Raw genomic sequence first — 144,179 nt, forward strand, 5'->3', positions numbered from 1 at the left:
CCACATCACATCGCTGCTCATTTGCATGAAGTTGACCTCTGCTCAATGGTCATGTTGCCACAAATTAGCAAGCAACGAATGCCTTAATTTTTCCAATTGTTTTGTCGCTGAATTATATATATTTTTAAGATACAGTAGCAAACACAGTGGGTGATAAAAATGGTTGTTAAAAACAAAATTATGAGTTTTATGGTGATTTTAGGTCAGGAAAACTTTGAATGACATGAGCGTGAGTTAAAGATGACAGAAGTTTTGTTATTTCATTGTCCTTTTAGTCTCTTCTTGGTGTGTCTTTACGTGGTTTTCTGGGAGGTTTTGAGGTTTCGTATCAATCCATCTCTAAATCAGCATACCTGAACTCAAACTGAGCAAATTGGAAAACGTATCCTCATCTATCAGCAATGAAAAAGGCAGCGGTAGTTTCCTTGAAGTAGGAATATCTAGATAGGCATCTGAGAGCGCATGGGTGCTGTTTATTTTATTTTCATCGCTGGTTAATCAGACTGGTGAAGTTACTAAATCCAGCACACCGCTGTTCTTTCCTAATCAAGAGACTAAGTGAGGATATTCCTGATTTGGAATGTTTGCAAGTGAGTGCAAGAATACAGCATGTGATGTGGTTCAAAAGGTGAGTGTTTATGTGTTTGGATGAGCCGGATTTGGATTCCTCCTTCAGAGGTTGGTATGAAGGGAAATCATACATGGTTTATTCTGGCAGTGGAAGCATGAGGTGTGTTCCGAGTGTTGATTTTGGGTATTAAAGAGCCTCAAATGGCCCAGGTTAGTGAGGATACGGGCCCCATCTCTGACGCAAACGCAGAGGAAACGCAAATAGTGCTAATTCGAATGAACGTGGTATTAATATAGAAAATGAAAAGAGCAGAATATTCCAAAAGACCCTGTTGTATCAGAGTGGAAAGGTTGATGTATCTGACAAAGACTGAACAACACAGCTCTGTTTTCAGGGAAACATTTACAGTAAGCTCATGTTAACAGTGTTTCATACATCTGTCTGTTAAGTTATGTAATAATATATCATCTATAAATTGACAAAAGCATGTAGTCTTTGATTTTAAAGTCCATTTCTTTGCATTGTAAAAATGTAAGATGCAAAATCACGTTTACAGTAATGCACTTACAGTGCAATGAAAGTCTATGGACATTGTGGAGGGTTTGAAAAAGATTACTGAAATACTTAAATTAATTATTCCATAAAATATGTAAATTTTACTTTTAGTGGTGGACCCTTAGGTTATGTCACAGATTCAATTTTTCTCCATTTATACATATTTTCTCTATGTAAACTGGCCATTCTGGCATATCCATGTGCATATCATGTGAATGTTGTTTACCAACTTTACATGGTCATGTAAAGTTAAATATATTGTCATGAAGTTAAAATATAGGATATAACTACATATACATATACAATTCTCTCTCTCTCTCTCTCTCTCTCTCTCTCTCTCTCTCTCTCTCGTTTGTTTTTGTTTGCATGTGGGCTGTAATTGCTGTCACATCTATAGTGTTCTTTCCATCTTTTCACTCTCTGCCTTTCTGCTGGTGTTTAGGGACGATTTTAAAGGGTTATGACAGGAAGTGCACAGATTAGATCACCTTTTCTCCTTATCTTCGTGATTGTCTGAGTGCCAGTGTGTGTGTTTTACAGCAGAGATTTCACCCACTCTTTCTGTAATTCTAGACATGCAGGTCATGAGATAAAAGTTTCCCTTATCCCCCCCCCCTCCCAGCATCCCTTGTTCCTGTTCAGGCCTCTCTTTGTCACTCACTCAATAAGAACGATTGCTCCCCACACCCCTCTTTCTTTTCGGGTCGCCCCACCAGTCGACTGCCTGCCATCGGACCCCCGCTCTTTCCGCGGCTCTCGGTTTCGCTTTATCCGCAGCGTTTTGTCGTCAGATTTACCCACTGACAGATGTGCAGCAAAACTGCCTGTCCCCTGGCTACGTTGTCCATTTCCCTTTGTTCTCATGCTAATTACCCATGATGCACCTCTCCTGATGCCCGTTCTTTCTCTCACCCTTTCTTTATCGACCTTTCTTGCGGGGAAATCCCAATGCCAATTATCCGGACCCTGGACAATAGTCCTCACAGAGCTCAGGAGCGAGTCAGAGGGGGTTGGGGTTGCTGGAGCCGGGGCCGGATCAGATGTCACACCATTAGTGCGCTGCGCTGGGATTTCGCAGGGCTTTCATTGCGGCGTAAAGCACAGTGGTTTATAAATAGAGCTTGGAAGGGCCTCCTGAGAAACTTGGGGCTTTTTATAAAGCACATTCGAGTATGTGGGCGAGCGCATGTGTGAAGTTCAGGCAATAGTCACTGTGGACTTCAAACCGAGATGCAAAGGCAATGATAAATTGAATTTGAATGGAAATATTGGGGCGGGGGCAGCAAAGGATGATGTGGGGACTCTTTTTTTTCTTGTTATGACCCTTTCTTGAACCCCTTACCCAACCCCCCGACTGGTTCTCAAGCCCCTCAGTGTCTGTCTCACCCATCATCCTCCGTCGCAGAACATTCTTGCACGCCACGGGCTGTTTTAGACTTGGCTCTGTAAATATAACCAAGCGCAAGAATGTCCAAGAGGAGGGAGAGGTGGGCAGCAGACAGAGGGAAAGAGGCATCAACCAGTAACCCGGTGGACAGAGTGACTGAAACTGGCCTGTCTCACTGTCTCTCGCTCCCAACCTTTCTCTATAGGTTTGTAGGAGTTTCCAAGTATTGCGTAATTTGTTCCATGACGTTAAACCAATTGCACTTGCACGGTAGACTGAGTTTTTATTTGCACTCGGAGCGTCATGCATTTAGTGATTGTGTTTGAAGCCATAAAAATACACACACAAATGCATACTTGAATGCTTGGCCAACCCGTTGCAAATGCTCTGTCCTGTTCTGCACACACGATGTGTATGTGGATACATTACCTTTTATTTTTACCAAATGTGCGTTCATTTATGTCTCACTTCTTACAAACTGGTCATTGAAGAAGCTCTTTGCTAAAAAGCTCTTCTTACATATATGTCAGCTTTCTTTTTAGATATGTCAGCAAATAAGCTCGTAGTAGCTCTGATGAGATTATCATGGTGGCTTTCTCCAGTTCTGAATGCGCCAACCGGGCAGTGTGCATGAGCTGAAGCCTGGTTCAGAATACATGTAATGTGCATGGAAACGAATATGTCAGCCAGATTGCAACATTTAGGGCAGGGTTCCTCAAATCCAGCCCTGGAGTGCCACCGCCCTGCAGAGTTTAGATCTAACCCTAATCAAATACACCTAAGCAAGCTAATCAAGGTCTTCAGAGATACTACATGTAGGTGAGTTTAATCAGGTTTTGGGATAAACTCTGTAGGGCAGTGGCGCTCTAGGATTGGATTTGAGGAACCCTGGTTTGGGGTTTATATAAACAGAACTAATGTGCGTTACTGTGGTAGTTCGGCCACTTCCTAGGTCGTTCCTGATGGAGCAAGAGAGGAAAGGAGTACCATTCCTCACCGCACTACAGAACCTCTTTAGCAACCCATAAAACTGAACTTCTACCAAATTAAGGGGAATTCCCTACTAAAAAAGATTAGCTTAGAGGTGATTCACACAGAACGTGAATTTGTGTTTTTTGTTTGTTTTGTTTTTTAAAGAGGTGTGGGCAGCGTAATGGGAAAAAAACACAATGAAACTGAACTTCTTTTAACTTGAGTGCCACGTTTTGTAAAATGGAAAAGCAGCGCAGTGGAATGCAGAAACACGTTCTGTGTAAACGTCACCTTAGACCAGCATTGATTAAAAAAACTAGCAGAATAGGTCTAAACCTGGGGTGTTCAAACTCGTTCCTGGAGGGTCACTGTCCTGCTGAGTTTAGCTCCAACTTGCCTCAACACACCTGTCTTGAAGTTTCTAGTATACCTTGTAAGACCTTGATTAGCTGGTTCAGGTGTGTTTAATTGGGGTTGGAGCTAAACTTTGCAGGACAGTGGCCTTCCAGAAGCAGGATTGGACACCCCCAGTCTAAACATATACCCACCCACCATGAATATAGACAGCCAAGCATTAGCAGAACAATGAAACGGAATATAGGCCTAAGCGTTAAAATTAGCACAACAAAAGACACGAGTCGACCCCTGTGTAAGGCTGTGTGGTTATTTTGATTTTATTGTGTTGCAGTGGGGCATTAACTATGGAACATGGAACTGTTTTGGGCTTATTGCCCAGGAATTGCTCTACATATTTTTTCACTGTTTCCGCCATTTGGCAGTGTTAGCTGAGCTAACTGGTCATGTAGTACCCTGTCAGTGAAGAATCTGTGCTGCTAAAACAAAAATTGACATACAGAACTGTCATGATAACCTGTTTTTTTCTCTCTTCTTCTAGGTGGCGAAGGTAGAGTTTTCATCGCGTAAGAAAGCGAAATTGAAGGAGGTGCTTGTCCGGTTAGAGGATCACCTGGAATGCGTGTGCACGTCACAGCATCATGTGATGGAGCACGTGGAAGCAGACACAGGTATACATGTCATGCATACATACACCAGAATGTTTAGCCTGATCTTTGAATGACTATTTGGCGATGAAGTGTGCACTCAGTGGCCTGTGGCATTGTGCTGTCACCACAGACAAACACACCTGTTGGTCAGTCTGCTATTGCTAAACGTCAATGTTTGCGTGAGCTTGTGTTTTACTGTGCTGGCCAATAATGCAACTGAATGGATAAGAAAGGCAACAGGTGTGTGCGAATGCTGAAGCACGTAGACGTGTGTCTGAGGGTTCTCCTTCAGGTTCAACAGGTTTCTGCTTTCGTGTGCCGAGATAAAAGGGTTGGAAGCTCATAAGGCTAAAATATTTATGAAGTGCAATTACAGTCTGTTTTACACCTCCCCGAGGCCATAAATTCTTTCTTTCTTGCTTTCTTTCTTTCTTTGTTACTTTTTTCTTTCTTACTTGCTTTCTTTTTTTTCTACTCAACCAAACTCTGTCCATCATCTGCTTGCACTCTTCCCCAAACTTGTGTTTCCAGGCCCACTCACAGTTAAAAACGGTAAAAAACGGAAACACAGAAAGCATGCAGTGGCAGCACAGATCAACAAGGATATTCAATAAAAGGCAAACATTTCCTTACACTCAGCGGACCAAAATTTCCTGCAGGTAGGACAGCTGTAGGCAGAACCGCTGCCACTTCTCAACCAATAATTGGCATGATCCAATCAGGAGAAAGAGAGAGACGTCCAATCAGAGTCACGCAACACTGAACTAGAGAGACGTTTGCACTGTGCTGTTTTCGCTTTGCTGCATGTGTCACGGGTTTGTCTGTTTGATGCAACTTATTTCATGAAATCAAATTGTGTTCACCATCTGTATAATTTAGCTCTGTTCTAAAACCAAGTGAGCTGCCTTGCTGTCTACTGCCTACTTAGGCAGCTACCTTCTAAGGCGACATCGTAACTGAAATGGAAGTGACTTCTTTTGGAAAGCTTTTCATAGACAGCAACTATGCAGAAACTCGACTTCAATTTAATCATAGCTAATTTTTAAAGACACATTAGCAGTTAATTAAATAAAAGTACTTTGCTTTGTTTAGGATTGCTTTCTTTGTGAAGGATCAAAGAAAGCGTCATATGGTTTTTGAAACCATTTTCATACCTTTTGAAACAGCCTTATTTCAGCAGTGTGTCTATGATGCCTAAAAATGCTGTCTAGCTAGGCAGCTCACTAGGTTTTTGGAAAAGAGTTTGCGTTTTTGAGTGTGAAAATGTGTGGATTGATGGTTTGTTGAACTTGATCACAAAGATTGTGTCTTTCACATTGGTCTTTCTTTCTTAAATGTGCACAGACTGCCTGATAACCCACATTAAAATCACTGTGTGGTGGATTTGTCACCCAAACACAAACCGCATGACTTACTAAGGAAAAAAATCACAGTCAAATAACTTTAAATTTGCACCAGATTCAAAAAAATAAATAAAAAAGGAATTGCTTGTTGACAGCCGTTTTGTTTTCTTTCTCTCCCTCCAGTGGACATGAGGTGAAACCACATCATACGAGCGATTGAAAGACAACAGTGGCTACGTAAAGCTCCAGCAGCACTGGGACTTCGACCTCTGAATTCTGACCCTACTGACCCCATTGCTGTTCAAAAAAAGATACTGTTTCCAGAGGAACATTGTACACAAACACAACACCAAAGGTGCTTTCTATGTACTCTGTCAAACACTGAAGACAAACAAGATTGGTATTCAGTTAATTATTAAGTGGTCAAACACTGGGCGGAACTGAAACTGAAAAGGACGATGTTTGTGTCGTCTCTCTGTTGTTTATGTACACAACTCTCGTAAAGGTCAAAGATGAGGAGAAAGTCTTTTGGAGAACACTAAGTTTGTAGAGACCATGAACTTCACATGCTTGGGTTTGGATGCACTCAAGCAGGAGTCCTCGAAGGATGAACTAACTCAGTGGACTCCAGTCATTCAAAAAGAGGAAGAACATAAGGGATGTACTGTCATATAACCTTGCTAAAGTGGAAGACGCTATTTTCTGTTATTCTCTACCTTTGTCCTCTTGGGTCCAGAACATTTGAACTGCTATTTCCAATGTGCCTCTAGAAAGTTCTGTCCTTCTGAAGAGTTCAACTGCCTGTCCATGAACAAAGACTTACAGAAGGCAGTGTTTGCAGTCATTATGCCAGAATAAAGTATTTATGTATGCGATCTCTCCTTCTCACCCTCTCTGTTTCTCAGTCCAATGTGAGAGGAGCTCATCTTCTTTGATCTGCAAGTATTAGCAGTATCATTTTCTCAATGTATCATTTCAATCTTGCTTATAATTTACAGCATATCTCAAAACTAGGTTTTTGTCCTGGAAATATGTGTCATGGGAAGACATGTGCAAGAGATAGTTGTGGAAAGATGCTTTATTTTTGTTAAAATATATTTATAATGCTAATGTAGAATCAAGCAGGAAGTATGTTTATGTATTCAGTTATTGTGGTGTAATGGTTGTATGATGGGACGAGATGACCCTAAGCTACTCGGTATCAACAGGTTGGCCATCACACATGACTGATGGCATCATTAGTCATAAGATGTTAGTTCATAATTTCCTCCTTTACTCGCCGTAACTCAATAGTTAATGCTAACATACAAACATAGACAAAGGTCATTCAAATAACCAATAAACACTTACCTTAGGTATGAAGCTTTGTAATAAATAAACAGATTGAAAAAAAAAATACAGAGTACATCTTTATCATATTCACACACTGAAGACACCAGAAATTTCAGATCCTGGTCATTTGATTTCTGAAGGACACACCATTCACATTGGACCTCAAATTCCCAATTTCTGTGTAAATTGTTCATTCATATATCCTAAATTTAAATTATAACTGAATGTGTATGTAGAAATGTAATTATTTTGCCGTCGATATACACAGAAATGCACTCACTGCTTGTGAATGAAGACTGTTGGCTATGAAAAATGTTTTGTATGGATTACACCATTAAACCGAGTGTGTTTACATGCACAAACTTAAACTGATTATTATTAATAATCAGACAATGCGTACGATCATGTAAATACCTCAAACAGTCCTTTCCCAATAGAAGAACTGAGTTTAAGAAAAACCTGATTGTCATATCTAGATTTTTGCCTAAGACTCTGTTTTCACAACTGCATTTAAACACCTCTAACGCTCGTCTGGCGACTCATTTTGTGCTCGGGTCTGTTTACATTTTGATGTCATAAAAGGAGAAAAATCCTTTAATATCATAAATGGGGTTTGTTGTGCATGTAAACAAACACAATGTTTCTTGGGCAGCAAAAATGTTAGATGGTGTTTAACAGAAACTTCTGTGCAATCAGCACTCTAAGAGATGAGTTTGTGCACTGAGATCTCAGAGGGCTGTATTTATGACATTTACAGTCTGTTGCAAAAGTGCTCAAGTAGGAGCTTTCATGTTCTTCCAGGCCGGTTGTTGACTCTGGCTTGAGTCGTGTCTTTCTGCAGAGACTCCACTGGTTCTTGTCATTTTTGACACATGCCAGACAGATGGAGCAGTCCTGGCACTGCCTCTATAACAAAGTTTGGCACTTTGTCACACTCCTGACCCCCAAGTGGCATGTCTGGCCATCTAAAGAGCACCTGGATGTCTGATTCACTGTGAGTAACACCAACAATCTGTGGAGACGGTTGAGGGGGTGGAGCAAAGCTTTGACTTGTTTTATTCTTGTGCCTTAATTTTTGTTTTGTATTTGTTACCGTGAGTCATGCAGCAGTCTGTCTGGTACAACCCATATTCACTTTCTACAACATCATGGGTGTTTGACTGAAATATATACAGTTGGGCTGAAGTTGCTATTTTGTGGTTTCAATTACAACATGATTAACCGAATTTGTAGGGCTGGTGGTATATTTGTTTGTCTAGTGGAGAGTGTCCTGATTTAGCTCTTTAGCTACTGCGGTTTTGTTATTGTTCCGTGGCACTCTCTCGCTTTGGCAGATGGGTGATTTAGATTGTTATGTTCAGGTGCTGGAACCTGCAAGTCTGTTCAGTGTTTCTATACTGAACTGCTTGTAAGTTTTGACGATGCAATTCACTTCTGTCAACTGCTTAAACTGTGGCATTCTCTGGTCACACGCACATTCTCCCGTTGTCCCAATAGGAAGTACATCCCGACCGTAGTCTTTTCCACCTCTCTCTTCTTTTTTTTCTTTTTTTTTTTTGTAAAGTGCATTCCTACATGACATCTTGCATGTCTGGAGTTGTACAATAACAGGACGTAGGATCATGGGCAATCATGTGTGAAATACAGAAACTTTATATGGAAAAGTAGTCTGTTTAGTGAGCAAGTGTAAGAACAAGGATGACAATATTTCCGGAGTCATTCTAGCTATACAAATATAACAATGACTCCCTGCTCATTATAGATAACCAATTTCTAGGTCAGGGTTTGCCCACCTGAGGTTTATGAGCCTCTAGGGGTGTATGATGGAACTACAGGTGGCTGGTAAGATTGTGATTAAAATGCTTATGTACAAACGAATGAAATAAATAATGAATATGGGAATGTTTACAATTAAAATAATCACATTATTCTGATCTTAAATACAAGTTATGTTTATTATAAATTATAAATGAATTATTGTTATTGACAGGTTGGAACATTACTTGAAACTCAGGGTATACTTTAAAGGGGTGGTAATGCCCTTTTTACAAGATGTAAAATAAGTCTTTGATGTCCCCAGAGTGTGTATGTAAAGTTTTAGCTCAAAATACCCCATAGATATTTTTATATAGCATGTTAAAATTGTCACTTTTTGAGGGCAAAAACGCACCGTTCTGTGTCTGTTCCTTTAAATGCAAATGAGCTGATGCTCGTGGCACAGAGGGTGGAGCTTCAAGAGCTTGCACTACTCACATGGACATGCACTGAAAATTTCAAAAACTTTTAGCCTTTTATGTTCAAATCGGATTCAGACGATGATGGAGAGACTCAAGAAGAAGTGACGACATGTAGAATGCAACAGGACATTTCTGAATGGTTAGTTGATGAATTTATGTAGCTTATGTGTAGTTATCTTCTAGTCATTGATTAGCATATTCTGTCTTGATAATCTATAAATCGTGTTCAGGGGGTGGGGTTTATGTAAATTCTAGGGTTGGTGATGTCACTAACCCGGAAGGAATGTAATTTAGTCCCTGCCAGCCGTTTGTTGTAGTCCTTAAAAAGCAATTTCTTTAAAAGCAAATATCTCCCTTTGCTTTGGACTTTGAGCATTGTAACTTTGCAGATGTTGTTTATGCTCAAACAGCAACATTACACACTAACTAAAGTTAAAAAAGTGAAATCATAATCAACAACCCCCTTAAATAAATAATTTAGATAATAAGGTTAGTTAAACAAGAAATGTTCCCACCCCTGCAAGCACATAGGACAATAAGTCTGATTGTTCTACACTGAATACATTTGACTTCTTACTCTATCCCAACCACTCCTGTAGCATCACGTTACCCATGGACAACTACCATTAATCCTATAATTTGTTCGAAGCTGGGTAAGATTTGTTAGCGGAGTCCATTGTATCTAGAAAATTGTACGAGAATTACTTGCCATGCAATCACGGCGGCAGCCCGGAGGTTAAAGCAATATCTAGATGGCATTAAAGGAAGCATTCTGTAAGACAAAAAGCCTTTTAAGTTATGTCCAATTTGCTCATGGAAACGTGCCACTACTAATTCACTCTGGCACATCCCCTCATAAGGCCGAAGTCAGGCTTTCCACATCACTGTCGGCATTCACCCCATATACTGATTATTGAGGTTTGAACAGGTATTTGAGTTCAGAATATCCCAATACTGTATATGTTCATTGTGGAAATGGGAGCTTCAGAGACCGAAGTGTACTATCTGACCTGGTCAAATTACACTTGTTGAATTTTAAGAAACTTGTTCCTACAGACCATAATTGTGAGGTGGTGAATTGGGCAATGCTCACTGTGAAGATGCATTCAGGAATTGTAGACACTAGCTGGAAGAAGCTCAAAGCCCCTTCCTCCTGCTGACAAATCATGGGAACCTTGAGTATATAAAGGTTGCCAAGAGGTAAAACCCAAACAAGCAAGTGACTCTATTTTGTACATTTTAAACATCACTTTAACATCAAATAATACAAAGGCACAGGTATTTTCTAGGCAATTTGAGGGGCAGACAGGGAAAACTGTTTCAAAACTGTCATTGTTTTTACAATTCTGTTTGGTGCGGCACAGAAATTACACACTTGAGGGTGAAGTGTATAATTTTTGCTGTGATTCTATGGTGATGTTGTGTAAATCCTCCCACTTTCATTGCATCTCTTTTCATTCTGCTGATACACTTTTTTTTTTTTTCTCTCTCCCTGCGGTTGGCTTTGGCCTATCCTAGACAGGAACAGTGGACACTGGACAGTGGACATGAGACTCTGGTCAAGACATCCTGGCTCCAGGGCCTCTGCACAGTCTGTATGAAACCTGGAATGTGAATATGAGTGCATGTAAATGTGAGAGGACACACACAGAGGTATCATTTCCCCAAGACCTCACACAGTGACAACAACTATTTATTACCAATAACCTTCCTGGTGCCTCTGAGAATGCTGAATAATGGAGTGGTGAATGTATTACCTTTATAGCAAGATGATCAGTCAATGACAATGTCAGCCTCCTATGTTGGTAATCATCACTTCCTCTTAAAGACGTGTATTACATGTAAATCAACAGCATACAGTGGCCACAAAAAGTATTTGGACACTTTTAGACACTTACTGGTAAACCACACTAAAAAAAGTCTCAATTTTACTGCATTAGACACACATTTTCAAACCAAATGGCTTGTGCAAACAAATTACGCTAGAGATTTTTTTTTTGTTGTTGAACTTTTTTTCCCTTTTGTCCAAACATTTTTTAACCAACTGGTCTCTAAGTCATTTTGTGTGTGTGTGTGTGGATAATTTTATGTCAGTCCCCCTTAAGTTCACATGAACATGTTCCACAAACTTTGACAACCAAAGTATCCAAGATTTTTTTTAATCTTTATTTTGAACATCTGCATATGCATATCTCCATTTTGTGACATTTTTCCACTGAAAAAATGTGTTTGTGCAATGCATTTTGAAAAAAAAAAAGCCCCTTGTTTTGATATTTTGTATAATAATGCAATGACATTTAATCATTCTTAATTGTGACTTTAATGTCCACTTTTTGGGGCCACTGTATCCGTACACATACAAAGTTGCATGATGATGCTATTTAAGGAAGCTGTATTGTAACATAATGACACATTGCATTCACTTCTGAGAAGTCCTGTTAAAAGAGACAGAAAAAGTGGAGGAGGGAAATATGTGGCGATGTCTTGGATTGCACACTGTCTCTCAGGATTTGCGTCAGTGGCCAGTTTCATCCGTTTTGGAGCCGTGTGGTATCTGGAGGCTTAATCCTGAGCTAAGGCTCATCTTGTGCTCTCATTCACCACAAGTGCCTTCTTTAGAATCTGTAAATATTAGCTCAAGATTATTTTAGAAATAAAATAATTTTATGAAAGGAAGCCACTGCCAGTGATAAGGAATCTATTTAAATGTATAGCTGCTGGCATTGGGGTTTATTTATTATTTGCGCAGCAAGCAAAACTGACTCGGCTAAAGCATTCCTGTGGATATCTAAATTCAGAACGGACATGAAGTCCTTCAGAAGTTAAAGGTGAAGTGAGCAAATTCTGCACCTCTAGAGGCCCTAGTCTAAATTGCAAAATAATGGGCTCTAGTGGATTTGATTTGTTTCATGTTTGTATACTTTTATACTCATTATAAACTAGTAACAATATCTATAGTAGCTCTTAAAACATATTTTCCTTTGTCTAAAAACTGGAAAATGTGGACTGATGTTTTTTCTGTGTGTGACTAAATATATACTCATGCTAGATTCTATCTTCTTGTTCCTAAAGGTTAATTTCCAGAGGACTTCTGTGATTCCCAGTGGAGAGTGGAGACGCTGAGTTGGCAGTAAATATCCAACAGTTTTGTTTGAGCTAAGATTGTTCAGTGAAGTGGAATGTTCACATGTATATTTTTAGACAAAACTTCCTTTTTCTTGATTTACTGTTAACAGTGACTCATTCTATCACTGTGTAAGTCACTGTGCAAGTACCTTGCTGTCCATGACTCAATGCTGTCTGAAAGGGATAGAGATTAAGATTACGTTAAGAGACAGGGCCCAGTTTTTCAAAAGTAATCCAGTGGGATTTCGGATCACGGATTGGATCAAATCTTGGAAATGGGTTTTTCAAAAGCAAAAGAGGGATTCTGAACTAAGATCAGATCATGTAATCCGATCTTAAATTTGATCTGGATCAAACCTGCCCTTTGGGTTTTTCAGAATTTTGAACTCGGATTAGGATCTATTTGATCCAAAAAAACAGGATTATCCTGATCCCATCAGAAGGGTGGATTCAGTTGTGATTTTTCGAACCAAATAAAACCAGAGAGGTTTTTTTTTTTTAAGTGAATGATCACAAAATCAATGTTTACTGATGATATATACATTTCTTCATATTTGAAGCATATATGAAGCATGTCACATCTAATGAGATATGGTAAAACAACAAAATCTACAATTTAACATTATAACAAAATAAGGAAAGTAAAATGTTTCTGTTTATTACAGTGTTTCTGTTTCTTAAAATTAAAATAAACAACGGTTATTTGTGGCCACCGGTATTTTGCCAACTGCTGTTCTACTGTTGGTTCCATTTAAGGCTCTAGTAAACAGGATTTGGTGATCCTGAAAAGTTCCTATCCGGATCAGATTGATCCAATCCGATGTTGCTTTGAAAAACTGGCTCAAAAGTAAGGTGGATTACGTGATCACGGATCGCAAAAAAAAGGATTACTAAATCCGGATCAATTTTATCCGGATTAAACCTTTTGAAAAACCGGGCCCAGGTGATGTCATGGAGCATCTTTCTCCAGTTTTTTTTCTTTCGTTTAGAAATGTGCCTTCAATAGACCTCTTAAACAATCATCAGATGTCCATTTCAGAAAAATTTGTGGAGGAATCTTTCTCTTTGGCACAAACATTAGCTCATCATCCACCGACGTAGGGTAGTGAGCACCTCTCCTTCAGGGTTTCCTCAGCAGGTCTCTGCGTATGGATAACAATGTTAGTCACATAATATACGTTCTGAATGAGCTCTGAGCTAATGTTTAAAACCATACACCAGTATGTCTAAATACACCACCACCCAGACATATCACTCTCACAAGTGCTCCGCCAGTCATAAAAACCCATGCCAAACTTGGATTAGCATGGGTGAAACTGGATGATCCCTTATGGTGTTTGTGTCCTCTTCCTCACCGGTGCTTCCCAACGAGATGGGTGACCTCTCCTGGAATGTGCCCCAGAGTTATGTCATAAATTATTTTGAAGAGAGCATAGGATAATCCCTATTTAGGTCTATTCACGTGTTATTGAAGCATTTGTTTCTTCTCAGCACCACCTGACCACAAAGACGTGACCTTTTCTGAACGTCAGCCAGTTCAGCGCTGAAAGAAAATCCAGGAAATCAGTGTTATGCATTTTTAAATACAGTATAAAAATACATATATTTGGGGAACAAGCATGTAAACAGGTCACAAAGAGGCTGCTATGCTGGCAGGTCACTGTGGGTACCTGGGAGTGGAGCTTTCTCAGGAAACGGTGAGTCAGGCCATTCTGAATGTGTCAACAATCCGTCTGTCCGCTCTCTGGACTCAAAGAGCGTGTTGTTCCCTCAGGTAGAGACTGAGGGTCATCCGGGTGTCCCCAGCTCATGGAAAGGTTTAGTCAGCTGGTTTTGAGAGGCTGTTAAAATGAGCCTGAGTTTTGAGTGTATAGGCTTTGGAAAATAAAACTAATGTAACGGTAAAAGTGGAACCCGGTTTATTAAACCAATTTTGTGGTGATCCAACTTTGCAAAATTCAGCTTTTATGTCCCTTCATATAACATTGCCTGAAAAACACTTTGTTTTATATCCAATATTTACAATTACAGAGTTTCAGTCATTTATTTGCTTATTTATTACCCCTATATTTAAACTCAGAAGCTGAAAGTACAAGCTTGTTTTAGGTGAAAACTTAAGGATAAAGCCTATATAAAAGAAGTTGTCCAAGTTTTCCCAGATCACTTAAATATATCATTGTATATTCCAAAGCTTTGTACTCCTAAAGCAGGCTTACACTACATGACTTTTGGTTGGATTTTGCTGTCGCAGACAGATTTTCAAGGTCATTGACAAAACCCCCAGATCATGGCCAAATCGGTGCTCATTGCGGTCGCTGATGCTCGTCTCAAGCAGTCAAAGACGCTGCAATATTTTCAAACCTGTTTTAATATACATGAATGCAAGGCGATAATTTGACCATAACTGTTTTATACTAATAAACTAACAAGAAATATATATTTTTAAAAGTAAAAAAGTGGTCTTTGCTCTAATGACATTGATATATTTTATTTACCATCAGTTTTTGCTGAACAGACATGGACAGTATATATTTCTGACAAATATATATTTTTTTTTGTCTCATCTTTTTTATGTACATATGACTTGACTCATGGCAGCAAGCATGAGCGGCTCTCTAAAGTCTCATGTGAGAAAACGTTTTTTCCTTGTTGGCCTAGGGCTGCCGCTTGGCCAAAGATCTTGTAGGCTAGTTTGTACACCTTATTGCTGTTGTGTTGTGTAATATGAGTGCTGCTAAGACAAGACTACGACAGACGAAAATAAAAATTGTTGTGTAGTGTGAGCATCATGGCGACTCATGTAGTCTCAGTTATGTAGTGTGAGCTTGTCTTTAGTTGGTCATGAACCCACATCACATTCAAACTTCACCAAGAGAGCACCTCATCTGAAACTATAAGAATCAGAATTTCTAACTGACGTGTTTGAACTACAGAAGGAAAGGCAAGAATAAAGAAAAGGTTTTGAACCAACAGTAGGGGAGAGCCGGGACGATTGAAATGTGGGACGGCTGAAACACTGAGATTTCCTTGAAAACCACTCACGTCATGTACGTCAAATTTCGTTAGCACGTACAGCACGCAATGCCTACCATACCCGCGAAAACATTTCTTCTTTACGTCGTGCTGTTTTGGAGTTAAAGCCGCAAAGCTGTTTTTGAGTGCGGTAAGTGAATTATTTCGTGCGGTACTTTTTTTTGACTGACAAGTTGGATTTATTGTTTCATGTGCCATTGTAATGATAATACGGCAGGTGTATTAGTACTGAAACACACCAATATCAGAGTTTTTTAGTTTAAGGGCAAAAGAGGTTTAAATGACAGAAGGCGCTGTCAGGACGGTTGAAACAAGTGTTTCAACCGTCCCGACCGTTAAACCTGGTCATAGCCTATACTGTTCATAGATTCATATAGTGTTCCTAGACTTGTGTTTCTTTTAATGCAAATTAATTTTCAATTATGCAACACATGCTATCTCTGTAATAATCATCAATTGTCCAATCTTCAATAAATTTCATTTATCGTCTTCTGGTTGACCTCGTTTTCTTCGAGGTCGTTTTCTTCGATAATAACAGGCTATTCAACTAGCAAACACTCAATATGACTCAAGGAAGAAATGTAAGAAAATTAATTGTAAACGGATTTGTCTATCTTCATCAAAATAGCCTATTAGAAAGATTACAAAATGTGCATAGGCTTATCGCCTATTGTTTATTGGGTGACATAACAAAAATGGTTAATATGAACCTTTAAATTAAAATAAATGACAAAATATGTTTGTAACAATATGTACATACTGTAAGTTACTTGTCAAGTATTGTTCATAAAAACAAGCATTAGATGAATAGTTGCTGTTTAAACTGTTATGTTTCATCCGTCCCACCCGTGTTGCAATTGAAACAAAGCACAACTACCGTTCAAAGTCAAATTTTACTTAAATCATTCTATATTTGTACCGAATAACACATGATACTAAGTTGTTAATCACAAAAAAATCTCTAACCTTATCTTAGAAAACGACATTTAGGCTATCTGAAAAGTGTTTCAACTGTCCCGGCCCTCCCCTAGCAGTAATAAAGGAAAGAGAAAATAAGTGATTTGGAGAAGTCCAGAAAGATAGGTCAACAAAGTCAGGAACAGTATGGAACTAACAATAACTAAAACTAAATGATATTTGTTTCCCCCACGACGTTAACTTCTAGCCCACAACTTTACTGATTCAGAAGGGACTAAAACAGAGGTGTCTATTATTGTAAAGTTTTGTACATGAAATAGTGAAATTTATGTTAACTGTAACATTATGTGAATAATTATGAGAATAAATTAATAACAGTGGCCGTCCTGAGTAGTAGGCCTTGTCTACATGTAAACAGGGGAACACAAAGGAAATAAACGTAGGAGAAATGCGTTCATGAACTTTAGATACTTACTTTGGAAGTTAGTAAAGGTATAATGGTATAACTAATGGTAATAATCCCGCAAAAATGGTGTTTTTGACTATCTAACTCTCAAATATGATTTACCTCAGGAGTCAGAACCCTCGCGGACGGAGTGAGTAGTTCACACATCCTCCAGTGAGTGGCAGTAACGCGCTGATGTGCCGCTGATCTCCGCAGCGCAGAGGAAGACGAGCAGGAGGAAGAACACACCACATGAGTTTACAGTCAACTGAGAGAAAAACGCTGTTTACATAAAAATACACAATGAAACCAGAAAAACAACTCAAACAACAGAAGAATGAGAAGCATTTCAGGTAACGTTAAATCAGAGGTTTAATTCTTCATTAGTAACGGCGTTTCAGAGAGATTTGTGGCTATGTCTGGATATTAATTTCAACTGGTAAACATAACCAACATTAACAAGTAGAATGTAGAAATATTGCTTAATTTAAACCATATATATCATATGGATTGACAGAAAATGGTGAAAACATTTCCTAGTACATAACGTAATTAATTCTGGTATACTTGGGTAACTTTGCATCTTTTATGATTTCTTATTACACTGGCTGAACGTCACAGCAAAATGTATTAATATCCACTGTGTGTTTTGAAAAGGCTGTGTCCAAAACCTGAAAATGCCATCTTCATACAGTGTATTCATTAATATGAATGGCTAAAATAAATGTATTTGGGTTGTGGGACCCTTGTATATAAGCATAGTTCTGAAATTATATTCATCTTATATTCTAAATGATTTAAATATCAATTGTAGGTATTTCTTAAACATAAAAAAACTTATATTTTTTGCTTTTAATCAAATCTCAATGACCAAGCATTATCATCGAAAACTATTTTGTTCCTTTGACGTTTTAATAGCCCCATTGTTTTCCTTCAAAATTCCAGTTTTTATGAAACATCATTGATTTTGTAAGATACAAATGTACTCATTTGATTGGTGTTCATATATCTAATCTAAGTTTCTTGTCTTTTATTAGTGCAAAGAAGTCAAATAAACATGCTGACCCTGCATCAGACGATCACCTCCAGCAGATTCCTCGTCGTTTGCGTGAAATCATGAAGAGTAAAGAGATGATGAATCAAGGCTCAAAGAAAAGAGGAAAAGGTAGTGCCTGTCTTACACAATTTTCAAAAAATTAATTATAATGGAAGGGGGGTAAATAAATGCTGCAGCTTGTACTACACAAAAAGCAGACCCATATACTTACTGTAGATTATACAATTTTGAGTTAAAAATCATTCAGAATAAGACTCTGTAACTTAATATAAATGTAGATCACTTATTAAACAAATATTTACTGCTTAAAATCTGTCAGGAGCTGGGTTAAATCTGTCACTGGTTAATCATTTATTCATATAAGCTGTTAAAACATGACATTCTTTCAAATTAATACATGACATCATTCATTAGAAGCTTGAAGATTGGTAATGATGTTATTGTTAATGTCAATATCAAATGTCGTCAGTACGCCTAGAGGACCAATAGTGTTTTTGTTTTTTTGAAGCAGTGGTTTCAAATAATCTCACACTGAACTTTCAAACATGCAATATACAGTGAGGAAAATAAGTATTTGAACACCCTGCTATTTTGCAAGTTCTCCCACTTAGAAATCATGGAGGGGTCTGAAATTGTCATCGTAGGTGCATGTCCACTGTGAGAGACATAATCTAAAAAAAAAATCCAGAAATCACAATGTATGATTTTTTAACTATTTATTTGTATGATACAGCTGCAAATAAGTATTTGAACACCTGAGAAAATCAATGTTAATATTTGGTACAGTAGCCTTTGTTTGCAATTACAGAGGTCAAACGTTTCCTGTAGTTTTTCACCAGGTTTGCACACACTGCAGGAGGGATTTTGGCCCACTCCTCCACACAGATCTTCTCTAGATCAGTCAGGTTTCTGGGCTGTCGCTGAGAAACACGGAGTTTGAGCTCCCTCCAAAGATTCTCTATTGGGTTTAGGTCTGGAGACTGGCTAGGCCACGCCAGAACCTTGATATGCTTCTTACAGAGCCACTCCTTGGTTATCCTGGCTGTGTGCTTCGGGTCATTGTCATGTTGGAAGACCCAGCCTCGACCCATCTTCAATGCTCTAACTGAGGGAAGGAGGTTGTTCCCCAAAATCTCGCAATACATGGCCCCGGTCATCCTCTCCTTAATACAGTGCAGTCGCCCTGTCCCATGTGCAGAAAAACACCCCCAAAGCATGATGCTACCACCCCCATGCTTCACAGTAGGGATGGTGTTCTTGGGATGGTACTCATCATTCTTCTTCCTCCAAACACGTTTAGTGGAATTATGACCAAAAAGTTCTATTTTGGTCTCATCTGACCACATGACTTTCTCCCATGACTCCTCTGGATCATCCAAATGGTCATTTGCAAACTTAAGACGGGCCTTGACATGTGCTGGTTTAAGCAGGGGAACCTTCCGTGCCATGCATGATATCAAACCATGACGTCTTGGTGTATTACCAACAGTAACCTTGGAAACGGTGGTCCCAGCTCTTTTCAGGTCATTGACCAGCTCCTCCCGTGTAGTTCTGGGCTGATTTCTCACCTTTCTTAGGATCATTGAGACCCCACGAGGTGAGATCTTGCATGGAGCCCCAGTCCGAGGGAGATTGACAGTCATGTTTAGCTTCTTCCATTTTCTAATGATTGCTCCAACAGTGGACCTTTTTTCACCAAGCTGCTTGGCAATTTCCCCGTAGCCCTTTCCAGCCTTGTGGAGGTGTACAATTTTGTCTCTAGTGTCTTTGGACAGCTCTTTGGTCTTGGCCATGTTAGTAGTTGGATTCTTACTGATTGTATGGGGTGGACAGGTGTCTTTATGCAGCTAACGACCTCAAACAGGTGCATCTAATTTAGGATAATAAATGGAGTGGAGGTGGACATTTTAAAGGCAGACTAACAGGTCTTTGAGGGTCAGAATTCTAGCTGATAGACAGGTGTTCAAATACTTATTTGCAGCTGTATCATACAAATAAATAGTTAAAAAATCATATATTGTGATTTCTGGATATTTTTTTTAGATTATGTCTCTCACAGTGGACATGCACCTACGATGACAATTTCAGACCCCTCCATGATTTCCAAGTGGGAGAACTTGCAAAATAGCAGGGTGTTCAAATACTTATTTTCCTCACTGTATATATTTTTGTCACTGCACAAAATTGTTACCCATTTATGCAAGATTAGAATTCTTTTAAAACAATTACATGCAAGTTGCCCGTTGGTTGAAAATTGATTTAGGTGCTTCATGTGGGCGATGTGGGTCAAGCTAGTGACCCACAAATATTGCTCAAGGACACGACCAGTGGCAAGTGGGAACATCTTGCTGTGTGTTCATATATATCTCTTGTTTTAGCCTCTAAGCCAAAGCTGCTCTCAGGAGATATTCCTGTCCCACACTTTCGCAGAGGACGACAGGAGTCAGAGAAAGCTTACATCAACCGCATGACCCAAGCGACTGAGCACGTCCTCTTCCTCACGAACAACCAGCTAGAGCGACAGCCGGAGGTCGAGCTAAAGGAAGAAGAGAAGACGGAGGAAAAGAAATCTACTAAAAAGAATTGGTTAGTTTGACTTGCATTACTGATTAACACTCAAACTGCAAAGTAGGGACGTTAATACAGAGTCCTTAAAAGGACATAGTGATGGAAAAAATAACAAGACAGACAACCAATTACAGATTCAGCAAATATTAATTATAATGCATGTTAACTTTTATGAAAGTTTATGATGCATTATAACATATATTATGAATATCCTTTATACTGCATCATACTGTACATAAAGGCTGTAAGTAAAGTGTTACCCAAATATTTTTGTTTCCCTGAGAAACTTTACGTTCGCTTGCAAAAGCTTTTGCATTTTGCTTACGGAACCTTTGTGTTCCCCAGAAAAACTTTGTTTGCTCACAATACTTTTTGCTTTCACTTGCAAACAAGCAGAGCTTGAAAGTCTTGCGAGAACACAAAGTTTCTCAGGGGAACACAAAAACATGGACATATCATTTTTATTTTCACCATGGTCTTTGTGTGATCATGGCGTTTATTGCTAAATTGATTAAGCTTGTCAGTCCAATCAATTTGACAACAAATGCATTAAATAATCATGCAAAACGCTTGTGTCTGCACACCCTTGACTTGCTTGTTGCAAAGTTTCTCTATAAATAAAGATTATAGTCATTTCAAATACTGCCATAGTGTGTTAAAGTTTACTTAGCTTTATTTTAGGCTCAATAAAGAGAAACTTCGGCAGCAGAGAAAGAAGTTAAACCAGCAAGAGGAGCGTGAAGAGGAGGAGATGTTTAAAGGTATATATATATATATAAATGTAAATTCAGCATTTTCATCAAATGTCCGAATGTACCCCGAGCATCATGTCTCTTCCTCTTAGATGAGGTACCGTTTGGAGAGGTTGCCATGGCGCCTCCATTACTGAGTGTTAAACCAAGGAAAGCCACAGTCAAACCCCAGGTAAGCTATTTTTGTGCATCTACTCCCTTTTGAGATGCTAATTAAAATGCATTTTGGTCATAATTCATAATTCCCATTGTGATTTGACCTCAAGGGGGCACCCAAAGGTCTTCTCCTGAACTCCCTCCTGGGTCACAGTCCTGTGTCGGTTGCCAAACCCTCTATGGCGAGAAAGAGGATGATGGAGGAGGAGCGGGAGAGAGCGGTGCAGCTGTACAGACAGATGAAACAGCAGCAGAGAGACAAATATGAGCAGGACAGGGCCACCAGGACCTCCACATGATACTCTACTCTTTGTATTGTATAGTGTTCTATCATATCTATATTGTATATTTCGTTATTCTATACATTTTTGCTACCTCTGCTGATCAACAATGCCATATTGATGAATTTTGCTGTGAAATATTTACAAGTGGATGTAACAGGACTGTATAAAAGGCAAAATAAAAATAAATGTTCACACTTTTATATAGTGCACAGTGAATTCATATGCATTTGTTCCCTTAATACTCTTGTTCTAATCAACCTCTAATTTCTACTCTTTCCACATTTACACTTCCAAGCACAGAGGAAGTAGTCTGTATTATTCAAAATATAAATCTACCACTTGTCAGTTGGATCCTATTCCAGTGTACTTGGTTAAAGCCTGCTTACCTTCTCTTTAATTACTGATATTATACACTTGTCACTTGTTTCTGGTATTGTTCCATCTTCACTCAAAACTGCTGTGATAACTCATATACTTAAGAAACTGGAGGCTGATTCAAGTAACTTTAATCATTTTCACCCCATTTCAAATCTACCGTTTCTTTCTAAAATACTGGAATGGATTGTTGCAGCCCAGCTCTGGGATCATCTTTCTGATAATAGTTTGTATAATCAATTTCAATCTGGATTCTGTCCATATCATAGTGCTCTCGGCGCACAGCATTCTGTTAGATTGGAGTCTATTTGAATCATTGGTATCCCCTTGACTGGATTTTGATCTTATTTTACAGGTCGTACTCGGTTTGTACAGCTGAAGCCGTTTAGATCAAAGCCTTCATACGTCAATACAGGTGTTCTGCAGGGCTCTGTTTTGGGTCCTCTTTTATTTATTATTTATTCTTTACCTGTTGGTAATATTTTTTTGGAAATTTGGTGTTCAGTTCCACTGCTACGCCAATGAGACCCAACTTTACCTGTCCTCCAAACCTACCTCTACTTTTCCTCCATCTTTCCTCTCAGATTGTTCAGCTGAAATTAAAGAGTGGTTTACATAAAATCTTCTTAAACTTATCAGCAGTAAAGCTGAAATTCTTCTTGATAGTTCAAAAACCAATCTGGCCAAATCTAAATGTTCCTCGGTGGATATTAATAATTTTACAGTGTCCGTTTCTAAACAGTTTAAAAGTTTGGGTGTCATCTTTGACAGTACTTTATCATTTAAAGCACATATAAACAGTGTAATTCTCCACATATTTCCACATGCATAATATTAATTAACCTATAGAGAATGGTAAAACAAGGGTGAAATAATCCCATATATTTACTTTAAAGGCCTGGATGTGCTTTTTTGCCAGTAATTAACAGTAAGGAACCCCATAGCAAAATCCTGGCATCATGGTGGGAATTTTTATGTCATTTTTTATTATAAAGCTACAACATTTTAGTTTGTTACAGAATTTTGGAATTTGTTATTTCCTTTTCATGCTTTACCTTTTGATTTTAATTGTATAAATCTATTAAATTGCATAGAATGGGTGCTTAGCCACCCAATCAGTGATCTGCGAATGCATTTATGTGTTTTAAGATGTTACTGAATAGATATCCTCTGTGCAATCCAACATTGTGACCAATGTGCAATAATATTCATCTTCCAATATATTCCTTTATTTGAGCTAATACAGTAGCAATAGTCCCCATGTGTAGACCGCATCCCACTCCAGACGCCCACTTCAGTCCAAACACGCGGCCCAGTGCCACAGATCGATATCATGTAACATTGAAAGAGGAGAAACTCACAATCAAAGCGGTCGTCATGGCAACGGCCCAGCCGGGTTCCACCAATCAATGGGCTTCGTGAGGCTGAGAGATGCTCAGCGATGTGCCAGCGTCCTACATAAAGAGTGTGGGACAGGGAGCCTGGGCAGCACATACTGAGAGAGAGAGATTGGGGTGAAAAAAAGGCATCCAGAAGAAAGAAGGACGACATTAATACAGGAAGAGACATGGTGAACTCTGGAGGAAGCGTTCCAGCCGTGGTTTGCCTGGCCAACCTTTGTGTTGCACTATGTGTAGGAGGTAAGAGCATGGATTTTTTTTTTTTGTAGTCCTTGGAATAGCCATATATTTTTCATATATGTTATATGAGATAAGATACTTTATGACAATTTTTACTTTTTCCTAGCCATGTTTTTAGTATTTAACACAAAAAGCTTCTAAATATCTGTAAAATATTTCTTTATAGAAAGAAATGTTGCACAGTTCCATTGCAGTTATAAGAGAAGTCACCATCTTTACAGGAAATGCAGAAGCTTTCAAACGACTGAACTGATCAAAGTGTCAGGCGCGAGTGAATGTGTCACATGACTTCAAGAGCAGCGAGCAGCAGTCAAAGCCTTTCATTAACAAGGTCTTGCTTGTGATTTTGTATTCAGGCTTGGATGTTTTTCCTCCTTTTCTTGGGCTTGGGCTCTTGAAACGCAATATAATTGCTCTCATACTTAATATTATATGACAAATTATTTTTATGATTTTGAAAGGAGGAAAATTCACAGCCAAAAAGAGCTGGATGGAAAACCAATTTCTGGGGTGTGTTTCAAATTTATAACACCAGTCCCAAGTACATAAATGACATACAAGAAGGAATTGCCACAATTGTGAATCTATGAGAGATTTATTCATACATTATTAAAAAACTGATAAAATATGGAGTGCAAATGCATGCAGGAACAAAAACGGTTTGTTACTCTTCTGAACACACTTTATGCTGCTTCTTCTTTCGTTGCCTCAATCGGCTCACAATTGTCACATTTCTGTCCTTCAGCAGCGTTGAAGCCAGATGTGGTGTTGGAGAACAGTGCTACCACACTGAACCATTCAATGGTGCTGGTGCAGCGCATGGAGGCCCTGCTGACCCAGGGAAACGGCAGTGACGTGAGCCTGCGCGTGCAGACCTTGAACACGGACGAGGTGAAGGTGATCCAGGTCCACTCGCTGGTGCTGACCCTACAGAGCGACGTGTTTGAAGAGCTCCTACAGACCCGTAACTCCACTGCGATGGTCCTCAGAGAGACGCCAGACTGTGCAGCTGTCTTTGATAAGTTCATTAGGTGAGTGATTCATTAATAATTGGTCATTTAGTAATTTTATACAAAGTGATTTACAATTCTCTTGGAGCAACACGTGGTTGAGGTGACTGCCCATGCTTTACCCTTGAACCTATATACAACCTTTTAATTGCAAGCCTAAATCTATAATCAATAGGCCATAACAGTCCACTAACTGGGAGCAACTGGGGTTTCTGGGAAAAAATCTATGATGTAATGTGTTTGCCTTTTAGTTGACTTTGGTAGATAGTAATGTATTGCTCTCGTAATGAAAATCATTTTTTTTAGATTCACTTTGTCTTGTTGATTTGTACTGTGGAGTACGGGTACAAAAGATGTAAGGATTTTTTTTTTTTAAAAGGAATAAAAATGTTTCATCTAGTAATAGGCAAGGTGGCACATTTTGTGTATTTTTTTATTTCTTTTCTTTTTTTATATTGTAGATTTTCAATAAAACAATTTTATTTATATTTTTATTGCTTTCTATTTTGTTTTAATTGTATATTTTAAAATTATTGTTTATATATCTTAAATTGTTTTTTGTTTTATTTTATATTGTGGATTTTCAACAAAGTTATTTAATTTGATTTATATGTTCTATTGTTTTTTGTTGTTCTATAGTTTTTTTTTTACTTTTAGTTTTGTTGTATTTCTTTATAAATTTTCCACAAAACGCATTTGGAGGGAAACTTAAATCAAGTATTTAAACATTACTTTCCACAAAGCTTCCTGGGGTCCATATAAAAATAATGCAAACCATTACATACATTGATATGCATATATAACCTAATAAAGTAGTGAATTTCATGACAAAATTAGAGATAAAACTAATGCAACTAATGTACATATTTTAGAGGGACAGTCAAAAGGACACAATGGTGAAAGATCATGAATATTTCCAGGTTTTACTTACATCTAGGCCTCACATTATGTCAGGAAAAATATGTATATCGTGCCCTTGAATTAACAATTTGTTCCCACAACTTACATCAGCAAGCTTTATCAATTTGTTCCCTCGCTTTAAATAAATTGTGCGCATTATACAGTACACTGACCGGCCAAAAAAAAAAAAAAAAAATTCACTGTTTGGATTTAAATAGGCAAATGCTTAAGAGTCAGTGATTGAATCAGTATTGCAGTGATTATTATGTTTCTAACATGTTATATGTTTGGCATCAGTTCTTCTAACCCTAAGTGATGGAGTGTGTAGCTTTTCATTTCTTAAACAACCATGTAGGAAGACACATCATGGCCATATTCTAGGATGACAATGATTCATCAGGATCAGATTGTGTAATAATGGTTGGGAGGAACATGAAGAATCATTTTCACACATGAATCGGCACCTCTGAGTCCAGACCTTAAATTCACTGAAAGTCTTTGGGATGTGCTGGAGGAGACTTTACAGAGTGCTGGACTCTTGCATTGGCAACACAAGATCTTGACCAAAAATGTATGCACCTCTTGATGGAAAAAATCTTGCATGTCAGGTGTGGGGTTCCTTAAAATGAGAAGATGAAGAACAGGAAAAAAAATACTTTTAGTGCACCCTTCAGTTGTGTTATGTTATTATCATTCTACACAGGTTTTGAGGGTAAAGTTTCAGGGTAATGAAAGTTATCTCAGGTAAAACATCAATGGGAAGGTTGATTTTCACAGCCCGATCTCTTTCCCTGCAGGTACTTGTACTGCGGTGACATCACAGTGCGTCTGAACCAGGCCATTCCTTTACACAAGCTCGCCAGCAAGTATCATGTGTGGGACCTCCAGCAGGGCCTCGCCCAATACATGACCCAGCACCTGTCCAGCGACTCGTCCACGGGTCACGTGGTGACCTGGTACCAATACGCCACGCAGATCGGGGACGTGAGCCTGCAGAACAGCTGCCTGCAGTACCTGTCCTGGAACCTGTCATCGGTTCTCCAGAGCGCCGAGTGGAGCTCCGTGAGCCCAGAACTGATGCTGTCTTTGCTGCAGCGCTCAGACCTGGTTCTGCAGAGCGAACTGGAGCTGTACGAAGCTCTGGAAGCCTGGATCAACCAGAACCAGCCTTCAGGTGAGACGGCCGAGAACGCACTCAAAGCGATACGTTACGCCATGATACCACCTCAACATTTGTTCCACCTGCAGAAGAAGTCTTCTCTGATGTTGAAATATTACGAATCCGTACGCGATCTGCTCTTCCTGGCCTTCCAGTTCCACTCAGCCTCACCCGTCCAGCTCGCGAAGTACTTCGACGTTAACTGCAGCCTCTTCATGCCACGTAACTACCTGTCGCCGGCATGGGGCTCCCCGTGGGTGATCAACAACCCCACGCGGGACGACCGCAGCTTCAGCTTTCAGACTCAACTCGGGCCGAGCGGTTACGACGCCAGCAAACGCGTGACGTGGAACGCTCTTTTCTCTCCGCGCTGGCTTCCTCTCAGCGTGCGATCCGCTTACCCGGAGCAGGGGTCCTTGCAGCCCACTCGTACCGACGGGGGGCGTCCGCGGATCATTGTCACACCTGCCACCTCCAGCCCGGAGTTTGCTGGCGTCAGCTTTCAAAAGACCGTCATCGTTTCGGCCCGCAAGCAGGGGAAGGTGGTGGTCCGTCATGTCTACAACTTCCACCAGAGCACGGAGGAGGCGGGAGACTTTCTCTTGGAAGCGGACCTGCAGCGTAGAGCATCCGAGTACCTCATTGACAGCTCGCTCTACCTGCACATTATTGTGAAGCCCCTCTACCACAGCCTCATAGTATCCAAAAAATAAGAGTCTAGTTCCTCTACCAATGATTTATGCCCTACAGCTTTGAAGGCATGTTTTGCATGTCCAAATGCGTTTACATCTATGCATTTGGCAGATGCTTTTATCTTGAACTGCACCACATTTTGATTTTACATTCATATAGATTTTTGCAAATATCAAATCAGCACCAAATTTTATTGTTGCTGTCAAAATTCAGCCTATTTCATTTTTGAAATACATTTTCACGGTGCATAAAAAGACCCATTTTGTCACCATTTAATCAATTCCCAGTGGATAAAATCAAGGTCTGCCCTTTACTTTTTCTCATTTAATATCCTGTTTCATTTGGAAATTAAATAAAATGTAAAACTGGTTGTGAACTTTTGATTACTTTAATAAAAAAAAGTTTTTATCATGCTGCATGAAAGCTCACCCAAATTTTGTTCACATTGTGCTCACACAAAGTCACGTTTGTATATTGCCATGTTTGACTTTAATTTGTCAACCCCTTAAATTGTACGGTGAGCATGCTGATTGCGTTCATAAAAAGAAACGTCACAAACTAAAAACGTATTGCAGTTGCACACATTACTTTAGTTTACAATGTGATATACTGAATAAATTTGTTGCTCACTTGTTATATTGCAAATCATGTTATGTTTCATTAAAATCAGAATTTCTGAACCCACAAACTTCTGTGTTTATTCCTTACCAAGATGCATTGGTTCTACTTTATGAAGCTGTGATGTCTCTGGGGTGGAAATGCATTTGGAGAAGCATTTTTATTTATTTTTACATTTATTTTTAAGTCTTTGAAACCATTGTGACATTAAAAACTTTTTGAAACTATTATAAGTAATGCAATTATCTTATGTATTAATCTTTAAAAAAATAAAAATCAGTTTAATGAGGTTGTTTGAGAGACTCTTCGAAGTCACAAGAAACTGAAAGCAGTGACTGTGGACAACTCTAACAAGTTGAAACGTCATTACTGTTCTTTCCTTTTCCTCTGGTGGTCAAAGAGTGGTACAACCTATTGAGCTATTTGAATTAAGAGAGTGGTTTAAAGCTTGGCTGCTGATATGCATACGCTTACTTGAGTGTTGACAGGTTTCATCATGATGCCATTTGGTAGGAGTAACGCTATCAGCAGATAACTATTAGAAAGCCAGCTGGAGCACAGCAGTGCAAACACAGCATTAAGAAGCAGCTGCTGGAGTGATTATGCAGAGCAGGTGCATGCTGGGAAAAGAAACATGATGCTCAGGCTGCAGGATGTTTGGAATAGAATACTAGCTTACTGCACCACATAGGCCTACTGTATAGCGGTAAAGTAAAAAATTCAATGCTAAACTTTTTTTTAAAGGATGGATGTATGGTACATATTTCCCTACTGTAGTAGGCAAAAATCAGTAGGCCTATGTGACAAAAGAAGTATGTCTGAATTCACAGTACTCATAAAACAGCAGGAGAAAAGTACCCGGATGACCTACTACTTCCGGTGAGATTCTGAAGTGTGCATATGAAGGACACTTTACTATCCCATGAGGCCACTGGAGAGGATTTGTGAATGGCAGATCATGCTTAATATTGTTTTTTTATCACACAGGTCAAGTCAAATGCATTTAAAAAAAGAAAAAAAAAGAAAAGTGCATTAAACTCCCCCTGTAGTCAATCATTTTATCACTTCAAACTCATCTTTCATCCCTAAACACTTCATATTTTAATATTTTTTCCTTAAATTTTTTTTGTCATGCCTTAAAATAGCTGAATGTAACTCTACACCCTTGCCTCATTTAGTATAAGTGGTTCTATGAATATGCAAATTAGCCCCGCCTCCACTCACTCACTCACACCAGCTCAGAGATCCACCCGTTGACGATCACACGTTGATGTGATTGGTTACAAGGTAGTTTGTGACATCAGAAACGTTTCGGTTACGTATGTAACCCTCTTTCCCTGAGTAGGGAACGGAGGCGTTACGTCAGTGATGACGAAATGGGGGTTTCGCTTAGAAGCCTATCACCTTCGAGTATTACAAAACGAGCCAATGGCAGTGGAAATGCCATGGGTCTGCGGAATTTGCATGCGTAACTCCTACCTACTCCGCCCTACCTCGTGGGTATATAAGGAAGTACGCCGCAACATGCAGATATGTTTCCTGCTGAGGAGCCGAGACTGAACTCCGGCGTTTCCAGCGGTACAGTGGAAGTGGCAGGAAGACGTAACGTCTCCGTTCCCTACTCAGGGAACGAGGGTTACATACGTAACCAAGACGTTCCCTTTCGTGGTCACTACGAGTTATGTCAGTGACGACAAAATGGGGGTTCCAGTCTAATCACGCCACCTTCTCGGCTGTCCTCCAGTGCCTTGATTAAGTCTGAGCTCCCTGTCGTGTGTCTAGCATGGACGAAGGAGTCCTACCTATCACAGGAATATCAAGGTACACTGGGAAGCATATCTCAGTGGAAATATGCAGCACAATGCCCGCCCAAAGGGAGGTCTTAGAATACACATATGACCCGGAGGGGCTGCATATTGAAGATCACTGGGGTGTCCAGGCCGAAGGGTGGAATCTTTCAACCCCAGGGGTGGCAAGGTGGCTTGCCAAGGGAAAGACACATGCTCAAGGAGGCTTACAGTGGAATACACATGTGGGGGTCGCCCAACGGGGGAACCATGCACATGGAGGCACCTAGCCAACCGCGAAAGCTGCCGGAGGCAAAACTCTGGCGATGGTGTCAGCAGTGATGGAGGAACTCAGGGTTTCTCGGGGAAACTCACCTGAGGAGAATATCGCACTGATCCAGTCCGTGGAGTGGAATGGCGAGCAAGCGAAGACACCTGAGCGGATCCAAGTTACAGGCTAGTTGAAGCGAGTACATGAGAGGATACTGGCTCCACTCAGAGATTATAGAATCTCACGAATGTGTTAGGTGTCGCCCAGCCTGCATCTCTACAAATGTCTGTTAGCAAGGCGCCATGCGCAAGAGCCCAAGAGGAGGCCACACTCTGGGTGGAGTGGGCTCTCACACCAAGGGGGCACAGTCGGCCTTGCTGCTGGTATGCCAGAGCAATGGTGTCCACTATCCAGTGAGACAACCTTTGCTTGGAGAGAGCCTTTCCCTTCAGCATCCCACCATAACAAACAAAGAGCTGGTCAGAGGTCCTGAAACACTGCGTTCTGTCTACGTAGGTACTGGACAGAGCAGTGCCAAGGCTGGGTCTGCCTCTTCCGAGGGCAGCGCTTGCAGGTTCACCACCACAGAGTTTGCTCTTCTCCCAGTTGACCAGTTGCAAACCTGATCTTGAGAGTGAGCTAGGATCAGCCAGTCATCGAGATAATTCAGGATGCGAACCCCGTGTAGCCGAAGCGGCACAAGGACTGCCTCAACGACCTTCGTAAAGACGCGAGGAGACAGGGCTAGCCCGAATGTGAGAACCGTGTACTGGTATGCCTGCCCCTCGAAAGCAAACCGAAGAAACGGTCTGTGTCGAGGAAGAATGGAGACATGGAAGTGAGTGTCCTTCAGGTCGATCGCTGCGAACCAATCCTGCGGCTGGATGCATTCGAAAATGTGTTTGGCCGTGAGCATCTTGAACGGGATCCTGTAGAGGGACCGGTTCAAAACTCGCAAATCCAGGATTGGCCGTAACCCACCGGATTTCTTCGGTACAATGAAGTAGGGGCTGTAAAACCCGGACTTCATTTCGGCTGGAGGGACAATCTCGATTGCATCTTTCGCCAGTAAGGTAGCGATTTCCGCACGCATGACAGGGGCATTGCCACCGACCATAGTGTAGCGGACTCCCCTGAAGCGGGGGGGGAGATCGTGCGAACTGAATCGCATAGCCGAGCCTGATGGTCTTGGCGACCCAGCGGGACAGGTTGGGAAACTGAAGCCAGGCTCCCAAAAACTGTACCAGCGGGGTCATGAGGACCACAGACGCACCCTCGGTGGGGCAGTGAAGCGGTATGACTGGCCCGGACTGGGGAGGCGGAGCGTCCCGGTGTGGGGGAACAGTCATAGACCGCGTCCTGACAGAGGAGACCAGGGAAGGACGTGCGTTCCACTGGGGTCTGCTCTGACAGGGTTCTGGCGACAGAGGGGGACGAGAGTGGCGAGGCTCGTAAGCGGCGCACACTGTCATCCGCGTACTCTGGGTGCTCAAAGATGGGTGTGTTAGTTCTGTCTGGCTGGCCAGCGGCAAGAACAAAAGCATGTCCTTGAGCATCCTGGCCTGGTTGACCTGGAGGATGGCCATGGCATGCAGCGAGGCGGCGGCCTGCCCCACAGCTCTGTAGGACCTCGCCACGAGAGTGGACGAAAACCTACAGGCCTCAGAGGGGTGCTTTGGGTCACCACGCCACGTCGAAGCACTCTGCGGACACAGTTGCATCGCAACAGAGTGTTCAATGGGGGGAACCCCAGTGTACCCCGTGGACCGCAGCCTCATGAAGGGCAGAGAAGGCGGAGGAGGCCGCCGAATGATCGCGGGAAGACAACGGGGCCTTCCAGGATCTCGTGACCTCCTCATGCACCTCCGGGATGAACCAAGCATCCAACCGCGAGCGCTCAGGGCAGAAGGTTCCGTGCAAACCTGATGCTTGCGGTGGCCCGGGAAAGCATAGCCGTCTGTTCTGGATCCAACTCGGACAGTGCTGGGACCCCGGAGGGCGGCCGCACAGCCGAATTATCATCTCCAGAAGAATCCAGCTCGCCTTGTGATGCGGTGATCGACATCGATTCTTCCTCTGGAGCGCCAAATGCGATACGAGGCACATGCGTAGACGGCCCCGTGGCAACATTTGAAACACTCGCGGGTTGCTGAGCTGCAGAGGGGGGTGTGGCCCGAGGAAGCATCATCGGGGCAGTGTTCCACACCGTAACCCTCAGATCACCCTGGCCACCAGGCAAAGTGTCACCTATCGTGTAGGGGACTCTACCTTTAGACAGGTCACAGAGTCTCGATCTCAGCTCAGCAATGGTGCAGCGATCATGCCCATCAAAAGGAGGAACGGAACGATCGCACCCAGAAACACACGGGCGAGACATCTTTAAAAAGACGTGCCCGTGCAAGCTCTTTTTGTGAGAGGAAACTTTGCAATCTGCGCCGAGACGGCCAGGGAGAAACACACAGGCTGGATGCAGACCACTGCACAGATCAGCAGGCAGGAATGTGAAACTCGCTGGAATCGCCTATGACACCAACACAGACTGGAAAGTAGCTTGTCTCGAAGAACACTTAATGATTCAGAGAGAATGCAGGCTACATGAGTGAAGAGGACCTCTTGGCTCCGAAGCAAAAATATATCTGCATGTTGCGGCGTACTTCCTTATATACCCACGAGGTAGTGCGGAGTTACGCGTGCAAATTCCGCAGACCCATGGCATTTCCACTGCCATTGGCTCGTTTTGTAATACTCAAAGGTGATAGGCTTCTAAGCGAAACCCCCATTTCACTGCAGTTTTCAGGAGAAAATACTCAGCAATGGTGTTGACTTATGAATTTACACATGGTTTGTCTTAAAGCATATTAAAAACACCACATTGACATATAAAAATATTAAAACAATATTTTCACCACACGGGGCATTTTCACCGTGTTCAGTCAAGTACATTTTTGCCAATAGTATTAGGTAATCTGAGTAATCTATATGCATACACAAAATGTGTATATGCTACTATGTAATCTGTGCACAGCATACTTTTAGTAGTGTGATAGTGGTTCAGTGTCGCTAGAGGTCATTAACGGAAACTGCTTTATGTAATCAGTGTTGGAGGGAATGTGTTTTCTGTCAATAATGCTCACTCAGGAAATGTCACTGTGTGGAGATGTCAACCACAATACAGTCTCTGCTAGACAAACCTGACTCTTTATCTTGTGTTTTGACATATTTGTATCTTCATAATGCAGTTTATGTATGGAACTACAGTATATATATATATATATAGCAGAGACTGTGTAGTTCCAAACATACATAAACTGCAATATGAAGATACAGGCCGCATTTGAACAGCCTGTATAGCAGCTTCATAAAAAAAATACAGTTTAAAAGTAATATATACCAATTTCTATGTTCTCCTTGTATCACCAATATATATCAGATTGACCATCATAGACATTGGGGACTGAAATAGAGAATCCTGAATGATCCTATAAATATGTGAGTAGCTCTTGGACAGGTCATTGGAATTTTAGGGTTTATCCCAGAATAAAAATTGCAATATTGTATACTTTAAAATACAAAATAAATGTTGACGTTATGCATGGTTTCATTTTCATTAAGTGAGTCACAGAGTGTTTTTAACTTTGTTTTGAAGTTAGCATACTGTTTAAATTAGTTAGTCTGTGATACAATTCAGAATTTTCCAAAGTTTTTGGCTAGCAACTGACCTTAAACCAAACTAAACTAAACTTAACCAAAAGTTTTTTACATTTCCTCTCTAGAGCACAATGCAGCTCTAAATTATTTGAACATAAATGACCTGATATTAAAACTTTAGTGGTGCAGCCCATCGATCAACTCTTATAGGAATTTACCAGCCCATATACGCCCACAATGACACACGCAACATTTTTGTTTGCAGACTCAATGCAAACAAAAATCAGATACATGATCGAGTGAGAAACATATTGACGCAAATTCTTTACTAACACCCATTTAATCTACTTCAATGCTCTGTGAAACTGTGCGTCATATAGTTTTCCCTGCACAGCATGGTAGAGGGATAATCCTAATCTCAAAACCAGACTTCATTCATCAGGAATAACATTAGAGATTAAACCTAATAACTGTAGAGACCACACCTGAACTGACACTGCACCATTAATAACTTTCACTGCAACAGCTGCTTCATATTACCTTGTGTACTTTATTTTGTAGCTCGGATTATGAAGGCTTTGAACTCGCTTTAAATGTGAGAGGGACTTTCCTCCCAGACTGTGGCAAAGAAATACCTTATATTATTAATATAATATAACATAATATAATATAATATAATATAAATACTTGTTCGTTAAAGGGATAGTTCACCCAAAAATGAAAATTCTGTCATTATTTACTCACCCTCAAGTTGTTCCAAACCTGTGTGAGTTTCTTTCTTCTGCTTTACATTGTAGGTTCAACAAAAGAAACTCTCACAGGTTTGGAACAAAATATGGTTGAGTAAATGATGACAGAATTTTCATTTTTGGAAGAACTATCCCTTTAAGTATCTGATGCTCAATGAAATACAGTCAACTGATTTTTTTTCTTTCCTAGTAAAGAGGACATGTCATTGGATAATGTGGAAAATTGCCTAAGGGAAAACTCAGACTTTCAGCAGAACAAAATCCAATCCTCTCATTGCATCTCCTGTCCAATCGATTCTCTGTTAACACAAACTAGGGTCATGGATTCAAATTAGTTAAGCCACACAATCCTTGTCTGGATGATCCTCAATGTCAACTACATTTACAGTCTAAAAACGAATGAACTTCGGTCTCTTTAAATGTAGCGTGCATCCGTATGTGACGTCATCATCTGGAATGTTGTCACTAGGATTACATAATATGTGATGTGATCAAAATACAATCATCTTTATGAAATATCAAATATGCTGCAGGCAAGAAATATTTATAATAAAATAATATTTTATGTCACAAACATGTCAAAGATATTAATTTGTGCATTTTGAGACCTGCTGTTAGCAACACAGAACGTAATTATGCATAAAACCAAACATTTAAAAATATGGACCGGGGTTCACCTTCAATTTAATACAAATCAGGTTATATAATGCAGATTATATTGTTAATCAATAGTAACCTTTATTGTGATTTATTTTGATAGCTACTGTCACAGTCTTATACATAAAAAAAACTCATTAGATATTGGTTCCCTACTTTTTCTGGTGTTTAAATACCAGCATTGCAAGTCCTTATTGCTTGGGTTTGAACATGTCATACAAAACAAATATAATTTTTTTCTCCTTTTGTCAACATATTTATCTTTTATAACCTTTCCTAAATAGCAGCAGATAAATAACATTCGAGCCTTCATTCATAAACATTAACATTCATGTCTTCAGTCACTGAAGCTATATTGCACATCGAAAGGACATATACTGCTATGAACATGACATTCTTTACATATTATTCAAAGATTTGCTGTAGTGTATTTACAACTCTTTGACCACTTATACTGTATGAATGCCAGATTTCCTCCAAACCCTGAGATGTTGAGTGTGCTTTGACAAACCCTGTGTGGAAGATGCAGTGCATGGACTGAGTAGCTTTACGTACACCAATAAGTGCCCTAGATTAGTTTATACGGTCATTAAAATGGATGGCTAATCTTCAGTACCTGATATCGTAACACATTTATTTGTATACAGAAGTATATTTATAGAAAGGGGAGAGACGTATGTTAAGAGACCAGCTCATTAACAGGTTCCTTTCATTATTTTCAGCTAAGGTTTCAAATAATCTGTGAACACATAACTCTTCACATAAAAATGCCTACTGTCAATGACAACAACATTAGAAACGTGAAATATGGATGCTAGGGTTCTAACTTTATGCTCATTTATCTCGAATTGTGTCATCATTGCGGTGAGTTTTAAATGCTCAAAAATGCCTCTATTGTAGGTTTAATTTAATAGATGAGATCAAAAGGAAACATTTGGTTCTCATCTTCACTACAGGCTTCATTGTACCGCCTCTGCTTTTGAAGTCAAACATGATTTCATCACGACACAAGGTATTATCCTGAAAGTACTATTAATAGTGTGCAAGGACAATGGGACAAAACAGTCAACAGTCTGTCCTGTAAAATCATTGTGACTTGTAAAATTATAGCTCTGCTCCAAAACCCAGTGAGCTACATACCTAGACAGCAAGTTACGGCATCATAGACTGGCTTCATGTGTGAAAGCTGTTGCCAAACAACATTTCGCTACATTAGGAAACTACTGTAGCTCTAACCAAATTCATATCATGCATTTATATGCCTTTTAGAGTACTGCATCTTTAGCAACATGCTAATGTGAAACTTATATATTTAACCTTAAAGGGTTCATCAGGCGCTTCATCCATAGAACCTTTTAAGGGTTCCTATCATGGGACCTTTTTATGGATTTAATTTTAATTAAATTATTTTAATTAATTAATCCTTATATAGAACCTTTTTTGGCATAAAGTGTTCTTTAAAATTGAGTCAAGGGGCCTCATTTATAAAAAGTGCATACACACGCTAAAATCCATGGCAACATTCATATTCATAAAAACGGTCTTTGATGTGGAAACGTGCTTAGCGCCGGCAGAGAGTCGGATTATTGCAGGTATTTGGAAGTCAAAGCAATTCTTGCCGCTCGCCGTTCTCAAGTAAATCATTTGGACATTGACTGGTGCTCTTTTATATGTTAATGACATTAATTAGATGCCGTTTACAAGGCGGAGACCTGAAACCATTCAGCTGCCGTTCAAGATCATTTGCTATTTATACATTTTACATCTGGAAGAGAGGCATTCTTTCTCTAAATCACACATACAGACATTTGAGAAATTATGGTCAGATCAAATGTAGGACGGTTTCTACTAGGGCTGTAGTCAAGACCACCTTTGTCGAGTCCAAGACAAGTCCAAGACCAGGACTAGTCGAGTCCAAGTCAGGACCAAGTCCAAAGAGGTTCGAGTTCAAGACAAGACCGAGTCCAAAAAGGTTCGAGTCCGAGTCAAGACCGAGTCCAGGACAGGAAAAAAAAAGTCTTATGCATGACATTATCAAGACAATCATTTTGGGTTATTATTATATTCTTTTGTGTCAAAGAGCCGACTCTATTTTTAAAAATATAGCTTATAGAAATTAAATCATTATGTAATAATTAAATAATGAATGATTTTAATTCTCTTTATTTAATTCAAAGAACAACAAAAAAATAATTATATGGGCCTAAAGGCACACACACATTCGTTTCGATTGTCTGATCAGCCTCACATTCTGTTCCTGTCAATCATACACGCGATGTCAACCAATTAAATTGCATGAGGGAGGGCCAAGCCAACACACACACACACACACTCTAGAGATGCGGATAAACCGCGGATCGGGCAGATGACATGACGAAAAATAATATTTTAATTAAATTCGGGCGGGTGGCGGTTGAACCAATCAAATGAAAAAAGTTTGCCACTAAGCAAACCTGCAAGCTATGAGCCCAGCTTTCAGTACTATTGGAGGAGGCTGCCCATTAATTAGATGTGCAAGGCAAGTTTTCGGGTTGTTATGGACAATTAAAAATGTGAATATTCACGCTGCACTAGCGGTGGACTTTCAGCGAGTTAAAACATTTATTTTTTAAAGAGCCGTATGTGTGCTTACTGGGAACATAATAAAGACACCTGGACTCGGTCGAGACCAAAAGCCATATTTGGCAAGACCAGTGGCCGAGACCGAGACAAGTCCGAGTCCGAATACCAGCGAGTCCGAGACAAGTCCGAGACCATAGAAAAACGGTCTCAAGACCGGACTCGAGTACTACAGCCCTAGTTTCTACGCAACATTTTATAAACGAGGCCCAAGAACCCTAGGGTTCTAAATAGAACACCATTGAACCATATTTTCCAGGAGTAGATTTTTTCTAAGCCATATTGAGTTAGGAATTGGTTTGGAATTGGTTTTAAGTTGCTGTGATTGGCTTACTTGGTTTGGAACAGAGCTTATATTATCTATAACATGTGCTGCTCTTGTCTATATTACAAATTGATTGTGTATAAAGTGTCAGAGTAGATTTGAAAGTTCATGTTTGTTGATCTGTCTTCCTAGATAACAAGTCAAAGTGAACGTTTCAAGACATCTGCAACCCAACCTTTTGGGTTCCTCTCAAATCAATGGCAACATGCTCTTAAAACAGCAGCAAAACAGCCTTTCCTCAGTCAGGCCTTTTCATTTGTATGCTGTACACCAACGTCACCACATACAAAGCAACTTTCTTCAGTTGTCATATCTCTGGCTGCTGTCTTAAAGGTTTGAGTTGAAGTGGTAAAGTATCCTGACTGGAAGCCGTGCTTTTGACGTCATCAATATTGGATCCTTCCAATGCCACACTGTCTCTTCTGATGTTATTCTGGTCCTCTTCATCATTATCATCATCATCGTCATCCTCCGTTTCCTCTTTATCCATGAAGGCTACTTCGTTCTCGTAACAAAAAGAGTTCGAGCTAGATGTGATGTACTTCTTTTCGGCCAAATCTCGAGCGCTGCATTGAGGCGTGCTGGAAACCTCATATGTGTTCTCAAAGTGCGAATAGTCCACTTTGTAATGATTTTTATCCTCAAAAAGGACTGGCTCAAATCGATGACCCCACAGGATTTCACTCGTCACGTAAGAGCTGCGACACTGAGTGGTCATGGCCGTAGCTTCCACCATGCCCTCCAAAATCACGACTATCTCCAGCTCTGAACTTTCCAGTTCCTGTTTGCTCATGTCATAGAATGGACTGTCCTCATCAATCTCATGGACGATGGTGATGGGCGACACTAAAAAAATACGGTCAACACCAGTGTCGAATCCGACATCAATATCCATCTGATCCAGCGGGATGAACTCGCCTTCAGCGGTGGTGCGAGATTTAAGCAGCTGGGCGCGAACGTGAGCTTCCACCAGGTGGCTTTTCCGGAGGTTCCCGACCCTCCACATCAGACACAGTTTACCGTCCCTCATGGCTATTGTGGCATAGTGACTGAACACAAGGGTTTCATTTCTTTTCTTAGGCTTGGCCATCTTGGCCATGACCGCACCAATAATGAAGGCATCAATGATGCATCCCAAGATGCTCTGGAAAACCACCATGAAGACAGCAAGAGGACAGTCCTCTGTTACATATCGGTAGCCGTATCCGATAGTAGTTTGCGTCTCCACGGAAAACAGGAAGGCTGCCGTGAAGCTGTCGACGTTCGAAATGCAAATCTGCTCTTGATTCTCCAAGTCCCCGGACGAAAGTGCAATAAGCCAGAATATTAATCCAAAGAGAAGCCAGGACAGTAGGAAGGAGAGGCAGAAGAGGACCATCATCCAACGCCAGCGGATGTCAACGCATGTTGTGAAGATGTCAGCCAGGTAGCGTTGACCTTTTTCACTCATGTTGATGAACTGCACATTGCAGTGTCCGTCCTTGTTGACGAATCGGCTTTGTTCTTGGTGCTGCGTGTGCACTTTGCTGCCCACGTTTCCATTGCCGTAGCCATTTTGCACAGCGATGGGGGACAGCTTCATCCCGGCTTCTTCCGAGGACACTATGCTGTACCGGTGGGCTCTCACACTACCCATCACTTCCGAATGAGGGGGCTGAGCCTCGTCTGCTTTGGACAACAGTCTGAGTTTTTGGAGGACACGTTGGAGAAACACTTTCGACCTCTCACATGGACCAACGCACAAACAAAAATCAGGCTTTCCTTGAAATCAAGCCAGCAATGAAATGGATGTTCCAAAGAAACAAAGTTTCGCCGGGGCTACGAGGATCGCTCCTCTTCCGTGAAATGACTGGACATCGTCTGCAAAACTGGGCTGAGAAAATAACACAAAGTAAGAGTTTGAAGGAATGAGTCTGAGGACTGAGACGACAAAGCAAGCAGTTCAGTTTGCAAAAAAAACATGCTTGTTTATGAACTATGACATAAAAACGGTTTTAAATTTTAACTGTCAAAATCAAAACACAAATACATTTCCACGCATGCAAAGCCATTTCTCCTTTGGCCAGCATTAATATCAAGAGTGATGTAAGACTTGACATGAGCTGACAGAGCTACCCAGAAACACAGATATATAGATTAGAGCTGCATATTCAGTCAACAACTGATACACCACATATATACAAATATATAATATATAATGACAATAAGATTAGTATTTTTAAATAAGATTTAAATAATTAATGATATTGTCATGTGCTATTCAATACTCTCTAAATTACATGGTGAGAAAAATACATATTATTCTTCATCATCAAGTGGCTTCATCCCATATCCAATATTTGAATATTTTTCATGAAGGAAAGTAAAAAGTGTCATGTCAACTAACCATATTTCTTTTGTAATTTAAGATAATCTTGTGCTTATCTGTTTTGGTCAGGTGGAATCAAGGCATAGGCATGTGGAAATACATTACATAAATACACTTGATTCGCTCTTTTTTTTCTTTTCTTTTTTTTTTCTGATGAGATCAATGCAGTGTTGTTTGCTATTTCAGTATATGACTATCAATTTCCAAGTAAGAGAACCTTATAGATCACTTTGGACTTTTACACTTGAATGCATACTATATGTATCAATATAAATAACATGTTTAATACATTAATATATAGGCCTCCTCATATAAATAACTATTTATGAATCTAGAAAATGATAACACAAAATAATATACTATTAAAAAGTGTTGCATATTAAAGATAGGGAATCTACAGCAATAAAATAAATACAGATACATCTAGATCATTCAAACTATCATTCGTAGCCTACATAATGCACCTAAATAACACTTTAAATGGGTTTAGGCCTCCAACACAAACGGATGGCATTACATTTTAATTGACAATTGTCAAACAATTTAAAATTGTTTCTCAATAAAAACGCTCTTAAACTGCCTTTGAGAAATTTTGGCAAAATAACTGTTTAGCCTATCTCTAATGAGTTCAAAAGCAGTTTAGCTACTAGTAAGCAAAAATATCGAAGCTTAAACCTAAATCTAAACAAAACAAAAACGAAGCTTACCTTACAGAGTTCAAGAACAACATAAGTTTAGATCAGCACATTTCAGCAGATTGCAGTTGTTGTTATCCGGTGGGACAGATCAGTCAAACGCTATGGGACTTGATGGTGGTTTCGATCATCTCACTCAGTGTTGGCCCAAGCTCAAGCCGATCGAAGAATAGTTTGAAAAAGCCTGTTAATCTCCGCCCAGGCTGTCAGGTCAGGCAGCTGTAATCATTACAGCATCTCTCACCGTAATCATCATAACATGATGTCATACACAATCATCAGCTTTACATAAATTAGTCGAATATTATAATTTCTTTACGTTTTTATTGTGAAGGTTTCAAGACAAACTAATGTATTTTGATACGCTAATACTCTCGAAAACAACATGGAAGTAAGTATGTTTGTTTAAATTCGTTCGTTCGTCCACGTCTTCACGATCCTGATGTATCTTTGTTACAACCTATTGCAATTAGAACTGTCTGGAATTAAAGTAATAGTATACATTTTCAAATGATAATACTATCATTAATATAACAATAATAACAATAACGTAGGCTAATTGAGAATATTTCGGTATGTTCGATAATATTGTATTAGTTAATGGACTGTATAAGAATATTTAAGTAAACATATAGGATATATTGATAAGAATATTGAAAGAAGTCTCTTATTCTTAAGGCAAATACATTTATTTGATCAAAAATACATTAAAACCAGTAATGTGAAATATTATTACAATAAAAAGAAAAACAAACGTTTGAATGGCAGTGTAGGCTATACAAAACTGAGAACAAATTTTCAAAAGCCTACTCTCAAAACCCTTTTTGTGTGTGTGTGTGTGTTTTGTGATTGCTAGATATACATTTTTAAGGCTGCATGTACAAAGAGCTATTTCTATCCAATAAAATATTTTGAGCATATGTAGAAAAATAGTTCACTATGTACATTTATGTTTAAAGACAACTTGCCCAGACATGGAAATCCCAGTTTTAACATTCTGTGATATTTCCATGACCATGGGAAGCTGTACACTACAAATACATTTAAAATCAAGGATGCAGAAATAAAAAAGGGAACTCGGTCCCTTACGCAACAGTCAGAAAAGAAATAGCCTTACACTGAATATTATGTTCCCTCAGTTGTCAAATGATAAGCTGCTGCCGCTGGTATTAACCAATATAAAAACACATGTGTGCTAAACAATACTAGCTTATTTCTAATGAATAATCAGCTCAATGCTTTTCAAATATTAACATGCATAGACTCTGAAGCACATGAAGGCTTACTAATGTTACAAAAAGTTCTGGTAAATCCATTGCCTTGATGATCTTGGTCTTTCTCAACCAACAGTAAACTCATCAGAATCCTGGGATTGAAAGTTTCTCCTCCGGGCATCTTTTTTAACCTGAGCATACGTCACATCACTAGATCCAGCATCTAAAAATATATCAGTGGATTCAAAATGCACATTTATCATTTTTATATACAGTTTTTAAATTACTTTCTTAGATTCTCAATCATGCATGTACATTTTCAGTGGTTAACACTCACTTTGATCCGTTTCCAGCTTCAGTTTAGAGTAAATGTCGTCACTCTCAGTGTTATTGCCTAGAAGATGCCAAGAGTTCATATCACTAGTGCTTACTATGGTATGAAAAATGGCATTATAACATGCTAAATAACACATAAATTATTACTATCATAATTTTACAGAGTGGATCATTTTATTTTAAAATGACTAGATGTTAGACCAAATTACCTTAAAATACACAATTTGCATGCAATGACCTTTTTGGATCAGATCAGTTTCACAAAATCATAAAATCATAAGAGCAGACACTTTTATTTTCATTTACCTTTGTTTGCTTTCTTTTTCTTCTGTTTCTTTGGAGATTTGAGTTCAATCTCAGCATATGTGATCTCAGTCGGCACACTTACACCGTCTACAATGAACAACAGAGAAAGATATAAGACACTTGGTTTAACTCGATTTGCTCTAAAAATGACTGTGATACAAAAAAAAGATGGATTTGATTTCCAATTTATTTAGAAAAGCACACTGACCTCATCATAATGACATAAAGTACCTTGGCATCATTAATTACCTGTGCTTATGTCTTTATTAGTATTTGTATCAACAGAGTCATAAATATGTGAAGTTCCTGTAATAAATTAATACATGAATTAATTTTCAATAATACATACATTTTTAAAACAGTATTATCTTATTTATGAAATCTTATAAATTCAATTCCACAGAGAAATACTATTTCATGCTGACACAAAAAAATAAAGCACTAGACATAATATTTCATACAGAAAATAAAATATATTTTGTTATGCAGTTTTTATCAAATAAAACCAAATGACAAGTTCAATTATGTATATGTAAGACCCAAAATATCATCTTAAACTTTAGAAGAGTGAAATATTATCTGTGAAATATGTCCTGTTAGTTAAAAGTTAAAAAGTTAAAAGTTAAAGCTAAGTGTCTTTTATCTCAGCTTGTAAAGATGTATGTATTAACGGGTAATGAGTAAAGACTGACCAGACAGCAGTGTCGTGTCTCCGGCTTCACTCTGGTTCTGCTCTGATTTCTGACTGATGTTCTGCTGTTGACTGACAGGAGACCGAGACTCAGATCTTACACCTAGAAGACACAAAATATTTGTGTATAATCTCTTTCATGTATTCATGTTTAAGAATGACAAGTTTTTATTTATTTATCACATTATGGTTGTATTTAAAACATTAATTTGCCTCACTGCCTGCTGTCTTCATAGGCAGAAAATAAAACCTGATAAATGACAAGTTTTTTACACATGTAACTCTGTATATCAAACAACTAGTGGACAAGATGGAGGACTCGCTGTTTCAATGAGTTTCACTGATTTCAATATAGATGACATAAATATTTATCAATACTTTTTAGTATTGAAGTAACAAATTATGGTTTCCCTGACCAGCTGAAATCTGCCCAGAAACCTTCTGAAACCAGCAAACATACCAGCTTTACCAGGTTTGGAAACCAGTGAGGACCAGAAAACCAGCTTAGACTGATGTAGTTTGGCAGCTCACAAGCGTTATGAACAAAGCTAGTGTCTGAGAATCTGTCACTGAATTTTAATATGTCAGATGATGAACCTTTGTTGTTTCTGTAGCGCCACAGGAGGACAATGAAGACAATAATCAAAACTGCAACAGTCAGTCCTGCAGTCACTCCAATTATCACAGGATTGAGGCCATTAGATCTGGAGGCTGGAGAAACTGAGATACATATATTTTACATCTACATGTAAATTATACAGGAACATTTCAACTGTGTTTATAGTTCTTACTCTCACCTCTGACTGAGATCCAGCTCTTGGGAGACTCTCCTCTCTCTGGGTGTTTGCAGTAGTAGAAACCCTCATGTGACTTTGAGACAGTAGGGATGATCATCTCTGTAGTTTGATTCTGGATGAGTGATCCATCTTTATAGAAATCAGCTCTGGGGTTTGATAGGGTTGTATATTGATATAAACAGCGTAGAGTCAGATTATCTCCTTCAGTCACAGGATGAACAGGACTCTCCAGAATCACACCAGCTACAGAAACACAGGAGACATGCAATATATGAACAAAATCGAATAATAAAAACAAGACAAAATAAAAAAGAACTTTATATTTTCCACTGCCCACATGGTTTCTGCTTTTAGTGTATTGCTATGATGGTCTGGCTGGTTGTTTACTGGTCAACGTCAGACTACAGTATATCCTGCTCTTGTTTAATAATCCTGTGTATTGATTGTAAACTGTCAGTGAAATGAATAAATACAGAAACACAGACTCACAGTGTACAGTGATATTAACAGGATGATAGTTCTCTCCAGATTCAGACTGACACCAGTAAACTCCAGTGTTTGATGGGACAGTGTATCTGATTGTACATGTAGATCCTGTTTGTGATCCCCACACTGATGATGAACAATCTTCCAGCCGCCCGCTGTCTGTGTATCTTCTCACTGTCCATCCATCAGAGTTACTCTGGTCCTCACAGCTCAGAGAGAGAGAGACATATGTGAAGTGTTGAGTTCTGCTGGGACTGATGATCAGAGACACTAGAGGAGAAACGCCTGACAAGACAATTACAGCTATAATTTGGAAATTGTCTTTATTAAAGATGAATCAATCATTTACTATATATATGTGAACTCACCAGTGACCCACAGTGGTTGTGTGTTGCTGTATGTTGTGTAAACGGCTGTTTTATCTCTCTCTGCTTTGCACACATAAACTCCTGTGTGTTTTATATCAGCAGAACTGACAGTGTATTTTCCTCCAGCTCCTCTGCTGCTGTCTGAGAGGAGCTCATAATCATTCCTGCTCCCTGTATAAAGTCAGAATGTGTATTTCATATAAATTACATTTTTAACAAAACTTAAACCTGAATACACTGGTTTACATTGGTGTAACTCAAATTACTCATTGCGTTTAAGTTGTTTTATTCAGGGTTTGATCAATGGCTCTTATGTTGTTACAGAGGAGTGACTGGTAATGAGGGATTGGGATCTCAAAGTTTCACTGCTTAGTGCCCATGGAAGTGTTGCCCTTAATACAGTCTGTGTCTGGTTTCAGACATATTAAATTATATATTTCACTTCAATAAACCCTGTTAATTCGGATGAAGCACATTATAACTGACCTGAGACAGTTACAGTGAACCAGCTGAATGTCCAGCCTGTAGAGGAGCCGTTAACCTCACAGATCAGAGTCACTGGATCTCCTTCAGTCAACCACTTCTGAGGAGAAACACTTAAAACTGCTCTGGGAACTGAAATAGAGACATCACTCATTAATAACATGTTAAACTTGTGTGTGTTTATGAAGAGATGATCAAACTCACCTGATACTGTCAGTGTAACTTCATCACTGCGTTGTGACCAGCGTGATCCTTCAGTCTCAAATCCATAACAGAAGTATTTACCTGAGTCAGACTCAGTAACAGAACTGAATCTGTGTTCCTGTCGTTCACTGATACCCACAAATGAACTTCCTTTATACCAGTTGTACCGCCAGCTAGTGACTCCTCCATCATATATGTCACATCTGAGAGTGACTGTCTCTCCTCTGAATACATGATGATCAGGTTTAATGGTCACTTTGGGTTTTGGTCTTTCTATATAATGACAAAAATAAACATTGAAAATAATGTGATAAATAATATAATAAAATAAATACAAATAATAAAATGTGCTGTTTTTTATTGTGCAAACAGTTACAAAATACTAAATCAAGTTAAATTGAAGTGTTGTTCTCTGTTTATTTAGTGTTTTATAAATCATTTTCATATAGTGTTCTCAGAGTTCATTATGAGAGGTAAAACACTTGCCATGTATTGTCACTGCTACTGGTTTACTGTAATGTGTGTTATATCCTCCTCTTCTTGCTCTGCATCTGTACTCTCCTCCATCAGAGACTTTCACACGACTGATTGTTTTAGTTTCAGCTTCAGAAGATTCAGTGTTTGAGTCTTTACTCCAGAGAAACTTCCATCCAGTTATTTTATCCAGCTCACATCTCAGAGTAACTGAGTCTCCAGTGAACACTGAACTCTGTGGCTCAACAGTCAGAGTTGGTTTGAGAAAATCTGCTAATATAAAATGATTGGGAATTTGGGAGCATGAGCTCTGAAACGTTTTCAACAGATGATCTCATTCTCTCACTGGTAAATTATTCATATATTTTGATTTCATAGACAATATAAGAAACATTACAGGTTCAAAAAAGTCAACATTATGGGACAATGCAAAAACTTAAAAGACAATAGAGGTTCAAAGCCACAATCTTTGTGTTAATAATCCAGAGCTCGACTCACAGTGTCACACCACCAACATCTACACCAGCAGTCAAAGAGACACACAATTCAACAAAGTTTTGTGCAGGTGCAGCAGTTCACATGAACATTTAAAATGATACAGTAGATGATAGTGTTGGTTAAACTGGTATAGTCTCTGACCAGTAGGTGGTGCTGTAACCAAACCTGCATCTGCTCAGATAAATGGACAGGCAAAGCTTTATTCATAGTATTAATTCAAAGAAGATCTTTGGGTTTGGAGGATATTTGGTCAATGATATAAAGAGGTATTTGTTCAATGTTGCACATGATGGATAAAAATGGCTGTTTTTGGAGTTATAGTGATTTCTTCACCCAATTCAATTTTAATTGTGAGAAAAAATATTAAATGAAAGTTATTAGAAGTATTCTTTTACTGATGATTAATATGTTTTTAAAAATAAATTAAAAAACATGTTCCATGCTCATTCCCAAGATATCTGGGTCTTAATTTAGGCAAAATAAAATATATTGATGAGGAGTGAGCACTAACAAGATTATAAGGAACTGACTTGTGAAGGAAAGCTATCCTGGTCATATGAGAAGAAATGAAATTTTTCAACAACTTAGTAGCAATTCAGTGAAGGAATTCAGAAGCAAATATCTTCTATTTCCCCATCTACCTAAACCTAAAGAAGTGCATTTTAAAATTGTGTGTGATATTTATCCAGACAAGGAATTTTTAAGATTAAAATTGAATGCGGATTCAAACACTTGCCAAATTTGTAATAATAATATTGAAACTTTTGATCATTCATTTATAAAATGACCTGTAATTCATTTAAAATGTAATTTGGTTAAAACTTTTTGGACTGAGGTATTTACTTGGTTAATATAAAACAAAAAAAGAACAATTTTTCCATCTATTACTTGGGATATGGTGAAAGCTGGAATACATTGTTGATAACTAGCCTATACTCATGTTAAAATATTTTATTCACAAATGCAAATGCACCACAGGCTAATGTCTTTAAAAAGCCCAACCACAAATATACTGAGGCCTTAAAATAATGAGAAGTTATAAAGCCAGGAAATTTAATTTTGTTTTCAAATTTGAATTTGTTTTCCTTCAGTGTATATGTATGAATGTAGCCATCAAGGGTGCGAAAGCAGAGTATAAAAGAGAGATTGAGGACCACTTCACACACAACAACTCTGGCAGATGTTCACACCACCCTCACCCGCCCCCAACAGACATGGACCCCCATTCATTATACAGGATGGAACACAGGGTGAGGAGTGTGCTCAGAGCTGTTAATATAAGGAAGGCTGCAGGCCCAGATGGAGTGATGGAAAGGGTGATCAGAGAATGTGCAGACCAGTTCTCTTCAGTCTTCACAAAGATCTTCAACCTGTCCCTGTCAACAGCCTCCAATCCATCTTGCCTGAAGTCAGCAACAGTTATCCCACTACTGAAGAAAATAGTCATCAGTGGTTTAACGATGTCTTCACAAAATCTTCTGGGCCGGCAGAATGAAAGTACCTAGCAGCCTATGAAGGAGTGAGACAGCTCTCAGATTTCATCAAAAATATCTTAATTTGTGTCCTGAAGATGAACGCAAGTCTTACGGGGTTGGAACAACATGAGGGTGAGTAATTACTGACAGAATTTTCATTTTTGGGTGAACTAACCCTTTAACGACTACCGCCCGGTTGCACTTACCCCAGTTATTATGAAGGTTTTTGAGAGGCTGGCTCAACAGCACATCAAAGCCAGCCTTCCAGACACCTTCAATCCACATCAGTTCACATTCAGAACCAATAGATCCACATCGCTACTGCCCTGCATACAGCATTGCTCCACCTAGAACGCCAAGGCAGCAATATGAGGATGCCTTTTATTGACTAGTTAAGTGTTCAAAACACAGTAATTCCTGACAGGCTGGCAGCCAAACTGCTGGACTTAGGTCTCTCCTCATCTATCTGTCTCTGGATTAAGGACTTCCTGACCAACCGCCCCCAGACGGTTAGGTTAGGTCCCCATTCCTCCTCCACCGTGATTCTCAGCACAGGTGCCCCACAAGGCTGCATGCTTAGTCCACTTCTCTACGTCCTTTACACTCATGACTGCACCCCAGCCCATTCTGCCAACACTATCATTAAATTCGCAGATGACACGACCATAGTTGGACTCATCTCAGGAGGAGACGAAGCAGCTTACAGAGATCAAATTCAGAGACTGACAGAATAGTGTGGGGTAAATAACTTGGCCCTGAATGCTTCTAAAACCAAAGAGATCATCATTGACTTCCAAAAGCTCAACACGAATCTCACACCACTGGACATTAGCGGGGTCTGCGTGGAGAGGGTTCCAGCCTTCAGATTCTTGGGCACGACCATCGCCGAGGATCTCTCCTGGAGCACAAACACCTCAGCAGTCAAAAAAAAAGCATAGCAGCGACTCTATTTCTTGAGGATTCTCAGAAAGAACCACCGACAAGAGCAGCCGCTAGTGTCTTTCTATCGTTGTTCCATCGAGAGTGTGATAACCTACTGCATCTCTATGTGGTGCACCAGCAGCTCAGCGGCAGATAAGAAAGTTCTCCAGAGAGTAATCAACTCTGCAAAAAACATCATTGGCTGCCCTCTGCCTTCCCTAAAAGAGCTTTACACTGCACGCCGTCTCAGAAGAGCAGGACACATTTTAAAGGATCCTTTCCATCATTTGTTTGAATTGCTGCCCTCTGGTAAACGTTTTAGGTCCATCAAATCGCGGATCAATAGACACAAGAACAGTTTTTACCCCAGTGCCATACGGGAGTTGAACACTGCCAGCACACACACACACACACACACACACACACACACACACACACACACACACACACACACACACACACACACACACACACACACACACACACACACACACACACACACACACACACACACACACACACACACACACACACACACACACACACACACACACACACACACACACACACTCATAAACTGAGAAATGCACCAATCTGACAGGGCATGTTATATCTCAACCTATACAAGGTTAACAACACCCTCTGTATATTTCAGTGTATATACATATATTGTTACATCTGCCTGTTTTCCCCCTGATGGCTCTTCTACACAGTGCAGATGTTAGTTGGGCAACAGGTGCATTCAATCCCTAATTAACTTATAATAGGTGTCAGTATAAAGACCTGAGTGACTTCAAGTGAGGGCTCTCTCACTTCTCTCCCGTTATATTTTTTTTAACTATTTCTTGCTTTTAATTTTTGTTTCTCTATTGTATCATGTATTATCAATAATTGGTAACACTTTATTCTGATGCTCCTCTTTAGACATTCAATTGACTATAATTAACTTTGCAAGTAGCCTATACATACAACTTATTCTACTAACCCTAAACTAACAGTCTACTAATACTCAACTAATACTCTAATGAAAGTTAGTTGACATGTAGGAGCTGTTTTACTCAGTCAACAGAATGTCTAAAGTCTGTAAGCACTTATAGTTGAAAAAAATTAAATAAAAATAATAAAAAGAACAAAAATCTGACTACTACAAAAAATACTACTTTTTAGGGTGTTATTTGGTAATGGATGTGAAAAATCCCAAAATCAGCCAGACTAGGTTTAAAGAACATGTGAGATAATTTTGGTTTAAAAATGTATCTTAATGTGAAGAAGCAAATCACTCATATAATAATAAAATGTTAAACTTGTGTGTGTTTATGAAGAGATGATCAAACTCACCTGATACTTTCAGTGTAACTTCATCACTGATGTTTGATCTGCGTGATCCTCCAGTCTCTGTCCCATAACAGGAGTATTTACCTGCGTCAGACTCAGTAACAGAACTGAATGTGTGTTCCTGTCGTTCACTGAAAGCACTGGTTGAACCGTCTTTATACCAGTTGTACCGCCAGCTGGTGACTCCTCCATCATATATGTCACATCTCAGAGTGACTGTCTCTCCTCTGAATACATGATGATCAGGTTTAATGGTCACTTTGGGTTTTGGTCTTTCTGTAGAAAGACAACAATAAACAATGAAAATAATGTGATAAAATTAATAAAAACAATAAATTGTGTTTGAACATTTGTATTGTAAAACACATAATCAGGTTAGATTGAAGTGTTGTTCTCCAGCATGATATGATAACTTTGTTAGGGTGTAATATATGATTATGGTTAAATTGAAAAATGATAATGGTGAAAATAAAAATCCAAGCAATAACTTTTGAGAGGCTTGGTATAACATATAATATATTTTACAATATTTGACTATTGAGATTTCAGAAATTTAAATGAGATCAGGATAAGTATCTTGTTTTTTAGTTCAAAGGGTTCAAAGTTATAAGTGTGGCCCTGTCCCAAATGTCACCATAAGCACTCGCGGTCTTCCTACAAGTCCTCACTTCTAGGGCGTATATCGACCGCAAAGGGGGCGCTCGTGAGCACCCTTCTGAAACTTAAAATGACAAATTGGACACCCGGCCTACGGTCTCTCATGGACTTAATGGACACACGTACGCGGCAGCCATTGTAATTCCACGAGACCAAAGCTGTGTCCCAATGTTGAAGGCTGCATCCTTCGAAGGACGCAGACTTCAAGGATGCAGCCTATGCGTCCTCTGAAGGACGCACCATGTAGCCTTCGTAGGATTTCCTAATTGTGCAACCAGGTGTTCCCGATCACCGCTCCTGGCGCCAAGCAACGGTGCGAGAGGACAGCTGCCGTAGGGCCTACTATCCTGATCATTCATTTTGATAACTGAGTAAACAGCTATGGAGCCAGAATTGGCTATTGTCATTTTTATGTTTTATATTTTACTGGAGGTCATGGTGTGCCCCGGCGCTGCCGGATCATGTATTTTCGGTTTAGCCCTGTTTGAATACAAAACCCAATTTAATATAAAAAGTCCAGTATTTCTCGCGCTCGTCATCTGCAGCTGTCACGGTTGCCAGGCGACAAGAACAATCCTTCGTAGGCTAGACCGGTCCGAGCGCTTCAGATGCGCCCTTTGATATAGGACGCTGCTGTAGTTAGCAACAATTTGTTAATATTGTGACAATAAGCCTACATTTTGTTACTTTAATTTTCGGAACTGCATATTTCGTTAAGTATTCACTTACAAATGTGAAGTAACCTGAAGTACTTTTTTCCCTCACATCTCAATGTGATTACATTACACTACACAAAAGTATATAATGTAACAACCAGATATTACTGTATATTGAAAATATACAGAAGTAAAATGCAACATAGCCTACGCAGTAATGCAGTAGTAGCCTAATATAAATGCAGTAGTTATTAAAAGTACTTAGTAGTACTTTAAAAGTACTTTTCAGAAAGCCGTCGATTGAATCAGCCCTGCAAACCTGTTGGTAGACAACTTAGTGGATAGTGGAAATATGCACTCAAACGCTCTGGAGACCATCCCAGATGATGTCCCACCAGCAGGAGGCCTTAGGGGCAGCCCATCCCGGTCCAGCAGCTCAGCTCAATAGAGTCTACATCATTTTTGTCTTATTTTATGTATTGTAAAATTAAATGTTTGTTGATTTTGATGTTTAACGTATTTTGTACATAGTTGGAAAAAGTACTTTAATGTAGCCTAAAGAACAAATGATTTTCATTTACCAATTTTATTTGAAAAAATAAAAAGGTATAGAATTTGTTTCATGCAGAAAGTATTACTGTCATTACAAAAATAAACAATGTCCAGAACAATTTATTCTCTTTTATTTACACGAAGTTGCATAAAAATAAATGTACATAATTTTTCTTTAAAAAAATAAAAGTTAAAAAAGTTAAACAAGAATATGTAGAAAATATATATATATATTCAATCATTCTCTCAAGAAGAGAAAACAGCCTGTCCATCCTCTTCCTTCTTTCCTGTGCACTCCTCGCCTCTGCCTCCCTCTGTAGTTGCATTTCTTCTGATCAAGTCCAAAAACTCGTCCTGTCTCGCCGCCTTTGTGCTGCTGCTGCCCCTGGCTCCTCCTCACCGTGGGCACCCACTACTGAACTCGGCCCTGGTGTGTCCTCAGGGATTAAGGCGATGAGGACAGGGGGGTTGGTGGTGCAATGCCTCTGTCCCAACATCTCATCCATGAGGACAAACCAGGGCCAAGTTTCAGCAGTGGGTTTCCCACTCACACCCTCTCCTGTCCCAGGACACTTGCAATCCTAAAGGCAGAGCAAATGACCCATGGCTTGTTAACAACAACAGGACAATACATTTCAGCAAAGATGTGTGTATTACTTTTCTTTAATATATATATATATAGACCCATTTTTTTCCTGAATTGTTCTAAAAAAGCAGAAAAGGGTACTTAACACAGAGGAGCAATCTTAAGTGCATTGTTAACACTGCAAAATATGACACATCAACATGCATACAAAATACTTAAGAAATCATATTTCTGTATACTAAAATTTGGTTAAAACCACATAGCTTGCATGACAGCACTACAAAAACACATAAAAGTGAAACCCCATTGCCTTATCTACTGCTTTTCTTATTGTTTTGGGCTTTATTGGGTGAGTGATATTTCTTATAATACACAAGTGCAAATATTACAAATAGGTGGTTAAACTAATAACGTTATTACCACAAGTTTTGCCTAAAACTACCTGATAAATGAAGCCACGCAATGGTGACGAAGGAGTTAAGAAGAAGTTTATAAGAAATTTTAACTCTGGTTTCGCTAGCTATTTGAGTAAATGAAAACATAATACTTACATTTAAATGTGAATTTGCTGTCCACCACCGAACTCTAGTCTCGGCCGCCTTTAAAAATAAATAAATAAATGCTGTCTTCAACGGCGCGCAATGACTTATGGGGTAGAATAGGCCGCTAAGTGTCCATTTATGTATCCTTCTTTTCATGGGGAAACGAAGGGTGCATTTGGCCTCGCTTTTGAATCAGGGAAGCCTTCGTCGCGGCGCGATGACGCAACCGGCCTTCGAATACGGCCTTCGAAGGATGGAGAATTGAATTGGGACAGCCTTCATCGAGCCGCGGTGACGCAATCGGCCTTCAAATGCGACCTTCCAAGGATGCAGCCTTTGAATTGGGACGTCCTTCGTCGCGCCGCGGTGACGCAATCGGCCTTCAAATACGGCCATCCGGCCTTCAAATACGGCCTTCGAAGGACGCAGCCTTCACTTTGGGACACAGCTCAAAAGTGCATATGAAGTGTATGTTGTATATGAAGTTGTATGGGGGCGGAGCCTGATTATTCCCAACACCTGAGGCCTCTGCCTATTTAACAGCTACTGGTGCCACTTCACCTGGACCTTCAGGAACCAGTAGTGGTTTTAGAGTTTGTTTTTCTTCTGTACAGGATAAAAACCACCAACAACTGTTTTCCTGAAGTCGCTCCAGGTGAAGAGCCACCAACAGCTCTTAAAGGGATAGTTCACACCAAAATGAAAATTCTGTCATTAATTATTCACCCTCGACATGTCGTTCCAAACCCGTAAGACCTTCGTTCATCTTCAGAACACAAATGAAGATATTTTTAATGAAATCCAAGAGCTTTCTGACCCCTTCAGAAACAGCAACACAATGACCACTTTTTAATGCCCAGAATGGTAGTAAAGATATCGTTAAAATTGTCCATGTGACTACAGTAGTTTAACCTTAAGTTTATGAAGCGACGAGAATACTTTTTATGTGCAAAAAACAACAACAAAAATAAGAGATCAGCGCTTTGGCCGTGAGCAGTGAGCAGCACGACTTATGCATGTGATGCTGACACACAGGAGCTGGCCAATGACGAGGCGGCGTTCTGACGTAGGACCCTGAAGCGCTGCACTGTGTTTACTATGTGAACAGCGTTAGAGTCTGACACGGATGAGAAGAAATTGTTGAATAAAGTCATTATTTTTGTTTTGTTTTTGCACACAAAAAGTATTCTCGTCGCTTCATAACATTAAGGTTGAACCAGTCACATGGACTATTGTAATGATATCTTTACCACCTTTCTGGGCCTTGAAAGCGGTCATTGCGTTGCTGCTTTTGGAGGAGTCAGAAAGCTCTCAGATTTCATCAAAAATATCTTATTTTGTGTTCTGAAGATGAACGAATAAAATTGAAGCCACACATATTTGCTTGACCGATACAAGTCTGAACACTTCTGTGTCATAATCAACCACTTATGTGGTGGAGAAACACTTAAAACTGCTCTGAAAAGCAATCACTCATTAATAACATGTTAAACTTGTGTGTGTTTATGAAGAGATGATCAAACTCACCTGATACTGTCAGTGTAACTTCATCACTGATGTTTGATCTGCGTGATCCTTCAGTCTCTGTCCCATAACAGGAGTATTTACCTGAGTCAGACTCAGTAACAGAGCTGAATGTGTGTTCCTGTCGTTCACTGAAAACACTGGTTGAACCGTCTTTATACCAGTTGTACCGCCAGCTAGTGACTCCTCCATCATATATGTCACATCTCAGAGTGACTGTCTCTCCTCTGAATACACGATGATCAGGTTTAATGGTCACTTTGGGTTTTGGTCTTTCTGTAGAACAAAAATAATAAACACTGAAAATAATGTGATAATTAATATAATAAAATAAATACAAATAATAAAATGTGCTGTTTTTTATTGTACGAACAGTTACAAAACACTAAATAAAGTTAAACTGAAGTGTTGTTCTCTTATTGTCTTATAAATCATTTTCATATAGTGTTCTCAGAGTTCATTATGTGAGGTAAAACACTTGCCATGTATTGTCACTGCTACTGGTTTACTGTAATCTGTGTTATATCCTCCTCTTCTTGCTCTGCATCTGTACTCTCCTCCATCAGAGACTTTCACAGGATTGATTGTTTTAGTTTCAGCTTCAGGAGATTCAGTGTTTGAGTCTTTACTCCAGAGAAACTCCCATCCAGTTATTTTACCCAGCTCACATCTCAGAGTGACTGAGTCTCCAGTGAACACTGGACTCTGTGGCCGTACAGTCAGAGTTGGTTTGGGAAAATCTGTTGTGAATTTGGGAGCATGAGCTCTGAAAGGTTTTCAACCAATGATCTCATTCTCTCACTGGTAAATTATTCATATATTTTGATTTCATAGACAATGTAAGAAAAAAGGTCAACATTATGGGACAATGCAAAAACTTAAGACAATAAAGGTTCAAAGTCACAATCTTTGTGACTTTGCAGGTGCAGCAGTTCACATGAACATTTAAAATGATACAGTAGATGATAGTGTTGGTTAAACTGGTATAGTCTCTGACCAGTAGGTGGTGCTGTAACCAAACCTGCATCTGCTCAGATAAATGGACAGGCAAAGCTTTATTCATAGTGTTAATTCAAAGAAGATCTTTGGGTTTGGAGGATATTTGGTCAATGATATAAAGAGGTATTTGTTCAGTGTTGCACATGATGGATAAAAATGGCTGTTTTTGGAGTTATAGTGATTTCTTCACCCAATTCAATTTTAACTGTAAGAAAAAAGATTAAATGAAAGATTAAATGTTTTCCCTAGACGTCGGTTTTCTTTTGATTGTTTAATAATTGTTTGCTTGGTTTGTAAATAAATTGGTTTATAGTTAAAGCATTTGTTGTTTGCCTGTTTTATGCTGCGGTCGTAACAATATACACTATATTATTTAAACTGGGTTACATTCTGTTGCACTTACCTCTCTTTTCATTGTGTGCAATATCATGCTGTATTACTGCTTATGTGCAATATTTGACTGTCGCCTTGCTTGCACTGGTTTTTTGTGTGTATTGTTTTATATTGTCTTTGCGTTGCCTTAATTTTGGCATATTGTTTATGTTGTATTTTACTGTATATTGGTTATTACTGGTTATTAAGACAACAATAAACAATAAAAATAATGTGATAAAATGAATAAAAACAATAAATTGTGCTGTTTTTAGTGTGTGAACAGTTGTATTGTAAAACACATAATCAGGTTAGATTGAAGTGTTGTTCTCCAGCTGTTACAGTAATTTATTCTGTCTTATCAAATTATTTGTGCAATATAAAAGCAAAATACTGCACAGTCAGAGTTGGTTTGGAAATATCTGTCAGTATAAAACTGGCAAAAACCTTGAGTAGTGAACGTATTTTAGCAGACGATCTCGTCCTCTTATAGTTCAATCCACTATCCCGAAGTGCAGCAGTTTACTTGAAAAAGAGCTGCAGAGATTAATTACATTATGATATGATAACTTTGTTAGGGTGTAATATATGATTATGGTTAAATTGAAAAATGAATAAAAAAAATACAAATCCAAGCAATAACTTTTGAGAGGCTTTGTATTTAACAATCAAATGAACCAATTTTGTCAAAAAAAAAAAAAAGAAAAAAAAAAGGAGAAGCAAAGAGAAAAAAGTTGAGACTATTGAGATTTCAGAAATTTAAATGAGATCAGGATAAGTATCTTGTTTTTTTAGTTCAAAGGGTTCAACGTTATAAGTGTGGCCCTGTCCCAAATGTCACCATAAGCACTCGCGGTCTTCCTACGAGTCGACCGCAAAGGGGGCGCTCGTGAGCACCCTTCTGAAAATGATCAATTGGACACCCGGCCTACGGTCTCTCATGGCAGCCATTGTAATTCCACGAGACCAAAAGTGCATATGAAGTGTATGTTGTATATGAAGTTGTATGGGGGCGGAGCCTGATTATTCCCGACACCTGAGTCCTCTGTCTATTTAACAGCTGCTGGTGCCACTTCACCTGGACCTTCAGGAACCAGCAGTGGCTTTAGAGTTTCTTTTTCTTCTGTACAGGATGGTGAGTTCGTTCTTTTGTGTTTGTTATTTTTCTCGGGAGTTAGGAAAGTTTTATCTCTGAGCTGCAGTTTAGATTAGTTAGCTCACCTGTCCTTATTTAACTTGTGTATGTTGATATTTTCCTTGCTTATTTTAAACAAGGACTAGTGAGCTAAGTAATTTAAACTACAACTTAAAACTTTCCTTACTCCTGAGAAAAATAACCGACACAAAAGTATCTTCTGGGTCGGGTTACTTGCCTATGCGTTCCCTCTATTCTAATATAACTAAACAAACAAAAACTCACCATCCTGTACCGAAGAAAAACAAACTCTAAAACCACCAACATTTTTTCCTGAAGTTGGTCCAGGTGAAGAGCCACTGACAGCTCTTAAAGGGATAGTTCACCCCAAAATTAAAATTCTGTTATTAAAGCAACACCAAGTAACTTTTGCTCTCGGGGTCCCCCTACAGTTGGGAAACAGTATTGTCTTCTACTACTGTCCTAAAATCTGTCATGGTTACACCAGGGGATACACGTGCATTTGTTGACAAGCCGATATCCCCGAACTCTGCAGAAGGAGTTCTCACGTCTTGGGCAGACTGCCTGCGTTACGTGTGAAATGTCTTCATCCCAGGTACAGTGGCATATATTTCAGCATGTCATATGAATATAATTTCATGGGTTTTATCACTATCGCGCCTCACACTGGCAGGGCTTATATACTCAGAGAACAGACACTGCACTAGTGTTAAACACATCTTCCCCATGAACAACACAAAGTAAATACATTCGCACATAACACACACACACAGGTCTGTTAACTTAAGCAAAACTTTTAATAAGGTAGCCTAATCTAATATTTTTCTGACTAACAAATTACTGACACAGTAAAGGGTAGATTTAAATAAAGAAAAACTAAATTTAAATAAAGAAAAAACTAAATTTAAATAAAGGAAAAAAAAAATTTAATAAAGAAAAAAAAACGAAATTTAAATAAAGAAAAACGAAATTTATTTAAATAAAGAAAAATGAAATTTATTTAAATAAAGAAAAACGAAATTTAAATAAAGAAAAAACGAAATTTAAATAAAGATAAAAACGAAATTTAAATGAAGAAAAACGAAATTAAGTTAAATTAAAAACGAGATTAATTTAGATAATAACGGGTAAAAAGCTTAATACATTTTGTTTCTATTATTCTATTTTCCACAATGTCAAAGCAATGCAGCTTGCCCAAAATACAAGCTCAGGCACGCACTTCTGTCCACACACACTCCGCTGTTCTGCGCTCTAGCCAGAGAATACTCCCGTTGCTGGAACACTTTAGGCCAAGAAGAAGCAAATATATTTATTAAGTATAACGAGGTTGGGTTCCTTCAGCTGTCCATCGTATTAAAATGTCTAGGCTATATAAGATAATTGTAAAAAAAAGAGTAATGTATTTCGTCAGATTTTATAGTGTTGAATATATTCAAGCGCGAATCGAGGGGGATGCCAGGTGTGCAAAAACAACAACAACAACAACAAAAAAACTTGCTTGCAAGAATGTAGCCTCTACCAAACTTGTACACACCGTTTAGACATAGGCTTACTTCTGACTTTTTTTTTTTTTTGTCTGTTGCTGCTTTGGCCATGACAAAAACATACGCACGAAAGCCGGAAAACAAACGCTGGTTGGTCTCTCACGTCCGAATTTGAGGAAGTGGTGGGGGAAGTGACGTATGCCGTAAAGCAGTCGAATTTTGTAGTTCTTTTTGTGCTCAGATAACCCCGAAGTTACGTAGTGCCATAGGGGAGCGCAGGGCACAACATAACACGGGGCTAGTTGTAACACGCTTGTTTTAAATACTTCCGCACATGCTTGGATGATGAAACCGTGTATTTACTAGTTGCCATATCAACACTAAAAAAAAAATCCGCCAAAATATTTTTTTTTTTGGAAGATATCCATAGACATTTATTAAACCATAGCAAAAGTACATTTCTTACTTAAGTTAATTTTTCATCTCTATTTTTTGTGTTTATTTAAAATGAGACAAATCTGATATTATTTTAATCTCCAATATGTTATTTAGCAGTTGAGATAGTTCTTTAATGCTTCGCTAACTAGCAGAAGACACTAGCAGGGTTTAAATCCCAGTTGTGCAGGCGGGGGCATGTTGTAACACTGCGTTACAATGTGCCCCTATTAGAAATATGCTATTATATTCTATACTTTTATTAATTTTATTGAGAAAACGTGAGAAAAAGGTGAATAAAGACTGAGAGTCAATGTTCAGAAATGACTAATTATTTATTTGTTTTGAACTATGTTGTATAGCTGTGTTTTCATGTGTTCGTAGTCAAAACTCAAAAATGAGTTTATATTTAATTATTAAAAATTGCCATTATTTTATATGAAAAGGTTTTTTAATTGTATTTTATTTAGAAAATATTTTAGTTTGTTTTGTATATATTTTTTATTAGATCAGATAACATTTTAAGCTGTCATATGTTATGTTACAATGTGCCCCTCGCATGTTACAATGTACCCCACCTATGGGGCATGTTGTCACATTTCACTTCCATTCTTTCGGGGTATATCAAGAAAAAAGTATATAATAAAACAAAAACACATAATTGTACTAGACATGTGGGAAATTAATGTGGGAAAAAATAAATACTCTGAACCATAAGTAGATTTACACAAACTGAGAAAGTCAAAAAGCGTTACTTTGTGCCCCGCTCTCCCCTACCGTCAGGCTATGGCAGACGTGTCATTCAACCTATTGTAAGTGATGTACCATCACAAGGGTCTTGGAAATATATTATGAAGGTTGAAAAAATACATAGTGTTGCTTTAATTATTCACTAATTATTGTGATGCTGACACACAGGAGCTGACACATTCTGACGTAGGACCGCTGCACTGTGTTTACTATGTGAACAGCGTTAGAGTCTGATACGGATGAGAAGAAATTGTTGAATAACGTCATTATTTTCGTTTAGTTTTTGCACACAAAAAGTATTCTCGTCGCTTCATAACATTAAGGTCACAATCACATGGACTATTTTAACAATATATTTTATACCTTTCTGGGCCTTGAAAGCGGTCTCGAATTTCATAAAAAATATCTTATTTTGTGTTCTGAAGATGAACAAAGAAAATTGAAGCCACACATATTAGCTTGACCCCTAAAAATCTGAACACTTCTGTGTCATAACCAACCACTTATGTGGAGGAGAAACACGTAAAACTGCTCTGAAAAGAAATCACTCATTAATAACATGTTAAACTTGTGTGTTTATGAAGAGATGATCAAACTCACCTGATACTGTCAGTGTAACTTCATTACTGTGTTGTGATCTGCGTGATCCTCCAGTCTCTGTCCCGTTACACGAGTATTTACCTGAGTCAGACTCAGTAACAGAACTGAATGTGTGTTCCTGTCGTTCACTGAAAACTCTGGTTGAACCGTCTTTATACCAGTTGTACCGCCAGCTAGTGACTCCTCCATCATGTATGTCACATCTGAGAGTGACTGAGTCTCCAGTGAACACTGAACTCTGTGGCCGTACAGTCAGAGTTGTTTTGGGAAAATCTGTCAATATAAAGTCAGTGTGAGCATGAGATGTGAACGGTTTTCAGCAGATCTCATTCTATCACTGGTAAATCATTAGTGCATTTTTATTTCACAAACAATGTAATAGAGCCGCCAGCAGCAATTACTGGAACAAACAAGGTGAACATTCACTCAGCGCAATGCAAAGAGTTAAAGGACAAGAGAGGTGTAAATACCCCCCTATGTGGAGTTGAAACCCACATCCTTTAGGTTAGTAGCCCTGAGCTCAACACAGTTTCACACCACCTACATCCACACCAGCAGTCAGAGACACACACATCAGTTACTAAAGGGTTACAAATTGTCATTGTTGTTCAAATGACTTTGTTGTTGCAGGTCCAGCAACTCTAATCATTTTTATTAAATCTGTAGACAAATGTCAAAAGATATTTTATATTTCTAAATTCTGCATAAAAACAGGTTGGAGGTTATCCTGACTTTAAGAAGTTATTTAAGATGATTTAAAATATATATATATTTTTTTTTTTTCAGGAACATGAATAGGATAATTATTAAATTATTAAACACTTTATTTTAAGGTGACGTAGTTACATGTTACTGCATGTGTTTACTATAGCAATAACAGTAAATTATGTATAATTACATGCAAATAACCCTCAACCAAACCCTAATCCTTCCCTAACCCTATAGTACATGTAGTTACTTAATATTACACAGTACTTATAGAATTACACTGTAACAATGACACCTTAAAATAAAGTGTGACCCTTTTTAGTATAAACAAATTTTGTCTTAAGAAGAACCTTAAAAAGAAAGATAAGAACATTCTTAAGAATTTTTTTTGTCAATACAAAATATTATTATCTTTTTTTTTTTCTTATGGTAGAAAATAAGAAGAAAATAGCAGTTAAGAAGAATTGTATTCTTAAGATTGTTTCATGAATCCGGCCCCTGGTTTGTAACAGAATCACACATTTGTGATGAAATTTATGAATCAAATTCACTCACCTTGAGTGTATCCAGACTGGAAGTTTGAAATCAGCACTAAAAACACAAAGTAAAATAAATAAATAAAAAACTCATGAAATATTGTGTATTTTAAATAAAGATCATCAAACTCTGTTGATTAACCTGTTTCTTTTCTTCTTTTTTTTCTTTTCTGTGGAATCTTACTGTGAAGTAACCGGCTGTGTTTCTCTTAGGAGTCTCTGGATGTCTTTTGTTTGTAAATTAGCTTTAGGTATAAAGGTCTGTCCCACAGACAGATATTTGGGTTCAGACTCTCTGAAGACAGACTAACATCATTGCTGAAGAATGTGCTGCTCTGATACCTTCAGTAAATTCTTCTCTCCACAAGAGCTTATTTTATGTATAAGAGAAATCGACTACACTGGCAAGCCACCAAAGTGACAGTTCAGCCAAATACAGGATAATCTGACAATTATTACTCTGTGAACATGGAGCTGATTGACTTTCTATTATACTTTACACATAAAAATGTCACTCTTGCATGTTTCTCAGCTTCACAACACAGAAATGTTTAATTTCTCTTTAAGTCTTTCTTCTAATTTGTAGATCTAGTGGCTCCTGGATGAGTGTTTCTGTAAAAACCTTTCTAGAGTCTGAAAACAGTGACAATAAATGAAGTTCCTAAACGCAAGTTAGGGAGGAGTGAGCCCATCTAATCTTTCAATCAACAGCCTGAGTATATAAGCAGCCGCTTACCTCTCTCTTGCATCAGCTGTTCCAGTATCCCTCCACCTCCCCAAACTCCACCTTCATCTCAGGTACCTTGCCCTTCAATTATCATATCCTACTTTTAGCCACTGGGGGGGTATATCAAAGCTCGAGTTGAAGCTGCTTCATCGAGCCCCTCTTCAGTGGACAGCAAGCCAAATAAGTTTAACCTAATATCTTAAAGATTTTATGGGCAAACAAACTCGTTAATAACAATTAACTCATATAAACTCTTACTAACTGCATACTAGTGAACATCTAAAGACTAACTAGTGAATATCTACCTAGTGCATCTCGACAGCAAACTGTACAAAACTAACCAACAGAAATGATTCTGCAAACACCATGACAAAGCATTAAACCGAGTGAGTGAACAAACAGACTGACCCAAACACAACAGAGTGCATTTCTCTTTCACAAACAGCACTAACTGCACACTTCTCTCAAACTCGTCTTTCACTCATATATCATGAACTAGAGCTGGATCTGAGAGCATGAAAAGAAAAAAACAGAAAAACCCACCAGGAACACAATCCTATTCATAATATAAGTGCAATTATTTTCAGAGGAAATAATACTCACAGAGCAGAAGAGGGAGTTGACTGAGCTCCATACTGACTGAATAATGACTGACGGTTAAAGACAGACTGAGTTAAAGCCTCAAGACTTCCTGTCAGATCTTTAGGAACATAATGAGAGATTAAAGAAGACATACAAATGTACCTCATGTGTTACAGAAAACCTTTTTAAGAAGTTGATAATCTTGTAACACATTTTCAAAAATGTCACGCAAGTTTCCTACTGAAATGTTGTGAACAGCATAAATTTGTATATTCTTGTGTGTTTAATGGAAACGGAATCATAACTTTGATGGATCTTTATTGTAATAATGTTATCATATGTATTCATAACTTTATAAGTTTACAGCTGCTGTTCCTCCCACACTGGTTAATGCCACTGATCTGAAAGAGAAGAAACCAAACCACAATAAAGGTGTCAAACTTTGGCACTGATATATACCTCTGACAAGTTTAATATTCATACACCAAGACAACGGATGTAACAACTTTAATGCTTGTTCCTCTTAATTTAGTGAATTCAGCTTCTGTACGATTCAAATAACAATTTTGTTAGTACTTTTGAGAAAGTAACTTTTGAAAAATAAATAAATAAATATAATTTTTGTCTTATACTGTCCTCAGCAGTCATTTCAATTCTTGCCAAAGGTCATAAGTCTTATTGTCATTTGCACATTTTTCATATGGTGGAAACTGGAAGACTGAAGTTTGTAAGACAGGCTATGAACGCAAACAAACAACAACAACAACAACAAGCACCTCAATGTCAAAAACAAAAGTGCAATACAAGAGTCATTAGAGTCATTCATTTGGGAATCAATCTGCACTAATCACACTGTATGATTTACTTAACACTCAGCTATTGTTCATTTGGGGGTCACACTTCTGTTGTTCACAGTCAAAAGCGTCCGAACACCTGAAATGGTTTTTTTTTTTTTTTTTTTTTAAATCAACAATATTTTTTGTTGAATAATATTTAGATTTTGAGAGAATTTCATGGTACTAATTCATATTTATGCAATAAATAGTATTCATAATAATTATCATTTTTCACATTGAATATAAATATAAGTCAATATAAATATAATACAATATTGTCACGGAGTCAACATCACCAACACCATATAGTCACCACACCCACAGCACCACATTGTCTGGTCTCGTCATTCCTCACCGAAAGACTTACCTGACTCTTCCTTCGACAATACTTACCTCTTTGATGCCGTTCTTCTACCAAAGCTCTGATCCAGTCCGCCTTCGTCTGTCTTCTGTCCTGATCTTCCTCATCTACCAAAACCAGATAAGAGACTCAGTCAACCCAGCCACCAGAGCTCTACTTTAGTCTTCACCCACTCACCTGCTCTTCTGCTGAATAATATCTTGTGTCCAATAAATCCTGTTTACAAACTTTACTTGTTTGCATTCTCCTGTCCTGACAAATATAAGATGTAACAATTAAACAAAAAGAAGCAAAAACATCATGCAAGATGATTCAAAAATAGGTTTATTGAAACAATCCAAAAGAAAAATCCCTAAAAATCTCTCTGTGACTGACCATCAAATCCACTTTCTGTTTGACTCAGGAGTGTGTGCATGTGTGTAAATTATTATATTAGACAAAAACGTCCTTAATGGTGTTCACGCTTAATATAAACTCAACTCCAGTGTATACATGTGTACCTGTAAAGAACATGTAGGTCTAACAAAAAAACAGTCATTGTGTGTGTGAGTTTGTCTCCATTGTGACTCTGACTGAGAATATTCACACATAGACACATGGATGAATGTTTTAACCCTGGAGTTCAGACTTGAGGAGCCAGAATCTGCACAAGACACATTTCACATTCACTTTCTTTGGCTTTGAGTTGCCAAATGTCTTCATACGACAACACAAAGGTGTTCACTGACTGAGGCGTCAGAAACTTCACCACTGGATTTCAACATTTTCTTCGCAACTGATCTGACTGACACTTGTAACACTTTAAAACTTGTAACACTTTTTAAAGGGAACAGCTGAACAATGGCACTATTTTCTTTTAAAGCTGCTGCTACAGCTGTGATGCACAAAACATTTGTGTCAGATTATAATTTGCATTTTCTTAATTAATAAAATATAATCTGAAGAAAACTATTAGAAAAGACACAATTATCATCGATAATTGTAGAATATAGAATCATCTAAATTGTAGAATGACGCATTTAACGGAGAGTGAAAGAGGAAGTGCTAGAAAGATAAACTGGTGTGAAGAGAAGCTCAGGTCTTGTTTTATTCTTCATGAAGAATGACCCTCAACACATACGAATCTAAATTAGTGCTGTTTGCTAAGTGTCAATCTTTGCTCATACTCTGGGTCAAAGGTTTTTCATAAATATCTAACATTATTACAGGTTTTCTCAATTACTTAGACACTAAAATCAAATATATTAGCCACATTTCATCAATGTAACACCATTTTCTAAATGATTCATCAGAACTATTAACACTATTCTTGTGTTTCTCAACTTTAAACACATAATCCGCACTTGACACCCTGTGTTCATGTTCAGTAGCGTTAAAAACCATCAATGTCACATGACCAGCAGTTCTCATGTGAACATTAGTATGCAACAGTTTTACACAACAGTCATAATAACCACAGGATGAGTTAAAATAATCGTGTGTGAAATCATTGGCTGTACAAAAAAAAAGCAGGTTCAAGAATTGTTTAAAACTAGTTCTTTTCTCTCTGTTTAAATGTAATAATTTCTGTAGATTACAGTTTTAGTCGGAAAAGTCCAAACTATTGAGAGATTAAAACATGATTCATTTTAGTCAGAGGTCACGATTCTTCTGCTTTTATTGTGACACTGCAAGACAAAGCATCAGATCCAGAATATAAAGCTGTGTTTCTTTATTTAAAAAAGTAAACAAACATAAAATATGAAATATTGCAGCAATACAAATCAGGAGACTTACACTAAATTAAGGAATAGCTTACAAATGACAGTGTGTTCCTGTGGTTATAATGTGAAACATGCAAATATCACACAAGCCTTACATTGTAAAGAATTGTAATGTATTAGCAGGACAAGATAAAAAATATTAAACTTTCACTTATAAATAAAAATTGAAAAGCTACTGAAATGTAAGCTAATATATTAAAAACGTTATAAACTGACAGTCACTGTCTTGTCAGGCTTTATTTTAAACAAAGCAATATATATATAGTAAAAGATGAAAATAAGTTGCCCAATGGGATTGTGGGAAGTAAACTGTGAGTGGGACGGGGATGTACTTGTGATACTAAAGCTTAATGAAGGTCTGGTCTATATTTACAATAATATTTTATTGGTCAAAAACAGCAAAAACCAAACGTGTTTACAGGATAACATCCATGTACTTTGTTAAAGTCAACATGAAACCACAATTTACTCTTTATTGGCTATTCCACAGTTTAAACTGCTTTTACCATCAATTCCTGATGGATAAATTATGCATGTTAAAAACATGTTGACTTTAACATGTAACATGACTTTAAAAACTGTAACATGACAAACGTTAGACATCGTGAATCAGGAGTGACTCCTGTATGACACACACACACACACACACACACACACACACACACACACACACACACACACACACACACACACACACACACACACACACACACACACACACACACACACACACACACACACACACACACACACACACACACACACACACACACACACGCACACACACACACACACACACACACACACACACACACAGCAATAATAAAGGGGATTCCTGCATTTAATTTAACCAAATCTGACAGTTCAGTATTTGTAAAGCAGAATTCACAACAGTGTTTTTAAAGCAAATTTACAAAGATCAAACCCTCATTGAGCAAAGCCAAATGTGACATCACATCATATTAATAATTATTTTGACTGATTTGTTGGTCAGTTAAAAATAATGATAATAATATCTTCTAATAAATCACTCAGGTGTTTCTCCTCTCATTCTGCAGAATTTGTAAATCAGCACGACTGTCGCTATCAGATATGGACAAGCTGCCAGTACAGAACTGAGTATGCGGAGGACAGAGATCTGAGAGTCTGAATGAGAGCCTGAAAAAGAGACACACAAACACTTTATATCATGCACTATATCTGCACAAGGGCATATGAAGAAATAAATCAGCTCACAGTTTCAGTGACTCTCACCTCTGACTGAGATCCAGCTCTTGGGAGACTCTCCTCTCTCTGGGTGTTTGCAGTAGTAGAAACCCTCATGTGACTTTGAGACAGTAGGGATGATCATCTCTGTAGTTTGATTCTGGATGAGTGATCCATCTTTATAGAAATCAGCACTGAGGTTTGATAGGGTTGTATATTGATATAAACAGCGTAGAGTCAGATTATCTCCTTCAGTCACAGGATGAACAGGACTCTCCAGAATCACACCAACTACAGAAACACAGGAGACATGCAATATATGAACAAAATCGAATAATAAAAACAAGACAAAATAAAAAAGAACTTTATATTTTCCACTTCCCACATGGTTTCTGCTTTTAGTGTATTGCTATGATGGTCTGGCTGGTTGTTTACTGGTCAATGTCACACTACAGTATATCCTGCTCTTGTTTAATAATCCTGTGTATTGATTGTAAACTGTCAGTGAAATGAATAAAAATAGAAACACAGACTCACAGTGTACAGTGATATTAACAGGATGATAGTTCTCTCCAGATTCAGACTGACACCAGTAAACTCCAGTGTTTGATGGGACAGTGGACCTGATTGTACATGTAGATCCTGTTTGTGATCCCCACACTGATGATGAACAATCTTCCAACCGTCCGCTGTCTGTGTATCTTCTCACTGTCCATCCATCAGAGTTACTCTGGTCCTCACAGCTCAGAGAGAGAGAGACAGATGTGAAGTGTTGAGTTCTGCTGGGACTGATGATCAGAGACACTGGAGGAGAAACGCCTGACAAGACAATTACAGCTATAATTTGGAAATTGTCTTTATTAAAGATGAACCAATCATTTACTATATATGTGAACTCACCAGTGACCCACAGTGGTTGTGTGTTGCTGTATGTTGTGTAAACGGCTGTTTTATCTCTCTCTGCTCTGCACACATAAACTCCTGTGTGTTTTAGATCAGCAGAACTGACAGTGTATTTTCCTCCAGCTCCTCTGCTGCTGTCTGAGAGGAGCTCATAATCATTCCTGCTCCCTGTATAAAGTGGGAATGTGTAGATTTCATATAAATTGCATTTTTAACTAAACTTGAACCTGAATACACTGGTTTACATTGGTGTAACTCGAATTACTCATTGTGGTTAGGTTGTTTTATTCAGGGTTTGATCAATGGCTCTTATGTTGTTACAGAAGAGTGACTGGTAATGAGGGATTGGGATCTCAAACTAAGTTTCACTGCTTAGTGCCCATGGAAGTGTTGCCCTTAATACCAGTCTGTGTCTGGTTTCAGACATATTAAATTATATATTTCACTTCAATAAAACCAGTTAATTCGGATGAAGCACATTATAACTGACCTGAGACAGTTTCAGTGAACCAGCTGAATGTCCAGCCTGTAGAGGAGCCGTTAACCTCACATATCAGAGTCACTGGATCTCCTTCAGTCAACCACTTCTGAGGAGAAACACTTAAAACTGCTCTGGGAACTTCATCTGAAATAGAGACATCACTCATTAATAACATGTTAAACTTGTGTGTGTTTATGAAGAGATGATCAAACTCACCTGATACTGTCAGTGTAACTTCATCACTGATGTATGATCTGCGTGATCCTTCAGTCTCTGTCCCATAACAGGAGTATTTACCTGAGTCAGACTCAGTAACAGAACTGAATGTGTGTTCCTGTAGTTTATTGAAACCCACAAATGAACTTCCTTTATACCAGTTGTACCGCCAGCTAGTGACTCCTCCATCATATATGTCACATCTGAGAGTGACTGTCTCTTCTCTGAATACAGGATGATCAGGTTTAATGGTCACTTTGGGTTTTGGTCTTTCTGTAGAAAAACAAAAATAAACATTGGAAATAATGTGATAATTAGTATAATAAAATAAATACAAATAATAAAATGTGCTGTTTTTTATTGTGCGAACAGTTACAAAACACTAAATCAAGTTAAACTGAAGTGTTGTTCTCTATGTTTATTTATTGTCTTATAAATCATTTTCATATAGTGTTTTCAGAGTTCATTATGAGAGGTAAAACACTTGCCATGTATTGTCACTGTTACTGGTTTACTGTAATCTGTGTAATATTCTCCTCTTCTTGCTCTGCATCTGTACTCTCCTCCATCAGAGACTTTCAAAGGATTGATTGTTTTAGTTTCAGGAGATCCAGTGTTTGAGTCTTTACTCCAGAGAAACTCCCATCCGTCCCATGACTGATCCAGCTCACATCTCAGAGTGACTGAGTCTCCAGTGAACACTGAACTCTGTGGCCGTACAGTCAGAGTTGGTTTGGGAACATCTGTTAATATAAAGTCAGTGTGAGCATGAGATGTTAAAGTTTTTCAGCAGATCTCATTCTATCACTAGTAAATCATTAGTTTATTTTTATTTCACAAACAATGTAATAGAGCCGCCAGCAGCAATTACTGGAACAAACAAGGTGAACATTCACTCAGCGCAATGCAAAGAGTTAAAGGACAACAGAAGTGTAAAGATCCCCCTAAGTGGAGTTCAAACCCACATCCTTTAGGTTAGTAGCGCTGAGCTCAACACAGTTTCACACCACCTACATCCACACCAGCAGTCAGAGACACACATCAGTTACTAAAGGGTTACAAATTGTCATTGTTGTTCAAATGACTTTGTTGTTGCAGGTCCAGCAACTCTAATCATTTTTATTAAATCTGTAGACAAATGTCAAAAGATATTTTATATTTCTAAATTCTGCATAAAAACGTCTTCATATGAGTGAATGATTTTTGGTGTTTTTGTCACACCTCAGACTGTTTGGTGTTACTCACAACACATGAATCATTTATATAACTTGTTTAAAACGCTGTATTTATAATCATGACACTCATTTCATTGCTGGTGTCACAAGATGAAGATGAGGGAAGACGGACTGAAGACGAGGTTATCAAATACAAACAGGTTTTTAATTACAAGAAGGTAAGCAGGAGTAACAGTGTGCAGAGGAGTATAAACGTAACAAACACTACCATACACAAACATCAACCGACAACTAAAGACTGAACACAGAGGAACTAAATACACAGAGGTAACGAAATAAATGATGAACAGCTGCGATGAATGAATGGTAACTGATGTGTGGAGGGAGAATACAAACAAAGGAAAACATGTGATGAATGAAAACAAACTGAAAGTCCATGAAAACGAGACTAAAGTTGAATGAGTGCAGATGACTGTGACAGCTGGGGCCGGATCCACAAAAATCTTCTTAAAAAAAAAAAGTTAAGAAAGTTTTTAAGATAAATTCCAAGAAGTTTGTAATCTTCCTTTGGGGATTTAAGACAGGTTGGAGGTTATCCTGACTTAAAGAAGTTATTTAAGATGATTTAAAAAAAAAAAGATTTTCAGGAACATGAATAGGATAATTATTAAAAATATTAAACACTTTATTTTAAGGTGACGTAGTTACATGTTACTGCATGTGCTTACTGTAGTAATAACAATAAATTAAGTATAATTACATGCAACCTAACCCTACTGAGTAAGTACATGTAGTTGCTTAATATTACACAGTACTTATAGAATTACACTGTAACAATGACACCTTAAAATAAAGTGTGACCCTTTTTAGTATAAACAAATTTTGTCTTAAGAACAACCTTAAAAAGAAAGATAAGAACATTCTTAAGAAAATTTTTTGGCAATACAAAATATTCTTATCTTTTTTTTCCTTAAGTTAGAAAATAAGAAGAAAATAGCAGTTAAGAAGAATTTTATTCTTAAGATTGTTTCGTGAATCCGGCCCCTGGTTTGTAACAGAATCACACATTTGTGATGAAATTTATGAATCAAATTCACTCACCTTGAGTGTATCCAGAGTGGATGTTTGAAATCAGCACTAAAAACACAAAGTAAAATAAATAAATAAATAAATAAATAAATAAACTCATGAAATATTGTGTATTCTAAATATTCCTATAAAGATCATCAAACTCATCCTTTGATTATCCTGATTTTTTTTTTTTTTTTTTTTGTGGAATCTTACTTGCAAAGTTCTTCCCGTGAAGTAACCGGCTGTGTTTCTCTTAGGGGTCTCTGGATGTCTTTTGTTTGTAAATTAGCTTTAGGTATAAAGGTCTGTCCCACAGACAGATATTTGGGTTCAGACTCTCTGAAGACAGACTAACATCATTGCTGAAGAATGTGCTGCTCTGATACCTTCAGTAAATTCTTCTCTCCACAAGAACTTATTTTATGTATAAGAGAAATCGACTACACTGGCAAGCCACCAAAGTGACAGTTCATCCAAATACAGGATAATCTGACAATTACACTGTGAACATGGAGCTGATTGACTTTCTATTATACTTTACACAAATTTCACTCTTGCATGTTTCTCAGCTTCACAACACAGAAATGTTTCATTTCTCTTTAAGTCTTTCTTCTAATTTGTAGATCTAGTGGCTCCTGGATGAGTGTTTCTGTAAAAACCTTTCTAGAGTCTGAAAACAGTGACAATAATAACAATTAACTCATATAAACTCTTACTAACTGCATACTAGTGAACATCTAAAGACTAACTAGTGAATATCTACCTAGTGCATCTCGACAGCAAACTGTACAAAACTAACCAACAGAAATGATTCTGCAAACACCATGACAAAGCATTAAACCGAGTGAGTGAACAAACAGACTGACCCAAACACAACAGAGTGCATTTCTCTTTCACAAACACCACTAACTGCACACTTCTCTCAAACTCGTCTTTCACTCATATATCATGAACTAGAGCTGGATCTGAAGCTCTGAGAACATGAAAAAAACAACAAAGAAAACCCACCAGGAACACAATCCTATTCATAATATAAGTGCAATTAATTTCAGAGGAAATAATACTCACAGAGCAGAAGAGGGAGTTGACTGAGCTCCATACTGACTGAATAATGACTGACGGTTAAAGACAGACTGAGTTAAAGCCTCAAGACTTCCTGATACATCGTCAGATCTTTAGGAACATAATGACAGATTAAAGAAGACATACAAATGTACCTCATGTGTTACAGAAAACCTTTTTAAGAAGTTGATAATCTTGTAACACATTTTTAAAAATGTCACGCAAGTTTCCTACTGAAATGTTGTGAACAGCATAAATTTGCCATTATGAGAAGTATATTATTGTGTGTTTAATGGAAACAGAATCATATTCTTTATTGAAATAATGTTGTTAGATGTATTCATAACTTTATAAGTTTACAGCTGCTGTTCCTCCCACACTGGTTAATGCCACTGATCTGAAAGAGAAGAAACCAAACCACAATAAAGGTGTCAAACTTTGTCACTGATATATACCTCTGACAAGTTTAATATTCATACACCAAGACAACGGATGTAACAACTTTAATGCTTGTTCCTCTTAATTTAGTGAATTCAGCTTCTGTACGATTCAAATAACAATTTTGTTAGTACTTTTGAGAAAGTAACTTTTGACAAAAAGAAAAGATATATAATTCTTATCTTACTGTCCTCAGCATTCATTTCAATTCTTGCCAAAGGTCATAAGTCTTATTGTCATTTGCGACTGAAGTTTGTAAGGCTATGAACGCAAACAAACAACAACAACAACAACAACAACAACAACAACAACAAGCACATCAATGTCAAAAACAAAAGTGCAATACAAGATTACAATAGTACATGTGCATCATAGTGTCTTTCTTGGTTCAGTACCTGATTGGGAATTGTTATTTAATGGTTGCGCTCAATAATCTTGATTCAGTAAAAATAATCGGATCATTAGTCATTCATTTGGGAATCAATCTGCACTAATCACACTGTATGATTTACTTAACACTCTGCTATTGTTCATTTGGGGGTCACACTTCTGTTGTTCACAGTCAAAATCGTCTAAACACCTGAAATGCATTTTTTTATTTATTTTTTTAGTAAAATCAATTAAATATATTTTTGTTTAATAAAATTTTGTATTTTGAGAGAATTTCATGGTACTAATTCATATTTATGCAATAAATAGTATTCATAATAATTCTAATTTTTCACATTGAATATAAATATAAGTCAATATAAATATAATACAATATTGTCACGGGGTCAACATATAGTCACCACACCCACAGCACTTCATTGTCTGGTCTCGTCATTCCACACCGAAAGACTTACCTGACTCTTCCTTCGACAATACTTACCTCTTTGATGCCGTTCTTCTACTGAAGCTCTGATCCAGTCCGCCTTCGTCTGTCTTCTGTCTTCTGTCCTGATCTTCCTCATCTACCAAAACCAGATAAGAGACTCAGTTAACCCAGCCAACAGAGCTCTACTTTAGTCTTCAACCACTCACCTGCTCTTCTGCTGAATAATATCCTGTTTACAAACTTTACTTGTTTGCACTCTTCTGTCCTGACAAATATAAGATGTAACAATTAAACAAAAAGAAGCAAAAACATCATGCAAGATGATTCAAAAATAGGTTTATTGAAACAATCCAAAAGAAAAATCCCTAAAAATCTCTCTGTGACTGACCATCAAATCCACTTTCTGTTTGACTCAGGAGTGTGTGCATGTGTGTAAATTATTATATTAGACAAAAACGTCCTTAATGGTATTCATGCTTAATATAAACTCAACTCCAGTGTATACATGTGTACCTGTAAAGAACATGTAGGTCTAAAAAAAACACACAAAAAAACAGTCATTGTGTGTGTGAGTTTGTCTCCATTGTGAATCTGACTGAGAATATTCACACATAGACACATGGATGAATGTTTTAACCCTGGAGTTCAGACTTGAGGAGCCAGAAACTGCACAAGACACATTTCACATTCACTTTCTTTGGCATTGAGTTGCCAAATGTCTTCATACAGACACAACACAAAAGTTTTCACTGACTGAGGCGTCAGAAACTTCACCACTGGATTTCAACATTTCCTTCGCAACTGATCTGACTGACCGGCCCTTCTTTGAACCTCATCAGTTCTTTTTTAAAACACTCTCCGGCACAGCTCGATCTGTCTTTCTTGTCCACTGATCATTCTGTACAATTATTAAACAGAAACTGTTCTTAGTTGTGTGTAAGGGGATTGTTGTAACACTTTTTAAAGGGAACTTCAGCTGAACAATGGCACTATTTTCTTTTAAAGCTGCTACAGCTGTGATGCACAAAACATTTGTGTCAGATTATAATCTACTTTCCCTTAATGAATAAAATATAATCTGAAGAAAACTATTAGAAAAGACACAATTATCATCGATAATTGTAGAATATAGAATCATCTAAATTGTAGAATGACTCATTTAACGGAGAGACTGAGATTGAAAGAGGAAGTGCTAGAAAGATAAACTGGTGTGAAGAGAAGCTCACATCAGTAGTTTTCAGATCTTGTTTTATTCTTCATGCAGAATGACCCTCAACACATACGAACCTGAATTAGTGCTGTTTGCTAAGTGTCAATCATTGCTCAATACTCTGGGTCAAAGGTTTTTCATAAATATCTAACATTATTACAGGTTTTCTCAATTACTTAGACACTAAAATCAAATATATTAGCCACATTTCATCAACGTAACACCATTTTCTAAAAGATTCATCACAACTATTAACTCTATTCTTGTGTTTCTCAACTTTAAACACATAATCCGCACTTGACACCCTGTGTTCATGTTCAGTAGCGTTAAAAACCATAAATGTCACATGACCAGCAGTTCTCATGTGAACATTAGTATGCAACAGTTTTACACAACAGTCACAATAACCACAGGATGAGTTAAAATAATCATGTGTGAAATCATTGGCTGTACAAAAAAAACAAAAAAAAAAATCATTTTCAAGTATTGTTTAAAACTATAGTTCTTTTCTCTCCATATAAATGTAATAATTTCTGTAGATTACAGTTTTAGTCTGAAAAGTCCAAACTATTGAGAGATTAAAACATGATTAATTATAGTCAGAGGTCACGATTCTTCTGCTTTGATTGTGACACTGCAAGACAAAGCATAAGATCCAGAATATAAAGCTGTTTCTCTTTATTAAAAAAAGTAAACAAACATAAAATATGACATATTACAAATCAGGAGACTTACACTAAAATAAGGAATAGCTTACAAATGACAGTGTGTTCGTGTGGTTATAATGTGAAACATGCAAATATCACACAAGCCTTACATTGTAAATAATTGCAATGTATTAAAGCAGGACAAGATAAAAAATATTAAACTTTCACTTATAAATAAAAATTGAAAAGCTACTGTATGTAAGCTAATATATTCAATATTACATGTTGAAAACATGTTAATTTTAACATGTAACATGACTTTAACAACTGTAACATGACAAATAGACAAACACACACACACACACACACACACACACACACACACGCACGCACGCACGCACGCACACACGCACACACACACACACACACACACACACACACACACACACACACACACACACACACACACACACACACAGCAATAATGAAGGGGATTAATTCCTGCATTTAAATGAAGTTGTCACTCCCTAAACGGGACGTTTACAGTAATAATGCTCTGCCTGAGCTTGTGAATGAGATATTGAGAGATTCTATAGTTCACGAGTTCACACTTACATATAATTTGAAGGGGTAAAGTTTAATGCGTATTTGGCGTGCTGTCCGGAGGGAGGGCTCCGAGCTCGGAGTTCGGCCCGAACCCAGAGTACTCCCCCCGTATGTAAGTGTTTAGGACTAGAAGCGTGGAGAAGGGGTGGTGGAGGGATGCTGCAAAAACTGTCAATGGTAAGAGGTGAGACTGCTGAGTATATATACACCTCTTACCATTGATTGCTGAGTGCTCTCCACCTGTGTTAATTATCTGAACGTGCTCCTCCCGAACCTTGTTAATAAAACATCATAATATGCTGAAGCTTTCTGACCATAACAACAAATTAATATCAGATTAAAGTTTTTCCTCTTCATGTAACTGTTAAAAACACTCGTGAACAATCTCAGCATTTAGTCCTTTTTATTGCTTTTAAATATATTAATTTAACCAAATTTGACAGTTCAGTATTTGTAAAGCAGAATTCACAAGTGTTTTTAAAGCATCTTTACAAAGATCAAACCCTCACTGAGCAAAGCCAAATGTGACGTCACAGCCTCAATTCTCAGCAAAACATTTATTTTAACGCAAGAGAAAACAAATAGAAGCAACATAAATAAAGAGATGTTTCAGGGTCGGGCAGGACACTCAGCATAGCGCAGACCATCAAACTCCATGCCGGAGACAAACGCCCAAAACAGCCCACTTCACGAGCAGTCTCAGCCACATTTCATTCTGCATCCAACAAGTGTCAGGTGTGTCGGCCACACGCCCTCCAGACGGCACCTAAAAACATACACACCAACCACACACACGTACGCACAGCCTAGGCTGAGACATCAACCCCCCTAACCCCCCCATGACGTTATCAACCCCTCTGATATGTTGAATATTCAAATTATACGGTTGTAGAAATAAAACCCACCGCATCAAACACTGATTAGGACTTTGCAATGAATGCAGAAATGTCAGAGGATTATGATGCAAGTACACCAGCACAAAAATTAGGACAAAAACTCCGATAGTAGCCACTGAGCCCCAAATCAGCTCCTTTTTAGTCGTAGGAGGAGGAAAACCTTCAACCGCTAAAATTTTAGCTTGGAGTGGACGTACCTGGCCCTGTCCCACCTCCTTCCCCAAGTACTTCACTGTGGCCTGGGCAAATTCACATTTCGACAAGTTGACTGTAAGTCGTGCTTCAACCAGACGATCAAACAATGCCCGTAAAATGCTGAAGATGCTGCTTCCAAGTATCACTAAAAATAATAACGTCATCCAAATAAACAGTGCAACCCTCCAAACCCAGAATCACCCGATTCATTAATCGCTGGAAGGTTGCCGGCGCATTTCGCAATCCAAAACTCATAACGGAATACGAGTATAACCCTGAGGGCGTAATAAAAGCAGTTACCTCTCAGGCACGTGTTGTTAACGGCACCTGCCAGTACCCCTTTAAGAGGTCCAGCTTACTCAAAAACTTGGATGCACCATCTTGGTCAACGCAGTCCTCCATACAAGGAAGAGGAAAAGCATCGGGCTTAGTTATTTTGTTCAACTTTCGATAATCAGTACAGAATCTATGTGTACCATCTGATTTTTTCACTAACAAGCAAGGGGATGCCCAACTAGAAAATGAATGTTGGGCTATGCCATTATCCAGCATATACTGGACCTCAGAATCTAATACTTTTTGTTTCTCAAGAGAAACCCCATAATAACGCTGCCGTATTGGTGGCGCGTCAACAACGTCCACATCATGATGTATCAGATGCGTGCGCGATGGCACATCTCCAAACAACCTGGGAAATTCAGCCACTAAACACATTACTTCTGATCTATGCCCATCCGACAGATGACTTAGAAACCTCTCGAAATTCCCAAGTGCTTCAGAATTTCTTAGACGCGGAAACAACTCACTATTCCCGGGTGCCTTCACATCCTCCCAAGTAGAATGAGACTCCTCAAGTACTGTAATGGCAATAGAAACAGGGCTTATGTTTACGTCAGGGCTACGGGATAAATATGATTTAAGCAGATTAGCACGACAAAGTTGGTTAGATTTCTTTCGATCAGGAGTAGCAATGATATAATCCTGTTCCGAAACTCTCCGTACAACAGTATAAGGACCAGGGGCCTCATTTATAAAGCTTGCGTACGCACAAAACGGGGCTGAAAACATGCGTACGCCAGTTCCTGCGCAAAAGGTGGGATTTATGAAGAAAAACTTGACGTGAAAATATGCGCACCTACACGCAAACTCTGACCCATGCGTACGCACATTTTGGAGACGGAGCAGTTTGGCGACACCGATGGTGAGTTGGAGTTAAATGTCTTTTTGGTAACTTTTAGAATTTAGAATTAAAATTAAACATAATACAAAAAGATAATACAAATATAATTTCCCTCACCAAGCCTGTCACTTGAAGCAAATATCCATTCCTTCTTATGTCCGCGCCAGCGAGCGCGTTGGGCCGTTTAATGAAACTGACGCAGTTTAAATAAATAAAATAATGATTTAAACTATGTTTTACTTCTGATATAAACATTTAGATTAAATATGCCATTCAAATTATGGAGTTAAACACTTAAACATGAAATCATACTGAAAAGTTACAACATTTTTTTATATTCAATTCAATCAATAGAAATATTTGTTGTGGATGCGATTGTTTTTGAACACTTTTCCTGTGGCGTGCTGCGTTTTAATGTTTTAACCACAGAGATAATTGCTTATCATGATAATACCAGATTGTCTGAGAAAATAGTTTCGTGCAAATAATGCCCAAGGCCTATCTGTTTCCATTAAAAATATAAATCAATTAAAAATACAATTCGGCAAGTGGAAAAGATTGAGAAAAACTTTCTCTGAAATGTATTTTACACTATTTGATTTATGTAGGCTATTCAAAAACAAGGCAAGGATAACTACTTGATTTGTATTAATGTAATGTTTCTTGTACCGTTTATATCATTTGCATATGATTATTCATCCACATGATAACGTTTAAGTTATCACGTGGATGAATAATCATATGCAAATGATATGTAGATGAGGATCTGCATAGTAAAACTAGGCGTTGTAAGCTCCATATATGGTTATTTCGGGTGGAGACGCATGTACGCACAATCTTCCGCTGACTGGGATTTATAAAGTGAATTCTGCGCAGGTACTGGCGTACGCACGGTTTTATAAGTCTGAATATTTTTTTGTTAATCATGAATGTTTAACTTTTGAATGTATAATTTTTGAATGCGCATGCGTCGCGTCTGAACGCGTTGTTGTCTTTGGAGCTCCATCGATTTGATTTATAAATCTTGATTTTATTCTTTAAACTTACAACAAACATTTTCTACTTTACCTCACTGAGAAGCACTACTGCTCAACCCTCATAGTTACAACGCGGACTGTTGAGCAGACGCGTCTCAAGCCTATTAGTGATCCAACGCTGGATACTCCTATAGGTTAACGTACTCCCGTGGATCACGGCTGAACGCGTCTTCTCAACACTCACTTACAAACATTTTTCGCCTATCGTGCGTCTACTCTACACCCGTACCACTAAAAAGACGGATTATATCTAAAACTTCAGTCATAAATTAGTATTAATATTGATAGCATCACTGGTAGCTTCGTTGCTAACTTACTGTCCATCTGTTAAAATGGCGAATATATCAGATGAAAGTAGTCTACCTTTTGGTGCAGGTGAGGACACATTTGAGCTGCACGCACTGCAGTCTGAGCTGGAAGCTGTTGAGAAACAGATCCACGACCTTTTATTGAGACAAGCCGAGCTGATAGACCGGCGGTTAGCTCTTGAAACATCACGCGCCGATGCACACAAATCAGAGATTAACGTTACTAACCCGCTGACTCCGACTTCGTCTACTCCGTGCGTTTCTCAACATAGGTCCCGAGCGCCGAGGTCGCGATCAGCCATGGTCTCGTTCACTCCGGCTCCAACACGCCACCACGAAGCCTGGGTGGTTCCGCAGCGGAAGACGCGAGTCAGGTCTAGACCAAGACTCTCTCCGACCCTCCCGGTTTTCGAGTTATCCACACAAAACCGCTTCTCCCCTCTTCGCGAAACAGAACGCGATGCTGTGATCATCGGCGATTCCATCATTCGGCACATATGCGCAACGTTAGGTAAAAGTAAGGTGCACAGTCACTGCTTTCCTGGTGCTCGTGTTTCTGAAATCGCTACTCACGTTCCCGAGATTCTGAACGGTGACGAGCGCGTCGGAACGACATCAGGATGCGCCAGACAGAGATTCTGAAGAAAGACTTCAGGAATCTGATCGATACGGTACGCAGCACATCGCCTGAAACAACGATCATAGTGTCAGGACCGCTTCCCACGTACCGACTAGGACATGAAAAGTTTAGCAGATTATTTGCGCTAAATGAATGGTTAATGTCATGGTGCAGTGAGCAGAAACTGCTCTTTGTAAATAATTGGAATCTGTTTTGGGAGCGTCCTAGGCTTTTCCGTGCCGATGGCTTACACCCAAGCAGATTCGGAGCAGATCTTCTGTCGGATAACATCTCCAAAATGTTAAATACCTTTTGACTAGTAACCAAAAGTCCAAATCATAGTCTCTGCTGCACCAATTTAACTGATATAAATACTAGTGTAGAATATTGCATAGAAACCGTGTCTATTCCTCGTTTAGTGAGATCAAATAACAAATCTACTGCAGGATCTAGGAAAAATCTAATTGTTATTAAAACAGAAAATGTTGCTATTAGTAAACAAAAACAATTTCTAAAGCTAGGTCTTCTAAACATTAGATCACTCACACCTAAGGCAGTTATTGTAAATGAAATAGTCACAGATAATAGCTTTGATGTACTTTGCCTAACTGAAACCTGGCTTAAACCAAATGATTATTTCGGTCTAAATGAGTCTGCTCCTCCTGGATACTCCTATAAGCATGAGCCCCGTCTGATTGGTCGTGGCGGTAGTGTTGCAACAATCTATAGAGATATTCTCAATGTTACTCAGAAAGCGGGTTATAAGTTTATTTCGTTTGAAGTACTTGTACTAAATGTTACGCTCTTAGATGTTAGAAAAACATCCCTATTATCTCTAGCCTTGGCTACCGTATATAGACCGCCTGGGCCTTACGCTGATTTCCTAAAAGAGTTTGCAGATTTTCTCTCAGACCTATTAGTCAATGTCGATAAAGCATTAATTGTTGGAGATTTTAACATACACGTAGATAATCCAAATGATGCGTTAGGGGCTGCGTTTACAGATTTATTAAATTCATTTGGGGTCAAGCAAAACGTCACCGGACCAACTCATCGTCTTAATCATACGCTAGATTTAATTATATCACATGGAACCGATCCAACCGATATAGATATTATACCGCAAAGTGATGAAGTCACTGACCATTACATGGTAACTTGCATATTACGTACTGCTGTAATATGTCATGCGGCGCCGCGTTATCAACCAGGCAGAACAATCCTTCCATCCACCATAGATAATTTCTCAAATTGCTTATCTGATCTGTCTCAGCTGCTGCCTGAACCCAAACAAACAGATGAACTAGAAGAACTAACTAGCACTATGAGCACTATTCTCTCTAGAACATTGGATGTTGTTGCACCTATTAGATTAAAAAAGGTCAGAGAGAAAATTAAAGCACCGTGGTACAACAATACTACGCATGTTCTAAAGAGAGAAACCCGTATTTTAGAGCGTAAATGGAAACAAACTAATTTAGAGGTCTTTAGAATCGCGTGGAAAGACAGTATGTCACGTTATAAAAAGGCCCTAAAAGCAGCCAGGGCTGAGCACCTCCGCAAACTAATAGAAAATAACCAAAATAATCCAAGGTTTTTATTTAACACCGTGGCTAGACTAACAAATAAACAGACATCACCCGAACAAAATATCCCGTTACAGTTTAGTAGTAATGATTTTATGAAGTTCTTCACTGAGAAAATAGAAAGCATCAGAACCACAATTGTAAACGTTCAATCTTCAGTTGCGCCTTATAATTCAGCCTTAATTATCACCCCGCAAGAACAATTACAGTGCTTTACAACTATACAACAAATAGAGTTAAATAAACTTATCACTTCCTCTAAAACAACAACATGTTTATTAGATCCGATACCAACTAAACTACTGAAAGAAGTGTTACCTGTAGTGGAAGAGCCTCTCCTTAATATTATTAACTCGTCTTTATCTTTAGGTCATGTTCCAAGAACATTTAAACTGGCAGTTATAAAACCTCTCATTAAGAAACCACAATTAGATCATAATAACCTAGCAAATTATAGACCCATTTCAAATCTTCCATTTATGTCTAAAATATTAGAAAAAGTGGTGTCCGCTCAATTGTGTTCTTTCTTGCAAGAAAATGATATCTATGAGAAGTTTCAGTCTGGTTTCAGGCCGCACCATAGCACTGAAACTGCGCTCGTTAAAATCACAAATGATTTACTTTTAGCTTCTGACCAAGGCTGTATCTCAATACTAGTTCTACTTGATCTTAGTGCTGCGTTCGATACTATAGATCACACAATACTCTTAGATCGACTACAAAATTATACTGGTGTTCAAGGACAAGCATTAAGCTGGTTCAGATCATACTTATCTGACCGCTACCATTTTGTCTATTTAAATGGAGAAAAATCGATCATAACTCCAGTAAACTATGGAGTGCCGCAGGGATCTGTGTTAGGCCCTCTATTATTGTCAGTATATATGATGCCACTTGGAAATATTATAAGAAAACATGGAATTAGTTTCCATTGTTATGCTGATGACACTCAAATATATATTTCATCACGGCCAGATGAAAACGCTAAATTATCCAAATTGACAGAGTGTGTTAAAGATATAAAAGATTGGATGACGCGTAATTTTCTTTTATTAAATCCAGACAAGACAGAGGTAATACTTATCGGTTCAAAAAACCGCCCACAAAACCTCTCGCAATACAACTTTAATATAGTAGGATGTCCTGTTACTTTATCCTCTACAGTAAAAGACCTGGGTGTTATACTCGATTGCAACCTGTCTTTCAAAAATCATATTTCATATGTTACAAAAACCGCCTTTTTCCACCTTAGAAACATTGCTAAGCTACGTAATATGCTATCAGTTTCTGATGCAGAAAAGTTAGTTCATGCATTCATGACCTCGAGACTAGATTACTGTAATGCTTTATTAGCCGGTTGTCCTGCATCCTCAATAAACAAGCTACAGCTAGTCCAAAATGCCGCCGCTAGAGTTCTTACTAGATCAAGAAAATATGATCATATAACACCGATTTTATCATCACTGCATTGGTTACCTATAAAGTTCCGTATTAATTACAAGGTATTGCTACTGACTTATAAAGCCCTAAACGGCTTAGCTCCAGTATATTTAACGGATCTTCTATCGCCCTATAATCCATCGCGCTCTTTAAGATCACTAAATTCAAGGCTTTTGGTCATACCTAGGATATCCAGAACCACCAAAGGAGGGAGAGCATTTTCACATTTAGCTCCAAAACTCTGGAATAGTCTTCCTGATACTGTTCGTTGCTCAGACTCGCTCTCCCAGTTTAAAACTAGATTAAAGTCGCATCTCTTCAGCCAGGCATTCATATAATATTTTTAATCTTACAGTTCAAATTACAATCCGGCCTCTAGTTAATAAACGCCAGAGGAGAACTGGCCCCCGACTGAGCCTGGGTTCTCCCAAGGTTTTTTTTTTCTCCATTGGGTCACCTGATGGAGTTTTAGGACACTATTAGGTCACTTGATGGAGTTTTTCGGTTCCTTGCCACTGTTGCCTTTGGCTTGCTCAGTTGGGGATATTCTGGGGATATCTAATTTGATTTTATCAATAAATTCCACTAGAAACAAACCTTGTTGTATTATTTTAATTTAATACTGTGAAGCTGCTTTGATACAATCTGTATTGTGAAAAGCGCTATACAAATATACTTGACTTGACTTGACTTGACTTTTATCTCTGAGCTGCAGTTTAGATTAGTTAGCTCACCTGTCCTTATTTAACTTGTGAATGTTGATATTTTCCTTGCTTATTTTAAACAAGGACTAGTGAGCTAAGTAATTTAAACTACAACTTAAAACTTTCCTTACTCCTGAGAAAAATATCTGACACAAAAGTATCTTCTGGGTCGGGTTACTTGCCTATGCGAGTTCCCTCTATTCTAATATAACTAAACAAACTCTAAAACCACCATCTGTTTTCCTGAAGTTGGTCCAGGTGAAGAGCCACTGACAGCTCTTAAAGGGATAGTTCACCCCAAAATTAAAATTCTGTCATTAAAGCAACACCAAGTAACTTTTGCTCTCAGGGTCCCCCTACAGTTGGGAAACAGTATTGTCTTCTACTACTGTCATAAAATCTGTCATGGTTACACCAGGGGTATACACGTGCATTTGTTGACAAGCCGATATCCCCGAACTCTGCAGAAGGAGTTATCACGTCTTGGGCAGACTGCGTTACTGTGAAATGTCTTCATCCCAGGTACAGTGGGATATACTTCAGCATGTAATATGAATATAATTTCATGGGTTTTATTTTTTTCAATTGCCAAAAGATCGCGTAGCTCGTTTACAAGGCAGGGTAATTTAGGGCTGGTCAGAATACCATTTTTTGAGCTTTGGTAGTAGGCTAATGAACATAGAATATTCGAAGCTTCGGAGAGAGGGTGCATATTTTTCTCTCTAATAAAGGCAGGAATCTCTATATGTCTGTATGTCCGTTTGCATTTTGATTATTTCGAGAACCGTTCATCCAATCGACTTCACAAGGGAGTACAGGGTCGCATTTGGTGCAATATAGATGGACACGCGAGACGCAACACATTCAGAATTAATAAACTTTTAATAAACTACAGAACAACGCGAGAGGGAAGCGGCGTGCCTCACACGGGCAGGGCTTATATGCTCCGAGAACAGACACTGCACTAGTGATATTAAACACATCTTCCCCATGAACAACACAAAGTAAATACATTCGCACATAACACACACACACACACAGGTCTGTTAACTTAAGCAAAACTTTTAATAAGGTAGCCTAATCTAATATTTTTCTGACTAAGGGCCTATTCACATATCGCGTCTTTTGCGCGCGCAAGTTCGTTATTTCAAATGTAGATGCGCGGTATGCGCGCTCATAATGGAAGCGACGCGGTCGCGGTGCGACGCGCTCGTTTTTTCCAAGCACGTCCGCGCCGCATCGAGATAAAAACATCTCAACTTTTCAGAATGCCGCAATCGCACCGCAGGTCATGTGACAAGAACCAAGCTTAGCAACGACAGACGCCTTCGGAGCGCAACCACCCGAGCGCTTTGGAAAAAGGAGAACGTGGCGCGCCTAGCGTTTTCTATGCGTTTTTAGGCGCGATATGTGAACGCCGCATAACAAATTACTGACACAGTAAAGGGTAGATTTAAATAAGGAAAAACGAAATTTAAATAAAGAAAAAACGAAGTTTAAATAAAGAAAAACAAAATTTAAATAAAGAAAAAAAACGAAATTTAAATAAAGAAAAACGAAATTTAAATATAGAAAAAAACGAAATTTAAATAAAGAAAAACGAAATTTAAACAAAGAAAAACTAAATTTAAATAAAGAAAAACGAAATTGATTTAAATTAAAAACGAGATTAATTTAAATAATAATGGGTAAAAAGCTTAATACATTTTGTTTCTATTATTCTATTTTCCACAATGTCAAAGCAACGCAGCTTGCCCAAGATACAAGCTCAGGCACGCACTTCTGTCCACACACACTCCGCTGTTCTGCGCTCTAGCCAGAGAACACTCCCATTGCAGGAACACTTTAGGTCAAGAAGAAGCAAATATATTTATTAAGTATAACGAGGTTGGGTTCCTTCAACTGTCCATCCTATTAAAATGTCTAGGCTATATAAGATAATTGTAAAAAAAGAGTATTGTTTTTCGTCAGATTTTATAGTGTTGAATATATTCAAGCACAAATGAGACGAGGGGGATTCCAGGTGTGCAAAAACAACAACAACAACAAAAAAAAACTTGCTTGCAAGAATGTAGCCTCTACCAAACTTGTACACACCGTTTAGACATAGGCTTACTTCTGACTTTTTTTTTTTTTTTTGTCCGTTGCTGCTTTGGCCATGACAAAAACATATGCACGAAAGCCGGAAAACAAACGCTGGTTGGTCTCTCACGTCCGAATTTGAGGAAGTGGTGGGGGAAGTGACGTATGCCTAAAGCAGTCGAATTTTGTAGTTCTTTTAGTGCTGGGGTTAGCCTACTACCCGAACCCCGAAGTTATGTAGTGCCAGTAAAAGCGATACAAACCCCGTCAGGCTATGGCAGACGTGTCATTCAACCTATTGTAAGTGATGTACCATCACAAGGGTCTTGGAAATATATTATGAAGGTTGAAAAAATACATAGTGTTGCTTTAATTATTCACTAATTATTGTGATGCTGACACACAGGAGCTGACACATTCTGACGTAGGACCGCTGCACTGTGTTTACTATGTGAACAGCGTTAGAGTCTGATACGGATGAGAAGAAATTGTTGAATAACGTCATTATTTTCGTTTAGTTTTTGCACACAAAAAGTATTCTCGTCGCTTCATAACATTAAGGTCACAATCACATGGACTATTTTAACAATATATTTTATACCTTTCTGGGCCTTGAAAGCGGTCTCGAATTTCATAAAAAATATCTTATTTTGTGTTCTGAAGATGAACAAAGAAAATTGAAGCCACACATATTAGCTTGACCCCTAAAAATCTGAACACTTCTGTGTCATAACCAACCACTTATGTGGAGGAGAAACACGTAAAACTGCTCTGAAAAGAAATCACTCATTAATAACATGTTAAACTTGTGTGTTTATGAAGAGATGATCAAACTCACCTGATACTGTCAGTGTAACTTCATTACTGTGTTGTGATCTGCGTGATCCTCCAGTCTCTGTCCCGTTACACGAGTATTTACCTGAGTCAGACTCAGTAACAGAACTGAATGTGTGTTCCTGTTGTTCACTGAAAACTCTGGTTGAACCGGCTTTATACCAGTTGTACCGCCAGCTAGTGACTCCTCCATCATGTATGTCACATCTGAGAGTAACTGAGTCTCCAGTGAACACTGAACTCTGTGGCCGTACAGTCAGAGTTGTTTTGGGAAAATCTGTCAATATAAAGTCAGTGTGAGCATGAGATGTGAACGGTTTTCAGCAGATCTCATTCTATCACTGGTAAATCATTAGTGCATTTTTATTTCACAAACAATGTAATAGAGCCGCCAGCAGCAATTACTGGAACAAACAAGGTGAACATTCACTCAGCGCAATGCAAAGAGTTAAAGGACAACAGAAGTGTAAAGATCCCCCTATGTGGAGTTCAAACCCACATCCTTTAGGTTAGTAGCGCTGAGCTCAACACAGTTTCACACCTCCTACATCCTCACCAGCAGTCAGAGACACACACATCAGTTACTAAAGGGTTACAAATTGTCATTGTTGTTCAAATGACTTTGTTGTTGCAGGTCCAGCAACTATAATCATTTTTATTAAATCTGTAGACAAATGTCAAAAGATATTTTATATTTCTAAATTCTGCATAAAAACAGGTTGGAGGTTATCCTGACTTTAAGAAGTTATTTAAGATGATTTAAAATATATATATATATTTTTTTTTTTCAGGAACATGAATAGGATAATTATTAAATTATTAAACACTTTATTTTAAGGTGACGTAGTTACATGTTACTGCATGTGTTTACTATAGCAATAACAGTAAATTATGTATAATTACATGCAAATAACCCTCAACCAAACCCTAATCCTTCCCTAACCCTATAGTACATGTAGTTACTTAATATTACACAGTACTTATAGAATTACACTGTAACAATGACACCTTAAAATAAAGTGTGACCCTTTTTAGTATAAACAAATTTTGTCTTAAGAAGAACCTTAAAAAGAAAGATAAGAACATTCTTAAAGGAGTCATAATGTTGTGTTACCTTGGATACCCAAATGCTCTATTATAGTATTTTAGGCACTTCTAAAAAAGAAAAGTGGAAAAAAAATCAACACAGAGCCCCTCAGACCCTTATTTCTAAAGGCATTATTGTCTCGCGAGATCTGATGCGATGTTTTGGCTGTCGTGGACGGTCATTATAATAATGCAAATGAGGGGCGCGTTGATTGGTTGCAGGAATGTATTTTACTACTTCCAAGCGGTACAAAAACATAGACAAAATACTGCAATAGCTCAATAAATGTGACGGTACTTATTGTTAGTGAAATTGTAATCACAACCAAAGAAAAAAGAAAAAATACACCATTGCCATATACATTCTTACAGAAGCCCCACTAACTGAAAGCTATTTTCGATATTTTAGGTCAATACTGCCATAGCCCAAAATAATATCTGCAGTTATATGCTCATGGACGTGAGTTGCAAAAACCATAAACAGCTCAGGTAAACCTCTGAGAAATGACGGCTGCTCTGCACACACACGCAAAGGTCTCTCGCTCCCTCTCTCTGCCGCGCGCGCTACGTATGCGCGCTCATGCTCGCTCGCGATTCCGGGAGATTTAAACTAATTTGCGGGCATTAGGGAGCCGGTATCAATACGCGGGAGACTCCCGGAACTTCCGGAAGACTTGGGATGTCTGTGTTTTGAAAATCGCTGTCCGTGGGTCACTCTTAGATATATTTAAATACGTCCACACCGCAGATATGTAATGTTGCTTCAGACAAGCACGTGCAGGTCGCGGTGTCTGCTGTTTGCGTCATCACAACATTTCGGCCGTATTGTTTCGGTGATAAAAGTCTTTCGGCCGAAAACCGAAAATGCACTTTTGGGCCATTTTCGGCCGAAAATTTTTGGTGGCCGAATATTCGGTGCATCCCTAGTGGTATATTGTTTTCATACTTGCATTTAAACAGTTTTAGCCACTTAGCATGGACTCCTGTACCGTCACTACTGTAGCTGCTAGTGTAAAACAAAGTCGAAAGATGTGGCTAGCATTCGTAGAGTCCATTCCCCGTGTTTACCTCGAAGGTAACGTTACATACAATAGCCGCATTAGCTGTTAGCTGCTATTTGTTAACCACAGTAGAGCAATAAATACACAGTCTTACCTTTTCAATTTCTGGCAAGTCCCTGATGGTTGGGATGGCACCTTTTCCCAAACGGAGCTTCGAGGCCAAGTTCACCTGATATTGCCCCAAATTTGTAAAAGATTCCGGTGTAAAATGTTTAGCACACACACCTAACGATACGCCACTTGAAAGAGTTGTTGGGACAGCGTCATTAAAAATGAATTTCATCCACTGTTCCCTGATAGTTTCGTCCGTTTTTGGTAGATAAAACACATTTGCATGTTGTTTGTGGCAGTCAACCACAGAGCATCTCAGGTGTGCACTCGATTTCTCCATCTTTCTCGAGTCAACTAAACTGAATCTGAGGGGGAGAGGGGCGGGCTTCCCGCGGCATAGGTTTGCGGTGTCCATATTTGGTATATCCTCCCCCGTCTTGACGTCAAGAAGGGGAAGAAATCAAAATCTCGTTTTTTCGTGCGCGTGCACGTGGCCTATTTTACAAACCCCGAGGTAAACAAACGCTTCACTTTTAAATATCGGCTTCCCGGCCAGTGTACAATCATTATGCAATCATAACATACATTGATTCTCATGGAAAAGTGAAATTTCTACATTATGACTCCTTTAAGAATTTTTTTTGTCAATACAAAATATTATTATCTTTTTTTTTTTCTTATGGTAGAAAATAAGAAGAAAATAGCAGTTAAGAAGAATTGTATTCTTAAGATTGTTTCATGAATCCGGCCCCTGGTTTGTAACAGAATCACACATTTGTGATGAAATTTATGAATCAAATTCACTCACCTTGAGTGTATCCAGAGTGGATGTTTGAAATCAGCACTAAAAACACAAAGTAAAATAAATAAATAAAAAACTCATGAAATATTGTGTATTTTAAATAAAGATCATCAAACTCTGTTGATTAACCTGTTTCTTTTCTTCTTTTTTTTCTTTTCTGTGGGATCTTACTGTGAAGTAACCGGCTGTGTTTCTCTTAGGAGTCTCTGGATGTCTTTTGTTTGTAAATTAGCTTTAGGTATAAAGGTCTGTCCCACAGACAGATATTTGGGTTCAGACTCTCTGAAGACAGACTAACATCATTGCTGAAGAATGTGCTGCTCTGATACCTTCAGTAAATTCTTCTCTCCACAAGAACTTATTTTATGTATAAGAGAAATCGACTACACTGGCAAGCCACCAAAGTGACAGTTCAGCCAAATACAGGATAATCTGACAATTATTACTCTGTGAACATGGAGCTGATTGACTTTCTATTATACTTTACACATAAAAAATTTCACTCTTGCATGTTTCTCAGCTTCACAACACAGAAATGTTTCATTTCTCTTTAAGTCTTTCTTCTAATTTGTAGATCTAGTGGCTCCTGGATGAGTGTTTCTGTAAAAACCTTTCTAGAGTCTGAAAACAGTGACAATAATAACAATTAACTCATATAAACTCTTACTAACTGCATACTAGTGAACATCTAAAGACTAACTAGTGAATACCTACCTAGTGCATCTCGACAGCAAACTGTACAAAACTAACCAACAGAAATGATTCTGCAAACACCATGACAAAGCATTAAACCGAGTGAGTGAACAAACAGACTGACCCAAACACAACAGAGTGCATTTCTCTTTCACAAACACCACTAACTGCACACTTCTCTCAAACTCGTCTTTCACTCATATATCATGAACTAGAGCTGGATCTGTGAGCATGAAAAGAAAAAAAAGAAAAAAACGCCAGGAACACAATCCTATTCATAATACAAGTGCAATTATTTTCAGAGGAAATAATACTCACAGAGCAGAAGAGGGAGTTGACTGAGCTCCATACTGACTGAATAATGACTGACGGTTAAAGACAGACTGAGTTAAAGCCTCAAGACTTCCTGTCAGATCTTTAGGAACATAATGAGAGATTAAAGAAGACATACAAATGTACCTCATGTGTTACAGAAAACCTTTTTAAGAAGTTGATAATCTTGTAACACATTTTCAAAAATGTCACGCAAGTTTCCTACTGAAATGTTGTGAACAGCATAAATTTGCCATTACGAGAAGTATATTCTTGTGTGTTTAATGGAAACGGAATCATAACTTTGATGGATCTTTATTGTAATAATGTTATCATATGTATTCATAACTTTATAAGTTTACAGCTGCTGTTCCTCCCACACTGGTTAATGCCACTGATCTGAAAAAGAAGAAATCAAACCACAATAAAGGTGTCAAACTTTGGCACTGATATATACCTCTGACAAGTTTAATATTCATACACCAAGACAGCGGATGTAACAACTTTAATGCTTGTTCCTCTTAATTTAGTGAATTCAGCTTCTGTACGATTCAAATAACAATTTTGTCAGTACTTCTGAGAAAGTAACTTTTGACAAAAAGAAAAGAAATATAATTCTTGTCCTCAGCATTCATTTCAATTATTGCCAAAGGTCATAAGTCTTATTGTCATTTGCACATTTTTCATATGGTGGAAACCGGAAGACTGAAGTTTGTAAGACAGGCTATGAACGCAAACAAACAACAACAGCAACAACAAGCACATCAAAGGCAAAAACAAAAGTGCAATACAAGAGTCATTAGAGTCATTCATTTGGGAATCAATCTGCACTATGTATGATTTACTTAATACTCTGCTATTGTACATTTGGGGGTCACACTTCTGTTATTCACGGTCAAAAGCGTCCGAACACCTGAAATGCTTCTCTTTTTTTTTTGTAAAATCAACAATATTTTTTGTTGAATAATATTTTGATTTTGAGAGAATTTCATGGTACTAATTCATATTTATGCAATAAATAGTATTCATAATAATTATCATTTTTCACATTGAATATAAATATAAGTCAATATAAATATAATACAATATTGTCACTGAGTCAACATCAACAACAGCATACAGTCACCACACCCACAGCACTTCATTGTCTGGTCTCGTCATTCCTCACCGAAAGACTTACCTGACTCTTCCTTCGACAATACTTACCTCTTTGATGCCGTTCTTCTACCGAAGCTCTGATCCAGTCCGCCTTCATCTGTCTTCTGTCTTCTGTCCTGATCTTCATCATCTACAACCAAAACCAGGAAAGAGACTCAGTCAACCCAGCCAACAGAGCTCTACTTTAATCTTCAACCACTCACCTGCTCTTCTGCTGAATAATATCTTGTGTCCAATAAATCCTGTTTACAAACTTTACTTGTTTGCACTCTTCTGTCCTGACAAATATAAGATGTAACAATTAAACAAAAAGAAACAAAAACATCATGCAAGATGATTAAAAAATAGGTTTATTGAAACAATCCAAAAGAAAAATCCCTAAAAATCTCTCTGTGACTGACCATCAAATCCACTTTCTGTTTGACTCAGGAGTGTGTGCATGTGTGTAAATTATTATATTAGACAAAAACGTCCTTAATGGTATTCACGCTTAATATAAACTCAACTCCAGTGTATACATGTGTACTCTGACTGAGAATATTCACACATAGACACACAGATTAATGTTTTAACCCTGGAGTTCAGACTTGAGGAGCCAGAAACTGCACAAGACACATTTCACATTCACTTTCTTTGGCTTTGAGTTGCCAAATGGCTTCATACGACAACAGAAAAGTTTTCACTGACTGAGGCGTCAGAAACTTCACCACTGGATTTCAACATTTTCTTCGCAACTGATCTGACTGACCGGCCCTTCTTTGAACCTCATCAGTTCTTTTTTAAAACACTCTCCAGCACAGCTCGATCTGTCTTTCTTTTCCACTGATCATTCTGTACAATTATTAAACAGAAACTATTCTTAGTTGTGTGTAAGGGGATTGTTGTAACACTTTTTAAAGGGAACTTCAGCTGAACAATGGCACTATTTTCTTTTAAAGCTGCTGTACAGCTGTGATGCACAAAACATTTGTGTCAGATTATAATCTGCATTTTCTTAATTAATAAAATATAATCTGAAGAAAACTATTAGAAAAAACACAATTATCATTGATAATTGTAGAATATAGAATCATCTAAATTGTAGAATGACGCATTTAACGGAGAGTGAAAGAGGAAGTGCTAGAAAGATAAACTGGTGTGAAGAGAAGCTCACATCAGTAGTTTTCAGATCTTGTTTTATTCTTCATGCAGAATGACCCTCAACACATACGAACCTGAATTAGTGGTGTTTGCTAAGTGTCGATCATTGCTCATACTCTGGGTCAAAGGTTTTTCATAAATATCTAACATTATTACAGGTTTTCTCAATCACTCAGACACTTAAATAAAATATATTAGCCACATTTCATCCACGTAACACCATTTTCTAAATGATTCATCAGAACTATTAACACTATTCTTGTGTTTCTCAACTTTAAACACATAATCAGCACTTGACACCCTGTGTTCATGTTCAGTAGCGTTAAAAACCATCAATGTCACATGACCAGCAGTGCTCATGTATGCAACAGTTTTACACAACAGTCACAATAACCACAGGATGAGTTAAAATAATCGTGTGTGAAATCATTGGCTGTACAAAAAAAAAGCATGTTCAAGAATTGTCCCCCTCCTTGAACTGCCACCTTACCGTGGTGGAGGGGTTTGAGTACCCGAATGAACCTAGGAGCTATGTTGTCTGGGGCTATATGCCCCTGGTAGGGTCTCCCAAGGCAAACAGGTCTTAGGCGACGGGTCAGACTAAGAGCGGTTCAAAACCCCTTATGATGCCCAAAAAAAGGAGGACCGTGACGTCGCCCGGTATGGCGCAGCCGGGGCCCCACCCTGGAGCCAGGCCCGGGGTTGGGGCTCGTATGCGAGGGTCTGGTGGTCGGGCCTCCCCCCACGGGGTCCGGCCGGGCTCAGCCCGAAGGAGTGACGTGGGGCCACCCTCCCGTGGACCCACCACCTGCAGGAGGGACCGTAAGGGGCCGGTGCTAAGTGGATCGGGCGGCAGTCGAAGGCGGGGGCCTAGACAACCCGATCCCTGGACACGGAATCTAGCTCTAGGGACATGGAATGTCACCTCTCTGGCGGGGAAGGAGCCTGAGGTTGTGCGTGAGGTTCAGAGATTCCGACTAGAGATAGTTGGGATCACCTCTACGCACGGCTTGGGCTCTGGAACCACACTCCTCGAGAGAGGATGGACTCTTCACCACTCTGGAGTTGCCCATGGTGAGAGGCGGCGGGCTGGTGTGGGTTTGCTTATAGCCCCCCAGCTCAGCCGCCATGTGTTGGAGTTCACCCCGGTGAACGAGAGGGTCGCTTCCCTACGCCTTCGGGTCGGGGATAGGTCTCTCACTGTCGTTTGTGCTTACGGGCCGAACGGCAGTGCAGAGTACCCGGCCTTCTTGGAGTCTCTGGGAGGGGTGCTGGAAAGTGCTCCGACTGGGGACTCCATCGTTTTACTGGGGGACTTCAACGCCCACGTGGGCAGCGACAGTGACACCTGGAGGGGCGTGATTGGGAGGAACGGCCCCCCTGATCTGAACCCGAGTGGTGTTCTGTTATTGGACTTCTGTGCTAGCTACAGCTTGTCCATAATGAACACCATGTTCAAGCATAAGGGTGTCCATCAGTGCACATGGCACCAGGACACCCTAGGCCGGAGGTCGATGATCGACTTTGTGGTCGTTTCATCCGACCTCCGGCCGTATGTCTTGGACACTCGGGCGAAGAGAGGGGCGGAGCTGTCAACTGATCACCACCTGGTGGTGAGTTGGATCCGATGGCGGGGGAGGAAGCTGGACAGACTCGGCAGACCCAAACGTACTGTGAGGGTCTGTTGGGAACGTTTGGCCGAATCTCCTGTCAGAGAGATCTTCAACTCCCACCTCCGGCAGAGCTTCGACCAGATCCCGAGGGAGTCTGGAGATATTGAGTCCGAGTGGACCATGTTCTCCACCTCCATTGTCAACGCGGCCACTCGGAGCTGTGGACGTAAGGTCTCCGGTGCCTGTCGAGGCGGCAATCCCCGAACCCGGTGGTGGACACCGGAAGTAAGGGATGCCGTCAAGCTGAAGAAGGAGTCCTATCGGGCCTGGCTGGCTTGTGGGACTCCTGAGGCAGCTGATAGGTACCGACGGGCCAAGCGGACTGCAGCCCGGGTGGTTGTGGAGGCAAAAACTCGGGCCTGGGAGGAGTTCGGTGAAGCCATGGAGAAGGACTATCGGTCGGCCTCGAAGAGATTCTGGCAAACCGTCCGGCGCCTCAGGAGGGGGAAGCAGTGCCCTACCAACGCTGTTTACAGTGGAGGTGGGCAGCTGTTGACCTCGACTGGGGATATCACCGGACAGTGGAAGGAATACTTCGAGGATCTCCTCAATCCCGCCGTCACGTCTTCCATTGAGGAAGCAGAGGCTGAGGGCTCGGAGGCGGACTCGTCCATCACCCAAGCTGAAGTCACCGAGGTAGTCAAGAAACTCCTCGGTGGCAAGGCACCGGGGGTGGATGAGATCCGCCCTGAGTACCTCAAGTCTCTGGATGTTGTGGGGCTGTCTTGGCTGACACGCCTCTGCAACATCGCGTGGCGGTTGGGGACAGTACCTTTGGACTGGCAGACCGGGGTGGTGGTCCCTCTTTTCAAGAAGGGGGATCGGAGGGTGTGCTCCAACTATAGGGGGATCACACTTCTCAGCCTCCCTGGGAAAGTCTATGCCAGGGTACTGGAGAGGAGAATCGGGCCGATAGTAGAACCTCGGATTCAGGAGTAACAGTGTGGTTTTCGTCCCGGTCGTGGAACACTGGACCAGCTCTATACCCTCTACAGGGTGCTGGAGGGCTCATGGGAGTTTGCCCAACCAATCTACATGTGCTTTGTGGATTTGGAGAAGGCATTCGACTGTGTCCCTCGCGGCGGCCTGTGGAGGGTGCTCCGGGAGTATGGGGTCCGGGGCCCTTTGCTAAGGGCTATCCGGTCCCTGTACGACCGGAGCAGGAGCTTGGTTCGTTTTGCCAGCAGTAAGTCAGACTTGTTCCCGGTGCGTGTTGGACTCCGGCAGGGCTGCCCTTTGTCGCTTGTTGTTGCTGTTCATAATTTTTATGGACAGAATTTCTAGGCGCAGCCAGGGGCCGGAGGGGGTCGGGTTTGGGGACCACACGATTTCATCTCTGCTCTTTGCAGATGATGTTGTCGTGTTGGCCTCATCAGACCAGGACCTCCAGCATGCACTGGGACGGTTTGCAGCCGAGTGTGAAGCGGCTGGGATGAAAATCAGCACCTCCAAGTCCGAGGCCATGGTTCTCAGTCGGAAAAGGGTGGTTTGCCCGCTTCAGGTTGGTGGAGAGCTCCTGCCTCAAGTGGAGGAGTTCAAGTATCTTGGGGTCTTGTTCACGAGTGAGGGAAGGATGGAACGGGAGATTGACAGGCGGATCGGTGCAGCTTCTGCAGTAATGCGGTCCCTGTACCGGTCTGTCGTGGTGAAGAAGGAGCTGAGCCGCAAGGCGAAGCTCTCGATTTACCAGTCAATCTACGTTCCTACTCTCACCTATGGTCATGAGCTGTGGGTCATGACCGAAAGGACAAGATCCCGGATACAAGCGGCCGAAATGAGCTTTCTCCGCAGGGTGGCTGGGCGATCCCTAAGAGATAGGGTGAGAAGCTCGGTCACTCGGGAGGAGCTCAGAGTAGAGCCGCTGCTCCTCCACATCGAGAGGGGTTAGTTGAGGTGGCTCGGGCATCTTTTCCGGATGCCTCCTGGACGCCTTCCCGGGAAGGTGTTCCGGGCATGTCCCACCGGGAGGAGACCCCGGGGAAGACCTAGGACACGCTGGAGAGACTATGTCTCCCGGCTGGCCTGGGAACGCCTCGGTGTCCCCCCGGAAGAGCTGGAGGAAGTGTCTAGGGAGAGGGAAGTCTGGGCATCCCTGCTTAGACTGCTGCCCCCGCGACCCGGCCCCGGATAAGCGGTAGAAGATGGATGGATGGATGGATGGATGGATGTTCAAGAATTGTTTAAAACTATAGGTCTTTTCTCTCTGTTTAAATGTAATAATTTCTGTAGATTACAGTTTTAGTCTGAAAAGTCCAAACTATTGAGAGATTAAAACATGATTAATTATAGTCAGAGGTCACGATTCTTCTGCTTTTATTGTGACACTGCGAGACAAAGCATCAGATCCAGAATATAAAGCTGTGTTTCTTTATTAAAAAAAGTAAACAAACATAAAATATGAAATATTGCAGCAATACAAATCAGGAGACTTACACTAAATTAAGGAATAGCTTACAAATGACAGTGTGTTCCTGTGGTTATAATGTGAAACATGCAAATATCACACAAGCCTTACATTGTAAAGAATTGTAATGTATTAAAGCAGGACAAAATAAAAAATATTAAACTTTCACTTATAAATAAAAATTGAAAAGCTACTGAAATGTAAGCTAATATATTAAAAACGTTATAAACAGACAGTCACTGTCTTGTCAGGCTTTATTTTAAACAAAGCAATATATATATAGTAAAAGATGAAAATAAGTTGCCAAATGGGATTGTGGGAAGTAAACTGAGTGGGACGGGGATGTACTTGTGATACTAAAGCTTGATGAAGGTCTGGTCTATATTTACAATAATATTTTATTGGTCAAAAACAGCAAAAACCAAACGTGTTTACAGGATAACATCCATGTACTTTGTTAAAGTCAACATGAAACCACAATTTACTCTTTATTGTCTATTCCACAGTTTAAACTGCTTTTACCATCAATTCCTGGTGGATAAATTATGCATGTTAAAAACATGTTGACTTTAACATGTAACATGACTTTAAAAACTGTAACATGACAAACGTTAGACATTGTGAATCAGGAGTGACTCCATTTATTTAGTCTAACACCATCTTAAATACAATACTGTAATCAAACAACACACACACACACACACACACACACACACACACACACACACACACACACACACACACACACACACACACACACACACACACACACACACACACACACACACACAGCAATAATAAAGGGGATTCCTGCATTTAATTTAACCAAATGTGACAGTTCAGTATTTGTAAAGCAGAATTCACAACAGTGTTTTTAAAGCAAATTTACAAAGATCAAACCCTCATTGAGCAAAGCCAAATGTGACATCACATCATATTAATAATTATTTTGACTGATTTGTTGGTCAGTTAAAAATAATGATAATAATATCTTCTAATAAATCACTCAGGTGTTTTTCCTCTCATTCTGCAGAATTTGTAAATCAGCACGACTGTCACTATCAGATATGGACAAGCTGCCAGTACAGAACTGAGTATGCGGAGGACAGAGATCTGAGAGTCTGAATGAGAGCCTGAAAAAGAGACACACAAATAATTTATCATGAACTATATCTGAACGAGGGCATATGAAGAAATAAATCAGCTCACAGTTTCAGTGACTCTCACCTCTGACTGAGATCCAGCTCTTGGGAGACTCTCCTCTCTCTGGGTGTTTGCAGTAGTAGAAACCCTCATGTGACTTTGAGACAGTAGGGATGATCTTCTCTGTAGTTTGATTCTGGATGAGTGATCCATCTTTATAGAAATCAGCTCTGAGGTTTGATAGGGTTGTATATTGATATAAACAGCGTAGAGTCAGATTATCTCCTTCAGTCACAGGATGAACAGGACTCTCCAGAATCACACCAGCTACAGAAACACAGGAGACATGCAATATTTGAACAAAATCGTAACATAATAAAAACAAGACAAAATAAAAAAGAACTTTATATTTTCCGCTGCCCACATGGTTTCTGTTTTTAGTGTATTGCTATGATGGTCTGGCTGGTTGTTTACTGGTCAACGTCAGACTACAGTATATCCTGCTCTTGTTTAATAAACCTGTGTATTGATTGTAAACTGTCAGTGAAATGAATAAATACAGAAACACAGACTCACAGTGTACAGTGATATTAACAGGATGATAGTTCTCTCCAGATTCAGACTGACACCAGTAAACTCCAGTGTTTGATGTGCTGGTGGATCTGATTGTACATGTAGATCCTGTTTGTGATCCCCACACTGATGATGAACAATCTTCCAGCCACCCGCTGTCTGTGTATCTTCTCACTGTCCATCCATCAGAGTTACTCTGGTCCTCACAGCTCAGAGAGAGAGAGACAGATGTGAAGTGTTGAGTTCTGCTGGGACTGATGATCAGAGACACTGGAGGAGAAACGCCTGACAAGACAATTACAGCTATAATTTGGAAATTGTCTTTATTAAAGATGAACCAATCATTTACTATATACTGTATGTGAACTCACCAGTGACCCACAGTGGTTGTGTGTTGCTGTATGTTGTAACGGCTGTTTTATCTCTCTCTGCTCTGCACACATAAACTCCTGTGTGTTTTAGATCAGCAGAACTGACAGTGTATTTTCCTCCAGCTCCTCTGCTGCTGTCTGAGAGGAGGTCATGATCATTCCTGCTCCCTGTATAAAGTCAGAATGTGTAGATTTCATATAAATTGCATTTGTAACTAAACTTGAACCTGAATACACTGGTTTACATTTGTGTAACTCGAATTACTCATTGTGTTTAGGTTGTTTTATTCAGGGTTTGATCAATGGCTCTTATGTTGTTACAGAGGAGTGATTGTAAATGAGGGATTGGGATCTCAATGTCACGGTTGTTGAATGCATTGTTTTCTTCTTGTCTCGTGTCATTGTTGTTTATGTGTGAGTGGGCGTTGTCCCGTTCACGTGTCCGTCAGCGCTCCAGCTGATCATCATCATCATCAATCACTGTTCACAGCTGCGATTCATTTCCGTTCCTATATATACTCACACCATTCTCTGTTCCAGTGTCGGATTGTTTGTTGATGTCCTGTGACCTGCCGTGTCTGTTTCCCCGTGGAGTTGCCGTGTCTGTGTTCGCCTTGCCTTGTCTTCCTGCCGTTGTGTTCGTCATCCTTGGGTTCACCGCACTCCAGCACCGGGATTGGGATTCACCACTATCACCGCACCAGCGCACCACAGACCATCAAGTCCCTGCCTGAGTCTGAATCGCCGCCTTCCTGTTCTTTCTGTTGTGTGTACTTTGGAGAATAAATATCACCTTGAGTATCTGCGATTGCTTCCTGTTTATTTCATCATGACACTCAAAGTTTCACTGCTTGGTGCCCATGGAAGTGTTGCCCTTAATACCCAGTCTGTGTCTGGTTTCAGACATATAAAATGATATATTTCACTTCAATATAAACAGTTAATTCAGATGAAGCACATTATATCTGACCTGAGACAGTTTCAGTGAACCAGCTGAATGTCCAGCCTGTAGAGGAGCCGTTAACCTCACAGATCAGAGTCACTGGATCTCCTTCAGTCAACCACTTCTGAGGAGAAACACTTAAAACTGCTCTGGGAACTGAAATAGAGACATCACTCATTAATAACATGTTAATCTTGTGTGTGTTTATGAAGAGATGATCAAACTCACCTGATACTGTCAGTGTAACTTCATCACTGTGTTGTGACCAGCGTGATCCTTCAGTCTCTGTCCCATAACAGAAGTATTTACCTGCGTCAGACTCAGTAACAGAGCTGAATGTGTGTTCCTGTCGTTCACTGAAAACACTGGTTGAACCGTCTTTATACCAGTTGTACCGCCAGCTAGTGACTCCTCCATCATATATGTCACATCTGAGAGTGACTGTCTCTCCTCTGAATACATGATGATCAGGTTTAATGGTCACTTTGGGTTTTGGTATTTCTGTAGAACAACAACAATAAACATTGAAAATAATGTGATAAATAATATAATAAAATAAATACAAATAATAAGATGTGCTGTTTTTTATTGTGCAAACAGTTACAAAACACTAAATCAAGTTAAACTGAAGTGTTGTTCTCTATGTTTATTTAGTGTCTTATAAATCATTTTCATATAGTGATCTCAGAGTTCATTATGAGAGGAAAAACACTTGCCATGTATTGTCACTGCTACTGGTTTACTGTAATCTGTGTAATATCCTCCTCTTCGCGCTCTGCATCTGTACTCTCCTCCATCAGAGACTTTCACACGACTGATTGTTTTAGTTGCAGCTTCAGCAGATTCAGTGTTTGAGTCTTTGCTCCAGAGAAACTTCCATCCAGTTATTTTATCCAGCTCACATCTCAGTGTAACTAAGTCTCCAGTGAACACTGAACTCTGTGGCTCAACAGTCAGAGTTGGTTTGGGAAAATCTGTTAATATAAAATTATTGGGAATTTGGGAGCATGAGCTCTGAAACGGTTTCAACAGATGATCTCATTCTCTCACTGGTAAATTATTCATATATTTTGATTTCATAGACAATGTAAGAAAAAAATTTAATTGTGAGAAAAAAAGATTAAATTAAAGTTATTAGAAGTATTATTTTACTGATGATTAGTATGGTAAAACATTTTTTTTTTTTTACATATTCCATGCTCATTCCCAAGATATTTGGGAATCTTAATTTAGGCAAAATAAGTTATATTGATGAGAAGTGAGCACTAACAAGATTATAAGGATAAGAAAGTTCTCCAGAGAGTAATCAACTCTGCAAAAAAACATCATTGGCTGCCCTCTGCCTTCCCTAAAAGAGCTTTACAGAAGAGCAGGAAACATTTTAAAGGATCCTTTCCATCCGGGTCATCATTTGTTTGAGTTGCTGCCCTCTGGTAAACCTTTTAGGTTCATCAAATCGTGGATCAATAGACAAAAGAACAGTTTTTACCCCAGCGCTATAAGGGAGTTGAACACTGCCAGCACACACACACACACACACACACACACACACACACACACACACACACACACACACACACACACACACACACACACACACACACACACACACACACACACACACACACACACACACACACACATAAACTGAGAAATACACCAATCTGACAGGGCATGTTATATCTCAACCTATACAAGGTTAACAACACCCTCTGTATATTTCAGTGTATATACATGTTGTTTTCCCCCTGATGGCTCTTCTACACAGTGCAGACGTTAGTTGGGCAACAGTTGCATTCAATCCCTAATTAACTTTATAATATGGTGTCAGTATAAAGACCTGAGTGACTTCAAGTGAGGGCTCTCTCACTTCTCTCCCATTCTTCTTATTTGTACATATTTTGCTCCTAAATCTTTTCTTTCCCATATTTATTTTTAGTGCCAGAGATTTCCCTAGACGTCGGTTTTCTTTTGATTGTTTAATAATTGTTTGCTTGGTTTGTAAATAAATTTGTTTATTGTTAAAGCATTTGTTGTTTGCCTGTTTTATGTTGCGGTATATGAGCCAGCCATAACAATATACACTATATTATTTAAATTGGGTTACATTCTGTTGCACTTACCTCTCTTTTCATTGTGTGCAATATCATGCTGTATTACTGCTTACTGTGCAATATTTGACTGTCGCCTTGCTTGCACTGGTTTTGTGTGTATTGTTTTATATTGTCTTTGCGTTGTCTTGATTTTGGCATATTGTTTATTGATGTATTGTCCTGTATATTGGTTATTATCGTATTGTTTCTATTCTACTTAAATTGTATTTATTTAAATTAAATGTTAGTTTGCACAAAGCTATATGTGATGGTACCATAAGGATTGCTTTAATTTCGCTATACCATTGTAAAGTGACAATGAAGAATCTTCATTTTTTTTAAATATATTTTTTAATCTATTTCTTGCTTTTGATTTTTGTTTCTCTATCATGTTTTATCAATAATTGGAAACACTTTATTCTGATGCTCCTTCTTTAGACATTCAATTGAGTATAAGTAACTTTGCAAGTAGCCTATACATACAACTTATTCTGCTAACCCTAAACTAACAGTCTACTAATACTCAATGAAAGTTAGTTGACATGTAGGAGCTGTTTCACTCAGTCAACAGAATGTCTAAAGGGGACCATCAAAATAAAGTGTTACCAAATATTATATCTCAGTCTGCAAGCACTTATAGTTGAAAAACATAATAATAACAAAAATCATCATCGATATGCATCATGACTACTTTTTAGGGTGTTATTTGGTAATGGATGTGCAAAATCCAAAAATCAGCCAACTTTGAGACTAGGTTTGAAGATCATTTGAGATAATTTTGGTTTAAAAATGTATCTTAATGTGAAGAAGCAAATCGCTCATTAATAAAATGTTAAACTTGTGTGTGTTTATGAAGAGATGATCAAACTCACCTGATACTGTCAGTGTAACTTCATCACTGATGTTTGATCTGCGTGATCCTTCAGTCTCTGTCCCATAACAGGAGTATTTACCTGAGTCAGACTCAGTAACAGAACTGAATGTGTGTTCCTGTCGTTCACTGAAAACACTGGTTGAACCGTCTTTATACCAGTTGTACCGCCAGCTAGTGACTCCTCCATCATATATGTCACATCTGAGAGTGACTGTCTCTCCTCTGAATACATGATGATCAGGTTTAATGGTCACTTTGGGTTTTGGTCTTTCTGTAGAAAGACAACAATAAACAATGAAATAATGCGATAAAATAATAAATAAAAACAATAAATTGTATTTAAACATTTGTATTGTAAAACACATAATCAGGTTAGATTGAAGTGTTGTTCTCTAGCTGTTATAGTCACTTATTCTGTGTCTTATGAAATCATTTGTGCATTATGAAAGCAAAATACTGCACATTCAGAGTTGGTTTGGAAACATCTGTCAGTATAAAACTGGCAAAAAGTTTGAGTAGTGAAAGTTTTTCAACAGAAGATCTCGTCCTCTTATAGTTCAATCCACTGTCTCACAACAGCAACATCTACAGCCGCAGTCAAAGAGACACAACATTCAACAAAGTCACGAACTGCAGCAGTTTACATGAAAAAGAGTTGCAGAGATGAAACACATCATGACTGTCACAAGCTGCTCTGAGACGCGAAGGTAAAGGATCCAAATGCAGTTTATTAAACAGAGTAATCCAAAGACGTGATACAAATCCAGGCAAGGGTCATACACAGGCAAGCAGTCCATACAAACAAACAAATCCAGAGGGTGAGACAGGAACGGGAAAACCAGGAACAAGGGCATAACAAGGGAAGAACAAGGGCATAACAATGGCATAACAAGGGCATAACAAAGGAAGAACAAGGGCATAACAAGGGCAGAACAAGGGAAGACGCTCAGAATTGCAGATGAAACAACTAACAAGACCTCGCCGATAATGAATGAGTGTACATGGTTTAAATAGGCTGAGACTAACAAGGTAATGAGACACATGTGGATGCAATCAGGGATGATGAGTCTGGGCAGTGAGTTATGGGAAATGTAGTTGTGAAAGAATCACGATAGTCTGATGTGGAGTGCCCTCTGGTGGCTCTCAAGGGCACTCCAGCTGATGACCGTTACAACTACTTCGTTAGGGTGTAATATGATAATGGTTAAATTGAAAAATGTAAAATGATAAATAAAAATCTAGCCAATAACTTTTGGGAGGCTTGGTGTAAAGATCATATCAACCACTGTTGTCAAGAAGAGAAAACAGTTCACAAAATATTTTACAATATTCGACGACTCACTGAGACTTCAGAAATTGAAATCATCATCTTCAATTTGAGATCAGGGAAAGGTTCTTGTTTTTTAAGTTCAAAGGGTTCAAAGTTATAAGCAAAAGAAAACTGAGGCCACACGTTTATTGCTTGACAACTAAAAGTCTGAGCACTTCTGTGTCAAAATCAACCACTTCTGTGGAGAAACACTTAAAACTGCTACTTCACAAACAATGTAATAGAGCCGCCGGCAGCAATTACTGGAACAAACAAGGTGAACATTCACTCAGCGCAATGCAAAGAGTTAAAGGACAACAGAAGTGTAAATACCCCCCTATGTGGAGTTGAAACCCACATCCTTTAGGTTAGTAGCCCTGAGCTCAACGCAGTTTCACACCTCCTACATCCACACCAGCAGTCAGAGACACACACATCAGTTACTAAAGGGTTACAAATTGTCATTGTTGTTCAAATGACTTTGTTGTTGCAGGTCCAGCAACTATAATAATTTCTATTAAATCTGTAGACAAATGTCAAAAGATATTTTATATTTCTAAATTCTGCATAAAAACGTCTTCATATGAGTGAATGATTTTTGGTGTTTTTGTTGCACCTCAGAACCGTCTGTTTGGTGTTACAACACATGAATCATTTATATAACTTGTTTAAAAAGCTGTATTTATAATCATGATACTCATTTCATAGCTGGTGTCACAAGATGAAGAAGAGGGAAGACGGACTGAAGACGAGGTTATCAAATACAAACAGGTTTTTAATTACAAGGAGGCAAGCAGGAGTAATAGTGTGCAGAGGAGTATAAACGTAACAAACACTACCAGACACGAACATCAACCGACAACTAAAGAGACAGAGGAACTAAATACACAGAGGTAACGAAATAAATGATGAACAGCTGTGATGAATGAATGTCCATGGTAACTGATGAGTGGAGGGAGAATACAAACAAAGGAAACCATGTGATGAATGAAAACGAGACTAAAGGTGAATGAGTGCAGATGACTGTGACAGCTGGGGCCGGATCCACAAAAATCTTCTTAAAAAAAAGTTAAGAAAGTTCTTAAGATAAATTCCAAGAAGTTTGTAATCTTCCTTTGGGGATTTAAGACAGGTTGGAGGTTATCCTGACTTTAAGAAGTTATTTAAGATGATTTTTTTTTTTAATTTCTTTTCAGGAATATGAATAGGATAATTATTAAATTATTAAACACTTTATTTTAAGGTGACGTAGTTACATGTTACTGCATGTGTTTACTATAGCAATAACAGTAAATTATGTATAATTACATGCAAATAACCCTCAACCAAACCCTAATCCTTCCCTAACCCTATAGTACATGTAGTTACTTAATATTACACAGTACTTATATAATTACACAATGACACCTTAAAATAAATTGTAACCCTTTTTAGTACAACCAAATTTTGTCTTAAGAAGAACCTTAAAAAGAAAGATAAGAACATTCTTAAGTAAAGTTTTTGGCAATACAAAATATTCTTATCTTTTTTTTTCTTTTCTTAAGTTAGAAAATAAGAAGGAAACAGCAGTTAAGAATAATTTTATTCTTAAGATTGTTTCGTGAATCCGGCCCCTGGTTTGTAACAGAATCACACATTTGTGATGAAATTTATTAATCAAATTCACTCACCTTGAGTGTATCCAGACTGGAAGTTTGAAATCAGCACTAAAAACACAAAGTAAAAAAAAAAAAAAAAACTCATGAAATATTGTGTATTTTAAATATTCCTATTTTGTTTGTAAATTAGCTTTAGGTATAAAGGTCTGTCCCACAGACAGATATTTGGGTTCAGACTCTCTGAAGACAGACTAACATAATTGCTGAAGAATGTGCTGCTCTGATACCTTCAGTAAATTCTTCTCTCCACAAGAACTTATTTTATGTATAAGAGAAATCGACTACACTGGCAAGCCACCAAAGTGACAGTTCATCCAAATACAGGATAATCTGACAATTATTACACTGTGAACATGGAGCTGATTGACTTTCTATTATACTTTACACATAAAAATTTCACTCTTGCATGTTTCTCAGCTTCACAACACAGAAATGTTTCATTTCTCTTAAAGTCTTTCTTCTAATTTGTCTATATCTAGTGGCTCCTGGATGAGTGTTTCTGTAAAAACCTTTCTAGAGTCTGAAAACAGTGACAATAATAACAATTAACTCATATAAACTCTTACTAACTGCATAGTGAACATCTAAAGACTAACTAGTGAATATCTACCTAGTGCATCACGGACAGAAACTGTACAAAACAACCAACAGAAATGATTCAGCAAACACCATGACAAAGCATTAAACCGAGTGAGTGAACAAACAGACTGACCCAAACACAACAGAGTGCATTTCTCTTTCACAAACACCACTAACTGCACACTTCTCTCAAACTCGTCTTTCACTCATATATCATGAACTAGAGCTGGATTTGAAGCTCTGAGAACATGAAGAAAAAACAAACAAAAAAACACCAGGAACACAATCTTATTCATAATAAGTGCAATTCATTTCAGAGGAAATAATACTCACAGAGCAGAAGAGGGAGTTGACTGAGCTCCATACTGACTGAATAATGACTGACGGTTAAAGACAGACTGAGTTAAAGCCTCAAGACTTCCTGATACATAGTCAGATCTTTAGGAACATAATGACAGATTAAAGAAGACATACAAATGTACCTCATGTGTTACAGAAAACCTTTTTAAGAAGTTGATGATCTCGTAACACATGTTCAATGTCACGCAAGTTTACTGAAATGTTGTGAACAGCATAAATTTGCCATTACGAGAAGTATATTCTTGTGTGTTTAATGGAAACGGAATCATAACTTTGATGGGTCTTTATTGTAATAATGTTATTATATGTATTCATAATTTTATAAGTTAACTTTATAAGTTTGCAGCTTCACGATTCAAATAACAATTTTGTTAGTACTTTTGAGAAAGTAACTTTTGAAAAATAAAAAATAAAATAAATATAATTTATTTAGAGCCTTGAAATGGGTCGTGGGAGGAGAACGACTACAATGTAATTAGAGGTTACAACCAATTCGAGCCTATATGGATGAACTAACAACACTCACAACAACTGTCCCCTGCACCAAGAGATTGCTGGAGAAACTTCATCAAAATATAACATGGGCGAGGATGAAGTTAAAGCCCAATAATTGCAGAAGCATCTCCATCGTGAAAGGCCAAGTCACAGACCAAAGATTTCATGTTGGTGGAACACCTGTCCCAACTGTCTCAGAAATGCCAATAAAGAGCTTGGGGAGATGGTATGATGCGAAGCTCAAAGACACCGAGCAGTTTGAACAACTAAAAAATGAGACCAGCTGTACATGGAGCGCATCAACAAGACCTTGTTGCCAGGAAAACTCAAGTTATGTTTTTTTTTAGTTTGGAATACTCCCAAGACTCTTGTGGCCATTAACTGTGTATGAGATCCCCATCACCAAGGTTGAAAAGTTGGAACGGGCCGAACGGCTGATAAGCACACAACTGAAGCAGTGGCTTGGAATTCCATGTTGTTTAAGTTCCGTTGGCCTTTATGGACATGACAAGTTGGAATTACCAATCACAGGGCTCATGGAAGAGTTTAAATGCACCAAAGCAAGGCTCGTCATGACCCTATCTGAATCCGAGGATGCAGTCATTCGAACAGCGGTCCCCCGGGTGGTAGCGGGAAGGAAGTGGACTCCATCAGAAGCTGTTCAGAGTGCAAAGTCTGCGCTTCATTTCAGAGATGTGGTTGGACAAGTACAGCATGGAAGGGCGGGGTTTGGACTCATCCCCAAAACTCCTCTGTGGCATAAAGCGACATCAGTGCAGAAGAGACAGCTAGTGGTAGAAGAGGTTAGGAGACAGGAGGAGGGAGAGCGACATGCCAAAGCTGTCTTAATGGCCAAGCAAGGGAGATGGACCAACTGGGAGGGCCTAGAGAAGAAAAAGCTCAGCTAGCGTGACATCTGGCAGATGGAGCATGGCTGAGTTTTGTCATCAGGGCCACATACGACCTGCTACCCTCCCCCCAAAATCTGAAAGAGTGGTATGGAGAAGATCCTGCCTGTTCCCTGTGTCAAGTACCTGCATCCCTAAGGCACATTCTAGCAGGGTGCACTACAAGTTTCACCCAAGGGCGCTATACTTGGCGGCATAACCAAGTACTCAGAGAACTGGCATCAATACTGGAACAGAAGCGAACCACCACAAACAATCTCCCACAAACATCGGCAGGACAGGTCAACTTCACAAATTTTGTACCAGCTGGCCAACATCAAGAGCATAGTACAACACCTAAGGATGCAAGCATTCTGCAGTCAGCATTGGATTGGGAATTGGAAGTGGACCTTGATAAGAAGCTTGTGTTTCCCCCATAAATAGTGGCTACAACTGTCACGGTTTACGAATGCATTGCTTCCTTTTTGTCTCGTGCGTTTGTTATTTGTGTGTGTGTGTGTGTCGCGTGGTTTGGGTGTGGCCAGAGCAATCATGCTCATTCATCAATCTGCAATCATCATCGGCGCCAGCTGTGACTCATCATCACTTCCTTAAATACTCACCGTTTTCTTCTCTCCATTGTCAGATCGTTGTGTGATGTCTTGCTGTCTGGTGTTCCTGTTCTTCGTCCTGTGATCGTGTGGTGTTAGTTCCTGGATTCCTGTTCCCTGTTCAGTTCGTTGTTCACGCCGGAGATCACCATCACCTTCACGTCACTCTGCACCAGCTCAGACTCACCCGTGTTCGACCGTCGAAGTCCCTGCGCCACCCGCCAGTGTTTGTTCGTCCTATATGTTCATCATTGTTACTCAATAAAGAGTTTATTGCACCTGCTATTGCTTCCTCGTTCTATCAGCATGACAGAACGATCTGACCGTATCATGGAAGCAGCGGGCGAGGCTCAGATTTCTATGGAAACGTTCATCAACCGCAGCATTCAACGCATGGACGCCCAGGAGGAGGGGCTTAACAACACTGGCCGTGCGGTTCAGGCGCTGGTGGCGCAGGTGTCCGAGCTCACCCAGCAAATCCAACAACTGCGAGCTCCCACTGCGCCGCCCACACCGGCCGTTCCCCCCACACCATCAGATCCTCTCTCCCAGTCGGAACCGCGTTTACCTGTACCGGAGAGGTATGCCGGAGAACCCAGTTTCTGTCGAGCGTTCCTGACTGGATGCTCAATGCACTTCGCACTGCAACCGAGAACCTTCAACAATGAGCGATCCCGGGTCGCATTTGTTCTTTCGCTGCTGACTGGGAGAGCGGCACTTTGGGGAACGGCGGTGTGGGAAAACCAAGACCCATGCTGCGAGTCGTTCCAGGCACTCTCCGCCGCCATGAAGCGAGTCTTCGACCGTGCGGTCTCCGGAAGAGAGGCGGCGAGGCTGCTCGCCGAACTTCGCCAGGGAGAAAGGTCAGTTTCGGACTATTCGATCGAATTCCGGACTCTCGCGGCAGAGTGCCAATGGAACGACGAGGCGCAGTGGGACATGTTCCTGCATGGGCTGGCTGACCGCGTCCAGAGGGAGATCTACGCCCTGGACCTGCCTACTACCTTGGATGGACTGATTGAGTTAGCACTACGAGTTGATGCTAGACTGTCAAGAGTCGAGCGACGCGTCCTTTCCAGTCAAGCTCTTGGAGGAGCGGAGAATCTGCGGTCTAGCGGCACGGACGCGGTCAGCCCTACCAACGATCCCGAGCCCATGCAGGTAGGGCGAGCTCGGCTTTCCCGGGAGGAGAAGGAGAGGCGGAGGTCCCAAGGCCTTTGCCTTTACTGCGGCGGAGCTGGACATTTTTCGAACACGTGTCCGGTAAAAGGCCACGCCCGATAGTAACAGTGAGGCTACTATCGGGTGGGATCTCCGCCGAGAAGACCTCATCGACATCTACCCTCCTCCCGGTAAGACTGAGATGGTCAACACGCCAACACGACTGTCAAGCACTATTGGACTCCGGGGCGGAAGGTAATTTTATGGACTGCACTCTCGCACACAACCTTCAGATTCCCCTTCAGTCACTTCCACATGACATTTCAGTTCACGCACTCAACGGTCAAGAGCTTCCTATGATTTCTCTGTCCACTGGTCCCATCACCCTCATCACTTCTGGTAACCACTCAGAGACTCTGTCATTCTACATCATGGATTCACCTCTTGCACCCATAGTACTCGGACATCCTTGGCTGACTCAACACAACCCTAAAGTGGACTGGCTCCGGAGGTCCATTACGGAGTGGAGCACTAAATGTCATGAGTCCTGTCTTTTGTCTGCCTGTTCGTCTGTTCCTATGTCTGTGTTACAGGAGGAAGCAGTGGATTTGTCAAACGTGCCCGCGGAGTACCACGACCTGAAGGAAGTGTTCAGTAAGTCTCGAGCTGCTTCTCTGCCTCCGCATCGTCCCTACGACTGTGCCATAGATTTATTGCCAGGTAAATCTCCGCCTAAGGGCAAGTTATATTCGCTTTCTGCTCCAGAAAGGGAGGCCATGGAGAAATATATTTCTGATTCTCTAGCAACGAAGTTCATTCGCCCTTCCTCTTCTCCAGCGGGGGCGGGGTTCTTTTTTGTGGGGAAGAAGGACGGGTCTCTGCGACCTTGTATTGATTACCGGGGGTTGAACAACATTACGGTAAAGAATACTTATCCTTTGCCGTTGATGTCTTCAGCTTTCGAGAGGTTGCAGGGAGCGTCACTCTTCACGAAATTGGACTTGCGTAATGCTTATCATTTGGTCCGCATCAGGGAGGGGGATGAATGGAAGACTGCTTTTAACACCCCCAGGGGTCACTTTGAATACTTGGTCATGCCCTTCGGGTTGTCCAACTCCCCAGCAGTCTTTCAGGCCCTCGTCAATGACGTGCTGCGAGATATGGTAGATCAGTTCATATATGTTTACCTGGATGACATATTGATTTTTTCTTCTTCTCTCCAGGAACATGTGCAGCACGTCCGACGAGTGCTTCAGAGGTTGCTAGAGAATGGGCTTTTTGTCAAGGCGGAGAAATGCGAGTTCCACGCACAGTCGGTTCCATTTCTTGGGTACATCATTTCGTCTGAGGGAGTACGTATGGACCCTGAGAAGGTTAAGGCTGTGGTGGAGTGGCCAATCCCAGATTCCCGCAAGGCCCTGCAGAGGTTTCTGGGATTCGCCAACTTCTACCGACGTTTTATTCGTAATTTCAGCCAACTAGCCGCACCTCTGACTGCCTTGACCTCCCCCAGAACTACGTTCAGGTGGTCAGACGCGGCTGAAGCCGCGTTTGCCAAACTGAAGGACCGCTTTGTTTCGGCCCCAATTCTGATAGCCCCTGATTCCTCACGTCAGTTCGTGGTGGAGGTCGACGCGTCAGAGGTGGGGGTAGGTGCAGTGTTGTCCCAACGTTCTCCCACGGACGAGAAGATGCATCCCTGCGCGTTTTTATCCCATCGCTTGTCCCCAGCCGAACGTAACTATGACATTGGTAACAGAGAGTTGTTGGCAGTTAAGTTAGCGTTGGAAGAATGGCGTCACTGGTTAGAAGGGTCGGGGGTACCTTTTATCGTCTGGACCGATCACAAGAATTTGGAATACATCAGGTCCGCTAAAAGATTGAACTCCAGGCAGGCTCGGTGGGCACTTTTTTTCGGTCGTTTTGATTTTACTCTCTCGTACCGCCCGGGTTCCAAGAACATCAAACCCGATTCTTTATCGCGCATTTTTGATCGTTCCGAACGCCTGGTTACTCCCGAGTGCATTTTACCCGAGACCCTATTTGTCTCCACACTCACATGGGAGGTCGAATCGAAGGTCAAGAAGGCCTTAGAAGGGGTAACGCCCCCGGTCGGTTGCCCACCGAATCGTTTATTTGTGCCGGAGGGATTACGGTCAGACGTTATTCAGTGGGGACATTGTTCCAACGTAGCCTGTCATCCAGGAGTGACCCGTACTAGTTTCCTGGTTAAGCAACGATTCTGGTGGCCACTTATGGCCCGGGACATTCACAGTTTTGTTTTGGCTTGCTCGATTTGTGCCATTGGTAAGTCTTCCAATCGACCCCCAGATGGGTTACTCCAACCGCTGCCTGTCCCTTCGAGACCCTGGTCCCATATCGCACTAGATTTTATTACCGCCCTCCCGCCCTCCCAGGGCAACACGGTAGTTTTAACCGTGGTGGACCGGTTCTCGAAGGCGACTCACTTTATTCCCTTGCCCAAATTACCCTCAGCCAAGGAGACAGCGGTGGCCGTCGTAGATCACGTCTTTCGTTTACATGGCCTCCCGATTGACGTGGTTTCCGACAGAGGACCCCAATTTGTGTCCAAATTTTGGAAAGAGTTTTGTAAACTACTGGGCGCGACTGTCAGTCTATCCTCAGGGTTTCATCCCCAGAGCAATGGTCAGACCGAGAGAGCCAACCAGGATCTGGAAAGAGTGTTGCGGTGTTTGGTATCCAAGAATCCTTCTTCCTGGAGTCAGCAACTGTCTATGGTGGAGTACGCCCACAATACATTACCAGTGTCATCCACGGGCCTGTCTCCGTTTGAGTGTAGTGTAGGTTACCAGCCACCTATCTTTCCCAGTCTGGAGTCCGAAGTCGCGGTCCCCTCCGCACACGCCTTTGTCCAGAGGTGTCACCGCACCTGGACTAGAGCCCGTGAGACTCTACTCCAGGTGGGGTCGCGCACCAAGGCTAAGGCCGATCGCCACCGGTCGAAGCCTCCCGTATACGTCGTTGGTCAAAAAGTGTGGCTTTCTACTAAGAATATTCCTCTCCGTTCCGTCTCTAATAAGCTCGCACCCAAATTTATTGGCCCGTTCGCTGTCACCAAGATCATTAGTCCGGTGGCAGTCCGCCTCAACCTTCCTCCAGCGTACAGGAGAATTCACCCCGTTTTCCATGTATCCAAGATTAAGCCTGTGTTTCGATCAGCGATTAACCCGCCAGTTCCGGTTCCTCCCCCGCCGCGTCTCGTAGATGGGGAACCTACTTATTCGGTAAATCGTATTCTGGACTCTAGGCGGAGGGGACGCGGAGTCCAGTACTTGGTGGACTGGGAAGGTTACGGTTCGGAGGAGAGGAGTTGGGTGCCTACGAGAGACATTCTGGATCACTCCCTTATCGATGATTACAATCGACAGGTAAGGGAGTCTGGGGACGCCAGGAGGCGTTCCTAGGAGGGAGGGTACTGTCACGGTTTACGAATGCATTGCTTCCTTTTTGTCTCGTGCGTTTGTTATTTGTGTGTGTGTGTGTGTCGCGTGGTTTGGGTGTGGCCAGAGCAATCATGCTCATTCATCAATCTGCAATCATCATCGGCGCCAGCTGTGACTCATCATCACTTCCTTAAATACTCACCGTTTTCTTCTCTCCATTGTCAGATCGTTGTGTGATGTCTTGCTGTCTGGTGTTCCTGTTCTTCGTCCTGTGATCGTGTGGTGTTAGTTCCTGGATTCCTGTTCCCTGTTCAGTTCGTTGTTCACGCCGGAGATCACCATCACCTTCACGTCACTCTGCACCAGCTCAGACTCACCCGTGTTCGACCGTCGAAGTCCCTGCGCCACCCGCCAGTGTTTGTTCGTCCTATATGTTCATCATTGTTACTCAATAAAGAGTTTATTGCACCTGCTATTGCTTCCTCGTTCTATCAGCATGACAACAACACTCTGGCCAGACATGGTCCTGTGGTCTCCAACAACAAAGTTAGCATATGTTGTGAAATTAACAGTACCATGGGAAGATGGGGTTGAAGAGGCTTATGAGAGGAAAAATAACAAAATATTCCGACCTGGCAGCTGAAGCATCCTAGAACCGCTGGAAGACCAGCATCTTCCCAGTAGAGGTGGGAAGTAGTTATAACCCTATACCATGTGTCAAAATGATTGATGGCTTCCGGTTGTCATTGACCTTCCGGTTGACCTTTCCGGTTGCCCTTCCGGTCTCTATTGTTCTAGATTGACCTATTGCCCCTCCCTATCCGTCGATCATGTGGTTTTGACAGTTAGTTTTTGACCTATTGACCCTTCCTATCCCCTAAATCATGTGATTTGACAGAAAGTTTGAAGGCGCTGTTATATATATAGGATATGGGATATGTGTCAGCATTCCAGAGCATTCCTGAGCACATTGTGAGCCCCTTTGGAAAAGTGAGAAGAAAAAGACAGAGTATTGTGCCTGTATGTGTGTGTGTGTGTGTGATTGTGCGTGCATCCTCTGACATGATCCCCTCCACATTCCTGAGGTAACAGTGAAAGTGAGAAGAAAAAGACTGAAAGTGTGTCACACAACCATTGGAAAAAACAATTATACAAGCAGTTAAATGTTTATAGAGCGCTGAAGAAAAAAACAACATACAGGTTATGAAAATCAGTGTGGTGTCTATCACACAAAAGAATAAATGAATAAGGATTTTACTAAATACTAAAAGCTACCGCAAAAAAGTTGAAAACATACTGTTTCTTTAAAAAGTATAAAATAATTTAACTAAGGTTGAAAACCATTCTATTAGTTTAAAATTCTATAAATTAATTGCTTATAATATAATATAAAATCACAGAGTGTTTCTCTCTCTCGCAGCTCTGTCTGCGTCTCACTCATAGGGTTGTATTCAGTGATCACGATGAACGTGCGCGTGTCTGTGTCTGTGTGTCTGCGCACGCTCCACATATCTGACAGGAGCTGCTCTGCTCCTTTGCATTCTGAGCACAGTGAAAGCGATAATAATGTTTTATATTTCACACAAACAATATAATATACAATAATATCGTGCTAAAAATCTACTGAAACCATTTAAATCAGTTTTAGATAAACAAAAGAATAAAAATTATATTACATAAAGCATACTGTTCTTTAAAAGTATATAAATTAAAATATATAAAATAATTATATTGCTAATTTAACTAATGTTGAAAAACATTCTGTTCTTTAAAAGTATATAAATAAATTGCTTATAATATAATATAAAATCACAGAGTGGTTCTCTCTCTCTCTCTCTCTCTCTCTCTCTCTCTCTCTCTCTCTCTCTCTCTCTCTCTCAGCTCCGTCTGTCGTTCTCTGATTCAGAGGGGCCTCTGTGCATCATGTCAGAGCGGATGTAATGTTAGTCTTAACGATGACTGACCTAAGGTATTATTTTTACTAAACAATGTCTGTTCAAAAAACTTTAGATCTCATTTATATGAAAAAGATTCAGTCAGCATGTTTGTACCATAACTGCATATTCTATCCGTACACCTAAACACGACCATCACAGAAAACTAAATTTGTACATTTAAAAAAAAAAAAGCTGTTTTGAGTGCGCGCCCACACGGTTTAAAAATGAACTAATCTCTATTTTAAATTAAATTATTATTAATAAAACATATAACCAATGAATAATAACATATGTAACTAAAATGTAAACATAGTTTTAGCTAAATAAATATATAAATAAAAACACCTTACATTTCCAGAGAAGTGAAGTAGTTTTTTATGCAACAATAAAAAATAAAAAACCATCCAAAAAGCAAATAGTTTAGATTTTCATAAACAAAACACCCCCAGATCCTTCAGGGATAAACCACAGTGTGAACTGAAGCTTCAGACCCGTCCAGAGACGAGACGAGTTACAGACCAGATGAGTCTCGGGGGACAATGTCACAGTAAATCTAGTCTGCGTTCCAGAATATATCCAGAGTTTTATACTAAATTCATTTAAAAGACTGTTCAAATCTTTAAAGTTTTATTAAAATCATATCTTCTATTTATCTTCTTAGAAGACTTATGTATGATATAAATGATTTTGCTTAAATTTAACCTAAGGTATTATTTTTACTAAACAATGTCTGTTCATTGCCTGTGAAGCCTGTACAGGCTTTCCTGTAGCTCAAACAGTAGAGCGTTGGCGCTAGCAACGCCAAGGTCATGGGTTCGATTCCCAGGGAAAGCAAGCATTGATAAAATGTAAAAAAAATGTGTACCTTGAATGCAATGTAAGTCGCTTTGGATAAAAGCGTCTACTAAATGTAATGTAAATGTAAATGTTCAAAAAACTTTAGATTGTAGAAAAACTGTACTTAGTCGTCTTAGATCTTATTTATACAAAAATATTTCAAACAGTATTTTTGTCCATACAACATTTTGTCAAAGTTTGTCACAATGTTTTGTTGTTTTGTTGTTTTTAAGAAATCCGAGGACTCCACATTGCTCTTATTTAGACTAAGTGGCATCATTTGGAAAATCACCACACAATTTCAGATAAGTAAAGTTTGTCTTGAGCGAATATTTAATTTTTCTCGTCTTAATTCAAAGTATAAGATCGTATAAGATCATTTTTACTTGCATCTCCCGAACTATCCTTAATCAGTGTGGAAACATTCCTGATAATATATTATCGGTTATCTACACAAAATATATGTAGAAGTTTCAAATGTTAGCATTAGCCTATGGTGACCGCATGAATAGACTTTTGGGGGAGCTGATGATACTATCTATAGCAGGAAACATGCCCTTTGACCTCCTCGATTTTGTTTGTTTTTGTTAAAGACCCTACAAGTTAGTCCTCCCAAAAGAATTTCTCCCATCTAGTGGTTCTCCCATCTACTCGCTTTTTCAAATGCGCGTTGCAACTGCGGTAGCCGTAATGTGTCAAGAATCTATGACAACATGTCTTCCGATAGCGCTTCATCGAGTTTAATTGTACATGTTCTACCGTTATGCTGCCTATATAATGATTTACACAACCAAGCAATGAAAAAAGCTTGTCATTTAGACCGTAATTTTGACTTACCCGTCGAGGAGAAAGCAGGCAACTTCCCTTTCAAAGTCTTTCTCCTTCATTAGCTCTTTCCACCTGGGAAAAGCTATCCCGATAAATTAAATTTTAGCTTTTTGGCCATGAGGATTCCTTTTCCTGTGGCTCGGCATAAGTATGATCCTGCATTATATTGTCCCAGACAGTGCCTCTCATATGGTCTAGCGGTTAGGATTCCTGGTTTTCATCCAGGCTGCCCGGCTTCAACTCCCGGTATGGGAAGTCAATTTTTTACATTGTCAACAAAATTCAAGTTATTCAAGTTCATCAATAATCATTTTTAGTTATTCACAGTCTTAGAGGCCTACACGAACTGCAGAAACAAGCAGAAGATATGTAAAAACTCATAAATGCTGTTTCAGTACTGAAACATTTTCACAAATACAATCATATTGAATTCAGAAAATTTCACTATGGAATATTTACTTTATCTATCATAATTTCAATTTAGTACATCATCATTTAAACTTTTCATCTCATAATTATGACGCATAGTCATAATTTTAATTTCAACTTTTTGTCATAATTATTACTTAATTCAGAAGTACACATTTTGTCAATTACGCCTTTTTTATGCAACACTATTTTGATGGTCCTTTTGAATGTGCTGTTGAATAGTAGTGTTGATGATGAAACGTGTTGAGTTAGGCTAGCGCTTTTTGTCCCTCTCTGGTATTCATAGATATAAACACTAGATGTCGCCTTGTATACGGCAGTTCATTGGAACGAATGCGTCAATAGAGCCGCCATCTTGGAACAGGGGAGCCCCTCCTCTTTAATGCATCAGCGTCAATGTAGGCAAAGGTCTAACGGAAATAAAATCACCATAAATCGTCATGAATGCGATTTTCTAGTTTTTATGGTTCGTTCCAACGGTCAGTCATGTATTTATCATTGAGTCCAGAGGAAATTTAAGGTTTTGATATTAAGATAATTACTTCTTTTTCAAAATATAATGCATAGTGCTAGTAGGCCTACGTTTATTAGTCACATTCTTCCACTTGAGTAAACTTAGAATAAACTATTGCTATATAATACATATATAAATGAGCAAAACTTGGCCACTAAATATTTAATATTCAATTATTTTAATGATCACAATTAAATTTTTAATTTTATTAAATTGAACAAGCGCAACATTCAGCATTCAATCAAATATTCTAAAAGATGTTTTATTAAGAATAATGTTATTTCAACATAATATCTCGTTATTTCGACATAATATGTGTGCGTGCAACAAGCAAGAAGTGCATTTGTAAATCCGGTGACGCGTGCATTGATTTTTATTAATAAACTTCTGACAGTGTCGACTCGGCTGCAGAGATGAAGTTGACGATCGCCATCTCCGTAGTGAACGCGCCTAGAGAGAGAAATGCACATAATGGATTACATAATCAGAGAGTAGCCTAGCTTTTTTCTTTCGTTTTAAATTATTTCGTTTAAAGACTATTTAAGCTTTGTGTATTTGATGTATTTCTCTTGTCTGTGTGAGGCATAGGCTGAGTTTCGTTAAGTTAGGATGAGATGCGCTCCAGTTAACGTGCAATAAGTAAGTGACCGCGCGGACGCCTCCATGATTATATCAACAAGCAATTTGTTGATGAATAAAATTTATTAAAATTAAGATACAATTTATACAAAACGAAATTCACTTTAAAGAAAGGATTTAAACAGTTGACATTTTCACAAATTTCAGTGTCCTTCCACACCTCCATCCCCAGTTTGCAAGGAAAAGAAACAAGCCCTTGAGCCCACTGTCCTTGTGCAAAACGCACACATACATAAGATTTGCGGAATTCTATGTATAATAATCATGGATGTACTGTTTGAAGATTGACAGGGAGAGGACCAGCATACTATTAGGACTGTAGCCTACTTACAGGTTTTTTTTTTTTTTTGTTTTTTTCATTAAAAAAGGTTTGAGTACAATCGGTAAAAAATCAAAAGTTAGGAACAACACAGCACATCACAGCCAAAAGTGGGTATTGAGGATCAACTCCTGCATATTGTACATTTTAAACACAAGAGTTATTTCAAATAATATCTAAAGAATATTCACAGTTCATTAGCTGTGCGAGAATCACAGTTCATTTTCTTCCTCCAAGCAGAGAAATGTACACTGAACTTATAAAAAAACAACTTGACTACTACCATCCACAGAGTAAATCTAATCCCATGCTGTCTGGTTTAGATTTCGTTCGTGTGAACATCCATACGCAGCACAAAAGTCCGGTATCATCCATAAAATTGAAGTATAGGCGGAGATAGCAGCGTTACCTAGCTACTTCCTATGGCAAGACCCCTGTTCAAAGATGGCGGCGGTTTTGACGCATGTTTAGAACCCCAAGGCGACATCTAGTGTTTATATCTATGTCTGGTATTATAGTGTTTCAAGATGGCGGAACGACACGGAAGCCTCCTTGGACTTACCCGCCCTATGTAAATAAAGATAAGAAATGTTTCGCTTACGAGGATAAGTCAGATCATTGGCAAAGGTAATTTTACACCCGTGAGGACATATTTTATGAATACAGACAATGATTTTAACTAATAAAATACCATTTTTTCAACGAGCGAATCTACACATGAGAGGCCTTCAGAAGTCATAACTTCAGGGGTCAACGGCTTAGACCCGTTGGTTTAGGTATTTGTAAAAATCAAATACTGTATTACACTTTGCAAAGTTACAATAAAAAGACCTGTTGTGTTCTGACACAAGTCCATTAACTTGTTTTTATAAATGTATTTTGCTTATTTCTACAAATATCAACCTGAAAAATGAAAATCTGAAAAAAAAAACAGTGTTTTAAAGTTTAGTTTAGATGTTGATGACTAAGCTTCTGGCATATAGTGCAACCACGCAACAAGAAATCTAATATTGGTGTAATCTTTGCGAGGTCTCACTCACGACGCACAACTTTGTAAATAAAATAAAATAAAATATTATGGAAGTCATTGTACTGTAATTTAACCATATTTTATTGATTAATATTATGGCTTCATGTTGATTTAAAGTTTTTAATTGTTATTAACTAATACATCCGGCACAAAAGGAAAGAGATGTATTATAAAAAAAAAAGAAAAAAAAAAGGAATGTTCACAATCACTATGTGTCAAAAACAGTATGTGTGTAAATAGTTGTGTAAATAGTCCCACACCCTATGGGACTAACTTTAAAAAACAAAACAAAAATACACATACATAAATATATATAACATACACAAATCATTTCTTAACTAAGCAACTGTTTCTTAAATTATCAGACACTCACCGCACTGATGTTAACATCACCATATATTGTGTTTTCTACCATGATTGTAGTAACTATTGTCCCACCATTCTTCTGGGCAATTGTTAAGTTAAGCTGATTAGGGTTCTGAATTAATGGCTGTCCGAATGATGTAGAAATATTATGCTGTCGTCGTTGTGGAAGGTTGTTAGGCTGTTGATTTGTCATGTTTCCAGAATGTGTTTGAACGCTCAGCGTTTGAATGTCACCATCTGTTAAAAAATTTGCAATTAAATACACAACCAAAACCATGTAAACATTATAGTAAAGCTTATTGAAGATTGAGAAACATATTGACTACTAACAAAGTAAATTATACATCTTTCCTACGTTTGATATTCTTTTTTCTGATTTTTTTCACTATGGACTTGATCCTTTTTAATGCTGTTTTCTCTCCATATTTATTCTGTAGTTCCTCTACTGTGTCTTCCAACCTCCCTGTTGTTCTTCTCCAGCTGTGTTAACCAAAGACAAACAGTTAGAAGAATAAAATGTATGTACAATAGCAAAAATAAAGTTGGTCATTAGTTGTTAGGGTTAGATACACCTGCAGACACATTCATACACCCGTTCGCCTGTTTTCATTTAGCAATACACCAGAGTTCAAACATTCTCTTTTTCAAAGGCCGAATGATTACGCGGTCAAAATTTCTCTTTTTAACATAAGAGTTAAAAAATTTACATGAGTCACGACGCATTGCATTATGCACCTGACCTGCCGGCTGATGAAGTATTTATTACATCAAGAAAACATGAATACAACACACTGCACTTGGATGTGTAACCGTGCTACACTCTAAACGTGAACTAACACTGTGCTAGGTTCGAAAGGAGCTAAGTGATATAAACTGTACCCATAAAAGGAAGTAGCAGACCAGGTAAGTAGTAACCAGTAACTTTTACTCACATTAAGTTGCAAATAACATTTGAAACACAATTGCATAACATGTATATGAAAATTAAAAAATGGGCCCTTTAAAACAAATGAGTCTCTGGTTTTGTCCTTTTGTAGTCGTTAAAGTCTGTTTTGTGATCACTTTCTGTATTAGTCAGTCCTGTCAATAGTTCGGTGTCAAAAGTGTGTGTCACCAGTTCTGTGACAGTTTCTCCTTTTAAAAGGAAGTTTGCACTTGGATGAAAGAGTGGGTACCAGCTCAGGCGACTGATACTTTCCTACCACCAGGGGAAACGTTCGATGAGTTGGTCTGCGACTCTGCGGCTCTTCACGATCACACTGGGAGGCTCGCCATCGATAGAAAAGGATCATCCAAGTAGTTTCACTCTGTCCATAAGACCTGACCGAGACAAATACAGGTGGAAAACGGGGTTTTCCAAACTCTCGGTTGCTCCTCCTTATTCTGTCTTCTGTGTTGATTCTTTAGCTTGCTAATACACTCACTTTTAGGGGGCTGAGCTGTTGTCCTGATAAATATTTCAGGACATCCAATGCTCTAGCTCTACTCTAGCTCTACTAGCCGCGGACTGCTGTGCTACTGCAACAAAAGTTGAAAGTCCTGTTTGCCTGATCCTGACACAAACTTCTGACCCATAAACCTCAGAGCATTAACCCTTGACGACTGTGCCGCATTCCAGGAAAATTTCAGGAAAATTTGAAAAAATTCGAAAAGTTGAAAAAATGGCGACGCAAAACCTGATGGAGAGCGACTCCCCGTCCAGTTCTGGCGATGTGGGGCACAAGTATCATCCGGCGTGTGAGTGCGCCACGGGCAAAGAGTGTCGTTTAAGAGAGACGTTGGACTGTATGTTTAAAGATCATTTTAGAGGCCAAATGGTTGGCTTGATGCACAGGATCATCGATGCTGCTTGTGGTATGAAAAACGATTGTGCGCAGGATAGCAAACGTGTGACAAATCTCAAAAATGAAATGGATGTCGTAAGAGGCTTGATAAAGTCATGGACTGATGTAACGCCCATGTTTAAGTAACCCACCCGATCCTCCGTTTGGCCTGAAACGAATGCCGTGGTGGTCGATGTAACGGCTGTTACAGGGGCGGAAAGCTGTAGAATGGCAATGTTGCGAAGCAGGGGAAAAGGCACTTTTGATGAAGGCTCTGGATGAAGACATAAAAATGTGACCACTCAAGCCCTTCTCTCTGGAAGACTAGTGTCATGACCATGACTAGTGTCTAGTCGTCCGAACACATAATCTTATTAAACTTATTAAATACCCTCTATGATCCAGGACCCGATGCTAAGAACAAAATCGAATTTTGTTCAACACCACAAAATGTCCTTTTTTCTGTTCTGTACACAGCGGGCAAATTAGTTGTATCATTTGAAAAATCACCACACAATTTCAGGTATTCACATCTTGGAAATGGTTGCCACTTCGGGAATACAGTAATTAAAATGCAGAAAACAAATATTTAATCTTTTAAATCATGTATACTATTTTTTATGAGCTCAGACATTACCACAATAGTCATTTTTGTAAAGAAATTTATTTCAACATTATACTTTCATACATTGAAGTAGTGAAGAAAATGATAGTAAGTATAGTAAAGTAAAACAACATTTACAGATGGTCTAACCAGAATAGAAAATCTCTGCAGGTGATCATGTCTTTCTCTAGGCTATAGTTGACCAGAATTTCAACTATTTCACCAACGTCTGTTTTTGCATTTTTTGACACCAGTGACACACAGAGATCCGTTACAAATGTCCATATAGCGAGTATCTCTGCGACTCCGAATTCGTCACTACATGCACTCAACACATCCAGAACTTTTCTGAGGATCACGCCGATCGGCTCTTTGCCGTTAAAAAACATGGGCGTTACATCAGTCCATGACTTTATCAAGCCTCTTACGACATCCATTTCATTTTTGAGATTTGTCACACGTTTGCTATCCTGCGCACAATCGTTTTTCATACCACAAGCAGCAGCGATGATCCTGTGCATCAAGCCAACCATTTGCCAACCATTTGGCCTCTAAAATGATCTTTAAACATACAGTCCAACGTCTCTCTTAAACGACACTCTTTGCCCGTGGCGCACTCACACGCCGGATGATACTTGTGCCCCACATCGCCAGAACTGGACGGGGAGTCGCTCTCCATCAGGTTTTGCGTCGCCATTTTTTCAACTTTTCGAATTTTTTCAAATTTTCCTGAAATTTTCCTGGAATGCGGCACAGTCGTCAAGGGTTAATGCTCTGAGGTTTATGGGTCAGAAGTTTGTGTCAGGATCAGGCAAACAGGACTTTCAACTTTTGTTGCAGTAGCACAGCAGTCCGCGGCTAGTAGAGCTAGAGTAGAGCTAGAGCATTGGATGTCCTGAAATATTTATCAGGACAACAGCTCAGCCCCCTAAAAGTGAGTGTATTAGCAAGCTAAAGAATCAACACAGAAGACAGAATAAGGAGGAGCAACCGAGAGTTTGGAAAACCCCGTTTTCCACCTGTATTTGTCTCGGTCAGGTCTTATGGACAGAGTGAAACTACTTGGATGATCCTTTTCTATCGATGGCGAGCCTCCCAGTGTGATCGTGAAGAGCCGCAGAGTCGCAGACCAACTCATCGAACGTTTCCCCTGGTGGTAGGAAAGTATCAGTCGCCTGAGCTGGTACCCACTCTTTCATCCAAGTGCAAACTTCCTTTTAAAAGGAGAAACTGTCACAGAACTGGTGACACACACTTTTGACACCGAACTATTGACAGGACTGACTAATACAGAAAGTGATCACAAAACAGACTTTAACGACTACAAAAGGACAAAACCAGAGACTCATTTGTTTTAAAGGGCCCATTTTTTAATTTTCATATACATGTTATGCAATTGTGTTTCAAATGTTATTTGCAACTTAATGTGAGTAAAAGTTACTGGTTACTACTTACCTGGTCTGCTACTTCCTTTTATGGGTACAGTTTATATCACTTAGCTCCTTTCGAACCTAGCACAGTGTTAGTTCACGTTTAGAGTGTAGCACGGTTACACATCCAAGTGCAGTGTGTTGTATTCATGTTTTCTTGATGTAATAAATACTTCATCAGCCGGCAGGTCAGGTGCATAATGCAATGCGTCGTGACTCATGTAAATTTTTTAACTCTTATGTTAAAAAGAGAAATTTTGACCGCGTAATCATTCGGCCTTTGAAAAAGAGAATGTTTGAACTCTGGTGTATTGCTAAATGAAAACAGGCGAACGGGTGTATGAATGTGTCTGCAGGTGTATCTAACCCTAACAACTAATGACCAACTTTATTTTTGCTATTGTACATACATTTTATTCTTCTAACTGTTTGTCTTTGGTTAACACAGCTGGAGAAGAACAACAGGGAGGTTGGAAGACACAGTAGAGGAACTACAGAATAAATATGGAGAGAAAACAGCATTAAAAAGGATCAAGTCCATAGTGAAAAAAATCAGAAAAAAGAATATCAAACGTAGGAAAGATGTATAATTTACTTTGTTAGTAGTCAATATGTTTCTCAATCTTCAATAAGCTTTACTATAATGTTTACATGGTTTTGGTTGTGTATTTAATTGCAAATTTTTTAACAGATGGTGACATTCAAACGCTGAGCGTTCAAACACATTCTGGAAACATGACAAATCAACAGCCTAACAACCTTCCACAACGACGACAGCATAATATTTCTACATCATTCGGACAGCCATTAATTCAGAACCCTAATCAGCTTAACTTAACAATTGCCCAGAAGAATGGTGGGACAATAGTTACTACAATCATGGTAGAAAACACAATATATGGTGATGTTAACATCAGTGCGGTGAGTGTCTGATAATTTAAGAAACAGTTGCTTAGTTAAGAAATGATTTGTGTATGTTATATATATTTATGTATGTGTATTTTTGTTTTGTTTTTTAAAGTTAGTCCCATAGGGTGTGGGACTATTTACACAACTATTTACACACATACTGTTTTTGACACATAGTGATTGTGAACATTCCTTTTTTTTTTTACTTTTTTTTTATAATACATCTCTTTCCTTTTGTGCCGGATGTATTAGTTAATAACAATTAAAAACTTTAAATCAACATGAAGCCATAATATTAATCAATAAAATATGGTTAAATTACAGTACAATGACTTCCATAATATTTTATTTTATTTTATTTACAAAGTTGTGCGTCGTGAGTGAGACCTCGCAAAGATTACACCAATATTAGATTTCTTGTTGCGTGGTTGCACTATATGCCAGAAGCTTAGTCATCAACATCTAAACTAAACTTTAAAACACTGTTTTTTTTTTCAGATTTTCATTTTTCAGGTTGATATTTGTAGAAATAAGCAAAATACATTTATAAAAACAAGTTAATGGACTTGTGTCAGAACACAACAGGTCTTTTTATTGTAACTTTGCAAAGTGTAATACAGTATTTGATTTTTACAAATACCTAAACCAACGGGTCTAAGCCGTTGACCCCTGAAGTTATGACTTCTGAAGGCCTCTCATGTGTAGATTCGCTCGTTGAAAAAAATGGTATTTTATTAGTTAAAATCATTGTCTGTATTCATAAAATATGTCCTCACGGGTGTAAAATTACCTTTGCCAATGATCTGACTTATCCTCGTAAGCGAAACATTTCTTATCTTTATTTACATAGGGCGGGTAAGTCCAAGGAGGCTTCCGTGTCGTTCCGCCATCTTGAAACACTATAATACCAGAGAGGGACAAAAAGCGCTAGCCTAACTCAACACGTTTCATCATCAACACTACTATTCAACAGCACATTCAAAAGGACCATCAAAATAGTGTTGCATAAAAAAGGCGTAATTGACAAAATGTGTACTTCTGAATTAAGTAATAATTATGACAAAAAGTTGAAATTAAAATTATGACTATGCGTCATAATTATGAGATGAAAAGTTTAAATGATGATGTACTAAATTGAAATTATGATAGATAAAGTAAATATTCCATAGTGAAATTTTCTGAATTCAATATGATTGTATTTGTGAAAATGTTTCAGTACTGAAACAGCATTTATGAGTTTTTACATATCTTCTGCTTGTTTCTGCAGTTCGTGTAGGCCTCTAAGACTGTGAATAACTAAAAATGATTATTGATGAACTTGAATAACTTGAATTTTGTTGACAATGTAAAAAATTGACTTCCCATACCGGGAGTTGAAGCCGGGCAGCCTGGATGAAAACCAGGAATCCTAACCGCTAGACCATATGAGAGGCACTGTCTGGGACAATATAATGCAGGATCATACTTATGCCGAGCCACAGGAAAAGGAATCCTCATGGCCAAAAAGCTAAAATTTAATTTATCGGGATAGCTTTTCCCAGGTGGAAAGAGCTAATGAAGGAGAAAGACTTTGAAAGGGAAGTTGCCTGCTTTCTCCTCGACGGGTAAGTCAAAATTACGGTCTAAATGACAAGCTTTTTTCATTGCTTGGTTGTGTAAATCATTATATAGGCAGCATAACGGTAGAACATGTACAATTAAACTCGATGAAGCGCTATCGGAAGACATGTTGTCATAGATTCTTGACACATTACGGCTACCGCAGTTGCAACGCGCATTTGAAAAAGCGAGTAGATGGGAGAACCACTAGATGGGAGAAATTCTTTTGGGAGGACTAACTTGTAGGGTCTTTAACAAAAACAAACAAAATCGAGGAGGTCAAAGGGCATGTTTCCTGCTATAGATAGTATCATCAGCTCCCCCAAAAGTCTATTCATGCGGTCACCATAGGCTAATGCTAACATTTGAAACTTCTACATATATTTTGTGTAGATAACCGATAATATATTATCAGGAATGTTTCCACACTGATTAAGGATAGTTCGGGAGATGCAAGTAAAAATGATCTTATACGATCTTATACTTTGAATTAAGACGAGAAAAATTAAATATTCGCTCAAGACAAACTTTACTTATCTGAAATTGTGTGGTGATTTTCCAAATGATGCCACTTAGTCTAAATAAGAGCAATGTGGAGTCCTCGGATTTCTTAAAAACAACAAAACAACAAAACATTGTGACAAACTTTGACAAAATGTTGTATGGACAAAAATACTGTTTGAAATATTTTTGTATAAATAAGATCTAAGACGACTAAGTACAGTTTTTCTACAATCTAAAGTTTTTTGAACATTTACATTTACATTACATTTAGTAGACGCTTTTATCCAAAGCGACTTACATTGCATTCAAGGTACACATTTTTTTTACATTTTATCAATGCTTGCTTTCCCTGGGAATCGAACCCATGACCTTGGCGTTGCTAGCGCCAACGCTCTACTGTTTGAGCTACAGGAAAGCCTGTACAGGCTTCACAGGCAATGAACAGACATTGTTTAGTAAAAATAATACCTTAGGTTAAATTTAAGCAAAATCATTTATATCATACATAAGTCTTCTAAGAAGATAAATAGAAGATATGATTTTAATAAAACTTTAAAGATTTGAACAGTCTTTTAAATGAATTTAGTATAAAACTCTGGATATATTCTGGAACGCAGACTAGATTTACTGTGACATTGTCCCCCGAGACTCATCTGGTCTGTAACTCGTCTCGTCTCTGGACGGGTCTGAAGCTTCAGTTCACACTGTGGTTTATCCCTGAAGGATCTGGGGGTGTTTTGTTTATGAAAATCTAAACTATTTGCTTTTTGGATGGTTTTTTATTTTTTATTGTTGCATAAAAAACTACTTCACTTCTCTGGAAATGTAAGGTGTTTTTATTTATATATTTATTTAGCTAAAACTATGTTTACATTTTAGTTACATATGTTATTATTCATTGGTTATATGTTTTATTAATAATAATTTAATTTAAAATAGAGATTAGTTCATTTTTAAACCGTGTGGGCGCGCACTCAAAACAGCTTTTTTTTTTTTAAATGTACAAATTTAGTTTTCTGTGATGGTCGTGTTTAGGTGTACGGATAGAATATGCAGTTATGGTACAAACATGCTGACTGAATCTTTTTCATATAAATGAGATCTAAAGTTTTTTGAACAGACATTGTTTAGTAAAAATAATACCTTAGGTCAGTCATCGTTAAGACTAACATTACATCCGCTCTGACATGATGCACAGAGGCCCCTCTGAATCAGAGAACGACAGACGGAGCTGAGAGAGAGAGAGAGAGAGAGAGAGAGAGAGAGAGAGAGAGAGAGAGAGAGAACCACTCTGTGATTTTATATTATATTATAAGCAATTTATTTATATACTTTTAAAGAACAGAATGTTTTTCAACATTAGTTAAATTAGCAATATAATTATTTTATATATTTTAATTTATATACTTTTAAAGAACAGTATGCTTTATGTAATATAATTTTTATTCTTTTGTTTATCTAAAACTGATTTAAATGGTTTCAGTAGATTTTTAGCACGATATTATTGTATATTATATTGTTTGTGTGAAATATAAAACATTATTATCGCTTTCACTGTGCTCAGAATGCAAAGGAGCAGAGCAGCTCCTGTCAGATATGTGGAGCGTGCGCAGACACACAGACACAGACACGCGCACGTTCATCGTGATCACTGAATACAACCCTATGAGTGAGACGCAGACAGAGCTGCGAGAGAGAGAAACACTCTGTGATTTTATATTATATTATAAGCAATTAATTTATAGAATTTTAAACTAATAGAATGGTTTTCAACCTTAGTTAAATTATTTTATACTTTTTAAAGAAACAGTATGTTTTCAACTTTTTTGCGGTAGCTTTTAGTATTTAGTAAAATCCTTATTCATTTATTCTTTTGTGTGATAGACACCACACTGATTTTCATAACCTGTATGTTGTTTTTTTCTTCAGCGCTCTATAAACATTTAACTGCTTGTATAATTGTTTTTTCCAATGGTTGTGTGACACACTTTCAGTCTTTTTCTTCTCACTTTCACTGTTACCTCAGGAATGTGGAGGGGATCATGTCAGAGGATGCACGCACAATCACACACACACACACACATACAGGCACAATACTCTGTCTTTTTCTTCTCACTTTTCCAAAGGGGCTCACAATGTGCTCAGGAATGCTCTGGAATGCTGACACATATCCCATATCCTATATATATAACAGCGCCTTCAAACTTTCTGTCAAATCACATGATTTAGGGGATAGGAAGGGTCAATAGGTCAAAAACTAACTGTCAAAACCACATGATCGACGGATAGGGAGGGGCAATAGGTCAATCTAGAACAATAGAGACCGGAAGGGCAACCGGAAAGGTCAACCGGAAGGTCAATGACAACCGGAAGCCATCAATCATTTTGACACATGGTATAGGGTTATAACTACTGTGGGATGCAGGGGATTAGTTGTCACATCTACCACCAGTTTGCTGAGGAAAATAGGGGTGAAGGCTCGCTCTCTCCAACAGGCCATCAAGTCCATGTCAAGTGCTGCTGAAAAAAGCAGTAACTGGTTCTGGATCAAGCGTAAGGACCCCAACTGGGCAGCAAGGTAGAGACAGATGGTATGCGGTCAGGCTTAGGCCCGACTCAGGGAGAAGGATACAGAGCCCATCAGGGATATGGAGGGTATGGCACGGAGGGGGGTGTACCTGGGACGCTGGGTACACTGTTGAGCCTTCTGGAGACGTTGTGGGCTTCAATCAACGAAACGTCTATGAAGCAGGGTGCCCACCTGATGACCCCAATGACATACCTTACCCGCCTTTTCACCACTCCACACCGACTGCTACTGTCAAGACTTTCCTACTAAGGGGGATTGAAACATCTAGTTCTATTAGCTTTACTATTCTTATCTTACTGTCCTCAGCAGTCATTTCAATTCTTGCCAAAGGTCATATGTCTTATTTTCATTTGCACATTTTCACATGGTGGAAAACTGAACTGAAATTTGAGGCAGGCTCAACAACAACAATAAGCACATCAATGTCAAAAACAAAAGTGCAATACAAGATTACAATAGGACATGTACATCATAGTGTCTTTCTTGGTTCAGTACCTGATTGGGAATCGTATTTAATGGTTGCGCTCAATCTGAAGTGTCCGAACACCTGAAATGTAAATTCAATTTAATATTTTTGTTCAATAATATGTTTTTATTTTATTTTTTATTTTGAGAGAATTTCATGGTACATGGTACATTAACATTTATGCAATAATTATACATAATAATTATAATTTTTTCACACTGAAAATAAATATAAGTAAATATAAATATAATACAATATAAGTTGTAACAATTAAACTAAAGATGCAAAAACATCATGCAAGATGATTCAAAAATAGGTTTATTGAAACAATCCAAAATTAAAATCCCTAAAAATCTCTCTCTCTGTTACATACTGACCATAACTCAAATCCACTTTCTGTTTGACTCAGGAGTGTGTGCATGTGTGTAAATTATTATATTAGAAAAAAACGTCCTTAATGGTGTTCATGCTTAATATAAACTCAACTCCAGTGTACGTGTGTAAAGGACATGTAGGTCTAACAAAAAACAGTCATTGTGTGTGTGAGTTTGTCTCCACTGTGACTCTGACACAAAAATGAATGTTTTAACCCTGGAGTTCAGACAGAAACTGCACAAGAAACATTTCACATTCACTTTCTTTGGCTTTGAGTTGCCAAATGGCTTCATACGACAACACAAAAGTTTTCACAGACTGAGGTCTCATAAACTTCACCACTGGCTTTCAACATTTCCTTCGCAACTGATCTGACTGACCGGCCCTTCTTTGAACCTCATCAGTTCTTTTTTAAAACACTCTCCGGCACAGCTCGATCTGTCTTTCTTTTCCACTGATCATTCTGTACAATTATTAAACAGAAACTGTTCTTAGTTGTGTGTAAGGGGATTGTTGTAACACTTTTTAAAGGGAACTTCAGCTGAACAATGGCACTATTTTCTTTTAAAGCTGCTGTACAGCTGTGATGCACAAAACATTTGTGTCAGATTGTAATCTGCTTTCCCTTAATGAATAAAATATAATCTGAAGAAAACTATTAGAAAAGACACAATTATCATAGATAATTGTAGAATATAGAATCATCTAAATTGTAGAATGACTCATTTAACAGAGAGACTGAGAGTGAAAGAGGAAGTGCTATAAACTGGTGTGAAGAGAAGCTCACATCAGTAGTTTTCAGATCTTGTTTTATTCGGGCTTCATGCAGAATGACCCTCAACACATACGAACCGGAATTAGTGGTGTTTGCTAAGTGTCAATCATTGCTCATACTCTGGGTCAAAGGTTTTTCATAAATATCTAACATTATTACAGGTTTTTTCAATTACTTAGACACTAAAATCAAATATATTAGCCACATTTCATCAATGTAACACCATTTTCTAAAAGATTCATCACAACTAACTATTAACTATTCTTTCTCAACTTTAAGTTTCTCAACTTTAAACACATAATCCGCACTTGACACCCTGTGTTCATGTTCAGTAGCGTTAAAAACCATAAATGTCACATGAACAGCAGTTCTCATGTGAATATTAGTATGAAACAGTTTTACACAACAGTCACAATAACCACAGGATGAGTTAAAATAATCGTGTAAAATCATTGGCTGTACAAAAAAAGCATGTCCAAGTATTGTTTAAAACTATAGTTCTTTTCTCTCCATATAAATGTAATAATTTCTGTACAGTAGTTTTAGGCTGAAAAGTCCAAACTATTGAGAGATTACAGTTTTTCTCGATTGTTTACACACATTTTCTGAAAGCATGCCTCATATTCTCAGAACTCTACACACAAATCCAAAAACACACACACAATGGGCAAAACCTCTCAATTCTCCTGCAAAATGTTATTTCTTCTCAAAATGGTATTTTGTTTTCAAATGACACACACAAACCATCATATGAATAGACATTTATAAGAACCAGTTGAACACTGATGTGCTCAATGTAAAACACTATGATGAATGCAAAACACTTCTTCTCCATTCATCATAATGACTTAGGTCTTTTTTTGTTCAGTGTTACACTTACAGTTTTTCTCAATTGCTTAAACACATTTCTTGAAACTATGCCTCGTATTCTCAAAACTGTAAACACAAATCCATAACGTCTCACCCAATTCCCCAAACATCCTATTTTCAGGTCAAAATGAAGCTCTACACTCAAAACCATTCACTCTTGCTGAAAAAAACAAACTTTGCCCTCAGACAGGACACACAAGCCCTCAGAATCACACACACTACAACATAGTCTAACACACTGGTGCAATAAATTCAAAACAACATTTCCAAAACTGGTAAGTTATGTTGCTTGTGGTTCCCCCCCTCACAAGCCTTTTCACATGATGAACACAAAAGACACAACCAATGGATACATTGGCACATTTGTATTCATTCATGTACTACACAGTACAACACACACACACACAAAAAAATAATTTCTTTTTTTTATTCTCTCCTCTAATTTTTTTTTTATATTTACTTACAGTAAGATGTGTGTGACCATCATGCAGTAAAAGAGCACACACAAACCTTATTCTAATATGGAATTGTATTGGAATGGTAAAGTGTGTTGTTACGTGACAGGAGGGCCTCCACTCAAGGATACAATATGATGAACACGTCTAAGAATGTTCCACATATGGTTGAAATACCATCATTGGCCTAGAAAGATTACATTCTGGGAGTCAAGACTATAAAGGATGAAGGATGCCGTCACTTCAATGTCACACTCTGTGCCACTCTGTGTGACTGTACGACTGCTGGCCTTTTCTTGCAAGAAAATACACCTCATCAAAGACTATTGGAAATGTTTGTCTTTTATTCAGTGATAGAATTTTGTTTGCCACCACACCTCCCTGAAGGCTCTTGAGGCGGCGGTAAAGCGACTCAAATTTGGCCTTACTCGTAGCCCAGCCTCCCTTAAAGTCATACCATTGATAAAGACATGGGCAACTCGAGTGGCTTGAATTTTATCTGAGACTGCTTGTCTTCTTGCCCTTGCCCTTCGTCCTCCTCCTCCTCCTTATCCCTCCTCCATCTCTTCCTTCATGTCTTTCTGGATCCATTGTTCCAAAACTCAATAAACTGATTTGGGCCCTTTTCTCTATCTATTGAAGGATCTGATTGATGTGTGTTAAATTTTGACTCTTAGTGTTTCCACTTGGGTAATTGTGTGCTAACTGAGCTGAAGCTGTGCTGACTTGAGTGAACAATATTGAATGCTAGTGCTTTATACATGACAACATGGTGTAGGCAATGAGAAATGAAGGGATTTGTGTGTAGAGTTTTGCAGTGACAGTTCAACAAATCTGACTCATGTGTCAAAACAGGGAATAGTGTTTATAGTTTAGTGAAATGGGTGTGCTTTTTGATAAATGGCATTATGGTTTTGAAATTTTTGTTCAAAAGCCTGGTTATAGTGTTTAAGCAATCGAGAAAAACTGTACTACAGACAGTACATACATAAGTGTGTTGTAAAATATTTGAGAATATTGTTTTTATACTCAGAACACACAAATACACGGTAACAAATATATTTTATTTTTCCCACAAAAATAATGTACACAGTGTACCTCCCAACTAACACAAAGTTGTACATACAGTGGTCTACATACAAAACAACAGAAGAATTGAATGTATCCAGTTACAGTAAAAAAAAAAAAAAAAAAAAAATTCCAATGTTGGCATCCATTGCTCCATTGAAGAGCTCACCTGTTGCCCTTTTATGCTAAAGCTCTGATTGCTAATTGTAAAACTGTGTGACGGGTGTTTGCTCATGTGATGAGTCAGTGTGCAAATCTGAATGGCAGTGTGTTCCTTGTGAAAACAAGAGATTTTCTGCATGAAAATTGTGGCAAAAGCAGAGAATTGTGTGTAGTGTTTTGAAAAAAGTGTGTTTTAGAACTGCAGTTTGAGTGTAAAGCAGGAATTGTGCTTGTAGTTTATCAGAATTGGTTCAGGGGGTTGGTGAATGAGTTACATGTTGTGGTCATTGTCTCTCAAGTACCAGAAAATGTGTGTAAACAATCGAGAAAAACTGTAAAACGTGATTCATTGTAGTCAGAGGTCACGATTGTTCTGCTTTTATTGTGACACTGCAAGACAAAGCATAAGATCCAGAATCTCTCTTTATTTTTTTATTTACTCATTATTAAAAAAAGTAAACAAACATCAAATATGAAATATTGCAGCAATACAAATCAGGAGACTTACACTAAAATAAGGAATAGCTTACAAATGACAAGTGTTTGTGTGGTTATAATGTGAAACATGCAAATATCACACAAGCCTTACATTGTAAATAATTGCAATGTATTATAAAGCAGGACTAAGTTAAAAATGTTAAACTTTCTCTTATAAATAAATATTGAAAAGCTACTGAAATGTGCTGATAAATAGCAGTAATGTAAGCTAATATATTCAAAACTTTATAAACAGAGAGTCACTGTTTTGTCAGGCTTTATTTTAAATAAAGCAAAATATATATATAGTAAAAGAGGAAAATAATTGCCCAATGGGATTATGGGAAGTAAACTGTGAGTGGGACGGGGATGTACTTTTGATACTAAAGCTCATTAAAGGTCTGGTCTATATTAACAATAATATTTAATTGGTCAAAAACAGCAAAAACAAAACGTGTTAACAGGATAACATTGATGCACCTTGTAAAAGTCAATATGAAACCACAATTTACTAGCCTAGAAATCTAGACGCACCCTAGCGGCAGCAACATTTATTTTGCAGCCAGGGTAGTCTAGCAACTCTCCATTGACTTTCGAGCTGGAAAAACCTAAATTGGTCAGGCCAATCACATCGTGTATAGAGTAGGCGGGGCGGGCTTAACATAATGACGACAGAGTTGCGACAGTTCCCTGCTACTTGAAAACAAAGAATGACGGCTGCTGCTGGAGAACAGTCTTTCGAATCAGCTTTGGCCGCGACTCTGGAGGACTTGGAGTTAAGTTTTTATTTGAGAAAAGAGCAAAGAACGGCACTTAAGTCATTCTTAAAAAAGGAAGATGTGTTCGTAGTTTTGCCGGCCAGATTCAAAAGTTAAATCTATCAACTAACGTTAGCTCCGCTGTTGGGAAAACGCTCTGGTTGGTTGTAGCGCTATCCTATTGTGTGCAGAGGGAATTTGAAAGACAGCTGTTTATCCCGCCCCTCGGATTGAGCCGTGTCAATGGTGAGTTGCCAGACTTGATGTAGGTCTGGCTTGCCAGGCTAACAATTTACCCTTTCTTGGCTATTCCACAGTTAAAATTGTTTTTTACCATCAATTCCTGGTGCATAAATTACATGTTGAAAGCATGTTAATTTTAACATGTAACATGACTTTAACAACTGTAACATGACAAATGTTAGACAAACAGATGCTAGACCAAACAAATGTTAGACAATCTCAGAATTTACTCCTTTTTATTGCTTTTAAATATATTAATTTAACCAAATCTGACAGTTCAGTATTTGTAAAGCAGAATTCACAACAGTGTTTTAAAGCAACTTTACAAAGATCAAACCCTCATTGAGCAAAGCCAAATGTGACGTTACAGCCGGCTCTCAGGCTGCAACAAAAAGGAGACCAGACGCGTCAATTCTCAGCAAAACATTTATTTTAACGCAAGAGAAAACAAAGAGAAGCAACATAAATAAAGAGATTTATCAGGGTCGGGCAGGTATGTGACGTCCAAGGATGAGAATGCGTTGGCAGGACACTCAGCATAGCGCAGACCATCAAACTCCATGCCGGAGACAAACGCTCAAAACAGCCCACTTCACGAGCAGTCTCAGCCAGATTTCATTCTGCATCCAACAAGTGTCAGGTGTGTCGGCCACACGCCCTCCAGACGGCACCTAAAAACATACACACCAACCACACACACGTACGCACAGCCTAGGCTGAGACGTCACACACCCCTTGAAAAAACCCAAATCCATAACAGCAAAAAAGAAAAAATATTAATCGAAACACACAAGACATTGAAAATATCTAATAACATTCATGAACTTATGACCTATAATTAAGAAAACTAATTTTACCCACTAATCCTTCCATCTCACCTACCCATCATCTTCATCCCCAGCAATCTGGATCCTGAAAGCAATTTAAGGTAATAAAGAAAATAGTAAGTCGACAGCATAGTATTCAACAATTACGTAGCTTCATCAAACGAACGAGACAACGCATCAGCCATGATGTTATAAACCCCTCTGATATGTTGAATATTCAAATTATACGGTTGTAGAAATAAAACCCACCGCATCAAACGCTGATTAGGACTTTGCAAGTCTGATTAGGACAAAAACTCTGATAGTAGCCAACGAGCCCCAAAAAACGCATCAGCTCCTTTTTAGTCGATGGAGGAGGAAAGTGGACGTACCTGGCCCTGTCCCACCTCCTTCCCCAAGTACTTCACTGTGGCCTGGGCAAATTCACATTTCGACAAGTTGACTGTAAGTCGTGCTTCAACCAGACGATCAAACAATGCCCGTAAAATGCTGAAGATGCTGCTTCCAAGTATCACTAAAAATAATAACGTCATCCAAATTAACAGCGCAACCTTCCAAACCCAGAATCACCCGATTCATTAATCGCTGGAAGGTTGCCGGCGCATTTCGCAATCCAAAACTCATAACGTAATACAAATATAACCCTGAGGGCGTAATAAAAGCAGTTACCGCTCGGGCACGTGTTGTTAACGGCACCTGCCAGTACCCCTTCAAGAGGTCCAGCTTACTCACCAACTTGGTCAACGCAGTCCTCCATACGAGGAAGAAGAAATGCATCGGGCTTAGTTATTTTGTTCAACTTTCGATAATCAGTACAGAATCTATGTGTACCATCTGATTTTTTCACTAACAAGCAAGGGGATGCCCAACTAGAAAATGAATGTTAGGCTTTGCCATTATTCGGCATATACTGGACCTCAGAATCGAATACTTTTCGTTTCTTAAGAGGAACCCGATAAAAACGCTGCCGTATTGGTGTCGCGTCACCAACGTCCACATCATGTTGTATCAGATGCGTGCGCGATGGCACATTTCCAAACAACCTGGGAAATTCAGCCACTAAACACATTACTTCTGATCTATGCCCATCCGACAGATGACTTAGCAACCTCTCGAAATTCCCAAGTGCTTCAGAATTTCTTAGAAACTTCAGTTCAGTTCAGAAACAACTCACTATTCCCGGGTGAGTTCACATCCTCCCCAGTAGAATGAGACTCCTCAAGTACTGTGATGGCAATAGAAACAGGGCTCATGTTTAGGCTACGGGAGAAATATGGTTTAAGCAGATTAGCATGACAAAGTTGATTAGATTTCTTTTGAATAGGAGTAGCAATGATATAATCCTGTTCCGTAACCCTCCATAAAACAGTATAAGGACCAGAAAATCTTGCACAAAATCCCGGGTAAGGCAACAACACTAAGGGTGTATTCACACCAGGAAAGTCTGATAGTTCACTTGCTTTGGTCCGGACCAAATACAATGTTGATTTTTTTTGTTTGGTACGGTTCGCTTTCACACTGCTCTTTTTGCAAGTGAATCAAAATGTGTAAACAAAACCACATGTGGGCTAAGGTCGTCCATTCATTGGACAGGAATTCTCAAGCAGGGAAAAGCAGGAAGTGCAAAAACAGGCTCAGTATGGAGATATTTCGTAATGCAATATTTGTTCTTTTACTGATTTGGTGTTATTCTCTACAAACGTAATATGAAGAATCTAATGAGCATCATATGATACAATGTTGTCTATACGATGTTGTAATAGGATTTTTAAACTACCGTTACATTATATGATCACGCTCCTACACGCTCTGTGAGTGTCCTGATGCACACACGACGCGTAGAAAGACACGCAACAGTATCGTGTGCACAGACAAAGCGCGCCTGTTATATTCCCTCTCCTTCATCCGTTCGCTAAACTTGCTGAACACATCAGTATTTTTATGCGTTATTTCCAGCAATTGGGTCGGTTCATGTTCACACCGTAAACGAACCATACCAGAGTTCGTTTGGAACCGTACCGAGACCACCTCTTTAGCCGGGTCTCGGTTCGGTTGTTTGGTCCACACCCGAGTGCGATTGCTGTATTCACACCTGCCCAAAAGATCCGCACCAAGGGGGGAAACGAACTTGAGTTCGATTCAAATGAACCAAACAAGGCAGGTGTGAATACACCCTAATACTTACCCGGACTAAATACACGACATTCTGTATGGCGATCAAACAATCGTTACATTTTTGTTTGTGCCTTCCCAAGACGTTCTCACGCTTTCTTTCCTGCAAGAAACAAACGCCTCCGGAACCCACTAACATAGTCGGACAAATTTTTGGGTGGTTTTAGGTAAATTTTTTTAATTCATCTCGCAAAACAGCAAGTGGTCCCCGCACCGTGTGACCAAACACTAATTCATTTGGACTAAAACCCAAACTCTCTTGTGTCACCTCCCGGGCAGCGAGCATTAACCAAGGCAGCACATCCTCCCAATCCCGGTTCAATTCAACACAGTACGCACGCAACAGCGACTTCAGAGACTGATGCGCCTTGACTCTGAGGATGATACGTGCCAGACTGGTTGTGTTTCACATCAAGCTGTCTCAAAATCTCTGCAAACATTCCAGACATAAAATTGGTCCCTCGATCGCTCTGAACAATCCTAGGTATCCCAAAAATAGTAATGAAATGCGTCAAAGCTTTAACCACAGCTTTAGTAGTGATCTTGCGCAAGGGATATGCCGCAGGATAACGAGTTGTTTGACACATAACTGTAAGCAAATACGAGTTACCCGATTTAGACAGAGGCAACGGCCCAACACAGTCAATCATCATGTGTTCAAAAGGTTGATTTATTATTGGTATCAGACACAACGGCACAGGTTTTAAAACCTGATTGGGTTTACCAACCATCTGGCAGGTATGGCAAGTTTTAATAAATGAAAAAATTATGCAATGAGTGAGCATTTTATTGTCAATGAACATTGACAGCATATGTAAATTGCTGTATTTATTACCATCTTTGTCCTAGTCTCTTTATTTTCTACTGAGGTGTCAAACTGTTTAAGCTCTTCTACAGTTTGACAGGGCCCATTTTCTAGAGTTTCCTCCTCTGTCTCTACCTCTGGCACAGTCATAGCAGACAACAGTCTTCTCTGCAGTGTGAGGATGTCTTGCTGGTTCTCGCAGAGCTCTTGTAAGTTCTGCAAGACTTTTGTGTGGTAGTCTAAAAAAATAATAATAAAAAAATAAAAATAAAAAAACATTATGGAATCAGTTCCTGAAATGTGTATGCATGTTTGTGACAGAGCTGTAAGCTTACTCTTTGTTGCTTCTTCGGACGAGGCCTGTGGTTCTCTTAAGAGGAGATCTGGTGCCTCTGCTGTAAATAAATACATTTTTAATAATAAATGTACAATAGGTATACATGGACATTAAAATGTTTATTAACATTTGAAACTTCTTACAAAATAAGTCGGGAGATCTTGGCTTTTCCTGATTGCCTGTGGAGAAGAGAGATAAATATATTACTTATATTACTCCATTGTGGATTAAATCCTGAAACACATTTTTTTATATTTATATATAAAACATGTAGATTTCATTCTACTTACCCTTGTCTTGAGGATATGTTTTGGGCAGTTGCTGATCTGACAATACAACAGAAATATAAAAAGATATCTAGGTTGCTTTGAATTGTGCAAATAAAATGTATTATTACTTTCTGTGTAAATTATGTAACAACTTACATTTATGGTGCAAGAGGTTTCGACACCTTTTTCTTCTTTATAACTCTGCAATCATCTGAAATTAATGAATTTTTGTATGTTTAAATAAAAGGCAAAGTTCACAAATGCCTTTAATTCCATAGTTCAATCATAAAAGATCAAATATAGTTGCAACACAATTTGAACACCTACCATCTGAAGAAATTTCTGTTTCAGAATGAAATCTCTTTGGCATTTTATGTGGCCTCTTTTTGCTTGCTGTGTCCTCTGTTTCAATATGTGACGTTTCGGTAACAAGCTGGCATTTCTATGAGGCTTTGGCATAAGAGTCAGTAAAACATATGTCAAATAATATTATAGATGGCATTTAGAAATTTTGGCAGTAATCCCAAAAGGTTTTAACATCATCTTCATGAGTCAGGCAGCACACTTAAATCTTGAAATAGTATCACTATACCTGTTCTTAAAGGTGCATTAAGCAACTTTTCATGTTAAAAATACCCATTTTTTTAACCCATATATGCTTAAACAATTGCCTGATGGGCTGAATGAGCCCTTCTATGATCACTGCGATTGCCTCTATAATCCTGTACAGTAAAATAAATAAGAGGGATTCGGGACGGAATCGACTGGGCGTGACGTCATGCGCGTTCACACTCACCTGGCTATGTCTGGCAGGTTTGTGTATTCGCCGCCATTATTTACATTTACATTTATTTATTTACATTTATTTATTTAGCTGACGCTTTTATCCAAAGCGACTTACAATTGCTATATTTGTCAGAGGTCACACGCCTCTGGAGCAACTAGGGGTTAAGTGTCTTGCTCAGGGACACATTGGTGTCTCACAGTGGGACTAAACCATTATCCGCATCAGCGAAGACAACTCAAGCGACTTTTGCAAAAGTAGAAGATGGATTCAAAGAGACCGGCTTCTAGTTCATCCCAAACCCCAACGCAAACTCCACATAACTGCGTGCACAACTCTGGTTGCAGTTTCGCGTGTCGCCAGAAGGGGGCATAGTTCTGCAAAAACTCAGAGACTTGCGCAATGCACCTTTAACCAAATTTTTTTTCAGCAAGAACCGCCTCCACTTTTGCTTGTCAGGAATTGCATTGTTTTTTACCAACTGCCTTGAGTTTGTGTAGGTCCAGAAACAGAATATTCCCTATTTAAAATGAATGAATGAATGAATGAAAATAAATAAATAAATAAATAAATAAATAAATAAATACAATTAGCATTTCACAGTGGATTTTCACATTGTAAGCATGAGTGTAAGTGTAATGTTATTTTAAAGTTTAGTGAATAAAAGTATACTTTGATCGTTTCCTCCAACCAAGTGGTTGGGTTAATTTCTACAGAATTATCACCTGCAAACTCGACCACTTTTGAATTCTCCATCTGTTGAGAGATAAAAAACAATGCTTTTATATTACAAACGCACAGCCTGTCAATATGCACAGCACAATCTCTGGTCCTGAATTAACACTGCTCTTATACGAGTTCACTTTACAGCAAGGGTCTTCAACCGGGGGTCTGCAGAGGTCCGCAGCGGGGGTCTGCAAATTAGTGTTTGATCACAAATAATGTTTGCTATAACATGGGTAAAAAAAAAAAAAAAAAATCACAGTCAAATTGAAATATTCACCCTGAGAAGAAAGCAAGACCATCCTCAGATGAACGACCCATACAGTGAACAGTTCAAAAGGCAGACCCTCATCTTCCTGCTCTCCCAGCCCAGTGTCCGGACATTACAAGCAGAAATGTAGCCGTCGTTTGTGAGGTTGGGTGAGGTGGGGAAGAGAGTTAAAGTGTATGAAATATGGCCAAAAAATATATATATTTCCTGGTTTTCTTCAATCATGAGGGCAGTTTTTGTTAGCTGCTGTTCTGGGATTAGTGTCATTTTGGATTGTCTTGACTGCACTTTGAAACAACCAATCATCCGTGAGTCAATAACTTTCGGGAGCCTGACTCATCCATCTCTTCCCTCTCTTCAATGGTGGGGATGAACTAGTTGAGACAGGGATAGTTATTGATGATCTTTTTAACCCTGTACTTCCACTTTCTACACCATCAAAGAAAGTTACGTTATCCAATATACCACAGTTTTTAAGTGATGAGTTTTAGGCTAAAGCTTTGTCTCGCTATGGTAAACTGATCTCTCCCATTAAAAAAGATCCCTATCGGTAGTGGATCGCCTTTACTAAAACATGTCGTTTCGTTTAGGCGTTTTGTCTACATGATTATGAATGACGTTGCTGATTTAGATCTGTCTTTGCACTTTCGGGCTGATGAGTATGACTACATTATTTACATAACAACTGACAACATGAAATGTTTTAGTTGTGGGCAGTCGGGTCATTTAATCCGTGCTTGTCCCGGGAAAAATTCGAACAACCGGTCAGGTGCAGGTAACGTAGTTGCTGTCAGAAATGATGTAGTTGGTAACGCTGATCCCGATGAAGCAGGGCCGGCCGATGAGACTCTGGGTGTGTCAGGGGTACATGCTTCAGAGGACAAAAATGATGATGTGCCTGTGATCGCGGTAACTGAAGAATCAGTGCTTGAAAACACAGTTTCTGGTGTAGAAGTGTCTAATGTTCAGGCGGGGGGAGCCGTTATTGAGACGGAGAGGCATTTAAACGATGCTCTCAATGATAATCTGCTGTTTACTGTGAGAGATATAGGTGATGACATTCCAATGGAAACAGTGCAGGCAGATTTTAAAGTCCCGTTAAAGAGGAAGAAGTAAAACTGGGGTTGATAGAAACGCAAAGAAATCAGATGGGATTGATTTAAATGATAAGGATGGCACGGGAAGTGACAGTGAATCATCTGATTCAAGTGTTTGTTCAGAGTGATTTTTCTGGTCATTATGAGGTGGATGACATTAAACTGTTCCTTAGAGCTACGAAAAATAAGAGGGGTGTGCGCATTAATGAACACTTTCCTGGCATTAAGCAGTTTGTTGAGAACACTAAGGGATTCATGATGGAGGGCTCCTTTACAAATAAAGAAGTCTACAGGCTTAAAAAAATTGTGAGGAAACTTGACTATGAACTTAGTAATGGGGACAGTGAGAAAACCTAATTCCATGACTCTTAGTAGTTTTTTATTGTGGACAGTGTTTTTTCTTTTTTTCTTTCCCTCAAGTATGTGTCACGCTAATGTTGCTACTCTGAATCTGAATGGTGCTAGAGATATGTACAAAAGAGCAGCGTTATTTGAAGTAATTCATCAGAAAAAAATTGATGTCACGCTGTTACAAGAGACACAGACTGATTCTAATAATGCTGCTGATTGCAGTGGAATGGAATGGGATTGCTGTTCCAAGTCATAATACCTCTATTAGTGGCGGAGTTGCTGTTCTCTTTGCT

The 144,179-nt window shown here is 39.0% G+C and overlaps 7 protein-coding genes across 22 annotated transcripts in view; 3 read left to right on the forward strand and 4 right to left on the reverse strand.

Moving 5' to 3' along the window:
• Positions 1-7,521, forward strand: part of pdgfab (platelet-derived growth factor alpha polypeptide b) — a 19,057-nt gene extending 11,536 nt beyond the window's left edge. For 2 of the 4 annotated variants that reach the window (XM_084414149.1, XM_084414150.1), the window contains exons 5-7: positions 4,381-4,510; positions 5,021-5,148; positions 6,016-7,218. In XM_084414149.1, coding sequence (XP_084270275.1) covers positions 4,381-4,510; positions 5,021-5,103 — 213 coding nt within the window. In that variant the 3' untranslated portion in view covers positions 5,104-5,148; positions 6,016-7,218. Of the gene's footprint in view, positions 1-4,380; positions 4,511-5,020; positions 5,149-6,015 lie in introns of all 4 variants that reach the window. The other 2 variants (XM_084414151.1, XM_084414152.1) reach the window with 2 other exon arrangements.
• Positions 7,522-17,062: 9,541 nt separating this feature from the next.
• Positions 17,063-21,940, forward strand: ccdc137 (coiled-coil domain containing 137). Its single transcript, XM_084419812.1, has 6 exons — positions 17,063-17,276; positions 17,961-18,088; positions 20,359-20,566; positions 21,230-21,309; positions 21,393-21,472; positions 21,567-21,940. The coding sequence occupies exons 1-6, from the start codon at positions 17,227-17,229 to the stop codon at positions 21,753-21,755; spliced, it is 735 nt and encodes a 244-aa protein (XP_084275938.1). The 5' UTR covers positions 17,063-17,226; the 3' UTR covers positions 21,756-21,940.
• A 1,606-nt stretch (positions 21,941-23,546) lies between these two features.
• Positions 23,547-28,202, forward strand: btbd17b (BTB (POZ) domain containing 17b; the record flags this gene model as incomplete). The annotated part of the gene is given in 4 exon segments (XM_084435623.1): positions 23,547-23,626; positions 23,628-23,755; positions 24,501-24,786; positions 26,463-28,202. Coding segments are annotated over 4 exon segments (1,569 nt in total). The 3' UTR covers positions 27,538-28,202.
• A 9,503-nt stretch (positions 28,203-37,705) lies between these two features.
• On the reverse strand, positions 37,706-41,685 carry kcnj2b (potassium inwardly rectifying channel subfamily J member 2b). Its single transcript, XM_084432669.1, has 2 exons — positions 41,267-41,685; positions 37,706-40,064 (listed from the first exon to the last, which is right to left on the reverse strand). The coding sequence occupies exon 2, from the start codon at positions 39,825-39,827 to the stop codon at positions 38,499-38,501; it is 1,329 nt and encodes a 442-aa protein (XP_084288795.1). The 5' UTR covers positions 39,828-40,064; positions 41,267-41,685; the 3' UTR covers positions 37,706-38,498.
• Positions 41,686-41,921: 236 nt separating this feature from the next.
• On the reverse strand, positions 41,922-63,768 carry LOC311292948 (cell adhesion molecule CEACAM5-like). Of its 9 annotated transcripts, none has more exons than XM_084412784.1 (18): positions 63,730-63,768; positions 62,419-62,454; positions 61,156-61,428; positions 55,842-56,099; positions 55,363-55,635; positions 50,846-51,118; positions 46,626-46,883; positions 46,140-46,412; positions 45,939-46,067; positions 45,453-45,623; positions 45,088-45,369; positions 44,599-44,841; positions 44,399-44,512; positions 43,803-43,904; positions 43,360-43,416; positions 43,111-43,197; positions 42,806-42,862; positions 41,922-42,691 (listed from the first exon to the last, which is right to left on the reverse strand). In XM_084412784.1, the coding sequence occupies exons 1-18, from the start codon at positions 63,758-63,760 to the stop codon at positions 42,594-42,596; spliced, it is 3,015 nt and encodes a 1,004-aa protein (XP_084268910.1). In that variant the 5' UTR covers positions 63,761-63,768; the 3' UTR covers positions 41,922-42,593. The 9 variants fall into 9 exon arrangements, with proteins under 9 accessions (XP_084268910.1, XP_084268908.1, XP_084268909.1 ...); XM_084412782.1 differs by having other exon boundaries at positions 44,399-44,521; XM_084412783.1 differs by having other exon boundaries at positions 46,626-46,886.
• Positions 63,769-66,607: 2,839 nt separating this feature from the next.
• On the reverse strand, positions 66,608-107,739 carry LOC311293014 (leukocyte immunoglobulin-like receptor subfamily A member 3). Of its 3 annotated transcripts, XM_084412896.1 has the most exons (12): positions 107,638-107,721; positions 106,738-106,773; positions 103,757-104,029; positions 101,508-101,765; positions 101,020-101,292; positions 69,963-70,217; positions 69,475-69,747; positions 69,268-69,402; positions 68,775-68,945; positions 68,412-68,693; positions 67,923-68,165; positions 66,608-67,826 (listed from the first exon to the last, which is right to left on the reverse strand). In XM_084412896.1, exons 1-12 carry the CDS (start codon positions 107,666-107,668, stop codon positions 67,696-67,698), a joined length of 2,361 nt encoding a protein of 786 aa, XP_084269022.1. In that variant the 5' UTR covers positions 107,669-107,721; the 3' UTR covers positions 66,608-67,695. The 3 variants fall into 3 exon arrangements, with proteins under 3 accessions (XP_084269022.1, XP_084269024.1, XP_084269023.1); XM_084412898.1 differs by lacking the exons at positions 66,608-67,826; positions 67,923-68,165; positions 68,412-68,693; ... (2 more) ...; positions 69,475-69,747; positions 69,963-70,217 and adding exons at positions 97,717-98,894; positions 98,989-99,231; positions 99,481-99,762; positions 99,849-100,016; positions 100,819-100,947 and having other exon boundaries at positions 107,638-107,739; XM_084412897.1 differs by lacking the exons at positions 66,608-67,826; positions 67,923-68,165; positions 68,412-68,693; ... (2 more) ...; positions 69,475-69,747; positions 69,963-70,217 and adding exons at positions 97,717-98,894; positions 98,989-99,231; positions 99,481-99,762; positions 99,849-100,016 and having other exon boundaries at positions 100,819-101,292; positions 107,638-107,739.
• LOC311293202 (uncharacterized protein) lies at positions 71,802-92,117 on the reverse strand. Of its 3 annotated transcripts, none has more exons than XM_084413297.1 (6): positions 91,534-92,117; positions 91,393-91,439; positions 90,388-90,423; positions 87,386-87,658; positions 74,244-74,297; positions 71,802-74,173 (listed from the first exon to the last, which is right to left on the reverse strand). In XM_084413297.1, exons 1-6 carry the CDS (start codon positions 91,536-91,538, stop codon positions 74,088-74,090), a joined length of 501 nt encoding a protein of 166 aa, XP_084269423.1. In that variant the 5' UTR covers positions 91,539-92,117; the 3' UTR covers positions 71,802-74,087. The 3 variants fall into 3 exon arrangements, with proteins under 3 accessions (XP_084269423.1, XP_084269425.1, XP_084269424.1); XM_084413299.1 differs by having other exon boundaries at positions 74,244-74,302; XM_084413298.1 differs by lacking the exon at positions 74,244-74,297.
• Positions 107,740-144,179: the final 36,440 nt, after the last annotated feature.

This window comes from Rutilus rutilus (assembly GCF_951802725.1).
Source record: "Rutilus rutilus genome assembly, chromosome: 1".
NCBI lineage: Eukaryota > Metazoa > Chordata > Actinopteri > Cypriniformes > Leuciscidae > Rutilus > Rutilus rutilus.

Bases quoted from the DNA above. Each gene is read 5' to 3' on its own strand.
- ccdc137 (XM_084419812.1), top strand. From the start codon at position 17,227: ATGAAACCAGAAAAACAACTCAAACAACAGAAGAATGAGAAGCATTTC. The intron at 17,277-17,960 runs GTAACGTTAAAT...GTCTTTTATTAG, and splicing joins AAGAATGAGAAGCATTTCAG to TGCAAAGAAGTCAAATAAAC. The intron at 18,089-20,358 runs GTAGTGCCTGTC...CTCTTGTTTTAG, and splicing joins CTCAAAGAAAAGAGGAAAAG to CCTCTAAGCCAAAGCTGCTC.
- LOC311292948 (XM_084412781.1), bottom strand. From the start codon at position 63,760: ATGGAGCTCAGTCAACTCCCTCTTCTGCTCT. The intron at 46,068-46,139 runs GTGAGTTTGATC...TCTCTATTTCAG, and splicing joins AGTTACACTGACAGTATCAG to TTCCCAGAGCAGTTTTAAGT. The intron at 45,624-45,938 runs GTCAGTTATAAT...GACTTTATACAG, and splicing joins GTTCACTGTAACTGTCTCAG to GGAGCAGGAATGATTATGAG.
- kcnj2b (XM_084432669.1), bottom strand. From the start codon at position 39,827: ATGGGTAGTGTGAGAGCCCACCGGTACAGCATAGTGTCCTCGGAAGAA.
- LOC311293202 (XM_084413297.1), bottom strand. The intron at 87,659-90,387 runs GTGAGTGAATTT...TTATATTGACAG, and splicing joins CCACTCTGGATACACTCAAG to ATTTTCCCAAAACAACTCTG. The intron at 74,298-87,385 runs GTGAGTTTGATC...TTGTCAGGACAG, and splicing joins AGTTACACTGACAGTATCAG to AAGAGTGCAAACAAGTAAAG.
- LOC311293014 (XM_084412896.1), bottom strand. From the start codon at position 107,668: ATGGAGCTCAGTCAACTCCCTCTTCTGCTCT. The intron at 101,293-101,507 runs GCAAGTGTTTTT...GTTGTTCTACAG, and splicing joins AGTAGCAGTGACAATACATG to AAATACCAAAACCCAAAGTG. The intron at 68,694-68,774 runs GTGAGTTCACAT...TTGTCTTGTCAG, and splicing joins ACAACCACTGTGGGTCACTG to GCGTTTCTCCTCCAGTGTCT.